Source organism: Primulina tabacum, chromosome 1 (genome assembly GCF_025594145.1).
Source record: "Primulina tabacum isolate GXHZ01 chromosome 1, ASM2559414v2, whole genome shotgun sequence".
NCBI classification, from domain to species: domain Eukaryota; kingdom Viridiplantae; phylum Streptophyta; class Magnoliopsida; order Lamiales; family Gesneriaceae; genus Primulina; species Primulina tabacum.
Genome location: NC_134550.1, coordinates 1,871,189 through 2,015,367, shown reverse-complemented (window position 1 = coordinate 2,015,367; position 144,179 = coordinate 1,871,189). Strand labels below are relative to the sequence as shown.

The 144,179-nt window shown below is 33.5% G+C and overlaps 11 protein-coding genes, 2 long non-coding RNA genes and 1 pseudogene across 31 annotated transcripts; 7 read left to right on the top strand and 7 right to left on the bottom strand.

Annotated features, from left to right (window-relative positions):
* The first annotated feature begins 2,906 nt into the window (after positions 1–2,906).
* Positions 2,907–6,107, top strand: LOC142555021 (AP2-like ethylene-responsive transcription factor TOE3). 2 transcript variants are annotated; one of them, XM_075665769.1, is made up of 10 exons: positions 2,907–3,824; positions 3,898–3,923; positions 4,028–4,058; positions 4,161–4,248; positions 4,367–4,512; positions 4,667–4,711; positions 4,919–5,010; positions 5,100–5,251; positions 5,336–5,542; positions 5,630–6,107. In XM_075665769.1, the coding sequence occupies exons 1-10, from the start codon at positions 3,334–3,336 to the stop codon at positions 5,879–5,881; spliced, it is 1,530 nt and encodes a 509-aa protein (XP_075521884.1). In that variant the 5' UTR covers positions 2,907–3,333; the 3' UTR covers positions 5,882–6,107. The 2 variants fall into 2 exon arrangements, with proteins under 2 accessions (XP_075521884.1, XP_075521806.1); XM_075665691.1 differs by having other exon boundaries at positions 2,909–3,824; positions 5,330–5,542.
* An 8,534-nt stretch (positions 6,108–14,641) lies between these two features.
* On the bottom strand, positions 14,642–18,421 carry LOC142554855 (PI-PLC X domain-containing protein At5g67130-like). Of its 2 annotated transcripts, XM_075665585.1 has the most exons (10): positions 18,224–18,421; positions 18,078–18,149; positions 17,849–17,974; positions 17,636–17,773; positions 17,473–17,571; positions 17,065–17,368; positions 16,533–16,753; positions 16,329–16,415; positions 16,021–16,192; positions 14,642–14,770 (listed from the first exon to the last, which is right to left on the bottom strand). In XM_075665585.1, coding segments are annotated over exons 1-10 (1,392 nt in total). In that variant the 5' UTR covers positions 18,395–18,421; the 3' UTR covers positions 14,642–14,768. The 2 variants fall into 2 exon arrangements, with proteins under 2 accessions (XP_075521700.1, XP_075521639.1); XM_075665524.1 differs by lacking the exon at positions 14,642–14,770 and having other exon boundaries at positions 15,963–16,192.
* A 12,412-nt stretch (positions 18,422–30,833) lies between these two features.
* LOC142554668 (uncharacterized) lies at positions 30,834–35,153 on the top strand. 4 transcript variants are annotated; one of them, XM_075665395.1, is made up of 14 exons: positions 30,834–30,979; positions 31,158–31,260; positions 31,357–31,446; positions 31,846–31,911; positions 32,078–32,143; positions 32,280–32,365; positions 32,486–32,531; positions 32,609–32,663; positions 33,246–33,322; positions 33,423–33,603; positions 33,681–33,808; positions 33,906–34,010; positions 34,613–34,771; positions 34,870–35,153. In XM_075665395.1, exons 2-14 carry the CDS (start codon positions 31,240–31,242, stop codon positions 34,942–34,944), a joined length of 1,155 nt encoding a protein of 384 aa, XP_075521510.1. In that variant the 5' UTR covers positions 30,834–30,979; positions 31,158–31,239; the 3' UTR covers positions 34,945–35,153. The 4 variants fall into 4 exon arrangements, with proteins under 4 accessions (XP_075521510.1, XP_075521582.1, XP_075521467.1 ...); XM_075665467.1 differs by having other exon boundaries at positions 30,869–31,084; XM_075665429.1 differs by having other exon boundaries at positions 30,874–30,979; positions 31,131–31,260.
* Positions 35,154–35,590: 437 nt separating this feature from the next.
* LOC142554529 (uncharacterized) lies at positions 35,591–38,212 on the bottom strand. Of its 3 annotated transcripts, none has more exons than XM_075665293.1 (5): positions 37,934–38,212; positions 36,732–37,338; positions 36,318–36,642; positions 36,119–36,200; positions 35,591–35,954 (listed from the first exon to the last, which is right to left on the bottom strand). In XM_075665293.1, exons 2-5 carry the CDS (start codon positions 37,285–37,287, stop codon positions 35,778–35,780), a joined length of 1,140 nt encoding a protein of 379 aa, XP_075521408.1. In that variant the 5' UTR covers positions 37,288–37,338; positions 37,934–38,212; the 3' UTR covers positions 35,591–35,777. The 3 variants fall into 3 exon arrangements, with proteins under 3 accessions (XP_075521408.1, XP_075521361.1, XP_075521324.1); XM_075665246.1 differs by lacking the exon at positions 37,934–38,212 and adding an exon at positions 37,455–37,927; XM_075665209.1 differs by lacking the exon at positions 37,934–38,212 and adding an exon at positions 37,611–37,927.
* A 7,806-nt stretch (positions 38,213–46,018) lies between these two features.
* LOC142554363 (zeaxanthin epoxidase, chloroplastic-like) lies at positions 46,019–51,837 on the top strand. The gene is made up of 16 exons (XM_075665067.1): positions 46,019–46,732; positions 47,640–47,802; positions 47,993–48,067; positions 48,395–48,495; positions 48,588–48,700; positions 49,022–49,233; positions 49,470–49,561; positions 49,663–49,777; positions 49,874–49,977; positions 50,300–50,345; positions 50,442–50,506; positions 50,723–50,809; positions 50,913–50,967; positions 51,045–51,133; positions 51,216–51,303; positions 51,521–51,837. The coding sequence occupies exons 1-16, from the start codon at positions 46,218–46,220 to the stop codon at positions 51,602–51,604; spliced, it is 2,004 nt and encodes a 667-aa protein (XP_075521182.1). The 5' UTR covers positions 46,019–46,217; the 3' UTR covers positions 51,605–51,837.
* On the bottom strand, positions 50,912–51,255 carry LOC142554465 (uncharacterized). The gene is made up of 2 exons (XR_012822198.1): positions 51,040–51,255; positions 50,912–50,962 (listed from the first exon to the last, which is right to left on the bottom strand). It is a non-coding gene; the product is annotated as an uncharacterized LOC142554465 (long non-coding RNA).
* Positions 51,838–54,672: 2,835 nt separating the features above from the next.
* LOC142515726 (uncharacterized) lies at positions 54,673–56,344 on the bottom strand. The gene has a single exon (XM_075619814.1). It carries the CDS (start codon positions 56,134–56,136, stop codon positions 54,919–54,921), a length of 1,218 nt encoding a protein of 405 aa, XP_075475929.1. The 5' UTR covers positions 56,137–56,344; the 3' UTR covers positions 54,673–54,918.
* An 8,817-nt stretch (positions 56,345–65,161) lies between these two features.
* Positions 65,162–67,117, top strand: LOC142554280 (heat shock factor protein HSF24-like). The gene is made up of 2 exons (XM_075664987.1): positions 65,162–65,687; positions 66,190–67,117. The coding sequence occupies exons 1-2, from the start codon at positions 65,484–65,486 to the stop codon at positions 66,823–66,825; spliced, it is 840 nt and encodes a 279-aa protein (XP_075521102.1). The 5' UTR covers positions 65,162–65,483; the 3' UTR covers positions 66,826–67,117.
* Positions 67,118–67,765: 648 nt separating this feature from the next.
* On the top strand, positions 67,766–71,204 carry LOC142554203 (pentatricopeptide repeat-containing protein At5g39350-like). Its single transcript, XM_075664920.1, has one exon. The coding sequence runs from the start codon at positions 67,818–67,820 to the stop codon at positions 70,743–70,745; it is 2,928 nt and encodes a 975-aa protein (XP_075521035.1). The 5' UTR covers positions 67,766–67,817; the 3' UTR covers positions 70,746–71,204.
* A 15,577-nt stretch (positions 71,205–86,781) lies between these two features.
* LOC142515710 (uncharacterized) lies at positions 86,782–87,848 on the top strand. Its single transcript, XM_075619813.1, has 2 exons — positions 86,782–87,391; positions 87,639–87,848. The coding sequence occupies exons 1-2, from the start codon at positions 86,888–86,890 to the stop codon at positions 87,651–87,653; spliced, it is 519 nt and encodes a 172-aa protein (XP_075475928.1). The 5' UTR covers positions 86,782–86,887; the 3' UTR covers positions 87,654–87,848.
* A 942-nt stretch (positions 87,849–88,790) lies between these two features.
* LOC142554002 (B3 domain-containing protein Os01g0234100-like) lies at positions 88,791–92,384 on the bottom strand (annotated as a pseudogene).
* Positions 92,385–96,192: 3,808 nt separating this feature from the next.
* LOC142554079 (cyclin-dependent kinase inhibitor 5-like) lies at positions 96,193–98,088 on the bottom strand. Of its 2 annotated transcripts, none has more exons than XM_075664814.1 (4): positions 97,521–98,088; positions 97,347–97,420; positions 97,057–97,230; positions 96,193–96,943 (listed from the first exon to the last, which is right to left on the bottom strand). In XM_075664814.1, the coding sequence occupies exons 1-4, from the start codon at positions 97,743–97,745 to the stop codon at positions 96,865–96,867; spliced, it is 552 nt and encodes a 183-aa protein (XP_075520929.1). In that variant the 5' UTR covers positions 97,746–98,088; the 3' UTR covers positions 96,193–96,864. The 2 variants fall into 2 exon arrangements, with proteins under 2 accessions (XP_075520929.1, XP_075520858.1); XM_075664743.1 differs by having other exon boundaries at positions 97,347–97,426; positions 97,521–98,080.
* A 6,294-nt stretch (positions 98,089–104,382) lies between these two features.
* On the top strand, positions 104,383–113,034 carry LOC142553369 (uncharacterized). Of its 11 annotated transcripts, none has more exons than XM_075664181.1 (11): positions 104,383–104,611; positions 105,344–105,446; positions 105,637–105,963; positions 106,052–106,156; positions 106,332–106,529; positions 109,885–110,171; positions 110,896–111,131; positions 111,224–111,482; positions 111,865–112,044; positions 112,127–112,282; positions 112,556–113,034. In XM_075664181.1, exons 6-11 carry the CDS (start codon positions 110,142–110,144, stop codon positions 112,727–112,729), a joined length of 1,035 nt encoding a protein of 344 aa, XP_075520296.1. In that variant the 5' UTR covers positions 104,383–104,611; positions 105,344–105,446; positions 105,637–105,963; positions 106,052–106,156; positions 106,332–106,529; positions 109,885–110,141; the 3' UTR covers positions 112,730–113,034. The 11 variants fall into 11 exon arrangements, 9 of the variants coding, with proteins under 9 accessions (XP_075520296.1, XP_075520219.1, XP_075519892.1 ...); XM_075664104.1 differs by having other exon boundaries at positions 105,624–105,963; XM_075663777.1 differs by having other exon boundaries at positions 105,550–105,963.
* LOC142553882 (uncharacterized) lies at positions 110,178–121,135 on the bottom strand. Its single transcript, XR_012822043.1, has 3 exons — positions 120,999–121,135; positions 114,690–114,767; positions 110,178–110,703 (listed from the first exon to the last, which is right to left on the bottom strand). It is a non-coding gene; the product is annotated as an uncharacterized LOC142553882 (long non-coding RNA).
* Between the last annotated feature and the right edge of the window lie 23,044 nt (positions 121,136–144,179).

Genomic DNA, 144,179 nt, shown 5'->3' with positions numbered 1-144,179 from the left:
TTCCATGCTCAAAATCACATCAAAATATTTAGATTTTAAAAAAAAAATTTATGGAACATATCAATACGTTGTACCTATGCCGTGAGTTGTTTCACGCGACAAACAAACACGTACGCGCAAGATCTCGATCGGACATGCAGATTCGCATCATTCGATATATCAATAGAAATCTTTAAATAATCTTCTGTGTCTAAAATATGTACATGCTAGCCAGGTTTGCATGTTATTAAATAATTGTAACTTTATTATTTTCATTATTATTATTATCGTCATCTTTTAAATTCTGTTTTCCGAACATAATTATAACTTAGAGTGCCTATAAGGGTAGAACCATTACTTGCTCCACCAAAGACGGCAAATTATACAAAATCCTCTCCACCTATTGATATTATGATACATTATTGATGTGTAACTTTAAAAAACACAGCTAAATTGAGACTAAAGAATAATGAGAAAGCTCCACACTATTAATGGAAATAAAAGGCTTCGTCCAATGGGAGCTGAATTATTTAGAGGGAGGTGGGAAAAATTGCACTATGTTAGTTAAAATATTTATTTCTTAATGGAGGTAAATTATGATTCCCATAAATTTGAATATGGACTCTCCATTTTAGTCCTCATTCACATGTTTTTATGGCCATGCATTTACACTCTGTTACTGGCTCTCAGTAAATCTCGTGCCTTTTTTTTTTTTTTTTTTTTTGAAAAGAAATAAATCACATGTACTCGTAACTGGTCTATTCAATATATTCATAAAAACTCTTATGAGATTGTTTAATGTGTTAATTTCATATCTGATTCAGTTCATAAAAGTATTATTTTTCATGCTAAAAATATTGTTTTTCATTATAGATATGAGTCGAGTTAACTCATTTCACGAGTTGACTCATCTCACGAATATAGACATACTCATAAAACTTTCTCACTAAAAAAATTTACCCATTAATATTTATATGGTGTTTTGTGGTGTGACATCTTCATTTTGTCACGTACCAAAATTGTTTTTATTTAATCATAAGTATAATCACAATCCCAACCAGTTAAATTAAATAAAATATTATTTATTCATAACTATTCTATATCATATTCAATTATTTGACTCTATAAATTATATTTACACAGTCTTATCTTGAAATAAAAGCAGCTTAAATATATAGTACTTTTAAAAGTATTTTTCTTAAGTAATATATTGTTAATGAAACGATGATAGTTGATCTAGTAATATGAATTTTTCTATTAAAAAACGAAATAAGTTACTATTCTAATATTTGAAATTAACATATATATATATATCGGGGTGTAATAATTATTTTTATTAGATACGATAATCAAAACATTATGTTTGAATTATCGTACAGTTTAAAGTATCGAATTGTACTATTACAATTAACTATAATTTTATCGATCATATACCATATTATGCTAATGTTTTCACAATTTTGCGAGGAAAAATATAAAAAAACGAAATGCCGATAGTTGATTAAATGATATAAATTCATAGAAAATTTGTTCTGTAAAAAAATAAGGAAGAACCATTATTTTTACATCAATATGCTGAAAAGATGTTAATTTTAAGACAATATTTCGAACACAAAATCAGATTATAACAAAATATCGGTATGTACGAAGATGACGTAAGAGTAATTTAAGACAATAGATGTGACAACAGAGCCACGTAACACACGCGCGGGGAGGTGAGAGTGGGGGGTTGATGGGATGAATAAATACAGAGTACAACAGGCATTGATGGGTGAAATGACAAATGAGGGAAGGTGGGGGGTGGGCCTCAACAAAGCGTACCCCGTCGGATTCGACATTTCTCGCTATATTTTCCATTTCTTGTCATTATTCCATTTTCCTTTTCTGAGACCGGAACCCTCCTGCCCCTCTCCCGTGGTCATTTTTCTCCATTATTCCCCCATCCAAAAATTTAAGTTCAGGTCTGCCAATATGAAGCGCCGATCGCAATATTACCATCTTAACCCCTCTGTTTTATACAATACGATATTTTTATATATTACTTCATTTATTGTTTTGATTGATGTAGTTACAATTATATTAATGAAATGATTTTAATATATTATTAATCACGAAAACTTAGTTTTGATCTTTCTTCACATTTTGGCTTAAAACTGATTTAACTGCCAATTTATCATATATTTATTTTTGTATAGATATTTGTTTGCAAAATGAATAATAGAGATTTGCGGAGAATTACGTCAAAGGTTGGATTGGATCATTGGATGGGTTTTGGAATGAATGAATGAATGAAAAAGAAAATATATTAGTTTTGCTAATCGAGGTAATTAATTGAGTAGTAAGACTATATCCATTGAGTGTAGGTTCTGGGTATTTTAGGGATAATTATTAGTTTTTTCTTAAAAAAAATACCTTGGAGAGAGAAGCAATTGCTTTTCGATTTGGTTAACGTCGGAAAGTTGCGTAAGATAGAGATAGTTCTGTCTTTTTCCACCCAATTTTTTTTAATGAAAAGTGGTGTTGATATTATATATCATATTTTCTATTAAAAATATACTACGTTGGAGAAAAATAAATTAATATAATAATTAAGATATTTCAAGGAACATGCAATGAAATGGCAACAAAAACTCATATGTAATAATTTTAGCATTTTAAATCTCTTGTTTTCAAAATTTAGGAAAAAAGAATAAATGTGTTTGGAAAACCCTAAAAACCGATTTATTTGTGTTTTCTTTGGAATTAGTTATACGTCGAACAAAAATTTGATGAATAGATTTTACAGTACGGTAGAGCTAAGTGTAATAAAACGTACAAAACTATACACACACTTATACATACACGTACGTACAGAGTTTTAAGGAAAGAGAATGGTAAATTTCATCAGCACAGCAGAGTGATATAAATAGAAAGAGTTTTATAAAACAAACCCTCGAACTATTTCTGACTTTGATTGACGTAGCAGCGATAAAGGATGCCTCTCCCTCTCTATGTTCACAGGCTCTAGCTAGATTATTATAATTAACCCCCATTCATGTAGTGATTAGACCTTGTCTATGGGGTATCGGGAAACTTAGATAGGGGGAGATGTATGGTGATTATGAGAGATCTAATCCTACTGTTGGAAATGGGAAACCGTAACAGTTGGTGAAATTCTCTTGAAAAAGCCTTTTTTTCTCTACTCTATGGTTCTAGGTTCTTTATGTTCTTCCAGAGTATGTGTACAGTTATTTGATATTTTAGCAGAGGGGAAGACTTACGAGAAATAGTAGAGGGAAAGGCGTCTGTAGTTTTGTTCAGTGGTTGTGTTTTACGTATTTTTTGTTTGTTTATTTTTTTTTTGTGGTTTGTGGAATGTGGAATCTTAATGATTCACCGGATCGGAGGGTGGGTGAGGAATCGGAGGGGTGGTCGGACGAGAAGGTGAAGTGGGTTGGATCCGTGTCGAATTCCAGCTCATCGGCGGTGGTTATCGAGGACGGTTCTGAAGAAGAGGAAGCTGAAAGGGGCGGCTGGAGGAAGAGGAACAGCAGAATCTTTGGATTCTGTTTGGCTAATGATCTTAAAGATGGTGACGCCGGTGCGGGATCTCCGCCGGTGACGCGGCAGTTCTTCCCGGTGGATGAGTCGGGAATGAGAGGTGAACTTACCAACATCACCACGTCCCACTGGGTTGGAGTTAAATTCTGCCAGTTCGAAGCCAGCGACGGCGCCGCCGCGGGAAATTCTACGATGGAGGTTTCTCAGCCTCAGAAGAAGAGCCGCCGTGGACCCAGGTCCCGGAGCTCCCAGTACCGCGGAGTCACTTTCTATCGGAGAACTGGCCGCTGGGAATCCCACATCTGGTTATACCCATCTTTATTAAAAATCTCTTCTTTTTCATTTTTTATTCACTTATAATTTCTCTTCTTGGATCAGGGATTGCGGAAAACAAGTCTATCTAGGTTGGTTTTCTTCTTGGAAAACATTATTTTCATCACTAACTAATCTGCAAAATTATTGAAATTAATGAACTATATTCATCTTTCGTGCATTTAATTTGTGTTAGGTGGATTCGATACAGCGCATGCAGCAGCTCGGTGAGTTGATCTTCATCATCATAATTCTTCTAACATAAATTTTCAGAACTACTTCGAACAAAAATCTTCAGAAACGACATCTGAAATGTAATTGTACCGCAGCGCATATGATAAGGCAGCCATTAAATTCAGAGGAGTTGAAGCAGACATAAACTTTAGCCTGGAAGATTACGAAGATGACTTAAAACAGGCAAGTCGCTTGTAAAATTAAATTAAAATACCTTATTTTGTACAGTGTCTTTTCTTGTTTAACAACAGTATCGAAAAGATTTGTCTATGAAAGTTTCATTTCATTAATTAAATTACAGATCAGCAATTTAACGAAGGAGGAATTTGTGCATGTGCTGAGGCGACAGAGCACTGGTTATCCAAGAGGGAGTTCTAAGTATCGAGGTGTTACTTTACACAAATGTGGTAGATGGGAAGCAAGAATGGGCCAATTTCTAGGGAAAAAGTAACCCTTTTTATTTTTATTTTTAATTGTATAATTGAGTTAATGGTTATGCTTAAAAACCCTCGTTTGGGATTATGTTTATTGGCTGGCTAATCCTTATTTAATATACTTAATACTGGGATTATGAGTTTATTTCTTGCTTTTGTTGAAGCAGATACGTTTATTTGGGTCTTTTCGACACAGAAGTCGAAGCTGCCAGGTGGGTTTTTTTACGTTTTGTTAATATTATCTTAAATTTGACCGACAACATATTTGATAAGAGGCCAAGTGCATGCTAGGAATTAATAACAAATAATTTTTACAACAGTTGCAAGTAATTTGATGATAAAATCATGATTTTTTTTCCCGAAATTTATTAATATAGACGAATCTATTAACTTTGGGAGCTTTTTTTAAATTTGAATAGGGCTTACGATAAAGCCGCCATAAAATGTAATGGGAAGGAAGCTGTTACGAATTTTGATCCCAGCATTTATGAAGAAGAAATGAAATCAGCAGGTATTTTTAGACGAAATTTTTTGTGGTATGTATTTTCTGATTGGATTTGGATGAATTCACTCTTGGAGAATTTTCTTGCATGTGTATAGTGTCACCAAGCAATGCAACGACAGACTACAATCTAGACCTAAGTCTGGGGAGTTCAGCGTCGAAATCGAGTCGGGAATCGGGTTTTAGAGATCAACTCTCTGAGTCCAAGCAATTCGAAGTTGATCGGAGACGCCATGGACTGAGGCCTGAGGTATACATAAATACATAGACATTTATACGTACAATTTCTTGTAAGGTGTTAATTTTTTTCCCTATTATGATCACAAAGATGCAGCTTAGTTTCCAGCATCAAATGACTTCAACTGAAACTGCTCATCATCAGCGAATAGACGGATACAACGAGACCGAAACCTTGCAGCTTCTAAGCCAAACACACCTGCATTCCTCCGGCGAGACGCTCTACAACGGACGATTCGGAAAACAGAACCAATCCCACATGCTTCCAATGTACACCACACCATTTAGCCAACAGAATTATCAAGTACGCTCCTTTTATTGTCTCATTCTTCGATCATATTTTGTTCATCTTCGTGTGTAATGTTTCTTGAAACTGATTAACACGTGACAGATTCATCATCAGCAGTATTTTCCGGGGAGCGGCGCGAATAGTATTAATGGTGTTAGGAATGTAATCAGGGGAGGAGTGGATTTTTGTAATGTCTCAACAAATGAACAGCAATGGCAAATGAATCATCAGGCTCAAGTGTTTGCTACTGCTGCAGCATCATCAGGATTCCCACAGGCCCAGAATATATCATCACCACCAAACCAGAATTGGCTGCAGAAAAATGGGATCCATTCTTTTATGCGACCCTCATAAATATATATATTTGTTCTTGAAGAAATTTTCCCCGAAAACTCAAGAAAGGCCACCGTTTTTTCTGCAAGTCTGCAAAAGATTAGCACGTTGAGCTTCGCTATAGAGTGTTTTTTATTCTTCTTTTTTTTTTCCAAGTTTCATTGGTCAAAAGAATATGTTTATCTGACTCTCTGTAAAAACTGGTATAATTAAACCAAAAATGAAGTGCTTTTGCAGCTTTTCTTTAGTTAACTTTATTTTCTAAAGAGATTTCAATACTATGCTTAAAATTTCTATATTTAGTATCATATTTTCTTTTTTTTTTTAATTATGTTCTCTTATTAAACACGTGATCATTTTATAAATGAATTGAATAATGATAAAATAATTGTTGAATCAACTACCTTGTGTATCAGGCTATTGCGTGAAGACTTGTGATATTGTTAATGAAATTTCTCCTAAAAAAAGAGTTTATAAATTGTATTTTTCTCAATATTTTTTAAATTTTTGTGAAAAGTCTAATTTTTTTTAACTGAAATTGATTTCATTACGTTTAGAAGATAGAAGTGAAAATCAAGAATCAAGAAAGTTTTTTAAAACTTGTAATTTTTTTAAAAAGAGAAATGAGTTTAGAGAGGATAGTGATGAATTGTCAGCATCGGAGAAGTCCTTTGAATCAGTTCTCATAGCCAAAAGCAATAAAGACACATGCGTTGTTATTATGACGAGAGGGACGTAACCTAAATCTTCCAAAGCTTTCATAAGTACTCCACAGTCCCGAATGAGATTTTTTTTTAAATGTTTTATCAAATTTTTTCCCTAAAAAGTAGTAATAAAGTGGATATGTCAATTAAGTGGATCTTATATATATGTAATGATGTGAATATATATATATGTGTGTGTGATGTGACTGGATAAAAAGGGTGTGAGGTGCGTGTGCAATTACACCGTGTCAGGTTATGAGAATGATAAGGGATTAGAGCATAGCGAAATATGTCTAAACCAAACGTGAATGGACACCGAAGGGGTGTCCGGAGTGGTAACTCCGATGTTAAAGTCAGTAGGTGAACGAATAAAACCAATGTAACAAAAGGAAAAATATGTCAATGATGTGTATAAAATTCTAGAGGGTACATGATGTGGACAGTATATATGTGAATCATGAATCCTTTAATGTTAAACAAACATGTTATTTATAGAAGAAAGTCAATGATGACCTTGTTTTTAGTGTCCACCTACTAATCATAGCAAGATGGTTGTTCATATCTTGTCTTCTGACACCAACTTCTCTGACACGGCAAACTGTCCCTTTCGTCCTGTCAAATCCATATTATTTTGACGGTAATAATTACCAAGATAACGTATCACTTGCTTGTGCACTGAGTGCGGTCATATTATAGAGGTAACCCTTGCCATCACCCAAAAATTCGAATGAAATCCTAGGCTTTTTATAGCCCGAAGAGATGATGTCTCGGGTATCCATTTGTCCGATTATTATCGGACTGGGCCAAAGTTTGTCATGACCTAATCTATAACCCATGATCATCCAATACCCATGACCCGAGTCTCTCCGAGGATATCAATATCCAAACGTTTTTAGGTATACCATTCTCGACTTTTCATCTGCATGATTTATTCCAGAAGACGAGCAGTCATGATTAATTTGGCTCGAAGTTCTATTCTGAGTGTGCATAGATTTTGATCGCATCCAATTTTACTTTTGGAGGGTGAACCATGGGGGAAGAACGATCTATTAGAATGAAATGAGTGTGATAATGGAATTGTGTCAAATATATAAAAATACATATTATTAGTTTTGATATACTATACATCTATCGTATACATTTATCTGATAATCGATAATGTGATACACCATTTTTCTATGATTAAACATAGAAAAATAATACACACAATAAAAGAATGACAAATATACACGATTAATTGTTTAACATATCAAAATTACGTATATACAACACTCATATTATTAAGCCAAATATTTAGGATGGATATAAACCTGCGTGGAATAATTCATTCTATTAAAAATATAATAGAAAAACCTTTTGGTTATCCCGAAGATGAACTTGAAATAATAATCTTATAAGCGTGTCAAGATTTGAAGAATTGATCCTCAAAAGACTTTTAAATATTCACAGTTCAGGGAAAAAAAATATTAAAGTATTTCCAAAATTTCGTCATCTGTGACGTCACGTCATTGTATTATTTTATTAAATAATAAATTATTCATTTATAAAGCAATTGGTTTAACATCGACACTTTTCGTCAAAAAAAAAAAAATAGAAGAGGATTACGATGAATGGAGAATCATGCGCCTTTTATTTTAATAATATAAAAACAAATTATTATTCTATTTATATAATAATCTAAATTTTGTGGTTATATTTTGGCCTTACAAAGTCGGTTATATCCACGTTCTAAATAAACTAGGTTTTACGAAATATCTAGATACATGTTTTGCTTCTAATCTATTCTAGACCCAATAAAATATAGTATTGTGTATGCAACAAACGTAAAATAAAATAATCTATTTTTTTTTAAGCTAATAAAATAATCTATTAAAAACACAATTTCAGATGTACAAGATTTGGCTATAAATTAATGGACTAAAATTAATTGCTTTCCACTAAAATTTAAAACTTCGAAATATGTTATTTTTTAATGTGAGTATGATATTGTTACAATCGTGCTCTGAATTCCAAGCATCATTTTTAGGGATGATAATGGTTCTGATTCGGGTAGAATTTCATATTCTTTGTAATCATAATCATTTATTATATTCATCTATATCCACATCATCGTAGGGTATTCAATTTTTATCTACATGTCATACTCATAAGAGGATCGGATATCCACATCATACTCAAATATCTTATTATCACCTACAATTGTATTTTTTTTCCAAATTTGAATTATTTTGGTGAATTTATGCATTACCTAATTTTTTAGAGAAGAATAAACAAATTGAAGATAAAAATTAGAAAATTAAACATCATAGAAAATATTAGAAATGATTTATCCTAAACTACGTTATCATATAAAAATACCATAAGCTATATACCAATAAATTTATTCATTTCAACCAACTATCATAATTAAGGTCGGGTATGGATAAGATGCTGTCAGACCTGCTCCCATCCCCGAACTCGAAAATCTTCAATTATTATTTAATACAATCCAAAATCCTTTATATCGTTTATTGAGATTGAATATCGTATTCTCCAACGAATTCGTAGGAAATTATTATTCATAAATGTCTTATACATGAGATTTATGTCCAATAAACTACAAATCATCGATATTTCTGGTAAAATTTTTACATATTATGAAGTTTGAACTTCTGAATATTACTTTAGATCTTATGAACACTTACATTACCACAACAAACGGAATATTATATATGATGTCATATTTCATACTTCCATATCCCTACTTTTCTTAAGAAAAACTATTCAGCTTAATATTAATTTTTTTCCCCAAAATTCACATTGAAATACCTTAAATGAGAGTAAGTTGGTATATATAACATGGCTGGCTATGCGATAAATATGTCGAATGGCTATGCGATAAATATGTTTGAATGCCTTCAATAAAGATAAAAATTTGTGTGAGACGAATGACTATGCGATAAATATGTTTGAATACCTTTAATAAAGACAAAAATTTGTGTGAGACGGTCTCACGGGTCGTATTTTGTGAAACAGATCTCTTATTTGACTCGTCAATGAAAAATATTATTTTTTATGCTAAAAGTATTACTTTTTATTGTGAACATCGATAGGATTGGCTCGTCTCACAAGAAACCTACTACTTAATGAATGCAAAGATGTATCATATTTTGATCATTTATAAATCCCGTCAAATCATTTAAATATAATTTTAGTCAGCACCATCATCATAATTCATAATATATATATAATTATATATTAGTTATCTTGTGTTCCTTAATGAAAATTTCCGAGCATAGACAAAATAAAAAGTTAAAACTATGTTATTAAACTCGAAAGATATAGAGTAATTAGTGTTGATTTTACGTTATTTTTTTATATGTATGTATAAAGTTTGCCCCTGCCTCAAAACAATTTTTTTTTTTGAGAAATTGTGTACTTTTTCCTCTTAAAAAAATATCTCTTATTGTGTTATGTGTATACATTTTTTTATTTATGCTATATATTTATGAGTTTCACTGAATGAATATTATAATTATCGAAACATTATTTAACTACAGTCTTTTAATTCATTGACTAATATCTCTTTGACTGTATATATAGATAGAGTATGGTTTCATGCATTAAGCCCCATAATTTGAGCAAGTCACTTATGAGGTTCTGACTTTGACCCTAAAATTTTTGACAAAAACTTGTGTGAGACGGTCTCACAAGTCGTATTTTGTGATACAGATATCTTATTTGGGTCATCAATAAAAAAATATTATTTTTTATGCTAAGAGTATTACTTTTTATGTGAATATCGATAAGTTGACACGTCTTACAGATAAAGATTCGTGAGACCATCTCAAAAAAAACATACTCTAAATTTTTTCCCCTGAAATCATTCATCAGTGTTGGCGATTTAGATTATATGAACATCATGTCTGATTTGGTTAATTTAAGAATTACTTTAATTAAAAAAATTGAAAATATTTATAAAGTGTATGGTAAATTTTATTTTTTTAAAGTTAATTGTATTAAGAAATATAAATTCTTGAAATACAAATTTCGCTAAGTTTAATTTAGAGTTAAAAATTAAGACTTGGTGGGTTATTATAGGCTTATAAGTTAATGGACATTTTTTGGACTTATAAAATTAGTCAGTTTAAACAATTGTAATCCATTATAGTTCTATATATCATATTATCAAAATGATAAAATATAAAACTAAAAATTATTTAAAATTCACCTATTATTACAAAAATTATCTCTATAAAATCGGTTTAGTTCAGTTTGATTTGAATTTTTTAATCTAAACTTTGTACCAAACAAATTTTTTCAATTTGATTAATTTTAAAACCGATCCAAACTATGGTGGACTAAAAACCAAACCAGCGATTTGGTTTAGCTTGATTATGTTCGGAATCCAAATGATTGTTTGATCACGTTTATATCAATAACCCATTTTTATATCTTGAAAATCAAGCTAAATTATGATATTTGCATTTTACAAATTGTTATTGGTGAAACATTACATAATACAAAATTTATGTTTTTTATGACGTGAAAAACCGGGTAAATCTCTATGCTAACGCAATAACTTGTATTAAAAAAACTGCTAAAGAAAAAGCAGTGTCCCATTAAAAATCATTTTTCGATAAGTAACTAATTATATATTGTTATATTTCGAGATTTATGATCTCTTATAATTTTTAATTTTTCTTTAAAAAAAGTATATGTGAAAAACCCCACCCCATGTAATCGAAAAAAACCGATGTCGTAATTAAAATGTAACAACTGAGGATAGAAAGCATTGGTATGTATATTATTATCCGAAAATTCACCGAAGATAAAATAAAATATGTGGAAGAATATTTGAAGACAACATTTTCTTGGGGAATCAGTATGATGTAGAAGTTAAAGCCCCCAACACTTTTTTTGTGTGCAAATGGGTAAGAATCATTATTATGCATTTGATTTACATTTCATAATTTTTATTTTTACCAAAATTAGGTACTTCGTCTATTGTTTTACCTATTGCCCACCCCTTGGGATAACATTATTAGACATGTAAAATTAGGGGTGATTGCATTAGAGGGTGTTGATGTAACGGGTCATTAGACAGAACCAACATGGACCTCGACTCATACCCATGAACCACTACTGATCATGGTTCGTTATGATGGCACAGCATGAGCCTTGACCCATGTCCGTGTATCGTCACTCATAGAATCACCCCTGAAAAATGGTTTCTTTCGCCTTCCAAACTTAAACTCACAACTTTCAAACTTAAATACCTAGATTTCTGAAATGTTGGTTAACTCAACTGTAAAAGTGATCGTCTCACATGGTGCCACTTTTTTTAAAAAGAAATTTGGTAAAAGTAGGCTGTAGGCATCAAGAATATTGCTTACGGGTCGGGACACTCGGACTCTTCTTTTCATATGATTTGATGGAACATAATTTTTTTATTTTACGATATGGTGTTCCATGGGTTGATTAATTTGATTTGAATCATTGATAAGAAGGAATCGAATCATTAAAAATAAATTGAAATGATAGTTAATTTAATAACACTTACATTCTTAAATTAAGACGCATAAAAATTTAGAATGGGAATTTTCGCTAAATTTATAATTGATTTTACAGTTTGCACGAGAATGTATTTGAAACTTGTTCTGTGATAATATGTGATGTTCACGGTATAAGCATAAAAATGAGTATTTAAAAATTGAATTTCGAATGACATCAAATATAAAAAAATCAAAATATATTACATTTATTCCTACAAGAAATTAAACTTACAATGGATGGAGCGAAAATAAGAATTTAAAATCTTTAAATTCGAATAACTCAATCCAAACTCGGCCTTCACAACAGGAGTAGGTCTCTTGTGAGACGGTCTCACTAATCTTTATTTGTGAGACGGCTCAATCTATCGATATTCACAATAAAAGTAATACTCTTAGCATAAAAAGTAATATTTTTTCATGAATGACCCAAATAAGAGATTTGTCTCACAAAATACGACATGTGAGACCGTCTAACACAAATTTCCTCCCACAGCGGGTAACATGACGGGGTTTGGTGGACTTATCTGTTTGTTTAAAATAAAAACAGACAATAAATGATAGGGGGGACTACACCAATTCTCTCAAGCAAAAAGTTGCATAGCTTTGGAAGATGCTCTAAAATAAGACATCTTCCTATTCTTTCTAATTTACATAAATTAAAGGTTTATCCAACATATTGTAACAATTCTTTTTTGAACACCAACACACATGGAATGCGAAGTAAGAACAATAAGCTTGCAACATATATTCCTTCTTGTTGGCTCTTGGAAACTATAATTTGGCAGCAATAGCAAAATTCGATATACAAATAATCTCGGAATAATACAGGCGCAGAAAATTTTTATGCCTACATTCAACATCAATCTCTGTGAAGTAAGAATTTCGCAATATCTTTGAGCTCGGCTTCTCTGTATAGCATTCGGCAATTCTCTCCAAAGACTCATCCCAAGTCCCTTCAACTGAAGCTAGATCCAATAAAAAGGCAGCCTCATCCAATGCAACCTGCAGGCAGATAAGCAGGTTTGTCACGCATAAGAAAGAGGATGCTCGATCGATTAAACGAAAACGAATCATCCATCGCTCATGACCAAACTTGAGCGGCTTCCTCCCCCGTTTTCAAATCTTCTTGCCTCCCCTAGGCTGTAACCTTCTCTTTAATGTACTCGATTTGCTCATCCTCCCATTGAGCTAAGTTAGCAACTTTCTAACGAGAATAAAATCAAAATATTACGCATGTATCGGTATCAAAATGAACATAGGATCAAGAGTGCCAAATATTGAAGATGGAAGCAGCAATCAGACTCGTACTTGAGGCGAGTCTCATGAGTCGGTCGACATCAGAGCCCATACTCTAAGGGGCCCGATCTTTTTTTTTTCATACATGCATACCTAAAACAATATTTATCCTATTATTGTATGTGGTCAAAAATTTAAAGAAAAGAATTCAATTTTTTAAAACCATATACGGACGAAGTTTATATATAAATATAAATCTTCGTTCATCATCTTATTCAGTATAATCTCCACTAACTAGTGATTCAGACAGTGTTCTACAAATCGACCTAGGAGGCCGCTTAGGCGCTAGGCGTCGGCGACTGCCCCAAAAAAATTGTTAGTCGGCCAGCCTAGGCAGACTTAGGCGGATGAAAATTACTTAAAAAACTTTTTTGGACTTTAAGTTTTAATTAAATGCCTTATTAAAAAAGAAAAGCATATTTTTACATAGGGCCCTACACCAAAATACAACAAAAAATAGGATTTGTTGGTTTCTCGTAACACACCAAACTCCATCTTATTATGTTAATACCGTTGAATCCGTCTAGCAACGCCTAGTCCCCACCTAGACACTAGGTGCTGGTCTAGTGCTCGACTAACGTCTAACGAATTTTAGAACTTTGAATTCAGGTAATCAAATATCGGAAATTATACTTTTCTTTTACTAATTAAAATTTGATATTGACAATTCTGAAGGAATTTGTTGTTTGAAAACTTTCATTATGTTTATATTTTGTTCTGGATTATACCCAACAAATGATAATTTTGAAAAAAAATTGTTCTACTTTTTTGTTTATGTTTGATAAGACATTAATATTACTTAAAAGAATGCAAAGTCTCATGCAATTAAACAATTTATGAATTGATTACTTTTGCGATCAATTTAGGTAATTTCATTAATGAAATTAATACTAAATTATACAAGTGAAACAACTAGATACAACTCCAATATTTTCAAATTTTCAATCATACATTAGCCTATACCGTCATGTTAAAATCATCGTGCCACAAACAACAACATAGATTGAGGCTCTAAACCAATCTTCCTTCTAACAGTTGCACAAACTTGGAGCGAACGAAAATATGTATGTGACTTTAGTTCTAATATAAATTGTAGGACTTAATATCTGCCAATGTACCATACACTGTAAGCGGCAGTAACGGTGCAACTAATATCTTCTACACCATAAAATAACTACAATGATGTATTTCAATCATTGTGTGACATATGCAATTACACGGAAAAGGTCAAGAAATTGCTGCTCCACGACAATGCAATATTAGAGGAATCTTTAGACAGCTCAAGGAAAGAGACCTGATATTCGCAGCCCAATGTCCACCATGGTGATTTCAGAGCCACCCTTGCAGAGTCTTTAGCTTCCGAATTTCGTCCAACTCTATAACAAAAAGTCATGCGCATGAAAACAATTGAAGGGCGATTATAACATAAGCACGAGGGATGATATACGAACTTCTGTAAAATTTCAGCATTAAAGAAAAAGGGACGACCAAATCCTGGAAAATGCTCCTTTTTTGTATAGAATTCCGCGGTCACCAACCTTCATGTCTGTTTCCGGATGCCTTCGGGGGTCTGGTTTAATGGATACAGTGCTTTCTCACTTACCGCTGCCCATGGGGAAAGTTAAGCTAAATTGACTTGGGCCAGACTGCAAATATTGAACCAAGATGGGTCTGACCGGGCCATTATAGGGAATCATGTGACGCTTTGGATTAGCATATACGATAAGGATCATTTTTTAAAAAAACTATATAATAAGTGTCACAAATCTAGTTTTTTTAAAAAAATGTCACAAATCTAAATTTTATAATAAAAGATGTTAAATGATATGTAATAAGAAAATTTTATGTATATACCATGGATCTTTAAGTAACTATATTATTTTATTACATTAAACCAATATATCTTGTATCTAATTATTTGTATATAAATATTCTTGATTATGTATTTTCTTGTAAAAATAATAGTGTGGGGAAATGGTACATTGTAGATGAGTTTTTGATATATTTTATAGATCCCGGTTTGATTGATATATGACTATCTTATTTTATGTTAAGGTAAAAACTTGTATGAAACGGTCTCACGGATCGTATTTTGTAAGACGGATCTCTTATTTGGATCATCCATGAAAAAATGTTACTTTTTATGCTAAGATTATTACTTTTTATTATGAATATCGTTAGGATTGACCCGTCTCACAGATAAAGATTCATGAGATCGTCTCACAAAAGACCTTCTCTTATGTTAATTAATAGTATTTATTTGCCCGCATATTGATTAAGATAATCCCCCAAATGATTTGAATCAATTCATGATAAGATTATAACTCAGAGCACGGCTATACTTATAAAATGAGACGACGTAAGGATCATCTGGTTATATTCTTGCAAAGTGACCCAAAATTTAAACTGTCCGATTTTATGATAATATTCGTTTCAGGTGAAAGAAAGATTGCAAAGACGTAAATAAATGAACAAATAGATTTTGTTCATTAAAAAATGTGACCCAGTGAAATTCATAGCATACAAATATCTCTCTGGTTGCCGCCAAAAACACACAAGCCAACAGTATATTTCCAGTATGTTTCTTAAATAGAAAAGGAATTGTAGCCAAACAGGTGGGAATTACACAGCAAGAGAACCATGTTTGAAATTATCAAAATAAACCGATGAAGTCGGAGAGGTCTGATAATCCAGGAACCACTTCCAGGATCTTGTGCTGAGGTGGCGTCTGGAGGTAATTGAGCCGGTGGTGGAGGCGAAAGTAAGGGGACGTCACATGTACCAAATGTCGCATTCGCCTGCCAAAATTGGTACACATATAAGTTACTTAGACTAAATTAGTGTCCAATAACTCTTATGTTGCAAAAAACATGCAAGAAATGTGTGTTTTGACATGTAAATTATGAAAAATCGTCACAAGGCTAACTAGCATACCCTGCAATAGGCTATGCTGAGACAACCACATGTCAGATGTCCGTTTGCTTCATCAACGGCTTCGGCTGCACCTCCCCCGTCACTCCTCTGCAACAAAAGAAAGCAAGAAAGACTTGAGAAAGGATCTGATCATACTTTTTGGGTTCATAAAGTTCTTCAGATCGCAAAAATAAATCTAGTAACTTGTACTGTATGTACCTATACCTGGTAAAAATCAACTGCGATGAAATTTGGCCACCGTTTACCATCTGCGTCATAACAAGTCTTCATCATAGTAACCAGATCCTCAGAATTGTCTACACAAGCCTCTGTTGCATTAGGATCCGTTGGGAAGTAGTTCATCAAGACCAAAGATTTTGAAGTCGTGTTCATGGGGGATGATTCAGAACGACTGAAACAAGAACCATTCATCCCACCGTTACCATCTGCACTTTGACAATATTACTTATTAATAGCTCCTTGTAATTTGTAAACATGCTGCAAGTTAAAGATATTTATTCTCCTATAACACAACACAGGAAACACAGTTATCCATTCATGTCATATTTCAAGATTTTGGCCTTGTGTAAATTTGTTGGACAGCAGCCATTGTCTAATAGCTACCAGCGTGGTATATTAAACCGAACATTGCAGGTGACAACATTGTGAATATCTATGTTTCTTAAAGTGCCCGACACTCTATTGTTAATTAAAGTTTTTAAATTTACGGTCGAATCAAGGGACGATTACAACTCACACTGATTTTCCACCACGTAGTTCCATTCATATGCTATACTTTCAGAAGCCTCCTTTGAGGATTTAGAGGTAAAGACCAGCAACCGATAATTCTTCTGAACCATATCATCCACCGTCGGCCAATCTCCACCGTTTTTAGGCATTTCAGATAAAGGGAACCAGTATTGACTCAGGCCAGATGCATTAAACACTTTCGTCAAGCCTTGTGGAGATGTCACATAGTCCTCAATGAATATGGTGACGATTTCGGTCGGATTCTTTTCGAGAAAATCTTGAATTTCATTCAACACGTTAATCGCAGGTTGCTGGTTGTAACATATCAAAAGACATGTAGCAGATATAAATAACTGACAAGGTCGTAAGCAAATAAATAATCTACAATTCGAAAGGAATATACAGACGAACTTACAAACGCGGTGACATTTAAACAATTTCCACCGAAGGAGTGACACAGCCAAATGTCATCGTTGAAGTCATACATATCAAGCATAAGCCCTCGCACACCATTCTGCAAAGTTTCGAATTTTTAAAAATATTCAGCTAACGATGAAATCAAAATACCGTCACATTACTTGGAGCTGATTGGTGACGGAATCTTCCTGATTGGTGGGAGACAAAAGAACAGAGCCCGTCCCCGATGTAGACCCGGTCCGAGCGTACGAATTGTGGGTCGTCAGCCATGAATACTTGTTAAACGGCAACCCTTTAACCTGATCCAGAAACCCAGATAAGAAATCCAAACCCATATTCAATCAAGATCAGGAAACACGATATATATGGGGTACCTTGGTGGTGGGAATCAGCGGCTGAACGCGAGTGCATCGGGCCCGGGTGTTGCCATTCGCGGGACAAGAGCCGCAGATCAAACCTGCGTCGCAAGTATTACTCGAGGTGGAACAAGTTTCGCCAATCTGTCACACGATTCAAGGAAAAACCATAAGATTTCTTTGATAAATGTGTAAGAAAATGAAAAGTAAACAAGATGTTACAAGCAATAAGCTAAAAATTTTAAACCTTGAGGCAAAAAGAATATCCGAAGAGGAAAGCTGAGATCAATAACAGCTTTATATTCAGAGAACACAGAACCTGCGGTAATCACAAAAGGTAAGAGAAAGGTAACCCCACTTTGCCAAACAAGGAAATAATACGATATCGGGTACCCGCATTTGAATCTCTTCGGCTGTCCGTATACAGACAGATGCCCTTAATGTTCGCAACAGAAATGTATCCCTTGTGTAAGAAAATTTACGCTCAGATTTCTTTATTTTCCTTGGATTTCTGGTTATATAATGGGTGAAGTTTTTACGGTTCAAACTTGGGCTTTCGGTCATAACGACTTTTTCCAGCCTAGTTGTACATACATTGATCTTTTAATTTTGAAATTACATGTGCATGAATGGTGAATAATTGTTTGAATTAGTCTCACCCTAGTATTAATTTTTGTTTCCTAACAAGTTTTTAAAATGGTTAGGTGAACATGTTTTGGTCAATCATTTGACAATATTTAAAAGCTCTCTTAACTCTATCTCGGTGAGACGTATCTTGGGATTGACCAAACTCGTGTAATATCGTCCCTATTTATCTCAATAGATGATAGATTCATGACAGAAATCATTATATGTATTAGGGCACTCACATTAGTTGGTTAATGGTTGTTAATAACACCCATTAATTTTCGTCCACCAATGTGGGCGCAAGAATTAATAATCTTGGCTGACATGGCAGCCAAGAAATTCATCAGAATGAACGGAGTTATTTCGAAATTTGCGACGGTTTTTCGTAAACCATCGCAACTTTGCGACGGTTTTTCGTAAACCGTCGCAAAGTGAAAAGCGTCTGTTTTTTTTTAAAAAAAGGTCGCTATTTGCGACGGTTTTTTAACACCCGTCGCTATGTGCGACTGTTTTTGAAAAACCGTCGCTAATTATCACCAACGGCTATTTTCAAACGGCAAAATTATGCACCAACGGCTATATTCGATTATCGTAATTCGTTTTCTTTGTATTTTGTGTTTTTTTTAAAAAGATTGTGTTGAATAATATTTTAAATAAAAGAGTCCAACTTTTTTTTCATTTCTTAATAATATTTTAATGAATATTGGAATTAAGTTATTTTTAAAATAATAATACTATTTATTTTTAGTAATATTTGTTGTAAAATTTTAAAAATATTAGAAAGATATTGAAATATTAAAAATAAAAAAAAATGAGTAAGTGGACAGTGGGACCCATAAATAATGAAAGTTGAAATTAAATGAATGTGTGTGTGTGTTAATAATGGGGAAGTGTTAATGTAATGAATATGTGGCTCGTGGACCCCATCATTTTTGATGAGATGGAGAGTTATTAACATGGATTAATTTCGACGGATGCGGATGCCCTTATTTCATGGTGTTAGGGCACCCACATTGGTTGGTTAATGGGTGTTAATAACACCCATTAATTTTCGCCCACCAATGTGGGCGCAAGAATTAATAATCTTGGCTGACATGGCAGCCAAGAAATTCATCAGAAAAGGCGTTATTTCGAAATTTGCGACGGTTTTTCGTAAACCGTCGCAAAGTGAAAAGCGTCTGTTTTTTTTAAAAAAAGGTCGCTTTTTGCGACGGTTTTTTAACACCCGTCGCTATGTGCGACGGTTTTTCAAAAACCGTCGCTAATTATCACCAACGGCTATTTTCAAACGTCAAAATTATGCACCAACGGCTATATTCGATTATCGTAATTCGTTTTCTTTGTATTTTGTGTTTTTTTTAAAGAGATTGTGTTGAATAATATTTTAAATAAAAGAGTCCAACTTTTTTTTCATTTCTTAATAATATTTTAATGAATATTGGAATTAAGTTATTTTTAAAATAATAATACTATTTATTTTTAGTAATATTTGTTGTAAAATTTTAAAAATATTAGAAAGATAATGAAATATTAAAAATAAAAAAAATGAGTAAGTGGACAGTAGGACCCATAAATAATGAAAGTTGAAATTAAATGAATGTGGGTGTGTGTTAATAATGGGGAAGTGTTAATGTAATGAATATGTGGCTCGTGGACCCCATCATTTTTGATGAGATGGAAAGTTATTAACATGAATTAATTCCGACGGATGCGGATGCCCTTATAAATTAAGTTAGAAGAGAATTCTAAAAAATATGATTACTTACTCGAATATTTAAAAAAATTATAATATATATGACATTATTTTTCAAATATTACAATGCACCATCAGGACCAACGGGAAATATTTCGAGATGACCAGAAGGAGCACAAGAGGTGCACCTTGTCTATCAAGATTAACACGTTTAATTATGCTACAGCTCATATATGTCAATAATAATAAATAGAGTTAAAAAATAAATAAATTATGTAATCAAGAGTCAAAATACATTATATATACATGCAGGATACACAAAGACATATTTATATTATACTTCCCTATATGCGTTGCATTACATAACTCACGATATAGAAACGCTAAAATCGCACTCTCACATGTGTAGTATTGCACTCGATCGACAACAAAAATCAAAGTCAGAATCATCCTCTTTCATAATCTGTAAACATTATTCATTTGATTATCATCAACGCTGCACATCAATTATATTTAATCACATCAACCTTCGAGATATCATTATCAATAAATGTTATTCACTATGAGCGTGTAACGAGGTCATAGACAAGTGACCGCCTTTAAAATGTGATGATAGATGCTCATATCCTAGCAAATTGAGGCATATGCTTTGCATTCATTCATTGTATGTGAATAGCCTACTCCAGTCACCGGCTCACCATCAATTTTTAGACCCAAAATAATTGAAACATCTTGTAGTATTATTAAAGTCTCACCACATCTAAAGTGAAACCATGTGTATCACGACGTCACTGTTCAACAAGAGCAAGTGATATCAAAAACGAGAAAACCACATTGTAAAACACTATATAACCACATACGATTTAAATATGTCAGCACACGATTATGTATATTATTGTCAAGATATAACACACAGATAAAGTCATTCGAACGCTTCACTCATATAATATGATCAACGGTTTCAAAAGAAACTGCTGATGAAATATGAGTAGTTTGCAATCACAGAACATTGGGATCGACTGGAACTCGATTTATAGTCATCATGTAATAAATAATAATAAAAAAATCATTGTTAAAAAAAATTAATATTTAAAAAAAAATATAATAAATAATAATAATCTATTGATTAAATATAGTAATAAAATTAATGATATAATACTTTTTATGTGTGCTTTTCAATTACTTAAATTAAATACGAAGTTTGTGCAAATGTGAATATTATATTGTTGAATTTGAATGAATGAAAGTATGAATATGAACGAAATATACAAATATTGAAATCGCGTTATAATTTAAAATTTTGGCAGTACACAACCAAATGATTAAACCTATAATAAATTTAAATCGAAAACAAATAAATGCATCGTAATATCCTTAGATAGGTCCACAACATAAATAATGTATACACAATTAATTTTGCAACAACGTACACAGGTCCCCTACACAACAAATATTGTGTGTACCACATGCAACGTCCCCTTCCAAAGACAGTGAATGCAACAACGTCAGACATGGACCTGCAAATCGGTCGGCATTAGCTGCCTTAAACAACAGACACTACTGGGATGCTGCAATTGCAGCGTCTCGTTTTATTGGCAGTGCAAGCAACAATTTTTGCAACGTCCACTCTTTACAATGACGTTTGCCGTAAGTTTGCAAAACGCCTCGATTTGCGGTATTTTGAAATTATTTTTTAAAAATTAATAATAAAAAAATCCAAGTATTTGGATATTTTACGATTTACGATTATTTAATCGAATTGAGTAAGTAATTATTAATCATATAATTATACCCATTGTAAACCCTAAAACTCCAAAAACATAAAGCCAATATTTATGGTTTTTTTATAAATAAATTTTTTTTTTAAAAAAATCTGATATCCCATTTCTAAGTTCACAGCCTTCGTGGTAACTTCATCGATATTACCTACCAAATAAAAGGCTTGTTCAGGAAGACCATCAAATTCTCCAGAAAGACATCTTAAAAATGAAATATTTAAAATGAATTTATAATAGCTTACAATGGACTTCTATAGCAACTTGGGTTAATCATTTTCGTAAAGCGAGGACGAATACGAAATAGTTGCTATAGGAGCCCATTGTGCAGTCACGCAGTCGTGGGCCCAGTCTCGGGGCGTGACATAATGGTATCAGAGCCGGTCACCGGCATGGAACACCAGGAAATAAGTGCTATGCGGGACAAAGTTCTACGTGCATTCCCAGCCACCTCTTGAACTTGCGGGGCAAAGTGCTACATGACGGGAGCCACCTCTTGAACCTGTAGGAACCACCTCTAGATTCTCGACGCTGGTGGATCGAGGGGTCAAGCGCGACGAGGACGTCGCGTTCTGAAGGAGGGGTGATTGTGATGTCCCACATCTTAAAAATGAAATATTTAAAATGAGTTTATAATGACTTACAATGGACTTCTATAGCAACTTGGGTTAATCATTTTTGTAAAGCGAGGACGAATACGAAATAGTTGCTATAGGAGCCCATTGTACAGTCGCGCAGTCACGGGCCCGGGCTCGGGGCGTGAGTCATGTTATGAAAAGATATTGTATTTCGAAATTTGGATGTTGTTATTGTTGTACTCGAACGGCCCCCACTTGCTGAGTATTTTCCAAAATACTCACCCCTTACTCTCCCCTCCCCAGATAAATCCGAACAGCAGGTCGAGGAAGAGGAAACTGAAAAATTCTGGGGCTGGTGATTTTCGAAAGTTTAGTAGTCATGTTATTTCGAAATTGTTATCTAGTTATTTTCATTGTAAAACGCTTTCGCATTTAATTCTTTTCAGTTGTAAAGACATTGGTATTTTTTTTAGATTTATGAAATAAACTGGTTTTCGGTTTATATTGTGCTACGAGGCTGGTTGTTTTCGATTGTGTGATTGATAAATGACGCCGGTGTCGACAAACCCCGGTTTCGGGGCGTGACATTTAAGTGGTATCAGAGCCGCCAGGTTCATAATCCGGGTAGGAAGGAATTTTTTCGAAAAAAAATTTCGGTGGATTTTTCACTCGAGGCCGATGCTATCCCCTCCTAAACGGCCCAACGAGCGATTTTCACCACTTCGTCGTGAGGTAGGGGTTGAAATCGCGAAATTCCTTCGTTTAGGCATCCGAAACCTTGTTTTTGCCGTTTTAGGAAAGTTTCGTAACCCCTATAACTTTTCGTAGGAAACTCCGAATTCGATTTCGTTAACTGTTCTGGAATCCTCTCGACATTTGCTTCGAATCCATGTGTCTATCTCAAAACTTTTCATTTTTGGAAATTTTCGAAAATTTTAATTATTTTCACATACTTGACTCTCTATGACCCTAATATTTTTATTATGTCCTATTTATGATATTCTGAGCATTTCCTTTTTATTGTTTCCAGGAAATGGCTCGTATGCGTGTCACTGCTCGTAAGAACGTAGCCCCGATTACTCATAGGGAGACGATTCAGTTGGACTATCACCAACCTCGCACGCGCGCTCAGGCTGTTATACGTTTAAAGGAATTGGCTCTATAAAACCAGGATAAGACTATCAGAAGGCTGAGAGCTAGTAATTTCGAAAGGAGGCAACAAGTGGAAAACTTGACTACCAAGCTGGGGGCAGCAGAGAAGAGGATTGATGAGGTCTTTCAACAGTTCGAGCTCACTAATTTCGAGCTTCGAGAATCCTTAGAAATAGCAGTGGGTCAAGCCAAGCGGGCAAAGGAAGAAGTGGATCGACGCACCACGGAGTTGTCTGAAGCACGTCAAGCACGACTGAAGATTAAAAAGAAAATTGAAGAATCGTGGAATATGATTATGCAGTTGTTCGAGAGTAATCAAAGGCTGTCCAAGGAGGTGGACAAAGGGAAAGTGAAGAAGATTATGCACCTCCTTGGACAGCCTTTGATTACTCTCGAACAACTGCATAATCATATTCCACGATTCTTCAATTTTCTTTTTATCCTTCAGTCGTGCTTGATGTGCTTCAGACAACTCCATGGTGCGTCGATCCACTTCTTCCTTTGCCCGCTTGGCTTGACCCACCGCTATTTCTAAGGATTCTCGAAGCTCGAAATTAGTGAGCTCGAACATTTGAAAGGCCTCATCAATCCTCTTCTTTGCTGCCCCCAGCTTGGTAGTCAAGTTTTTCACTTGTTGCCTCCTTTCGAAATTACTAGCTCTCAGCCTTCTGATAGTCTTATCCTGGTTTTCTATAGCCAATTCCTTTAAACGTATAACAGCCTGAGCGCGCGTGCGAGGTTGGTGATAGTCCAACTGAATCGTCTCCCTATGAGTAATCGAGGCTACGTTCTTACGAGCAGTGATACGCATACGAGCCATTTCCTGGAAACAATAAAAAAGAAATGCTCAGAATATCATAAATAGGACAGAATAAAAATATCAGGGTCATATAGAGTCAAGTATGTGAAAATAATTAAAATTTTCGAAAATTTCCAAAAATGGAAAGTTTTGAGATAGACACATGGATTCGAAGCAAATGTCGAAAGGATTCCAGAACAGTTGACGGAATCGAATTCGGAGTTTTCTACGAAAAGTTATAGGGGTTACGAAACTTCCCTAAAACGGCAAAAACGAGGTTTCGGAGGCCTAAACGAAAGAATTTTGCGATTTCGACCCCTACCTCCCGACAAAGTGGTGAAAATTGCTCATTGGGCCGTTTCGAGGGGATAGCATCGGCCTCGAGTAAAAAATCCACCGAAAATTTTTTTCGAAAAAAATTCCTTCTTACCCGGATTATGAACCTGGCGGCTCTGATACCACTTAAATGTCACGCCCCGAAACCGGGGTTAGTCGACATCGGCGTCGTTTATCAATCACACAATCGAAAACAACCAGCCTCGTAGCACAATATAAACCGAAAACCAGTTTATTTCATAAATCTCAAAAAAAAAAAAATACCAATGTCTTTACAGCTGAAAAGAATTAAATGTGAAAGCGTTTTACAAGGAAAATAACTAGATAACAATTTCGAAATAACATGACTACTAAACTTTCGAAAATCACCAGCCCCAGAATTGTTCAGATTCCTCTTCCTCGACCTGTTTTCCGATTTATCTGGGGAGGAGAGAGTAAGGGGTGAGTATTTTGGAAAATATTCAGCAAGTGGGGGCCGTTCGAGCACAACAATAACAACATGCAAATTTCGAAACACAATATATTTTCATAACATGACTCAACCATATGCATATCATCGGCCGAACACTGAAATTCATCTATTTTCAAAGGTTTACTGATATCAGTCCCTAATTTTTACTCCTCTAAGGGGGCGATGCCGTATAGCGGTTATGTTCCCCACCGCGTAAGGGTACGTCATGGTTGGGATTCCCACCCATATCAAGTTGAATTTTCACAGTGTCAAAACATAACTCATGCCAAAAATCGTAACAAGAAGGTTGTAGAAGAAGGATTGTACTCGACCGAATTTTTACAAAATCGAAAATACATGCACCGAAAATTCAACAATTTAAAACAAGCCCACTTACCTTAATCGTGATGAAGAAAAAAAACGTGAAATGCTAGGGTTTTTTGCACTGGAAATTTTGAATTTCCTTCCCCGAATCTGGACTGCAGCAGCTTTTCCGAACCCGGCAGAACTTCGAAAGCAAAAACTTGAAAATACTAGAGAGGGAGAACTCGAAAATATGGAGTGAATGAGAGGTGTGAATTTCGAGTTACAGGGCTCTCCTATTTATAGGGGTTGGCTGATATCCTGATCGTGCGTTATCCGTGCGTTTGAACTTTCAAATCAAATTTTAAATCGAAAATCATATCTATCCGTGATCTAAATCTTTCATCCAAATTTTCGTAATTTTAGATTAAATACATTATTGAATTCGAATTCTAGGGATTTCATTATCCATTGCTTGATTTTTATCTCGGTATCTCAATATCATCTCAAATCTTAGATCTTTATCTGCTCAGATTTCGAAAATATAAACGATATTACCTTAAATTTTTTGAGTCCAAAATATTGCACACGATAGAATTATCCACTCAGTTTTTAGAAAATTTTAGTATTCTAAAATTACAAATACTATTATGATAAAACCGAAATCTTGGATTTTACAAAAAATATTTTCAAAAATACCGTAAGCCGAGACATTTTGCAAAATTACTGTAAAACGCCATTGTTGGGAACAATGGTTGTAAAAATTGTGCGTCTGATGCCAATAAAATTGCAGTGTCACAACTGCAGATGGTCCACGCGGATCCACAAATTGCAGTTTTGTGTCTAAGGATGCACTGTCTTTGGCAGCGGACATTGCAGGTGGTCCACACAATATTATTTGCGTAGGATACTTGTGTACGATACTGCAAAACTAATTGTGTAAAAATTATTTGTGGAGGGGATGTACGATATTGCAATAAATCTATTTTTTGCGTTAAATTTATTAGATGTTCAATTATTTGGTTGTGGACACACAAATATTTAAATTATAATGTATTTTCGATATTTATATATTTCGTTCATATTCATACTTTCATTCATTCACATTCAACAATATACTGCTCACTTGCGCAAACTTCATATTTGAATATATTTTTAAAAAATATGCGTAAAAATGTTATATTTTATTTATTAATTATTATTTTATTATTATATTTAATAAACTAATTATTATTATTTATTATTCTTTTTCATAAATTTTAATATTTTTTAATACTAAATTTAGTATTATATCATTTGTTAATGATGGATATAAATAGAGGACCGGTCAATCCTAGTGTTATGTATTTACAAGCAATACATATCTTATAAGCAATTTCTTTTGAAAATGTTGATAATATTCTATGAGTGAAATGTTCAGATAATCTTATCTGTGTATAATACCTTGGCAATAATATACGCAATCGTGTGTTGTCGTATTTAATCATATGAGGTTATATAGTGTTTTACAATGTGGCTTATGCGTTTTTGATAATCACATTATTAATATTCATGTTGAACGTTGGTGCCGTGAGATACATACGTTTCACTTTAGATGTGGTGATGCAAAAATAATGTTACATGATCTTTCAATTATCTGAGCCTAAAATTAATGGTGAGCCAGTGACTAGACTAAACTATTAACATATAATGAATGAATGACAACACATATGACTCGATTTGTTAGGATATGAGTATCTATCATCGTATTTTAAAGGCAGTCATTTGTCTATGGCCTCTTTACACGCTAATTGTGAATCTATATTTTATGATAATGATAGGTACGTCATAGGTTGATGTGATTAAACATAGTCGATGTGTGGTGTTGATGATAATCGGAGGAATAACGTTTTCAGATTATCAAGGAGGGTGAGTCAGGCTTCTGTTTTTACAACTACTTTGTGATATCGATCGAGTGCAATCCTACGGAAAATGTAATATAATTAGCTAGGTCTTTGTATATCATGCAAATATGTAATGTATTTTGAATCTTGATTATATCATTTGGTTTATTTTTTTAACTTTATTTATTTTTATTAACAGATATGGTTATGTACTAGAATTAAATGTTTTAATCTTGCCAGACATAGTGTATATCTTGTTGCGCCTGCTGGTGACCGCCAAAATATTTCTTGATATATATTATAGTTTTTAAAAAATATTTGTATATGTAATCATATCTTTTTTAATGTATTAGGTGAAAATCTATGTTTAGTTACATTTATACAGATTCTTTTGATCGTATAAACTAGGATGATGTGCTTTCGAAATTATTAATTTAATTTGTTATTTTATACATTTTTTAACTTTTTAAAACTTTTTCAAGTTTCACTGGATCATGTACAACGAAAATGATATTGATGTAAAAATCATTATTGATCCATACGATAATAGTATCTGGTGATGTGTCCAACCCTTGACCAGTTTCGAGATTGTAGATGTATTACCTCAATCGGGTGATACGAAAGTTCAGAATACAATTTATTCTAACTCATTCGCTTGACAACAGCGACCTACAAAATATCACTAGGATAGGTCATCACAATACAGATTGTAATGAATATAAAAAAAAATGCAATTCGGAATGTGCACGGTGAACTATATGGGAGATCATGGCAAACCGATAATGACTTTATGAAGTGGTATGAACGTATTATTTGTACACATTATGTCGCCTACAATGCATGGGCTTGGTTTCCGTTCATACACACACAAAATGTTTGTTGCTGGACAAGCAAATCCCCTCAACAAAATTTTATTACGCTTTCACTTAATTCGCATCAGTAATGTGATAAGTTTGATATTGCTGGACAACATGGTGGGTTTGATATTTCTTGACCATCCGTTGGGTTGGATGCTACTGGTCCATTCTTTGGGTTTGGTAGTATTGGTCTATCTAGTGGTTTCGATACTGAATATTCATCTGATAGGTTTTATACAGTCGGAGTACCAACTACACCGACAAATATTGCAGACAATCCGTTCTTTGATCATGGTTATCAAACTCCATTTTATTTAAAATTTTCAAGTTTAACGGAGCTTCTGAACTTTCAAAATTGAACCCCAACAACTTGTGCCTGAATTGAACCCAAGAGAAATGTCATGTCATCTATGAAAAAATATTATTTTTTATACTAAAAATATTACTTTTTATTGTGAATATTGGTAGGATTGACTCGTCTCACAGATAAAGATTCGTGAGGCCGTCAAAAGACCTACTCAGAGTCTAAACGCACTTATAAGGGAGAATACTAACGCAACACTCGAAAATCTCACTAAAAGTTAAAAGTAAAATTTTCATTTATATTTGTTCATATCTTTAGTTTGTTTTCTTGCTTTCTAACCTAAGGATAAAAGGTAAGGGGATTATCAATCAATTACCTCTGCTCTATTATAGGGTGCAATAATTCAATGTTTGCTTTTTCATTAACATGCCACCCCTGTCTATGAACTACGTGGACAAATTCGCGGCACATCCAAGGGGATTGTTTCACCCTGTTGAGTGATCCGGGCCCACTTCCATGTAAAAAAAAAATTTGACTCAAAAAAATCCGAATTGGTGGATAGATCTTTGCGGACACTGCCAACAGGAGTAGGATCGAGTAAACCCATCCAAGGCCTCATACACAACAAAGTACTTTTTGTAAAAAGATACAACTCATATATGTATATTTTAAAATAAAGTTTTGACTAAAATCAAGAAGAAAGTATCTTTATAATCATTATATTTGCTATCAGTCTCAACTTTGAAATTTTTATTTTTCCACATAATTTCAAGTAAAAATGTTAAAAAGCGTGCGCATCATTAAAAAAAATTCAACAGAGGATTTTATCGATAAATTTAATTATACATGGTTTCAGCTCATTGAATTTTAATAGTTAAAGTAGATATAACTACAAAAATAATATCACAATCATTAAAATATTATCCACTGTAGAAACCATTCTCTTAAATACAACTGAGATAGTCGCAAATTTTATTTGAAATAATTTTAAGGGAAAATTGAAATTTTGATAATGTGTATTTATATGTTGCGATTTTGGTTTTCCCCACATTGTGAAATTTAAGTTTCGGTCAACTATAATTTTTCTATTTTGTAATGTGACAATGGTGTGGCATTGGCATATATAATGAGTGCATGCTACATCAGCATTCTCGTAGAAATTTGAATAAAATTGCCAGAAATTTGAAAAATACAGGACTAATATTAAATTTGACAATATAAAAGAATAAAATCGCAAAACACTAAACATATCGGATTAAAATTATAATAAACATTAATTTTTGCTAATTTTGATGATTAATTTTAGGAAAAAAACTCTGTGTGGTTTTTTTCTCATTTGAACGACGATAAAAATGTTTGTTAAAGTATTGTATTTGCATTACAATTAGTATCTTAATTACATTAGGACTATTAATATGTATTTTTTTAATTATATTCTCGGTATAATATCAGATTAGGATTTACATAAGTCTATTACTTGTGTTCAACACTACATTCAGTATTCAGATTCATGTTATTTTTTCTTTTAATTTAATTGTTTTGTTTCTCTTCTGATTCGCTGCATCAGGAATTTCAGAGACTCGAAGATGGTGGGTGTAGCAATTGAGTAAAGAAGAAAATCACGCCGGAGATGGTGGTTTTGATCCTGGTGCCTTCATCGTCTCGCCATGCTTCGGTTTAGCTCCACCGCAACCTTGACCACAAATGCCCCTTCTACGTACCATCCGAAGCCATATTGTTTTGATTCACTAGAACGTGCACCGCCGTGCATGGTTGTCTTGGATGAAACAAGGGTCCTGGTGGCATACGCCGCATGCATAGGCGGCAGCCGACAATGGTACTGGTATGGAATTGAGGTGGAGCACGCCGAGGCAATCCAACGCATATGATGCGAAGATGGAATGCAGCACAAATTCAAATATTGTTTAACTAAGCGTAACTATCCCATGGTATAAAAGAAGAAAAAAAGATGTCATTTTGACGACATGTTAGCTTCCATTAATTAATTCATCCAAAAATTATATATCTTAATCGTTATATTATTTTAATTTAATATTAACCAAAATTGACATCTTTCTTAAATAAAATTTAATGTTTTTGTCAAAGTCAATTGTTGACCATTGACAGTACGGTCAAATGGGTCTTGACCTTACTCTGAAATTCTAAGTTTCATTGTTTCTATTTCCTTGACAAAAGAAAAAAAAAGAAAAAAAGAAAAAGGAAAAGCGTGTTAGTATACGGGATAAATCGCTATTTTTCCTTTTGGCCATATGTAACGTGAAAAACAAAAGTCAGTTGAGCTTATAACCGCGGAAGGCTGCGCGGCGAGCGATTGAGAGGGGGAGCGCGAGCGAGCGACTTTAGGGTTTTGATTCCCAATCGAATCGAAAGGTTAGTGATGAGAGCCCGGAAGCTATTCAGAGTCATTCCTTTATGAATTCTGTTTTTTCTTTAGGCATTTTATCTGTCTTCAATATCAAGGATCGGAAAAATATGGTGAGTTTGATTTGGTATCTTGTGCTGATTGTGTGTTGTGAGAAAGAGGTGTGCCTATTATTGTTGTGTGCAGGAAGAGTGCTTGAGCGATTGAGGGTTATTGAGAGAGAGAGGGGAGGAATTCGAGAGCGGCCACATCTATTTCGTCAATCGTCATGTCTGATCGGAAGCTTGTCGTAAGTTTACAGATTTTCGTCAATGGGACCAATAAAGCGATGTCCTATCATATCGAATTTGTGATTTTGTGAATGTGCTTTGGTTTTCCTCTTTAGGTTTTGGGAGTTCCCTGGGATGTGGATACTGAAGGGTTGAGAGAATACATGAGCAAGTTTGGGGATTTAGAAGATTGTATCGTGATGAAGGTTAGTTCTTGGCTGTTTTGGTTATAAAGATCTGGTTTTGGTGTCTGACACCTCTTGAGTATTGTTCTCGAGTTTACAGGCTTAATGTTTTTTATATTTTCATAAGATTGTTTCGTTTTTGGACTTCGAGTAGGAGGGAATTGATAAATTGTCTCCCCCACGAACGCTTTATCGTGGGAAATTTCTGTTTTTTTCTGTTGATTTCTCATTAATTTTGTATACCTGGAACTGTTTTATTTGATTTTTGGACGGTGATCAATTTTTTTATGATGTGTCTTCATATTTTTCGTATGTGCGGCATTGAGAACGTAATTATACTTTCTCAGTTCTTACAGTTATGATATTGTTGGGTTCAATAATTAAAGACATCCCTTATCTTTTTTGATGTAATGATTTCAGGAGCGGTCCACAGGCCGTTCGCGCGGCTTTGGATATGTAACATTTGCTGCTATTGAGGATGCCAATGTATGCAATGCACTGCTTTGACACATGATTGTAACCCTTTTATGTTATTCCGCATGGTTTGAATTCCAATGTTCATTCAACTGTCCATTGTGGTTTCTATGTGTGCATGAGAGCAGAATTTCAAGCAGTATTGTGACAACATATTTTCTGTGTGCGCATGCTACAGGCTGCATTAACTAGCGAGCACTTCCTTGGCAATAGGGTTCTGGAAGTCAAAATAGCCACACCTAAGGTTACCTTCTTAAATCATTCAGCTGTTCCACAATATCCATTTCAAAGTCCTGAACCTGTCCATAATCCATTTTTTTTTGTTGGTGGCTGGTAATAACCCTGATGTTCTATTTGAATCTTCTATGTGCTGTTCGCAGGAGGAGATGAGAGCACCATCAAAGAAAGTGACCAGGATTTTTGTGGCGAGGATACTACCATCTGTGACTGAAGCTGCATTTAGAAGGTTCCTTGGACCTCGTATACCAATTCCTTGTTTTGTCTAATTTGTTGATTTTCAGTGGGGATTGGGTGTGGATTTACACTTGACGAGACTAAATGTGATTTATGTTATATGATTTTGCAGCCATTTCGAAAAGTACGGTGACATAACAGATTTATACATGCCAAAGGTTAATACTTCTGTCTCATTTCCTATGAATGGCAGTTTGAAAAACATAGCATCGTATCATCCAATTTTTGTTCTCAGGATCCAAATACCAAAGGTCATCGTGGAATTGGATTCATCACCTTTTCAATTGCTGGTAATTCTATTGTTAATGTTGTTCTTATAATCTTATTTACTTTTTTCTGTATGGTTTTTATGGGTACCTTTTGAAACCTTTGTGAGAAGTTTATTAGGTGTAGGTTCTATTTGCACATGTCCAATTATTCAAATGCATGCAATATGGTACCAGTATATCCTTCTTGTGTCTTTTCAAGAAACGTCAAATGCCCACATCCTTTCATCTTGCTGTAATTAGCTATTTTCTTAAGTTATTGGCTTTTAGTGGTGTTCCTTCCCATGCATCTCTTGCTGGATTGTAATTTGGCTTGTCCATGTGGTTCTTAACTGTACGAATTCACTATCATAATCATATTCCTTTCGAATTGCAAAGAAAATTTAAGCTGAGGCGATTTTCATGATTTTGGGAATTCTTTCGAATCCTTGTGGCCAATTTTAGAAATTAGAACACCGGAAAGGTTAAGCTTTTCAATGTGACTACTTGCTGCAGTGTTCATGACTCTTTTTTTAGTATGCATTTGGTGTGCAGGCAAGGCCATTTTTTGCCTTTTTATTGTTTTACTGCAGAACCAACCTTCCATCCTGTCTTTTATAATCACAGATGCAGTGGATGATCTGATGGCTGACACACACGAATTGGGAGGATCAACTGTAGTTGTGGACAGGGCAACTCCAAAGGTAGCTACAATTTTATTTTTAAAATTCTAGTTAAATTTGTAAATTCATTGTATAGTTAGAGTCTCCTTGTTCACTTGATAATAATGATAATATACTGTAGGAGGATGATGTTAGACCTGTTAGCAGAATGCCTCAGGGTGGGGGTGGGGGTGGGGGTGGAAGAGGCGGAGGAAGAGGAGGAGGATATGGAGCTTATAATGCTTACATTAGTGCTGCTACTAGATATGCTGCGCTTGGTGCTCCAACCTTGTATGATCATCATCCTGGTCCTTTTTATGGAAGTAAGTTACTTCCTGAAAGCAATCTTGGTCATCTTTTAAACGATGTGTTGCACTCAGTTGTATAATTGTTGATTAAGGAGGGGAGCCACCTCGTGGGATGGGCAAAAAGGTTTTTGTTGGCAGGCTTCCTCAGGAGGCAAGTGCAGAAGATCTTCGTCAGTATTTTGGCAGATTTGGTCGTATTTTAGATGTTTATGTTCCAAAGGTAAGAAATAGATGCGATAGTTCATATTTTATCTGTACTTGTTTAAATAATTGTGTGAATTGTCGCTTCATTATGTGAATTGTCGTACTTTGCATAGGACCCCAAGAGGACTGGTCATCGAGGATTTGGTTTTGTCACTTTTGCTGATGATGGTGTTGCAGACCGCGTAGCTAGAAGATCTCATGAAATATGTGGGCACCAGGTGTTACTCTGTCCAGGAAGTTATGATTTTTACAGATGTTTTATGCTCCCGATTTTAAAGATTTAGGTTTCAAAACATCGTGATTCGTAATTTTCCTTAAGTTTTCTGCAATGTAAAATCTCGAACACCTCGGGCAATGCTTGATGTACCGGTCTAGCGGGTTCAGTTTCACCCGTCACTTGTGAGAAAGTACCTAAAACTTAGGACTGATTTATCCGGCAAGACAAACAGAAAAGTGATCACTTTGTTATCTGACAGACGTCAGAATGTGTTTTTCACTTCCATCAGTTACCAGAGCTTTCCTGCCAATGGCAGCCTCAGAAGATCTTCACAAATTAAATACCCCAGCAAAAATTCATTTTGATGCATTATTTTTTGTAGAGTTTCACTATATATATATATATATATATATATATGTATGTATGTATATAATTCTTGCATTTGTGGATCTTATCTCTTTGGTGGTGAAATGCCCATTTCTATTTACAGATCTTTGATGTAACATTCCTTGTATTTGTTTGGTCTTCAACATGCATGGTAATTGTAAATGAGAAATAGTACGAGTATTAGTAATATAGAGGTTTTAATCCGATGCATTGCAGGTTGCAATTGATTCTGCTACACCAATTGATGATCCTAGCCCCAGTAGTAATTTCATGGTGAGTAATCCTCCCGAGCCATATGGCTATGGTGGACCAGGGTATGGTGGACATATGCGTAGCAGTTATGGCAGAATGTATGGCAGCCTGGATTTCGACGATGTGAGTACAGTTGGTCCTGGAATCGAATTTTCGTTATAATATTCTCACCATTGTGCTAACACTCGATCCTTTCTATGTTGTGTATGTTTGTTTGATAGTGGGGTTATGGAGCGGGTGGCAGTATGGGTGGTGGTAGACCATCACGCCCAGATTACAGGTACAGGCCTTATTAGTTGCCGAAAGACGGCTGCATCTACATCTGGTCTTGTTTATGAAATGTGAACCATTGCTTTTGGGATTCGTGGATGATCATGAAGCCAAATGTTTTATCTTATTTATCTTATTCATCCATTAGTCGGTTATGTAAACATGTGAGTTATTGATTCGTTGTTCTTTACAATTTAACTTGTTAAATTGGATGTTATTGAACGATGTTTCCTACTGTGTTACACGGTTTACATTAGGGGTAGATAGCACAAACCAAGTTCAGGACGTAAGTGCCAACAGCCAGCCCCATGGGACTACACCCAACCACAGTTTCAAAATCTGAAACCAAAATAGCTTTTGATGTTTGGTTTTGGTTCCTAAAAATAATCATCCTGAAATGCGTGGAATCAGAACAATAAATTATTTTTTAAAAACTAATTAGGAATATAACTTTTTGATTTTGGAACCCAACCTCAGGTTTCGATTTCTCAAAATAATCAACCGGAACTGTGCGAGTTCATTTAATTAAATTTATTCCTTTATGTTTTTAATAATATCTTATAAAATAATTGTTGCATAATTAGTTTAGCTGTTTTGCTTATTAAATCATTTTTTTCCTCATTTTAAGGGATATAATTTAGTTCAAATTGATTCAAATCATGATTGATGCTGTTAAAATGGAACCTGAATAATTAGAAACCGGAATACTGCGGTACTTCTCGTTTGCCAGTGCAGTAAAAACTCAACTGGCGCCAGAAATAAATCAACCATATTGACAAACAATATTCGAGGTCAAGAAAGCACGAGGAAGTTTTAAATTTGATAGCGAACCAGGAAAGAAACATTATTCCATAAACTACTAATTCCTATGGCAAAGAAAGCGATGGCTGAAAGAGCGCATTTTCACAAATATTGAAGTTTGAGAAGTTTGATTTTCCACCAGTGAGTTTCTCATGGTTAGAGCTCTTGCCTGCGAGATTTCGAGTTCCTTCAAGATTTTGTCCATCGAGGCTGATCGCATCTTTTCTAGCTTCATCTAAGGAAACAGAATTGTTAGCAAGGGTCGATACGATTCAACTAACATCCTACACAAGACTGAATTTGTATTTTTTTTCCAAAAAGAAGAAGAAGAAAAGAAATAGAATATGATACATCAGGTCATTTAACACCGCTAAATTGGTGTGATGCTACAACACGAACCTCGAGTTTTTGAACTGCTGCTTCAGATTTAGCCTGCTGCAAATTCTCCCAAGCACTGATCTTGGCCTCTTCTCTTTGCAACCTGCGAAATCCAAGAAGAAACCTTGTTATCTTGCATCCTTTTGGAATTTTACAAATTCTCTAATTTGTGATCCTTAATTCGCAAATATTGGGTAATCGGGCTCCCATATTGACACACCTGACGTGTTTTCTTGCTTCAGCACTACTCCAAGGTGAGGGTAAGTCTTCAGTATTTCTTGAATCTTTCATCTTCCTTAGTCCTTGTTTCTTGGCGTCCCTGCCTGTACTTGTGCCTTTGTCTACCTGGACATCTCTAACTTCATCTTTTGCAGAAACATTGTCGTTTGGGACTGATCCAGATGAAGGAAAAATGGAGAATGATAGTCTCCCTTTGGTAGATGAATGAGTGCTTCCTTCCGGACTCATTTGAGTCGCCATATCCCTTCGTGAAACATCCAGGGAAACTAGGCCTTCCTCCTCCTTTGTTCTGTCAAGTGTGTCTCCTAGATGTTCAATTCGTCAATTGAAAACATGACTTTTCATGCGACTAGTTTTATCGTAGATTTATCATGCGAGAGAACATCATATGTACCTTGAGAAGTAGGAAACATAGTTTCACTGAGAACATCTGACGTCCCAGGCACACCAGTACTCCGATTTATATTATTTCCATGGTACAGAGAATCTGATTTTGAAATGATCCTAGCATCATACTGAAACGATAAACCTTCAGGTACCAGTACCCCAGTAGTAAGCTGTGAATTTCCCATGAAATTCTGGACACTGCCACCATCCATGGTGGGTGAATAGTTGGATAGGTACACAAGTCCGGGAGATCCCAAAGGGCCACTCTTCGACTTTGGGTGCCTCTGAGATTGAGCTGCAAAAGTGTTGAAAGGACTATGACCTGAAACAGGGCTCCTAATCCATCTCTCAGCATCGTCCCATTTCGAAGGCAGAGCCCTCCCACTGTTAAAGGGTATCAAAGCAGCAGCACTAATATGCCTTCGACCACCACTACTTGTTGCCAGTGGCACTCGCTCGGAATTCCATCCTTTCGGAACTTCGTCTATGGTACCACCATATTCAGGTGTTCCTGGGCTCGTATAGGCACCGGAGTGCCTAAACGACCCTGAGTACTTCCTCATTGCTCCAAAAATCCAATTGTCGAGAAATCTTGAAGTCCTTATAGAATCAGTCTTGAAGTAATAACAGGGTAAGACTTACATTCAAATGCTCGAAAAACTAGTAACTCGAAGCTATATCACAAACCTTAACGCCTAACAAAGTTCTGAACAGACCAAATAGAACTTACACAGTTTCGAATTGTTTCAAAGTCCTGCAACTTCTTGATCCTATGGCTAGAGATAGTAATGATTGTCTACAAAATCATAATTTTCCCGAGTCTAAAACTCTTCCAGGACCTAAAAAATACATTACTCGCTCTATAAATGAAGTCTTGGATACACACCTTAATTTTAACGGGCATGGACCACAGAAAGGCTCATGATTGGAGTGTAAGAGTAAACATAAAAAGCTTCCAAGATATTGACATTTTCCATCAGAGAACACAACTTAAAGCTTTAAAATCCACTACCCATCCTCCTAATACCACACATTAAATCCACCCTTTCATTTTCAAAATAGCTCACCATCACATTTCCCAAAAAGTTCCTGTTTTTAATGCTCCACAAAACACAGAGAGAAAAGCGCACACAGATCAAATAAACATATGGGACCACAGAATGATGAAGCAGATAGAGGCAAAATTAGCTATACTTTCAATAGAATTACCTTTTCTGCGTCGGAACTCAGAATATGAGCCGCGTAAATCTATGAACAGTACTTCACTTCCGCTCATGTTTCTTTCGCCATTCTCGTTGAATTCTTAGAGTCGATGTTGAGAAGAAGCGAAAAGGGTTGCTGAAAAATAGTTGGGAATCAAGAAAATTTAGTTTTCAATGGGAGAAAGATAATGTTTTTGTCGGAGGAATTTTGATCGACTCTGTAATAATAGAGTTCATGATGAGAGGAAAAAGAATGGCTTCTGATAATGCCAGAGCAATTCTCGTAATGCCAGAGCAACTTTGTACACAATTTACTCATTTACCCTTGTTATGTAATATAGCTTGTATAAATTTTAATTTCATCTCTCCCGAAATTTTATATTAGCATGACACATTACACAATCGCCTAGGCGTAATTTGATACACATGATACTATAAACATGCGATATATAATATAAGTATAAGTTAAGGATAAATAAGATGTAAAATATTATATTTAATGTTTGGTATTTTTTTAATAAAAGTGATTAAATTTACATATCAGATTGTAATGACAAAATTAATGTAATGCCTGAGATTTTGATTCTATTAATCTGAGATTATTGATTATGAACTAATGTGATTATAGCCGGACCATTTCGAAAACCAGATTGGGCAAAGCATATGAATTGTACAAGTTTTGGACAGAACTATTGGCGCCCGAGTGGTAGAAAGTGACCGCCCGAGCGCCAATGTTCAACAAAATATGCTGCGGACAGAAGATGTGGCGCCCGGGCGGTAGTTTTTGACCGCCCGAGCGCCAACGATGATTGTGGAGGACAGAACCTCCCGCGCCCGGGCGGTAAGTTTTAACCGCCCGAGCGCCGAGCAAGCGCCCGAGCGGTAATTCTCGACCGCCCGAGCGCCGCCTGAAGGTTGTGAAAAATGATGCCACGTATCATTACATGCAATTGGATATATATATATATACAAATCCTTCAGATTCCTGCAAAAGAAAGAAAGGAAGAAGAACGAGCAAACTTTTAGAAAATCCTTACGCCTTTATATTTCGATCCGTCCGTTAGATTTTGAATCCGACTTCGATATAGTGTTCCTATAGACGCAGGCTACAACTGGACGTAAGTTTTGTTACGTTTTGATATGTTCTGAAAATATGATGTTGTAGTAATTTGATATGATTCATATATGATGTTATTGATATGTTAAACATCATAGAATCGAAGTCAGATTGGAAAACGGACTGATTATGGGATTGTTATGATTTTCTGATTATATTAATTTGAAATCGGACAGATTTGGATTATGAATGAATTACAGATTATATCGGATATGAGTTATGATTTGTAATTGATGTCTGGTGATTTGTTATTGACGGGGATACTGAGATTGTGTCGTTCTGTCGTGAATTGGATTAAATCCAGATTAATCGGATTCAGTGTTGAATTGAGAATAGAATATTGATATTATGATTCTCGACATGTCGTTTCAGATTTACAGAGATAATCTTGAGTTCAGAACTGAGATTGCGTCAGACCGAGACCACAAACGAAAGGTATAATTCAATGTGGTATTGGGAGATCGACTTGAGTCGGTTTAGACTTGGGTTTCCCTAAAGCACATACTTTATTTTATTGCATTGATATTTGCATTGATTTGATTGATATACTTGTTCTCTTGAATTATAAATAGCAGGTATTACACGAGTAATCTTGTGACAGAAGTGCCTGATAGTGGTGGGATCGCCACGGGCACATTGCACGATGTCACTAGATGGTATAGAAATCTTGGGACAGATGTGCCTGATAGTGGCGGGATCGCCACGGGCACATTGCACGATGTCACAAGATAGGATATTTGCGATAAAGCCACAGTCCATGACGGTTAGGTCAGGACACTGGATGTCTGGTTATATCGACGTGGATAGAACTGGAGTCTTTTCTATTACTGTTGGTCGATATAGGAATGCCAACATCTGGAAACCGGGATCCCTAGACTAGGATTGAGTCTAGTCTGAGTCGTGGAGTCACGAGCATTGTCGACAGTTTGATACTGATTATGTTTCTGATTTTGATACATATTACTGATATTTGTTACATGCTTTTATATTGTTTATATGATTGCATGTTCGTTGAGTTATACTGAGATTTTATTCTCACCGGAGCTATCCGGCTGTTGTCTTGTTTGTATGTGTACATGACAACAGGTGGGACAGGATCAGGGTCCAGAAGATGAGGAGAGATCGTGATAGAGTGGAGAATTCGGGCTTTGATGTATATAGGGTTGTGACACTTGATATTTAGATGTTGAACCTTAGTTTTTACTGCTTTGTAGATGGTACAGGACTTGTACTTTATTTTATACTAAGTTGTATATTAGTTTGATTTCACTACATTCCGCATTAAAAAGAAAAAAATTTTATGACCCTAATTACTTAATTAGTAAATTGATCCTGATGACGATTAAGAATTGATTAGCGTCCGGGTCCCCACAATTAACATTATCATAATAAATTTTATAATTTCAAAGTTGTTGCTTGAGTTCATATTTCTTATATGTTCATGCGCCGACAGTGCTTACATTATTTATTTATTTTTACCTAATTTTACATATTATATAATATTATAATTGAGCTCTTGATTTTGTGAGTCAGGTCAAATATCAATTTTTAAAGTTAATCTATTAATACTAATAATTTTATTGAAATTTATAAAAATCATTTATATAATTATCTCGAGTACATTTATATAATTATTATATATAAATAAATAAAAATATTTATTCGATTTTAATTTCTACCTACTAGTAGATATTTATAAAAATCATTTATATAATTATCATCTAGTGATATTAATTTAGAACTTGATTATATATTGATGACAATTAAGTCATTTGTGGTGTTTTTTATCATTAAATTAAAATTATCACATCTTATAAAGTGATAATTTATCTTTGTATAAAATTATTTATCACGGACCCATGATATTATCATGGGCTTTCTAAAAAGATATCAATCGTGGGATAAAGATGATTATTTATCAACCTCTCTCTTATCCAGTGTACCAAACTATACCTTAAAATATAGAAATTAGACTGGTTTACATTTTCATATAAAATTATCAAAAAAATTATTGTAAAAATAGAAATTAGACTAATTTACATTTTCATATAAGATTATCAAAAAATTCATTATAAAGTGTCACATGCTCCTTTGCTTACACTCCATGATATATTTTTTATATTTTTATCTTAATCTGATAAAAGTTTGATAAAACCAAAACAATGTTTTTAAAATACATAGAATTAATTTTCAAATCAAAATCCAATTTCATAATATCTTTAAACAAAAAATAAAAATTATTCTTAGAAAATCCGAGCTCCTAATTCCATTGACACGTCTCGTCCATCCAATATCTTTTCTACCCGAAAATCTTGGATTAACCAATATATATTCGAACCTAGTATATTTCCTCCATGATCATGTCATCAAAAACAAGAGGTTTTTGACAACCGAGGATCGATTCTAAGCATAAATGAGACGTGAATTTTCAAGAGGTTTTATCTCTGTATGAGCATTTAATTGCTCTGGAAGTACGAGGATTGTTCTGGCATTATGTGTTGCCACATAGAGCAGTTGATTTGGCTCAAGACATGGGAGAGGGACAAGGTTGTCTGCGTTCAAATTGCAATCCCATGTGACAATACATGCAAATACAGGGACTCTTCGGTTACAGACTTTGGATTATATTGGCAACTATGCAAGTTCCTAATTATATTTGATTGAATTTAATAGGCATTATAAACTTTTTATACATTATGCTATTGAATATTAAATAAAAAACTTAAAAAAACTAAATGCGTGTTGAGTGCAATAATTGTCCCTACTTGGTAGAGCGGTCGAACTATGATGCTTGAGCTGTTGTGCGGTTTAAAAAATTTGAGTTGCACCATTAACACTAGCTATAACTTTTGGTAAAGCGACAAGCGCTCGGTCATACAACGTGTCTTCATCAAACTATTTAATTATGTGTGCCCAATTCTTGCATATCTAATGCATACGTAGACAGTGTACAATTGCCAACCAATAAAATTTTGAGAATCTTTGCAAATCATGTATGGGTGGACTTGAGATGGGGATAAAATGAAATGTATTCATTGAAAAGGAAACTATTTGGAGAAATTAAGGTTGTTGCCATCATTTGAAGTGATGGATTTTATTATATGTAATTTTAAGGACAAATGCTGCGTAGCTTTTGTTGATTACAAACTCATTTTTATTGAGAAATCGTGAAAATATAATACTTTAAAGATCAATCAATCTCGAATTGGTCAGTAACGCATATTATATCAATTCAACTGATATTTCAAAATATGATAATTGAATATTTTTTCCTCGTCAAATGCTATTAAAACAGGTTGGTAGAAACTTAAATATATTTTTATGATTGGCAAAATATAACTTATTTTCAATTTTTTTGTTGCGGATAAAGAAAATTTGATAGTTATCATCTAAAATATGTTCCATAAAACAAATTAATGCTTGATTTTGCCTCTTTGTGAGCTACGCTCAAAATACTTGAAATAAGTTTGATTTAGTTGATTCGATGATATCTTAGCACATAAATCACACAAAATTAGACGAGAATAGAGATGATAATGAGACAGATATGGAGTGGTTCCCCGAAACCGACACCTACCCCCATCATGAAAATCTAGTGATTCCAATCAGACTTAGACCCGCTAAAAATTATATACTTTTTTTAAAATTTAATCATTATACAATAATTTTTTTAAAAAAATTAATAAATCATTAAATTTACTTTCCAAATTTATGTTAATAATATTTAGAAAAAAATATCATCATAAGTTAAAATATATTGATTTATAACAAAAAAAATTATAATTATATATTTAAATTTTAAAACATATCATTATAAAATAAAACTATTTCAATACTAAAATATTATGAGTTAAAATTAGATATTAAGATATACATGCTTCAATAAATAAAAATGTACAAATATTCTTAACCATATATACGTACATGTATATGTATACTTATATATTTATATTATATATACATATAGAGTTGTCAAATTTGGTCAGGTCCGTCGGGCTGGTTCGTCCCGCTATAAAAATTGAGCGGGTTGAGTTGGTAAAATAGCAGACCGTTTGGAGGCGGATCAAACGAGTAGAGCCCGTTTGGGTTGCGGGCCAAGACGTGACGGACCTAAACGGGGCGGGCTGACCCGAAAAATTAGGGTATAATTTTATATTTTTAAGTTTTATATAAAAATTTGAATAAGTTTCATGCGTCTCCATCACTCTCTTATATTATTTCTTTCTTATTTTTCTCATGCGCCTCCATCACTCACTCTGGTAAAATCTGAATCTCTGTATTAATGATGAAGATCAAAATTGAATGGAATATAATGAAAATTGATTTTATAGTATTTGTTTAACTTCTTCATGTTTGATTTAAGCACTTTACCTTTTATGGATTATGTTGTATGCTTTCTTAATTTCTTATTTCAATGTTTTAAATTATTTTATGAAATTATTTAACTGAAATATATATTTATTCTATGTTTATTGTGATATTGTGTAGCATTTTTTAAAAAAAATAAGTGGGTCGGCCCGCCTAACTGTGGGGCCAAGGTAGGTTGGGCTGGGTTGGTCATTTAGAGGCCCGTCAAAATAGCGGACTGACCCGCTCCGTCAGCTCGTTTTGACATATTTATATACATATAGAATGGTGGGTATGGTCCATCAAATTTTAGGGCTGTTCTCGGACTTGCTTAACCAGGTCTAAACTCGTCTTAGCGAAAAAAATTTAATACGAGATCGAATTCGAACATGACTCATTGTCATCCCTAAATCGGGAAAACGAGAGTTTTATACACAATCCAAATTATTTTGAAACTAAAATACATATGACTGACAAAACTATCCCAAATTTCATTTATCATATTGACTTCCTAGTTTTACCTTATTTTTCCTCGGTCTTCCCCTACTTTCTTTTTGTGCAGAAAAACTTCTTCATTCCATATTAATAAATAATCTTCTTTATCCCATGTTTGATATTTTTTTAAAAAGCTCATGATATTATCATGGGCCCTTGATAAATAATTTTTTAGAAGGTGTGATAATTTTAATTTAATGATAAAACAATATAAATGACTTAATTGCCCTCAATTTATAAATGATTTTTATAAATCTATGCTAGTAGGTATAAATTAAAATCAAATAAATATTTTTATTTATTTTTATATATTATATAATATGATAATTATATAAACGAATTCGAGATAATTATATAAATAATTTTTATAAATATCAATAAAATTATTAGTATCACTCGATTAACCTTAAAAATTGATATTTGACTTGATTCACAAAATCAAAGGCTCAATTATCATATTATATAATATATAAAATTAGGTAAAAATAAATAAATCATGCAAGCACTATCGGCGTATAAACAGAAAAAATATGAACTCAAGCAACAACTTTGAAATTATAAAATTTATTATGATAATGTTAATTTTGTCATTACAATCTAATATATAAATTTAATCATTCTTATTAAAATCATACCAAACATTAAATATAATATCCTACATCTTATTTATTCTTAACTTATCCTTATATTATATATCACATGTTTATCCTATCATATGTACCAAACTATGTCTAAATGTATATCCAGGCTTTTGACATGAGCCTTTTCCACGAATCAATGGGATTTCAATGTTTCCAGATATATAACATGGGCCAACAGTTGAGTTCTACTGTATTTAAATTTTGAACGTTCGAGTTCAATTAGTGAACATATCGAATTATTCGAGCTTGTACTAAAAGTCTTGAACATCTTTGTAGCGTAATAGAGCTTAAATTTGTATTTATATAGTCAAAAATTCTCTTCAATTATATATACATCCCCATTTTTTGTAGGCTTATAATAATTTTATCCAGTTACTTCTGTAATTATGGATATCAATTGTCATGAAATTATCAACTATATGAAACGATTGAAGCAAGAAAATTAAAGAAAACGATGAAATTATGTTGGTCCCGGTCAATTGTCGCCACCAGAAAAGCACTATTCAATTATTATAATTTTCTAACATCTAAAAAATAAAATTATAATATATGGTAACAATATTTAGAACTTGTTAGAAACTTGTAGAGTCCATTTTTTTATATATAAAAAACAAAATTATTTTCCTTCTCTGAAAAAAAATCTTAATTTTTCTGGACATGATTGGACCATGATAGGAAATATTGCTATCGTTTAGGCTTTGACCACAGATACACTTTTTTTAATAGGGATACTTGAAAGTTTATCGATTGGTCACTAGAGGCGTACGTGGCACTATTTGAATGGTGTGACGGTTAAATTTGAGATAGATCCAACTTGTCTACATACAAGAAGTTTTTTTAAGGTAACTATTTTCAAAACCCGACCATTATTTTTATCACTATTGAACTAGAACACACATCGATACAAACCTCTACACAAATTAGACCAGTTGGGTTAAAGTCCGTCTCAAAATCGACTTATTTTTATGAGTATTAAGAATTGAAGAGAATAGAAGTAGAGTTAGGACATTAAACGACTAATTTTGATGTCAATAAATTTATTGACATGACTTATAAGTTGTATGGTAAGGATTTGAATCGAGATGATTTTTTAAATTTGAGTGGAATAATACTCAAGAAAGCTTTATTCCTTCATAAATTAATCTAAAGTAAAAATTTAGGTTACATTTTATTATGGAGTAAAAAATAATTTGATATATGAGTTATTTTTAAATGACAAATTAATGCACAAACTTTTATAATTAGAAATTAATTGGAATTGGGTATCTATTAGATCATTCACAAAAATTGGTATACCAATTTGTGATTTAATCAACAATTAATAAAAAAAATTAATTTTGATGTTTTTGTAGCCATCCTACTCATCCTTCCACCCAGGCGTGGAGTGAGCTGGGCAACATGGCATTGCCATGAAATCTCCATCGTTGCTTCTTCTGCTATGACGGGATTGGCTCAGATTTCTTAGAGCCCCACCACCCAAAACCGTCACCGTCGCTCTCACTATATATCCTCCAAATTTCTATTCGAGCTAATCGAATTTCGAGGATAGAAGGTTGCGAATACCACACCAGTTTTTATTGGTTCTGCTTCTTCATTCAATTCTTGAAATTTCTGTGTTTTACCAAAAAAGACTGGTGCTTTAATACTGATACACTGAATTTTTTTCGGTATGTTTGCCTAGTTCCACAAAGATGACTTCAGCTGTACTCTATCACTCAATCAATCCATCTACATCGCTGTTTTCAAGAACCCATTCCCCATCTCTGGTATTCAAAGATATCCCAGCAGAAATCTGCGCTTTTCCGGGCCAGAAATCCTACTTGAGTTACCAAGAAAATGGGCACCACAGGAAACAAACGAAAGTGAAGGCTGCTGTAGCGGAAGTCCCAGAGTGTGAGGCTTCTGTTAGCGGTGGAGTCTCGAAAGACACGGTGAAGAAGCTGAGGATTCTGGTGGCTGGCGGCGGGATTGGTGGGCTGGTTCTGGCTTTGGCTGCTAAAAAGCGGGGGTTTGACGTGGTGGTGTTCGAGAGGGATTTGAGTGCTATCAGAGGGGAGGGGCAGTATAGAGGGCCAATTCAGATACAGAGCAATGCATTGGCTGCTTTGGAGGCTATAGATATGGATGTCGCCGAGGAAATAATGAGCGCCGGCTGCATCACCGGTGATCGAATTAACGGTTTGGTGGATGGGATCTCTGGTAATTGGTAGGTTTCTAGATTTAGTTGTGCTGAGTTGTCGCTTAGAAGGATATTATCTGCCAAATATGTGATTCACCCGCGGTTTAAAACGGTGTTTGGCGGGGCTTGGCTTTGAATTAATTAACAAAGGGTATAGAAGCAGCTCCGAAAATAAATGCAATTTTTTTGTAAAAATTAAAACCTCACTTGGTTATTATCTGAAACCATGCTAATTCCTTCCAAACATTTCGTGCTGGTCTTTTTCGTGTTTTCATGGATGAGTAGAATGCTTCAAGTGTCCAATAGAACTATAAAGTACTTTCGTACTGCTAAGGACTGATAATTGGGGTTAGAAGGCGAGGATGATGAACTCTAAGTCATGGAAAAAAAATTCTACTTTTTTTGTGGTTTTGAGTGCTTCCCTCCTCGCCCTGTTTCTGCTCAAAGTGTTGCCTTTGTATCCGTGGTATATCATGCTTGTGCAATCTCTGTCTGGATGTTCCTCATTAAGCGTTGTATTGTTGTATGTTTGGATGGTAGCAGAAATACCGAAAATGAATCTTGCAGTTATAAATTCTAAAGTGCCCCCTCCCTTAATGGTTATGGCTTTGTAGTATTGTTATCAATATCTCGTCCTTTCATATATATAACACGAATCCATGTTTTTTGCCTTACCCTATCACCATATTTGTTTCCTTGATTATGCTATCTAGTGCTTCTCTTTTTTCTTGGTTAATCTGTAAATGATGGAGAATTCTTACTCGAGGAATCAGTTTAGTTTCCTTAATTATATATTATACTATATGGAAAGGGGAGGGAGGGGTCGTCGATGCAGCAGTTATTTTTGTTATCTTGGTTTGCGAAAGGAAGATGTGACTTTTCTTTTCCCATTTTATGTGATTTAAGTGCATAAAATGATACTGTTTATAATCAGGTACGTCAAGTTCGACACGTTCACTCCCGCAGCGGAGCGGGGACTTCCCGTCACCAGAGTCATTAGCCGCATGACTTTGCAACAAATTCTTGCCTATGCAGTTGGCTCAGATATTATTATTAATGAAAGCAATGTAGTGGACTTCAAAGATGACGGTGAAAAGGTAGTCTCAAGTTACACCTTTCTTCACTGGTTTAGTAGCTTGCTAGATCCCAATGCAAATCCGAATGAAAATCCATCGTTATTGTATATGTTCTAGGTCTATTAAGCGCTCCACGGCCTAACGTATCCCAAAAAAATTAATGTTGATCCTGTGTCTGCTTTGATACGACTAATGGGTTGCAAAAATTCAGGTTACTGTGAAGCTTGAAAATGGGCAGTGTTATGAGGGTGATCTTCTTGTTGGTGCTGATGGGATACGGTCAAAGGTACTTTTTATTTTATATACGTGATACGATTCCGATTATCCATTAAAAACTTGGATAAAGGTCTTAAGGAGCATATATTAGATCTTGGTTTAAGAGATTGACATATGAGAAAATCGCTTAGTTTGGAGAACTAATATCCATGTAGTCAATCCCGCAACTAGCGAGAATGTGCTTTGATGATAATGATGATGTGATACAATATCGCTCGAGCAAAAACTGAAAGTAGAGCAAAAAAACAAAGAATAAAAAAATGAATCATGAAATATTGAAATTTGACTCTGAATTCTTCTGCTCGTGATTCTGGTATCACTATTAATGCTAACACAGGTGAGGAAAACTCTGTTTGGCCCAAGTGAAGCTATATACTCAGGGTACACTTGTTACACCGGAATAGCAGATTTTATTCCTGCTGATATAGAGACGGTTGGGTATGTTGTCTATTCTCGTTCCAATGTGTGTAACATTTCCTTGTCTATGATATTGAGTAAGGCCACTTACTAAGTTTCCAATTCTCTTACAGGTACCGTGTATTCCTGGGCCACAAACAGTACTTTGTTTCTTCAGATGTTGGGGGAGGAAAGATGCAATGGTATGCGTTTCATAATGAACCGCCAGGTGGTGTAGATGTCGGAGGTAAACAATCTCCAGCTTTACCCCTTACTGATTTGATATTTGTTTCTCTTCAGTTGACTCCGGCCAGGCAATTTTACTGGGAAAAACCTTCTAGTATATAGTTCACAGAGCTTATCCAGTCTGGGATGTATGTGACACCTGAGTGGAAAGATGAATGATAGTCAACTGTTAATTTTATTTATAACCGAATTCTGATTTTATGGCATAAATACTGCCTTGAAAGAAGGATACTTATCGATGCCATGATAAATTTAAATTATTTGAGTTGTACAGCTAGGATGAAGTTTCATCCTTAAAAGGAGTGATTCTCTTGATCTTTAGGTAAAAAGGAGAGGCTACTGAAATTGTTTGGAGGTTGGTGTGATAATGTCATAGATCTATTACTCACCACGGATGATGATGCAATTCTCCGTCGTGATATATATGACCGGACCCCAGCCTTAACATGGGGAAAGGGCCGTGTCACGTTACTTGGTGATTCTGTCCATGCCATGCAACCAAACTTGGGTCAAGGGGGATGCATGGCCATTGAGGTATGATGTATTTTGAGCAGTTCTTTTTCTGAACTTCGCTACAATTTTCTTCAGTTACACACTGCCTTTATTTGATTATAGAACTGTTTAAACCGTTAAGACCGTGGACCACTAAAAATATGTATATTTAATAAATCCATCATGTGCATGGATATTGAATTTATTTCCTGATCACGAATCTGTTCTGATTTTGAACTAAAAGGCGATAATATTGAAATAATATGTTATGAATTCAGGATGGATATCAACTATCACTGGAGCTTGATAAAGTATGGAAAGAAAGTATCGAGTCTAGTAGGCCAATGGATATAGCCTCTGCTTTGAAAAGGTGTAATGTATTTGTTTCCCTTACTGCTGTCTCCAAAAGGCTGGTTAAATTTTCATGAGATCACCCACCAAAACTTCAAAGCATTTGTTGGCTTTCTTCAGATACGAGAATGCTCGAAAAATAAGAGTTGCAGTCATTCATGGACTAGCAAGGATGGCTGCAATTATGGCAACAACTTACAAAGCATACATTGGTGTTGGACTCGGTCCGCTGTCGGTAAGAATGTGACTTTAATGCATGAGAAGATTGAGAATATCCGGGTATGGTCCAGAAATTTTAGAAGTTGATGAAAGTCGGTATTTTGTTTTGTAGTTCCTGACAAAATTTAGAATACCACATCCAGGAAGAGTTGGTGGGAGATTTTTTGTCGACATTGCTATGCCTTTAATGTTGAGTTGGGTTCTTGGTGGTAATGGGTGAGATCTTATTTTCCTTTATTTGTCAATATATTGGGTATGATTTTGGTTTCCACCGATGGATTGAATAAGTGTGTGTTACAAGATTTTAATTTTTTTATGAGATGTATTGGAACCGAGGATGTTTTATATGAATTTGGTTGGAAGCACTTAGATGTTGAAAAACATGAAGTCTAAGCAGTGTAACCTTTATTTGCACCGAGTGTGATAGAAAAACATGTGTGCGCGCGTGTACACGCACGAAAAATCGACAATTTATATTTGGACTTTTCGTGATGTGGAGAGAATGTTGAATATAATGAATGAATTGTATGGCTTTCAGTTCAAAACTTGAAGGAAGAACGCTGCAGTGCAGACTTTCTGATAAAGTAAGCCAATAAACTTGGAATAAAATTGCACTTTGTGTTCTATGATTATGGTATGATGACCAGGTGACTAATGTGTCATATCTATTACACGTGAAGGCCAGTGACCAGTTACGAAGATGGTTTACAGATGATGATGCTCTAGAGCGAGCTCTGGATGCAGAGTGAGTATACCATAACCTTAAATTTATGAAGAGAATACTTTCTTCATTTTGTCACGAATCGCACTCATGGGTTCTGCGGGCAATTATCTTGCATTCATCCAAATGCTAGAAAAATTCTTTTTTTACATCTTTATAGACCCATTCCCCAAACATTTCAATGTGGACGAGGTACTATTCCTTTATCAATTTGCTCAACTGTTGCCCTGTCGTGTATAGTTGGTTTCTATTTTCCATTGAAGATTCAACCGCTGCAACTGATACCATCATTCTAAGCCGAGATGAGAAGAATCCGTATGTTATTGGGTATGCCTTTTCGTCTACAGCTTATGAAAGAAACCGTGTGATTCATTTCCTTACATGTTTATATCAGACTGTGATACTTATAGCATACCCTTTTCAAGCGTAGGAATGTACACCACCCAAATTTTGCTGGGGTATCAGTATGTATACCTTCACCTCAGGCAAGTTCACTGAATACTCATTTACCTTTTATAATCTTCCGGAAGTTTCATTTTTTCCTTCAATTGCGATACTTCAGGTTTCCAAAACACATGCTCGAATAAGCTATAAAGATGGAGCCTTCTTCGTAACTGACTTAAGGAGTGAATATGGCACCTGGATATCTGAGTATGTCTTGGAATGCATTTTTCCCACTTCTATACACATGATGTGACATGAATCTGCATACTAACTGAATGAAATTTTACAGCAACGAGGACAGGCGATATCGTGTGTCACCCAATGTCCCTACTCGTTTTCATCCTACGGATGTGATTGAATTCGGGTCTGATAAGAAGGTCAGAGTTTTTACATCATTACCTAGTTTCTCAATTCTCATCCCTTACTTTGTTGCAAAAAACGTAGAAAGAGCACGATACACTGTCCCTCTTTTTGGGCCGTCGTCTTGTTTAATTTTACATCATCCTTTAGGCTTTAACTGAATCTTGATACTTAATGTTCTTGAACGGCCCTTGGTTTTCGTCTCATTGACGTTTTGTATGGAAGCAATTGCAGGCGGTATTTCGCGTAAAGGTTTTAAAGCTTCCACCAAAAATCGCAAAGAAAACAGATGAAACTGAAGTTCTGCAAGCTGTATAGGATTCAAAGTGAGACCACGGAAGGAGATTGAATTATAGGGAAACTTGTATAGAATTTTAATTGGTGGCAATTGAACGGTGTCATGCTGCTGCATTTTGGGATAGGAGTCGTGACATGTAATTGTAATATTTCTACGCTCTAATTATACATGGAAATGGCTCCAATTGTTATCGGGAAAAAAAAAGGGACAAATTATGGAGTTAAGCAAATCTCAGCTTTCCTGATTTCTACTAGATTGAATTTGAAATTGAAACCTCTATTTTTTCTCCCTTAAACCCACAAAATGAACAATTTTGCAATCAAATTTAGCTTGTTTTATAATTACAATTCACATTCCATTGTTTCGATTTGAATTTTAATTATCAAACTCTATTAGTTACATATTCAAATTCATTCTCCAGCACATTTTATGCATGATGCAACGAAATAATTCGGAGGCAAATTCAGATTGAGACTGTGTTTTGGAGCACGTACAGAATACCTCGAATTAGATAGTTGTAATAAACACTCGAAGAACATCATTCGAGCTAAATCAAAAAGTTCGAGAGTTCGTTATTGGAGCTGTGCTTGTTGGTTTCATATTGAAAATGAAATATTTCGTAACTTGTTTGATGAAGATATTAATTATTTTTAGAAAATGTAAGTCATAGAGATCAATGACAAGTTAAATTTAAAATTTAAAAATGTTATTTAATTTTTTGTTACTTAAAAACTTCAAACTATTTAATATCTCGACAAAATTTCAGCAACTGGCCACACATGGATTTCTTTTTGTAATATAGTTTGGAGTAAATTATATATCTTATTTTTTTGTTACTTTAAAATTTTAAACTATTAATATCTTGATACAAATCCAAAATACCATAGATTTCCTTAATTGACAATGGATCAAAAGGCCAACCAACATGATTCAAATCTTCCACCAAATAATTAGCCAGAAACGAAGGGAAAAAGGACAATGGACTGGGGATGGATGGGACACTACATCTATAAACAGAATTATTTTTTAAAAAATATTATTTAATTTCCTCAAAATAAATATTATTTAATAATACACCAGCAGTTTGCAATAAGTCTGCACTTAAATTAGATGTGCAGTGCAGGTGTAGTCACCATCCAAATTTCCAAATAAAATAAGATATCAAGAGTGGCCCCTCCTCCCTATAAATACATTGCATGAACCACATATAAAATTATAGTATTATAATTAAGCTTATCATAAATCTGTAGATGTTTCATTGTCTCGCCATACACATACAATCTCGTTTCACATACATAAATGTGCCTCGCCTGCGGCGGACAAGTGATGAAATCGCCACCGTTACGGGCAGCAGAGGGGCACCTCCCATATCTTCCTGTCATGCAACTGGTATTTTGTTTTAGTACGAATAAATGTCATGTGACTTAGTTCTAACTTGTTAAGAACATGAACACTTCAAATTAAAATGTAGGATTCGATGGAGTTAATTTGTGGCAATGATACTCAGCATTTTGAAAAACAAACCACATAATACGTAAATACATATGTTTGTAATTCATTTTTGGTCTAAAACGTTTGTGTTATTTTTGTTCGTCTCATCAAGAGAAGGTATTGATTGACCTAATCATCCTCTTCTACATGTTTTGTTGTCTTAAATAATAATATGACCCGTGAGATCATATGATGACTGTCTTGAGCCATGGTGATGGGATTCCTATGGTTATGTTATATACTGACTGATCCCATTATGGACTAATTTGCTTATGTTTTCATAGGAATGGTCGATATGAATTTCTACATATCACAAGACAAATTGTTATTTTGTGTGTGTTAGTAATAACATAGAATTGTTCACCGATAGAAAAGACAAGAAATATAATAAATGCGACAAAAGTTGAAGTTAGGGAGGAGCAAACAGCACCCACCTCGTTGTTGTGTCTCTTGAAGGTTAAGACGTCAAGAATTAGGTGTCAGGTTTCCCACTCGAATGTGGATAACATAGTGGCTTCTCTTTATTTCCTGTCTGTCAACTCCTATCTCCTCTCAAAAGAATATATATATATATATATATATATATATCATTTGCCTTTTTATCCCTCATATTTCTTTTTCAATACCCATTTTCCACTTGTAATTTTTCTTTTATCATCTAACAAATTCATTAATTTAATTTTTGCTTCGATCCTCACTCAATTTTTAATAAATCGAAAAATAAAAATAAGATAACTATGTATAATCCTTACTCCATTTGCTTCGACAAATTCTCGAACCAAACTTTGTCTTGTAAAAAGTTTTGTTTCGTTACATCGATGATAGGGATGAGCAATATGTCAGCTCGATTGTTTGATCTAAACAACCAAATTCTTGTACAAAAATGTTAAGTTAGTTGAATCATTAACTAAATAGGTGGATGGCTAAGGACCCGAATGTGGAACGTGTCGACTATTTCGACGCACCATTTATTTGTGAGCACAAACTTGTGTGAGACGATATCACGTGTTGTATTTTTGTGATACATATATTTTATTTGGGTCATCCATGCAAAAGTATTATTTTTTATTATGCTAAGAGTATTATTTTTTATTGTGAATATCGGTAGGGTTGATCCGTCACACAGATAAAAATTCATGAGACCGTTTCACAAGAAACATAATTTTATTTGTGACATTTGGAGAGGAAAGGTCACTCACGAGTCCCAGTCGATCTCCCAACTCTCAAAACCTATCATCTTCATTATTATTAATTGCCATATAATTTTTTAAAAACGTTATTTTACATTCCCAAATATATGGGACCCATTCTACGTCTTTTTGAGCACAGGTGCGCCCCTTGGTTTGATATCTGTGTCACTCCGTAAATTTTTTATATTATTATGTTTTATTTATACATTTCCCAAAAAAAAATTCCTTCTAAATTTGTGAACAGAAAGAAGTGAAGTATTTGAACTAGTCGGGCAGTCTCACGTGGCTCTTATATTCGTGTGAAAATGGATCAGCGAAATTTTTTATAGAAATAACACTAACATAAACTATATTCTTACACAATTAAAATTCCAGAATGTAAAGTAAAACAGACAGTTGAATCAAATGGAGGAGAATCCATTGAATTTAAGACAGATTCGGAGTAACGGTATAATATCTTTTTAGTTTCATATTACACGTATAGTGTGTAATCATTTTCTTTTATCTTTTTTCCCCCAAAAATATTCATAATTTATATACCATTTGTCTTACTTTATTCAAGCGTTTACAACTTCCTAAGAAATATTTTTGTATCCAATTGAGGCACGAAGCTAGCTGGGAACACGAGGCAATCTCGATGTTCCCCGGGTTTACTAAGACAGCGAACCGGTTGAGGACGACGACGACCGTTTCACCGCCACAGCCAGTTTCCCGATCCTCTCGACCAGCTCAGGAGACAGCATCTTCACCGGTTTCTTCTCCTTCTCCCGTCGGAAATCGAAACCAAGAGCATCCGAAACCTCTTCGGAGCTCCACCCGGATTTCAGGAGCGTATCTGATAACCGATCCGCTTTCAGCAGCAAAGCATCCAACACGGCCTCGTTATCCACCATAACCATCTCGCCTTCGAAGAACCCGGATGCCGATACGTGAATGATCTCCGAGACGTCGGATTCCTTCCAACCGCCTTGTCTCAAAACCGACCCGATTTGGGTCACGTATTCTTCGACCCATTTGGGCATTTCGGATCTTGGTATGTCGCGGTATCTGTCGGGTGATGATGAGGATGAGGAGGATGAGTTAGAGTTCCTCTGCCGGCGATCCACGGCGGCGTCGCTCCAGAACTCCACCCACCGTGGCGTCCGCCCGCCGGAGATTGCGTCAAGGCTTCTCCTGGAGAAGCTGCTCGATGATCCAGCTGAGTTCAGCTCGCTTCCTGAGCGGTGGCTTGATAGAATACTTGAATCCCGGCTCGGTTTGAAAGAGGATTCGCGATCAAAAAAGTCTGACAAATCAAACCCGCAACAGAAGATTCTGTTCTCATCTACGTAAAAAATAGGGTTTCCTGCCAAACAAGGGTTGCAAGGGATGTAACAACGATTGAAGACGGGGATCAAAAGCGGGGCTTGTTTGAGAGCGTTCCGGGCTATTTTCAGGGCCTTCTCCGGGTTGGACGGGTGCGGGCCCCACGACTTAGACCATAGAACATTTCGAGCTATGTGGAAAGAGATTGAAGCAACGGGAAGTTCAATGGAGGTTCGGAGGTGAAGCCTGGCCGAGCCCGATGACCGCCAGTTTGGAAACCCGGTCCCCACGGGCAAACCCAACGACAGAACCGCTTTCAGGTCCGGTGGGAATGCAAACCCGAACTCGGCTTCGGCTAACGCGAACTCCGACACCGATAAACCAGCTTGGACTCTAACACCCGAGCTCTTCAAATGGCTGATCACTTTCTCCGCCAACGACGAGAAAGATAGGAGGCTTTTGCGCGGCGTGGACGGAGCGGAAGAGGCGGCGCGTGCGGATAGACGGCGGAGTCCAGCCACGTGGGAAGCGTTCAGCCCGGCCATCCTCCTGTCCACATCAACCATTCTCAGGTGATCGGGTCTTTAACAACAAGGAAAAGAAGAAAAGAATCAAGCTTTCGGTTGTTGATCTCAAACTTTGCCGGAGGAACGAAGATTGGGTTTTTTTGCGAAAGTGGGAAAGGTGGAAACTTGAGTGAAGTTTACAGTGAAGTGCAAACAGGGCAAACCAAGAAAAAGAGACGGATTTATAGCAAAGCCGGTGGATAGGGAGCCGCTTTAAGTTTTTTTTTAATCTTTTCCATTTTACAATCTGTTTTTTTGTTATTTAATTTATTATAGAATTAATGGTGGCTGATTGTTTTATTTTGTCGAAATTAAATTTAATCACAAACGAATGGTTAGTTGGTAAATCTATTTGTCACATTTTAGAATACTTACTAAGGTTACAAATTGACTGTAATATCCATAACATACTCAAAGCTTTAGCTAATATACGAAAATACATATCATGATTTTTCTATATACCAATAATTTCATGCATTGCACGATAAATGTGATTTACTATTAGCTATAATTTCCCTGATTACCTGTCATATTTATTCGATATGATTCATAAAATAATCACGATAATTATAAAAACAAAAACGTGATTTCCATGTGTATCATGATAATAAACTTCAAAGATTTATTCGTCCATCTTCTATGACATAAATCTTTATATAATAGCATGTGTTTTTATCGTTTATCACAAGTAACATTTAGGGAATGTCTGGCTTCTGATTAGCCAAACTAATGTATTTTGAGACTTGTTGATGGCGAAGCTTCTTGACTATAATACGCAATAACATTTCAAATAACAAAGTGGACGACTTATATATCATGACACTTTGTTAGTAAATATATAAATGTATACATAATTTAAAAATTCATGATGAAAAATATATATGCATAATTACATGTGAAGTCCGGTGATACATTAATATGTTCAATTAATTATCAAGAATTTTGGACAAAAATATCAAAATACAAAATTTATTTATTTATTTATTTTATCAAAGAGCCCTGCATTAATTACGGTATATTTGGTGACCCTTTTATTATTATTTTCCATACGTCCAATTTCTTGCATATTCAGGTTTCAAGCATATAAAAAGAAGAAGAAGCAGTATTCACATTTCACACGCATGTTATCTAGTCTATATATTTATAAAGATCATTTCATAATTTTGGCAAAAATTTGTGTGAGACGATCTCATGAGTCGACGTATTTTGAGAGACGGGTCTCTTATTTGGGTCATCCTTGAAAAATTATTACTTTTTATGTTAAGAGTATTACTTTTTATTGTGAATATCGGTAGGATTGACCCGTCTCAGAGATAAAGATTCGTGAGACCGTCTCACAAAAGACCTACTCTATAAGCTTTAAACGTAGCACCGGCTCATATATAAACGAAAATTCAAATACCTTTGATGTAATTTCGGCATATTCACATGCTGCTATCAAGAAATTTAGTGCACCAAAAATTATAAAACTTTAAGAAAAATATATTATTTTCGTTATGCATGTTTGTATTTTTCGATTTTGATCGTAATCTTGAATTTTTTTTGATATTTTTAGTCTTTTGTGAGGATGAAAGATCTATATTGCATATGTCACATTGGTGACACATCACCATCGAGTAATATATTATAATAAAAAATATTATTTATAATTTTATTCAAAATGTATTAGTACTATGCCTTTTTATTGAGTTTTATTTATTCAATCCATTTAACAAAATCAGGATTCCTTGCTGGCAAGTGGTTTCATTAAGGAATGTGGTACAAATTCGAAAGCTTCAGGGAAATTGCATGTCTGGCAAATTTATTTCATTAAATTGTGACACTGTCACTTATTCAACCTAAGCACGTGACACAAACACTGACAATTTCCGAAACCATAAATTATATATTTTCTTCTTCTTTTTTAATAATTGAAAATTTTGAATTTGAATCATACATCATTTGACTTTTGATGTAACATGTAAGATTCAGAATTTTATTGAGAGCGATATAAGGGAATTCATGTAATGATATAATAATAATTTGATCAATATATAATAATAATATACAATAGCGAAAGGTCAACGTATTTTGAAATTACTGTCATCTAGGGTTTCGCTTAAATTTATTTTATATTATTTTCATCTAAATTATATAATAAAAAAACTTCTCCATTATCTAAAAAAATTTAGTTAAGTTTTTACGTTTAGAAACAATTTTTCTTCTTATTTAATTTACTGATATATTCGTATTAACAAACTTTTTGTAACTATTTTTAAAGTAGTTAAATAAAGATAAAATTTGAAATTTGTTGTAAACTCTTTCCGATACTTTCTTAATTCGTGAGAAAAATCAAACAAATATATATGTGTAGGATGTAGAAAGTATTGTTCTACTCGAACTATCTTCTCATTTGCCTAGATAGTTCACGCTACATTGAGAGCCCCCATAAAAAAAATGTATTTGAAACTACAATTTTAATGTGATATTGTATTTGCAAAACTGTAAAAAAATAAATAAATGTGACGCTTCTACGTAATTTCAGAATGATAGACATGAGTTTGCACCGTAATTAATTCATATGACACGACCTCCAAACTTAAATACCTACATTTATTCTTAAACAAAATCTCTTGTTCGATGTGAGATAAAACTGATTTCTCGCTTATCAAGATGATAATCCATCTATCCAATATATTGCAAAAATTTGTGTGAGACTATCTCACAGATTGTATTTTGTGAGACGGATCTCTTATTTGGGTCATCAATAAAAAAATATTACTTTTTATGCTAAGAGTATTACTTTTTATTGTGAATATCTGAAATATTACTTTTTATGCTAAGAGTATTATTTTTTATTGTGAATATCGGTAGGGTTGACCTATCTCACAGATAAAGATCCGTGATACCGTCTCATAAGAGACCTACTCCCAATATACATAGGTTTATTTGTGTGTTTTATGTGTATTAAGAAAATTATTTAAAAAATTAAATTTCTCTCCGTTTAGCTTATATTTATTTAATGAGCGTTTTAATAGGATATCAAAATTCATTGGAAGTAGATAATTTATTTAATGAATAAGAATAAATTAGTACAAGAATCGATAAAATAATAAATATAGACAATGAATTATATATTTGGAACTAGAACCATTAACATAAAAACTCATTTAAGACGGTTTGATATGTCAATTTTATAAGATGTATATTCTATTTGGATCACCGATGAAAAATATATTTTTTATGACAAAAGTTTACTTTTTATTATAAATATGAGCATGATTGATTCATCTCATGAATAAAGATCTGTGAGACCGTCTCACAATAGATCTACTAATGGATTAATTCTGAACACATAATTAATATTAATTAATTATGCTTTTGTCTCTTGAAATGAAGCAAATGTATCTATATTTTGGATTTGTGGGTGCAATTAATTGATTTCATTGCCAACCGTTATTATCGATCAATGCTATTGATGAAAAAGGAAGCAAGAGATTGCAACTAATTCAAAAAATGAATATATCGAGAAAATGAAGGACATGGGATTTAGGTTTGTAGGGATTCAGAAAATTCGATGGACCAAGCTGTACGCTTACCAACGTACAAAATGTTCCATTCAAATTTTAAAACAATATAAAATAATTTATATAAGAATATTAATTTCCTGTTTCAAAAAAAATATTTCCTTTACAATTTTTTATAAAATATTTTAAATATAAATGTGGTGTGTACGTATATATTAGTTGAATGGACTATTCAAATGTATATCTGGCCTCATTATCTGCCATTAAAGGACTAGTAATTGCTTACATATGGAAAACTATATTTTCAACCATATGTTAAGATCGAAACATAAATCTAATTTAACCTCAAAAGCTATCTCAAATGGGTGGATTGTCCAAGTCCATATATGCAATTTTTAAGATATTTTATCCAACCGATGTGGTACAACTAACACACTCCTCTCACGCCCAGGAATAACATTTGGAGCGTGAAGTTTACAAATGACCCAATTATGGGCAGAACATGTGGCCCAACTATGGAAATTCCAATACATAGCGATGAAACATGAGCTCTGATATCATGTTAAGATTAAAACTTGGATCTAACTCAACCCTAAAAGCTAGCTCGAGGGGGGAGGATTGTCCAAGTCCATATATGGAACTCCCAGATATTTTATCCAACAGATATGGAACCACTAACAAAAATTTTATTTTCAACACTAAAATTAAAATTAGCGTAGAAAAATTAAACCCGATGAATAATTGGTTTGCGGGGTTATGCATGCAGACAACATTAAATCCAAGAGATTAATTTTTTTAATTACGGTGATAATATTATAATCAACAAATTGATTAAAATTTAAAATATCATATGTATACAGGATAGAGTGAATATAACGCCACCATTGATATACATTTCAAGGAATACAAGCGTGCTTATAAGCGTAATTAGGTAATTTTATATATAGTATATTGACCTCCCCTAGCTAGGTTAGTTAGGAACAATATCAGTTAGGTAGTCAAGCCCATTCAATGAGTGGTAATTAATTTTTTTTATAACTTTCTTTAACAAATTTAAAGTTTGTAAAGAAAAATAAATAAATGAGAATCTATTTGGAATTCAACTAAACCTTATATTGGAAATACATTATGTATACCATGAGCTTATAATTTGAAGATATATACATTGGTATAAGATATTTTGGATAATGTCCAAAAATAAATTCATGGGAGTTTATGCTCAAAGTGAACAATATCATTTCATTGTGCATATATATTATTTCTATTGTATAACAAGTGATATCAGAGCTATGATCGATATCGAGTCATGTGTGTGGAATCATCGAATACTTAAACGAACGATGTGAGAACTCCCAGTAAATCCGTGATGAGATTGAAGTAGACGATGCTCAAAGTATTTCGTGTAAGGCGTGCGCTCCTAACGCGGTGGATAAAAGTGACCTCGAGGATCGATGGATTGGATTGAGAGGAAGTCCAGACCATGAGAAAAATTGTGGTCTTTCATTTGATGAGAGGATTATTGGTAATTCAACCAAAGTCTCATATTGAAAATATGTTAGGAAGATCGCAAGTTGATATGATGAAATGATATCCACGTCGATATGACATATTTTAGTTAAAATCTTATTAAAAAAAATTCAATAAGATTTTATGGCCAAAGTGGACGTAACATACTATTGTGTAGTTTATGCATGACTTCCATTGTACAACAGAACCAATGAAAAACTCCTATGTCTATATGAGTATTTATAAATATTTTTTATAACATACATTCTCTCATTAAAATTTCAAGACCTTAGCAAATTTTTTGAAATGTTTAAATTATATGGGTTCGATAGACGAGATCAAGATTTCAAATTTATGATAAAATTTTGATTTTGAGATTCAACTGTAACAAACATTTTTTTCAGCTAAATAATTATATCGGCTCGATAAAGCTTGAAAAGGTGAGAATTAATTGGGATTCATTAGTCGCTTCATTTTATCCAAGATGGACTAAAGATGACAAAACTAATTAATTTAAGATAATGAAGAAGAGGCAAATGATGGATTAAATTATTTTAATAAAAGGTGTGACAGATATAGAACCCGACTTTAGATTGGTAGTGTACACAAGTACAATGGGCGACGATATCTACTGAGTACCAAACATGTAGTGTTAAACACGCTTTTATGAGAATATAAACCGCGCGAGGGAAGAAGCATTTTCCAACCACGCTATGTCCTGTATAGTCGATATTTTTAGTACATGTTTTATAAAAAAAAATCGAATTGTAAATTTAAATGTCAAGTTTATTTATAAAATTTGTAAACAAATAAAATTTTGCCTTGAAAAATTCAATCATAAAAATGATACGGAGAGTGAAAATTTTAAATGTTTAATTTAACAAACTAAAATTCATAAAAATTAAAGATGTTGCGGTAATTTATGATTCGTTTGTATTATATTTGATATTGAATTATAATTATAATATATATATATATATATATATATACGATTAACAATAAATTTAGATATACATCACATCTTTTTCATGATAAGATAAGATCAATATTATTTTTAAGTTTTCAAAGATAATAAACTCTAAAAAAATTCATAATAAGATAAGATTAATCCTAAAATAATATGAATGGCCTCCCTATCAAGATATCCAACTTTCGATTGGAAAGATTACGCACGGCAAGCAGGGGTTCCACTTCCACTACCACTAGTAAATAAACCAACCCTCGTGCGATAATATATATTTTTAGTGATGGGATGCACGCGTGTGATATGTGCAGATAGAATAAAGTTAAAAGTGGCAGGTGCTCTAAGATTTTGTTTCCAGACAATATTTCTTTAGGGCAACAAAGGCTTTTGGTACTGCAATGGCACTCGTAAGAGCTTTCGATTAAAAGGAACAAGCCAAGATTATTTATTCATAGCCCACATGAGAATGTGGACTTCATATTTATAGCCCGCATAAGAAAAATATATATAACATTTAATTGCAGAGATTTCAAATGCAAACCCGACCTTTTAATATATATATAGATCACGCTAGCCAGTTAAACTATACAGGTAAACTCGTCGTGACAATTAAGCTCGTCCAAATTAGTAAGAAGAATCGAACTTCTGACCATCGATTAAATGCTACCTACTTTATCAACTCGAACACCTCTTATAGACTTGAATTCGAATTTCTATTGATAAACTTTGATCTAGAACTTCTGAGAAAGTAATTGAAATTATGTAAAAAATTTATTAAGAAGTTGTTTCAAGAAACAATGAGGGTGAATCTTTTTAATAATTTTTCTTGAGCATATACGATATTAAAAATTCTGTATTATAATATCGATTCCATCTATTATTTGTTAGATAAATATTTTTCGAAAGATTGTTTACTTAAAGTTATCAGTTGAAGTTTTAGCACAATATAATAGAAGTTTCAAATATTTTCTTACACGATATTTTCAAATTTGAGAAGCTTAATTTTTTAAACAAATAATTTTATTATTAAAAGCTTAAAGAGCATGTTTACCATAAAAAAATAGAGTTACAGATGAAGAGCCGAAATTAGTTATACATTGCCCACTCTGATGTTTAATACCAATGTTTTCACAACTGATCTAGTGATCGAACCAATTTACCTTAAAAATAGTTCAATCGGCCGAACCACAAAAATGTTATACCATATAAAATAATAATATATTATAGAAAATAATATATTTAAATGTTAAACATTGAAAATGTTATACGATATAAAATAATAATATATTATAGAAAATAATATATTTAAATGTTAAACATTGAATATGTATACAACGATAAAAATATATATTTATCGAAGTATAAAATCTAAATAAGAAAATTATAATCAAATATAATTATATATATACACGGACAAAATAAATAAATCAAAATAAACTCTAATATAGTATTTTTATATATGTAAATTTGAAATAGTCATATACATGTATAAAATTAAAAAAAATCTATCAAGATATTAAGTTGGGATGAATTCAAAATCGAGTACTAAATTTGATATAAGAGTGAATTTTAAAAATATCAGAAATCCAAATAATCATATATGTACAAACTATTAAGGTTATAACATCTTAATTTAGTCAACAATAAATTTGAAATTTACTCAATTTTTTTCATCCAAGCGTTTCAAATCTATGAAGATATTATATTGGGATAAATTCATATGTGTAGCTGGTGTAAAAAGTCAACATAGGTGGATCAATATATCCATAATCAATCAGTTCAAAAAGGTGAATATCCATAATCAAATTTCAATGAAATTGTGTACAAACTTTATTTAATCTTTTTCCTTGTAATGGTCAAAACTTTACACAATGCGTTCAAGAATTAGGTTAATGCATATGCAATGCTGATTCGGCTTCTTGTATGATGTTGGTGATGTCGAAAATCATGTAGAGAATTACTTCGATTAACTGGCATTAGGACAGTGCCTCTATTCTAGATCCGAGGCCTGCGATACATCTAAGACCTAAATGTTCAGACATGCATGCACCCCTAATGACCTCAAATGCATCGGGCCGTTAACACTACCCTCAAACAACCAACCCCAAATGTCTCTTGAGTGTCTTGTTTTGACCTCGAAATCCTAGTTCGTGTCGAATATTTAAATCATTTAGCAAATGGTATGAATAGCTCGCGATCGGAGATCGGAAGGGTTGTAAGTTGCTCGGGAGTATATATCTAGCAGCGCCAGAAACCGGCTGCTTGTCTCAGGGTGTCACTTTCTTGTATACGTTTAATGTTTTCATACCAATTTAGACAGTGGAGCTGTAAAAATTGGATTTAGATTCACATTATTATTTTAAAAGGTCCGGTCTGATTCATATTTAAAACGAAATATGATGTATTTTGGCATGAAAGTAGTAATATTTATGTGTCGATTGGAGTAAAAAATGAGTTTCACAAAATTCACAAGAGTTTTTTTATACATATATAGTCTTATTGGTGATGCCGACCAACTTGTTAAAAACATGTGTATCTTTTTTGACCGAGGGAATGGCGGCAATTCCCACACATGAAATGGAAAGGAAATCGAAATCGTTGGGTGCAAAAATCAAAATTCAACAACTTATATGTCACGTCGTACTTTACAAGCCCACCTTTTTATTTAGGTCTTCCCCATTCATTAATTACACCATCACTACTAAGATAAGGTTCTTCGAGAACAAGATTACCATATCAGACGGTATTCTTATAATATAATATTTATTATCTTTGTTTTTTTCTAGAATAAAATTGAGATCAGCGAAACGAAGTTTTCTTGGGTCAGTTTCATTACGTACCTTGAATGATAATATCTAAATTCTTTAATAAAAATTATTTAACAAAAGGTTTTAATATTTCTTTTTTCAGAAAGGAAATTTTATTTTTCCAAAGAAAGTTCAGAAAAATACGAAAATAGCATTTACGAATTAATTGGTTGTTTGTTTGAAACATTTGAAAAGGGGTACCAAAAATGGGTTTTGTTTCCATATATATGAATTAATTCTTAGATAGGTAGACTGTCCCATTGCCGGTGCCCATTTTTTCCTCTGTCTTCCATTATTTAAATTCCCCGCAACCAGGAATTCCCAGGCCCCAGATTTCTCCCAAGAAGTTATGGTTGATCTTCCCCTCTGTCGGGTCATCAGACCATTGCCAAAACAAGAAAAATTATCCGATGGGAACTGCTAAAATCTCGAAACACGATCTCGTTCGTTCTGGGTTTGGATTCTATTGCTGGGGCTGGGAATTCCTCGCCGCCCTCTTGCTCTTTAGTTGCTGATCGATTCTTTCTTTTGTCTATTGAGAGATTTTGGTCTTTTGAGTGATCGATGGCGCTGAGGTCGGTTCCGGCGCCATTCTTGACTAAGACTTACGATTTGGTGGATGATCCGGAGACCAACGACGTGATATCGTGGAACGAGAGCGGGACGACGTTTGTTGTCTGGAAAACAGCGGAGTTTGCTAAGGATTTGCTGCCCAATTACTTCAAGCACAACAATTTCTCCAGCTTCGTTCGCCAGCTGAATACCTACGTAAGTTTCTTGATCATCAAATGTTTGCTGAATTAGCCTCTGACTTTTGCTCCTTTTCTTGCTGATCTCCGTCTTGATTATATGAAAACTTATCGAAAAACTGTAATTTTGGTCAGTCTGTCAAATTTGGTAAAACAAGCTATTAAAGTTGAGTTGGTTTGATATCAAGTTGTCAACTATCAAATAAAGAATGGTCTATTTTTTCCCCTTGCTTTTTTCTCTAAAATAATTGGAGTTCTGACGTGCAAGTTTATGAGCTAAATAGTATTGTGCTTATAAATTTTTAATGTTTTGAACTTTATGTATGCTTCTTGCAATATAAAGATTTATTAACAGAGAGATTTTCAAGATTCTAGTTATAACATTAAAAAAATTGATCCAGCTTATTGATTTTTATGAAAAAATATGTCGCAATTTATTTGCCCAAAAATTGGTAATCCATGGATTATTTTCTTTGATTTTGTGCCATCATATAGTGCCTGATCGGAATTATCTCTTGCAGGGTTTTCGAAAAACTATTCCAGACAAATGGGAATTCGCCAACGACAACTTCAAGCGAGGAGAAAGAGATCTCTTGACCGGAATCCACCGCCGTAAAATAGCTTCTTCACAAAACCCGGCCGGCGGGAAGGCCACAGCCGCCGATAACCAAAATTCCCCGGCGATCTCCGGCGAAGATTTAGGATCAACCTCCACTTCATCTCCTAACCCCAAGAATCCCAGCTCACTGGGGATACAGGCTTCGGCTCAGCTCGCGGCTGATTTATCGGATGAGAATGACAAGCTGAAAAAAGATAATCAGACGCTGAGTTCGGAGCTGACGCAGACCAAGAAACAGTGCGATGAATTGATTGCTTACTTGAATCGGCGGCTGAATGTCTCTCCGGAGCAAATCCAACGCATTATGAAGCTCGGATGCGGGGTTGACGGTGGTGTGGTGGGTGGTCAAGGTTTAGATAGTGACGATTATGACGAACATGAGAATAGTATGAAACTGTTTGGGGTAGTTTTGAAAAAGAAGAGAGGTCGTGATGACAATATTAATTTTTCAGGGCCCGAAATGAAAGAAATGAAAAGTAGGGTTCCTTGCTTTAGGATTTCAGAGTCACCTGAAAACAGCGGGAAGGTCTATAACTGACCACTCGATTAGTGCCACGTGGCATTTGGTAAATAGTTCTAGGTTGTGACACTGGGTTGGGTAATAAAGTAAAATTTACATGAGCAAAATGGGAGATGAAAACAAATGAATCTTCCATCTCTGTTGCTTAATATTTTGTTTTCTTTGTTTTTTCGATTTGGGTTTATTTTTTTTTATATTGTTATTTTTAGTTGAGTAGGTCTCTTATGAGATGATCTCACAAATATTTATCTTTGAGACGATTAAACCTTACCGATATTCACAATAAAAAGTAATACTCTTGCATAAAAAAGTAATATTTTTTATGGATATCCAAATAAGATATATGTCTCATAAAATACGATCCGTGAGACCGTTTCACGCAAGTTTTTACTTTTTTAGTTAGGTATATAACATGTCTGATCGAACTTTTTTAGCCTATACAAACAAAAAAGTGAAATTAGAGATTTGAAAAATATTTTATTTTAAAATAGATCAAAGTTTTATTTTTAATTATCACATAATAATTCAAGAGTTGTCTATCTAATAGTGAAATTGAATTGATTATGTAGAATAATGTACAAGAGTAAATGATTAGTCAATATTACGATGTAATTAAAACATTAAAGTTGTACACTTTATTTTAATTATCTTCCTATCATCCCATCAAAATATTAGATTTTTTATTTTAATTTATCAAATAAATAAGATAATTTGTAATTAATATAACATTTTGCCAAAATTAAAAATAAATAGTTGTTTAAAAAATATGCTTTAAAATGTATATATTTATGGTGAAACTTAAAAAGAACAGTAAAGGTAATTTTGTCTATTTTAATGCAAAAAGTCAAAACGAAATATATATCATTCTTAAATAATTTCTTATTAATAATAGTATTTTCTAAAAATTAAATCTTTTATATTTTGTTAATAATAATTAGCAAAAATATAATCTAAGCCATTCCTAAAAAAAAGGCATCTCACTAAATGATGAAGATGGAGTTTAAGCTTTCATGGCGAACTTAACTGGTTCCTCTCTGAGAAACCAATTTCTCTACAACAGTTCAAATTTTTCCACCATTGTCCTTTCATTGTTTCCATGCTGCCAGAAGCGCCAAGATTTTAGGGCCTTGAACGCTTTATTAATTGTAAATGGATTGATTGAGCACCAATCTTTAATCAAACAATTTATTATCAAGTGTTGTCATCTGGGATTTCCGGATTTAGCTCTCTCAGCTTTCAAAACAATCGAAAAGCCGAGTCTTTCGATGCAGAATCTTTTTCTTGGGAGTTTATGTGACAATGGTCTGTTCGGGAATGTGTTGAGTGTTTACGAAATGTGTCGAATTTCGGGAAGTCTTTCGGACAACTACACGTATCCTTTTGTGATCAAGGCATGCTCTGCGTTGAGTGACACTGGGCGTGGTGAATCGATGCATTGTCTCGTTACAAAGGATGGTTTTGGGGAAAATCTTGTTGTGCAAACGAGCCTGGTTGATTTTTACTCCAAAGGTGGTGAAATGGATAACGCACGTAAGTTGGTCGATGAAATTTCTCAACCAGATGTGGTTACTTGGAACGCTTTGATTTCTGGATTTTCTTTTAATTCGTTTGACGATGAGGTTTTTCGGGTTTTTCATGAAATGAGATACATGGCAATGAGGCCTAACACTAGCACATTTGCTAGTTTGTTTCGGGTATGCTCGAAATTAGTAGCTTTTGATTTTGGAAAATCTCTTCATGGACTTGCTTATAAACTTGGATATGCAATGAGGGAGTCTTTAGTGCCTGCGCTGATTTCTACTTATGCTAATTGTCGGGACATGTTGGCTGCTAGAAATATTTTTGATACTTCGACATTCAAGAATGTTGTTATTTGGAATGCTATAATATCTGCTTATACACGGAATAATAAACCAGAGGATGCTATTGCTTTGTTTCAGAGAATGTTACTCGATGATATTAAGCCTGATGTAGTGACTTTTGTGTCTCTTATTCCTTCTAGTGAGAATCTTGGGTGCCTTTGTTATGTCGAGTCGCTTCATGCTTATGTAATGAAATTTGGGTTCACTAAACAACTCTCTGTTGTCACGGCCCTTCTGTCAGTTTATGCAAAATTAGGAAATATTTATTCAGCTGAGTTACTTTTTTGTAATGTCAACCAAAGGAACCTCTTGTCGTGGAATTCCATGGTTTCAGCATATGCCAGCAACGGCCTTTGGAAGCATAGTTTGACTGCATTTCATGACATGCAGATGGATGGTTGTAAGCCAGACGCAATCTCGATTATTACTATCCTCACTGTATGCTCTGAATTGGAGGCTATTTTGCTGGGAAAATCCGCACATGCTTTTAGCGTTAGAACGGGGATTGATTCGAATCTTAATGTGTGCAATTCACTGATGGGATTTTACATTGACTGCCGTGAGTTGGCAGTTTCTTTTAATATATTCGATAGAATGGCTCTCAAAAGTGTTGTTTCATGGAACACTATGATTTCTGGGTGTGTGGATAATGGAGAAGCAGAGAGATCACTGCTCCTATTGCATCATATGAGGCTACAAGGTGTTGAGTTTGATTTGGTTTCTTTAATAAGCATTCTTTCATATTGCAATGAGTTTCAAAATCTAATCTTGGGGTCGGCCATTCATAACTATGCTATCAGGACTGGATTTGCTGATGATATTTCCTTAGCTAATTCTCTTGTCACCATGTATATAAACTGTGGACAGCTTGGAGCAGGAAGGTTACTCTTCAATGACATGCCTAATAAAAGCGTGGTTTCTTGGAATGCTATTTTGACTGGCTATAGATATCATAACTCACCGAAGGAGACTTTGGAATCGTTTATTCTTATGATAAAGAAAGGTCACAGACCAAATTACGTAACCTTGCTGAACGTGTTACCTGCTTGTTGTACAAATCTTGAAGGTAAATCAATCCATGCTTACATTTTAAGACTTCAAATCCCTCTAGAAACTAATCTTCTCACTTCTCTCATAATCATGTACGGTAAATTTGGAAATTTCGCTTCATGCTTGGCGCTGTTTCACGAGGGAGAGAAAGGGAGCATTTCCTCGTGGAATACTGTTCTATCTGCATACTTACTTTCAAAGAATGCCAGAGGGGCAGTTGCCTTCTTTCGTGATTTACTTCGGAACAACATTGAGCCTGATAATATAACTATTCTGAACCTCATTTCAGCTTGTCGCCACCTGCAGAACTTACATATTTCAAACTCTATATTGGCTTTTGTGGTACAAAAGGGATTTGATAAAGATGTTGCTATTAGTAATGCGTTGATTGATCTATTCGGGAAATGTGGAAGCATCCGTTCTGCAAAAACACTCTTTGATCTCTTGCCACAAAAGGACACAAAATCTTGGAGTACAATGATTAATGTGTATGGTTTAAATGGGGATGGTGAATCTGCTTTGTCTCTTTACTCACAGATGAGGCTTCTAGGTTTGAAGCTGGATAAAGTGACCTACATGGGGATTTTATCAGCTTGCAGCCATTCTGGTTTAGTCCAACAAGGAAGGATGGTATTTAACTGTATGATACAAGATGGTGTATTGCCATGTATGGAGCATTATGCGTGCATATTAGACCTCCTTGGTAGAAAGGGCTATTTGAACGAGGCTCGGGATATTGTCCAAAATTTGCTTTGTAAGCCTTCGGAAAGTGTTCTTAAGTCCTTGTTAGGTGCTTGCTTGAGTCATGGAAATTATGAACTCGGAGAGGAATTTGGTAGGCTACTGCTAGAAACGAACTTGAAAGATCCTGGAGCATACGTGATTCTACACAATATCTACGCAGCAGCAGGAAAATGGCTGGATGCTGACAATGTGAGGTTGACCATGGAACAGAATCGATTCCATAAACCACTTGGCTTCAGTCTTATTGATGTTAATGCTGGAATACTCGATGTGCAATCATAACATCCAAAAGGGTGGCAAACGAGCAGAGGACAAGAACTTGATTGTCGCCTTTCTAAATGTTCCCACACAATACAACGTCATAAGCATGGGCAGACTTGTTTGTTTTAGCCATTTTTCTTGTGTATCACCTTCTCAGTTCTCATCGACAAAATTTGAATCCATAGGTGTCTGCAGGCTAAGTCATCAGTAAAAAAAAGGCATTGAGTTCAGCTGCAACGGCACACGTGGGAAATGAACTGGGAACGAACCAACCTAGCAAAGTTAAAGCTCCATCCTGGCACAGCTTTAAGAGCACCATTCTGGCAAGTTTGATTGCCACGACATACATGGTAATGTTTCTTGGTAGGGGTTGAGTTACCCTCCACGTATATCTAATGACCACAATTGTAATGAAAATTCTTTTGTATGAGTTCAAGTATGGACTAACATATATTTGAATTAATGATTAGCTTCAGATTGACACATGTTCTGTCATATAATATACTTCTTTTTTTGAAAGAAAAAAGCAATATATTACTCTCGAGAATAGTTGAGTACAACTTCTTGAGCAATACATTTCTCTCGAGAATCGTTAAACACAACTTCTTTGTAGCCAAGAAGGAAAATCAGAATTCATCCAAATTACACTATAAGCAATCGAAGCAGCGACTTTTGCCAATTTGTTAGCTGCCCGGTTAGCTCATCTCCACATATTTGAATTCCCACAAAATCGTGGTCCGAAAGAAGCTTTTTTATTTGAATAATTACCAAAACCTCAGGGAAAAAGAACTCAATGGTAGCATTCACTGCTCGGATTGCTTCCAATGAATCTGAATACACTCGCACATTACGGATACTAAGTTGTTTACAAAGATTCATTCCAGCTAGAATGATAATTAATTCACCCGTGAAAACCGAGCCAGGATTGCAAATGGACGAGCCATAGCCGCTACAGTCTGTCCCCGGCATCTCGAATGATACCACCTATTGAGAAACAACCCTTGATAATATTGATTCCCGCGTCTACATCCAATTGAAAATTCCCCACCGGAGGTTTATTCCATTTTTAATACTGCCAAGATAAATCTTCATTCTCCACAAATTAAAAACAAGCACGTATTATTTTCTTTCCAAAATAATATATCATTTGTGAATTCTTACTGAACTGAAACTAAACCCAAATTAAACCGAGTCAAATAAACTAAAGCTCTACCAGGTACTATCCGTTTATCAACAAGATTTAAACACGAGATCCTACTAAAATCAATTTTTTTACTACTCGAATCAATAAAGTGATAAATATTCATGTATGTGTTGAACATAATTATACAAGTCAAAAATCCGTTTTTGAGCAATAAAAGATGGATAAATAATAATTATAAATACACATAGATGCATTCTGGATATTCAGCTAACATTCAAACCAATCCAAAGAGTTAGTTCTATATGTCAAGGGATACCGGTCGAAAACTGACTCGAAAAAAATTCCCCAAACACAAGAGTTGGTAAAATGATTAATGCATGACAAATTTAAATAGACTAGTTCTATTGATTGATAAGTATAATCTAATCGTAAATATAAATCAAACATAATTTTGTTTTGTTAGAAATAAAATAAAATTATTTAATTGATCTACTACATATAATCAAGCGAGTTATATATTTTTTATAAATACATATAAAGTTTAATTTTTTATATAATTATTGGTGAGATTATTTTTCAAAAGCAAAAAAAAAACCAAAAGATTAGATATAAATATGTCGAGACTAAAAAATTGAAATAATATGTACATTCGATTTTTTATTAATGAACTTTTTAACTTAAAACTCAGCCTTCTGAGACAAAAATAATGTATAATCACGTAACTTATGAGTCGATATATATGATTATTGATATGTATGACGAGGGCAATTGAGTTTATATATTCGAGTACATAAAAAAAATATGAAGAGTAACATCATACGAATTAAAATAATGGATTAATTCATGATCACCAGTTTTCAGAATCTTATGAACGACGCACACCAAATTAGAAAATTCAAAAGCAAAAGATGCCGATCAAAAGCACACGTGAAGCTGCATTTCCCCGAAAGTTGCTACCAGATTCTTCTACCACCTCTACAAATCCCTCACAAATTTCTCCAATTTTTTTCAGTCATCACTCGCCAAATTTTATAGACCATACAGAACAAAAAACGAAAATAGATGGCGTTGATGTGCTTCATCGAAGTGTTGAATACGAACCGTGAGATGTCGGCGGAGGAATTCAAGGCGTGGCTCCGACGCTTTGATTTCGACGGAGACGGCCGTATCAGCCGCGAGGAGCTGAAGGAAGCCCTCCGCAGCCTGCACATGTGGTTCGGCTGGTGGAAGGCGCGTCGGGGAGTGACAGCCGTCGATTCCAATCGCAACGGCCAGATCGATGGTGCGAAGGAGATCGAGAATCTGGTGATTTACGCGCAGAAGCAGTTGCACATGAAAATTTATGATGAGAACGACTATTACCGGTGATTCATGCACGCTTGTAACTGTAAAAAATAATAATAATAAAAAATGGCTTGTGCTGGATTTGAATGGTATTGCGAGTTCTTTAATCGGCAGCATCATCTGAAATGGAAAGGGATTTCAGGTTTTGTTTAAGACTCGATCGAGTAAGATTGGAAATATGGATTTCATAGTTTGGACTTCAAAATTAATCCCTCTCGCCAACAATCAAAACATATTTTTTTTAGAGTAGGTTTTCTGATACGATATCATGAATCTTTACCTGTGAGACGGGTTAACCCTACCGATACTCACAAAATACGACCAGTGAGACCGTTAACAAGTTTTTACCTATTTTTTTATGATTTAAAATATTAAGAGTAATATAATTATCGTGAACTGATAATTAAGAGTAATATAATTATCGTGAATATATCTTATTATATTTTTTTAATGCGATTTATCTGACTAACATAGTTGGCAGAATATTATATTATTAGACCATGAATTTAATTTACCCGTGCACATCGAAAGCAACAATTTATATACGTGTAATCAAGATATATTTATTTATGTATAAAAAAATTGAATTACGATATTTTGATGGGGCCGTTGGATATATCAGCGCGCACATTCAAACAAAAAGAAAAAAGAATTTAACTGAAAAAAAATCTAAGAGAATAATTTAATTAATAAAAATGTAAGTAAATAAGTCTACTGAGTAAAATTTTAATTAATTAATATTTATATAATGATGATTTATAACAAAAATAAGAATATGTGGGGGTTATGTTTTATTATTTTAGAGATTATTAAAATATCAACAACAAAATATCTTACAAATATGTGTACATATTGCGAGTCTCTACAGACAAACAGCTTGCAGTGTTTGCTTTTATTATCTATTGTCGTAGTTGGGACCATTTAGAAATTTCAACATTATTAAACGATCAGTTAAAATATTATAATTGTAGTTCCTTATATCCTATACCTAATAAATCTAGTTAATTTTCATTTGATGGAGAGCTATTAATTCAAATGAATCATTAATGAAACTATAAGCAACAATGGTTTTGATGGGAAATTTTTTAGTTGGCAAAAACTTGTGTGAGACGGTCTCACGGGTCGTATTTTGTGAGACAGATATCTTATTTGGGTCATCTATGAAAAATATTACTTTTTATGCTAAGAGTATTACTTTTTATTGTGAATATCGGTAGGGTTGACTCGTATCACATATAAAAATTCGTGAGATTGTCTCACAAGAGACGTACTCTTATTAATTTTGTGTTGTAAAAAAATTGTGCTATTTTATTAAATAATTTTGTAATATAGTGTAATCAACTTTATACTACAAGCTAATAAGTGTGTTAGATAGGATGAGTGCAACAGTTAAAATGCGATTCTCTATTAGGTTAGCAATCGATGAAGCGATTCTCATTCAGAACCTATATCTCGAACACCTTAGATTAAATTAGTGAGTGTGTGATCAAATGTGTGAAACTGATAACTTAAGAATGGTAGATTTGTTTCTAGATCAAAGTTCTCGGGTAAAATCATTTCACGTCTCCTTTTCTTTCATGAATAAAAAGATTCCACTAGAAAATTTTGAATTATATAATCACTTGTACATATAACATCATTTTAACTGACGTCACACTCTCAGTTACAGAAACACGATTTTTTGATATTATAAACCAGAACATAAATAATATCAGTTGCGAAAACATAAAAGAAAAATATTTAACTAAAATTTTAAATTAAATCGACTTCAAGACAATATGTATTACTTTGATATATCTTTGCGGCATTAGCATACTGGCATTTATTTCATAAATTTTTGATTATATCAGCCTATATTCGATGAGAAGTTATGTTTACAAACATTGGAAATGAATCTTGTCAAACCATACTCGTGGTGCTTGACTTGATAAATGTGTATTGTCAGATGGAAGCTACAAAATATTGAACATATATGATTAAAATAAGAAAATAAATAAATATATATATAACATGATTGATTAAAAACTGATAGATACAAAAGTTTATACAGTGTCAAAGTTTATTATATGTTGCTTGGCGTGTGAGTTGGACAAAAACTTGTGTGAGACGATCTCGCAAGTCGTATTTTGTGAGACAGATATCTTATTTGGGTCATCTATGAAAAAAGTATTATTTTTTATGCTAAAATTATTATTTTTTATTGTGAATATCAGTAGGGTTGACCCGTCTCATAGATAAAGATTCGGAAGATCGTCTCACAAGAGACCTACTCATGTGAGTTGATTGTTGGTTGAACAATTCATATTTATCTTAACAACCACAGAAAAAAATAGAATATAAGAAAATGTTTGCTCTAATCCTATATATAACTTGAGATGAATCGTTGATACAGTAAAAATGTGCAATCAACTAACGTGTAATCATTTGCGCATAACGATGCATATAACAAAATCATATAATTAAAGAATAAAACAATGTAATAATCATGAAATATTTAATTCAAGGGATTGAGAGTTGAATGAAAATAATCCATAAAAAATAATGTCCGAACCTCGTTTTTTTCTTTCTTTAAAAAAAAATAGGAATATCATATATTTTAATGTTTGTTAATTTTTTTTTCTAAAATAATAATTTATAGAAGCACATTAATAACGTGGACAATGGACAAGCTGTTATGGACAGCTCAGTGAGTGGTAACAGGTAAATACAAAAAGTCAAATGTTGCGGTCAACTGAGGCAATAACCAAACTTTTAAAAGTTGGGTGACTTGTGATTCAGTACCCTTTTCTTTTCAAATTAGGTTTTAGTACCCCATTTCCCAATTTACCCTTCAAACCTTATTTTTAAATAATTGATTTTTCTATAAATAATGGTCCATCATGCTTCTGTAAAATAAATTAAATCTTATACCTTTTTGACCGGAGTACCACCGAGTTATATCCACCGTATTTTACGAACTGTTCCTCACAGTCCAACCACGCGATCGCAACCGATGGTTACTGACGCAGATTCCTCCAGCAGCACTTGGCACAACCTTAATTCGTTTCCTACCTTAAGATGTACAATATACGATAAATTTTTTGACAATAATACATGAGAGGGGCTAAGAGCAAATATCTATTTAATTAAACACAAACATTTATTAATACATTGAAACCTCCTGTAGAGGAGGAGGAACTTGTTTAGCTATTAATAGTAGCTAGGGATGTAAATGAACCATACCGTTTGCGAGCTATTCGAATCTCGCCTCGATAAAAAACTCGTTTGAGTTTGTTTGTTAATCATATCAAACCAAGCCCAAGCTCGATTTTGAGCTCGAAAATTTAATCAAACCAAGCTCAAACCTAAGGATATTCGGCTCGTGAGCTCGCAAACATGTTCGATAATAGACTCGCGAGCTCGTATTCGAGCTCGGCTCGTTTAGGTGGCTCGCAAACATGATTTTGGAATGTTCAATAATATATTGATTTATGTTTTTTTTAGCTCTTATTTGTGTCGTTTTGGTTATTTATGAATGAATTACATTTTTATGTCTGATTTAAAATTAGTTTATAGATATATTTAATTTTTAACAAGCTCGATTCAAACTCAAACTCGAGCTCAATTCTATGCTTATCGAGCTCGAAAACGAGACAAGCTCAAGCCAGGCTTGTTAAACATGCTAAACGAGCTATTAATGAATCAAGCTCGAGCCTGGCTTGATTAACATGCTAAATGAGCTTTTAACAAGCTGAGCTCGAGCTTTTCTCGAGCTCAGTAATTTCAATACAAACCGAGCTCGAGCCTGATAATAGAAGCTCGAATCGAGTTCGAGCTTGAGCCTCAAACAATTTTAAACAAACCAAGCTCAAGCCTGATACTGTTTGGTTTGGTTTGGATCGTTTACATCCCTAATAGTAGCCGTACTTGAAAAACTCATAAACTAGAAAATATTACAATTTTTTCTTGAAAGAAATGAGGAAAATGTTCGATGATCTTCACTTCTTCCTTCCTGCTTTATTTATAGAAGGCTTCTTCGGATTTGAAACACAGATTCCAAATCTTGATAAGCCTTTACAGCTTGCATATGGACCATGTAGTGGTTGAGTGGTCATTTTAAGATGGTCCCTCCATTTTTCTTGTTTTGTCTTTTTCTAGATCATTAATCTAGAAACAGTCATTTCTTGAATTTTTATCTGTCGGCATAAATAGTTTATATGCACCTGGATCAAATCAGTTTGCATCTCTCTTCTGTTTCTTCGAGCCTTTTCTGAAATTCTTTGAAATTTTTCAGCTCTTTTCTTGTTTCCTTAATCATTTTTCTGGAAACTCTGAGGTATGAAAAATACATTTTGTTTCCAGTTTGGTTTAAGTTTTGTGTGATCACTGGTTCCCGTTTGGTCTAATTTATAGATTTAATTGGGTCCAGTTTCCTGTCTTTTTATTAAATTTCCATTATCTTTAAAGATAAGGAATCCAATGTCTTTTGTCATTTCCACCTATTATTGGTGGTCTTTGTTCTTTTTCCACCAATTATTGGTGGTCCTTGAATTCCACTCACATGATTTTTCACATGGTGGTCTTTCTTTTCTTGGTGGGATAATCACATGCCCACTTTCAACTTTGTCGAGGAATCTTTGGCTTTCGGTGTCCTCGAGGAAAACGTGAATGTGGTCCATCCCCACTTGTGCTTGTGTCGGTAAAGTGTTTCCGATCAGATCTCGGTTTGAATCCTTTACCGAATTCAGGTTCCTTCTGGTTTTGGCATTCTGGACAGATGTTTTCAGACCATCTTCCTACATGTGCCATGTTACAGAATTTCCGACGAGTTTCTTTACTTGCCGGCAGCTTGCTGTTCCACAAAAGATTTCTCTTTTTCTCGAATAAATCTTTTGCAAAACTTGTTGTTTTTCCTGTCATGGTGTTTAACAGGAATGATCCGTTCACTTAATGATTATAAAATTTGAACGAAAACTTGACTTTGTCCATCTCAGTGAGACAGACCCATAGACCCCAGGCTCTTCTGGTTGAAATATCGTCTTCAGTAATTGAAGCAACCAGGGGTGTTTCTTCTGTCGGAGGGTCCTTGATAAATTTCTGAATATTTGTATCCGGTCCTCCTTAACTTGATGAAATGAAAGGCTTCGTGTGAACCTTTCCCTGCTGGTTCGGGTGCTGCACTGAAAAAGTATAACTCCAAAACATCTCATCTGGACAAATAATCGTTATTCGCCCAGGTTTCATGAACAGCTTCCTGGATCCATTTAGGTAATCCTGAGATTTCTGGAAAGTTGGGTGATGTGGTATAAACTGAGGCAAGAGCCCCGAATTCATACCATGCCTTGACCTCCTTTGGATATGAATTTGGTTTCATCCATACCCTGGGATATTTTCCTGAAACATCAACCCTGTTGGTAGCTGGGTTAATGCCAATTCTTGTTTTTAATTTCTCCCAATTTTGTTGGTAAACCTGAAATGGAGAAATTGCAACTTCATTAGTACCAACCTTAGATTTGCCTTTGTCAGTACGAGGCATAAGGTTGATCTCTCCCTCTTCAATCCCCGAGGTGAAGGGTTGACTTGAGGACTCAAGATAAGGATCAGGAGTCTCAATTTTTGTTTCAGCCGACTCATCTGGAGATGATCCCGACTTAACACTTGTGCTAGGGGTATTTGAATCCTCTGCTCCAGGTATAGAGTCCTGTACTCGAAAACTCTCCATTTGGGAAACCAATGGCTTCTCAATGCCTTGGAGGATAGGCCTTTGTGTCACAGACCATAACTGAATATAAACCTGTAAACATCATGTAATTCGACCAGAGACAACTCTCTTATCGGCTTGTTGTAGTCTTCCCGGAACTTCTGCGTTTACGACTAGCTTGTTAAACTCGTTTTGAAGCATTTCAAGGTGTTCCCTCAAATGCATCTGCATTTTGATGATGGCATCGATATCACCGCTGTCCATCTCTTGTTAAAAAATCTGCAAGAATATTTTCATGAGATTTTATTATCACAATATCAAAAATATAATTCTGACATAGTGCCTGCCATCTTAATCATCTGGCCTTCTCAGGTTTAGACTCAATTATATTCCTTAAGAAAGCTTTTACCTGTGTGTTATCAACTTTCAAAGTGAATTTCTTTGCAAGTAAAAATAATGGTCATTTTTCAAAAGCCTTTTTACTGCATAAAATTCCTTTTCGTTAATATGTCATCTGATGGCTTCTGCATCTGAGAATAACCCACTGCAATATCTGCATGGTTGTTCTCCATCTGGTGTGAGCTTAGTAAGAACTGCTGCCCACCAATGATCACTGGCATCAGTATATAATATCAGACCACCTTCGTCCTGAGGAATCGCCATTTTTGGAAGATTTTTACAAATCTTCTTTAAATAAACCAGTCCTTCTGTGTGTTCTTTTGTCCATATAAACCTTTCATCTTTTTTCAATAATGGACTGAACACCTTCCTGTATTTTGCTAGGTTTTTTTATAAACATCCCAGCAAAATTAACAATTCATAGAAAACTTTGAAGTTGTTTCTTGTCTTTGAGACTTTCTGGAAAATTCTGCACCTTTTCGACAATGTGGTCTTGCAGAATTATTCCTGACTCATCGATTTCAATTCCGAGGAATTCAATCTTTCTTGTTGCAATGACTGCTTTCTTTTCAGATAAAACCAGTCCTTCTTTTTTACAAACCTTAGAGAAAATCTCCAAGTGTTTAACATGTTCATCCATATTTCTAGATGCTATTAAAACATCGTCAATATAAACAAACATAAATTTAAAATAATCTTTAAAAAGATTATCCATTTTCCTTTGAAATATCTGGGGTGAATTAGCCAATCTCATTGGTAATACTTCCCAAATATAATGTCCTTGAGGTGTGGAGAAAGCTGTGAATTTCTTGCTTTCTTCCTGCATCCGAATTTTGTAAAATCCAGACTTACAGTCAAACTTAGAGAATATCTTGACGTTGCGAATGCAACTAATCAAGTGTTCTCTACTAGGTATAAAATACCCATCAAACTCCAGAATCATATTAATTTCTTGGTAATTAATAACTAGTCTGGGTTTTCCTCGTTTTATCTCACCATGATTTCTTACCAGGAATCCTGGACTGCTATATGGTGACATACCTGCTTTGATTAAATCAAGGTCCAGGTGTTCCTTGATTATAATCTGCATATCCCTTTGATCAATAATATTCATTGGGATAGGCTTACAACGGACAAATTCATACTCTTTGCCTTCCTTAATTTTAAGGCAAGCTTTGAGTTGATTTCTGTCACACCATGCCAAGGGATCTTCATTGTAATTTTTTTTATCCTTTTCTTGACATCTTCCAATGATACCTTAGATTCGAACTCTACTTTATTCTTTGTAGAGTTATCTTAAGACATTCTATATCTTCTGGTTGGAGTACTTGATCTGCTCTTAACTGGAGCATTATTTCTCCAAACCGTCTAGAATCCTTCATTTTTGGGTTCAGAAGTTGTCCTGAAACACCACGCTTGCTGCGAAACTGGATCGACAATTTTCTGTAAAATGCCTATCGTAGTCTTTGGACTATGATTTTGTGATCACAAGGTGTTGTGAACACTAATCTTCTAGTCTCATTTTCTTGAGTATAGGATTTGAACATTTGTAGGAAATTATTTCCTAACAATATATCAGCTCCTGTATCATGAAAATAAATTGGTGGTGTCTTTACCTTATACCAAGGTGTTTGTCCAGCACCGCTAATCATGATTTCAGTCATCTTAATTCCTTTACATAGAATTAAGATTCTTCTGGAAAAATCTCTTCCAGCAATCTTTGGTAATTCTTCTTCCAAATTATTTGGAAAAACTCCTCGTTTTGCTGTACATATTCCAGCACCGGAATCAATATAAGCAGCAAAATATTCTGCCTTATATTTTTCATACAACATTCCTACTGGAATGTATATGGAGAATGGACTTGTGGTCATTGTATTTTCCACATTTTATCATCTGCCATAAATTCCATTCCATACTCTAGACGTTTCCAAGGTTTGTGTTCCTCGAGAAACTCTAGTCCAAGAATCAGTTTATCTGATTCTTTCCCTGGAATTCCTTGAATATGAACCTCCAATTCTCCGATATTAATCAGTCCTTGGTAAGTCCCTATCATTGGTTGTTCCAAATATTATATTGAATTACAAGGAAATTGATTCCTTTGCTTTGTAATATCAAATACTATTTCTACTTCCTTCCACCCTTCTGGGCATCTAAGTTTTCCCATTGTAGAAAAACTTTTCGACTCCTGTTGGGTTTCTATGACAGGTGTTTTTCCCCACCTGTAACTTGTAATCCTATCTCCATGAAAAGATAGTCTTCTTGATTCCAATCTAAGACTTTGATTCCTTTGTAGAATCGGTTTATCTTGTATTTGGATATCTGTTTCCTGTATTAAAGGAAACTCAACTCGTTCTGGATAAATTGCCTGAGCAACTTTTCCGAATATCTCGGGTATTTCAATGAACTCGTTTCTAATAAACAACTCAGAATGATGTGTATTAGATAGAGCATATGAAATTTGATAAGTAATAGAGTATGGCCTATTACCTTCTTTCATCAACTTTTTTCCTTGAAATTCTGATGTAATGTTAAGGCTCGGCTGAAATCCCGATCTGCCAAGTTGTAGGCTATCCTTGGATAGATTACTCCTACAATCTTTCCTGCACAGAGATTTCTTGAGATTATTCCCAGTACTGAATCTTGAAGATTCTCCATTCTTTTATCGCATATAGCAATATCGATAGGCGAATCTATTCCTTCTTTGAAAGTAGCCTTTATCATAATCTGGATTGCTCCAATATGAATCCAGGACATAGTCCTTGCTACTTCTATCTTGAGTTTTTATAATTCCTCCTTAATTTCTTCGGAAGGAATTAACTGCATCTCCATTCTATTTCCCGTAAGTTCCATTGGGATTGCCATTTCCCTTCTGGAAACTTTATAGATGAGATGATGCTTTCTGTTTCTTAGGCCAAGACTTCCTAAGAACTTTTCTACCTGTCCTGCAGAGAATCCTTGATATCTCTGTAAGCTATGATTTTCTCTCATGATCCTTTGGACCATATTGTGAGAGATTGTTGTCTGGCTGAAAAACCCAGACAAATCTTCATGTGTTTCGTGTCGAAACACTTCGTCCTTAGTCATATTCCGATTCTGTTCCATCAGATTCTCCCTGACTTAAGACCTCTTCTTTTTCATATATACTTTCATCCGAGGCAATGTCCTTGAATTTGTATACCTGAATAAGATCTTGGTAATAAACTGCTTCTTCAATATCCGGGGTTGGATCGAAATGTTTAATACCTCTTTTTTCATTCTCTGGACAATTGGTTGAGATATGACCTCTTTCTCCACATGTCCAGCAATTACAATCCTTGAAACTTTCATTAGCTCTAGTATGAGCTCTTCTGAAAGTTTTCTTCGTAGGTGTTCTTCCTGTGCTTCGAGATGTACTCGATGCTTGGGATGATATTCTACTCCTTGATGGTCCGCTTTTTTGTCTAGATTTATAAGATCTGGCTTTCTGTTTAGACCATATAGTTCTTGGTTTCCAAGAACTTCTTCCACTTCGTGCATAAGGATGAGTCCTAAAACTTTTCCTCTTATGCTTCTGTGGTTTGCTTCCAATAATCGTTGGAAGATCATTTTCTTTACAACACAAAGGAGTTCTTTTGTTGATACCCCTTAAGCGTTTGTAATTCTTTTGTAATGCTGCCATATGGCACCATTCTGCCAACTTTCCTTTGAGGAAAGAGGCTCTTCTTGCCAACGTATCTGGATTTCCAAGTACATATTCCCTTATGAGCATTTCTCTCCAGGTACTTGGCATTTTTGCGAAGAAAAGCTGCATAGCTATATCTTCTTCGACTCTTGAATTCCATCGATATTTAGTGAATAACATAATATATTCATCTACTAAACATATATCGTGTAATTCAAGACTATATAGAGCCTGAGTATATTTCTTCCTCTTCTCTGTATCTTGACTGTTGAAATAGTCTACCCCTATAAATTGTGCTTTAAATAGGGTAGTCATTTTTTCGGCTATCTCGCTTAGAAATTCTACGGCTAGGACTGACTCTTTCATTTCTAATGAAGTCATGTCCCAAGCAATCTTTACTGATCCCATAAGACTCATTTCTAAAAGTTTTATGAATCCTTCTTTGTTTAGATCAAGTGTTCCTGCTCCGATTCTCGTAGCAGATGTCCAATCATCTATGAGATCTTCTCTGTTTTTGAAATCTAATACATCAAGGCTAAGCATAACTCCGTAAGGATGTATAGGATCTAAAACACTCTTCCCATAGAATGTTTGGTGCAAGGGATTGATTTCTCCTTGACCTTGTTCCCGCTGGGTGTGAACCTCCACAAGTATGGAAATCAGATTGAGATTCTCTCATGTTTACATTCTGAGATCCCACACTTTCCCTTGGTGGTTCCTGAGAAGATGACCAAGTTATAGCAGATATTTCACCTCCTGCTGTGTTCATCTTCATATCTACCACTTTGAGATTTGCGAAAGATTCCGCTAGCTCTTGTAGATCCTCCAGACCAATTTTTTCTAAAGTTGTCATCAGATAAATTTCTTTTCTGAGACAGATTTAATTAGATTGATAATCTTTTCTTCTTCAGTCAATGGTTTTGACACCACTCTGGCCTTTCTTTATTGGTGTAACAAGGGTTCAGTACCAAATGATGGTGGTAACCATCCTCCTGAAGTTCTTTTACTAGAACTTGGTTGTTGTTCTAGTTTCTGAATTCTTGTTTGAATATCCTTTAATATTTCAAGAATTTCTTTATGGTTTTTAAGGATTTCTTCAACTCGTTGAGGTACAAAATATAGCATATTGCCATAATTTTGTACTGTTTTCTGGATTTCTCTAAGATCTAAAGAGAGCTTAGATGAATCTGGTACTATCTACAGAAACTTATTTGCTTGAATCATAAGTTTACCTGAGAGTTTACCTGAGGGTGAAGATGCTTCCCAATCTGGTTCTGATATCTAACAATAGTTAGATGAACTTGTGTATATTCCAAAATATTAGAATAAATCTTGTCAATTATTTCCTTCGAACATAAGTTCGGATTCATAATTTTTCGAAATTCTCCTCCTCAAACATTTTAGTTTCTCTTGTAAAAATAAATCATGTGTTTGAAATAAATTAATACCTTGCTCTGATACCATTTTTCGAAAGCGCGGGGATCAATTAAAGTCAAATAGGGGACAAGGATATTTTTGGCATATATTTAAAAGTTTTCTATTTCCAGGTACTAAAACCAAAGTTCTTTTTCAAAATGTAGTGATACACAATTTACCCTTAAAAGTTCTGTTTTACCGGTCACACGCACTCTCTAATTTTTACTTAAAAAGTACACACAACAATGACATCTCAACTCTCAAAAGACACCACAATTCAATGTCTTTTTAAATTAATTTTTCAGAATAATGGGGATATTTTTAACTTTAGTATATGTTTGATAAAAGAAAAACATTGTACTTTAAACATCATCGTTTGACACATGAGATAAAATAATAAATATTTTATATAATAGAGACACAAACCTCATATGAGACGATGTCATGAGTCAACTTTGTAAGATGAATCATCGATCCAACTTTAATGTCATGAAAAATATTATTTTTTATGTCCAAAGTATAGCTTTTCACTGCACAAGTATCATTTTCGTTAGATATGTTATAGAGAAATATTAAATAATATATGTTGATTTAAGTGAAAATTATTATTTTTTATTTTAAAAATATTACACTTCACTGCAAATGTGGACCAGGTTGATTCATCTCACATAGATATAGATAATATAATGATTGGTAAATGTAATCTTTTATAGAAGTTGAGTCAAATGTTGAATGTCATGAATGATCTGTAATCAATAAACATCTAATCCTTCACATCAAACTGTGTATATACTAAACGTTAAGAGATGCTTTTAAATTATCATATGGAAATTAATCTAAGATTTTCATCGTAATTTTCCAACAATCTCTTCTATGTTATTAAAACATATAATTTACATCATATATAAATAAGAAAAATTATATTTTTATTCCTTAACTTGTATGTTTTTCATTTTGCAATGTAATTTATCAATTTACAATCTAAGTCCATCTAACTTATACTTATATTTCAGTTTTTGTATTTTTACTGGAATACTGACATGACATTGACCACGTCATAAATTTTTGGTGACATGTCATCGTTTTCAAATACAACATCAGTACTAAAGTGAAAAATAACTAAAATCGAATACAAATTAGTTTATTAAGATCATAAGCTAACGGATAATAACATCAATTTTTTTAAAAAATAAAAGAAGATAGAGAAAAAATATATATTTTCTGGATACAAATACCACAAAGAAAGCCAATAACATGTAATTGCACATAAAATTGAAAAAAAATTGAAACAAACTTTGCCAAAAACACTGGTCAAAGTATGTCACCATCCACCTATTTCAGAAAGCCAATGAACCATAAATAAAAATTCAAAAAGAAACAACTGTAGTGGTTGGATTTGCCAGCAAAGGGAAACTGTGACTCCCCTCCAAATCTGGTACTCGGCATCTTTTTATTTCAATCATACGTCAATTCATTCATGATTTAATCATCTGTCCTTATAATTTAATGATGTCATCACTTCTACTACACACAAATATTATATATATCATGTGATGCACCCGTGACCTCCTTGTTACTTCCATTCTTATCAATATTATCAATGAAAATGTGAATCTTCCTCCACTTTGTCACAATATATATATATATATATATATATATATATATATTATGTATATATCTTCATTATACACACATATATGCATACAGTTTTGCTATACTATCTATTAAATGTATCAATCTATGTGCTCATCAATGAGGTGATATCAATTCATGTATTGGATTCGATATCACCTCATTGATAAACACAGTGATGAGGTTGGTTGATGGACAACATAACAAAATAATATATATACACATACATATAAATAATTTATGTGGTCTTTTTTTTTTTTTTTGCAATGACATTTGCTATAAGACTTGAGATATATATGAAATATGTGCTTGGTTGTGCCCCGTATAATCTCATCTCGTGGTCATATTGTGTATAACTCCAAATACATTTGTCTAAATATAAGAGTTAGAAAATTGAAATTTAACAATGGGTACATGAAATATTCTGTTCATCCCGACCAATTCCTTCAAAGTCCCGAAGCAAACTAGGGGAATTAATTCTACCCAAGCTTTGGTGATAAGATTCTTCACTGAATGCCAAATTACCATGTTTTGACAAAACTACATCTTGATTCTAGACAACATGCTTGTCCGCTTATTCCATTAAAACTTGGATTTCCTCATTCTTTTGACCCATAATCACATCATTTGGATTCAACCCAACAAAACTAATCAAAACCCATTTTCTTGTGGCCAAGATTTTGACACAGAGAATAATAAACGACAAAGATTGTACCAGAGAGAAAAGGTCCCCCTCATCTGATATAAACACAAAACATCTACTGGTACACTGCAACAGTGGTAAAGGGACCCCCTGTGAAAAATTTATTAGAGAGAGAGTGGAGAATTCAATTCTTTTGCTATTTGAATTCCCACCTCGTGCTTTTGTTTGGGAGCTCCATGGCATGTTGGAGATGTACAACCAAAACTCAGAGCACCACAAAGGGATTAATAATCCTCCTCCAACGAGCCCAAGAATCTCCTTCTCCAATGATTTTCTTGAGTCATTATCCCATTCTCAATCCCATTCCCGCTCCCAATCCCACATGATCAGGCCTGCTGCCGCTGCTGCATATAGGGATGCGCCTGTTTCCTCGGATTTCGAGTTCTCTGTGAGTAATCACTCGATGATGAGTGCTGATGAGCTCTTCTTCAAGGGGAGGCTGCTTCCGTTCAAGGAGAGCTGCGGCGGCGGCAACAAGACGACCACGCTCAGGGATGAGCTTCAGAACGAAGAAAACGACGAAGATTTCTCGCTGAGGCCGCCGAAGAATCCGACGAGGTGGAAGGGTTTTCTTGGGCTTAAGAAATCTCACGTTGGTTTCAAGAAATCTTCTGATAAGGCTGAAGGGTCCCTTGAAAAGAGGCTTGGTTTGCATGAAGATGAACACTGCAGCAACAATTCACAGGTTGTATTTGGAAACAAGTTTCAGAAAATGTGACTGTATTTTTAGTCTTATTTTCCAAAGAAAACATTTTTGTTACTGCAAATATCGAGTTACAACTAATTATATGAGAACAAAAATGGGATTTTGGGTGAATTTATGAAGAAATGTGAGAAATTGTTTCTTTCTTTCTTTTTCTTTTTGGTGTTGACCTTGTCTAATTCTGATCCAGATTATGCTTTTTTGTTGTTGTTGTTGTTGTTGGTTTCAGAATTCAGATGAATGAGTGAATACATTAGCGAAGTGACATGAATTGGAGCAACGGAGGATTAAAGTTTTTTCTAACTTTGGAAATGTAGATGGAAATTTTTTTGGTGGTTGAGTTAATTTAGTATGTGGTCTCTCTTTTTATAATGTAATTTGCTTCACTTTCCATCTGCTTAATCTTGTCGAGGTGAATCGCTTACAAAAATCTCTTTTACATCTCGTATATATATTGATCCCTTTTTGTAAAATTAAATTGTTATTTAATAATATTTTCATATAATTTAAAGTTTTGGAAAAACAATCAATGGAATTAAGCAACTGTTTGTACGTAACTTGTGTTTTTTCTCATAATTGAATGAATCTGCAATTTTGAAATAATGGATAAGTCAACAGTCAACACGACAATATCACAGAGAACTAATGCGTGTGGAGAGCCAAATAATTAATAAAATTAAATAAAATAATATTAAAATAAAAGGAAAAAATTATGATCTGCAGAAAGTGCAAATGGGTTATGTTATTTTTACACAAAAATTAGGAGTAAGGACATTTTTTTAAAAAAATTAAATAAATAAGGAGAAGGGACATCTAAAAGTACTGTCCGTTTCACTCGTCATTCTTTGTACTCCTTTGATCCAACTATGTGTATTATTCTAACGGTAATTTTGTTAGTACGATGCTTAAAATAAATGTTAATCCATCTTCATGTATTCAAATAAAACCTTAAATTATTATTTTATTATTAAATATGAGACTCGTGGAAAATAAAATAAAATATAGGTTGTATTTGAATGAAAATTTTTGATTCAAAGAAATAAATTTTGATTGTAATCATCATTGAAAATTCTTAATTTAGAGTAGATAAGAAATTCATCAAATTTAGTCACTCGGAGACGCAATAAATATCATGATAAAGTCAAAACTCAATGTCAATGGCATTGGTTTGTGAATGCAGGATTGTATATATATCAAAATCAAATTAATGTTGAATAATCCTATTATTTTTCTCTTTTTTGTTTCTCAAAAATAATATTTTTTCTCAAAATAAAACAGGAGTTTTATTTATTTTAATTTTTCTTTTTCTACGATATATTTTCGCCCACTTTCATCTCTTCTAATATAATCATAAATATAACATTTAAAAATAAGTTAAACGAAGGAAAAAGAAATTATATTTCTACAAACTCCAGAAAAACAAAACCAAAATAACCCTAATATCTTCTTCTTTTTTTTCAAAGCCCCAAATATCTTCTAGCATGTTAAATGATAAGACACTGAATTTCACCCTTTTTTCCCTATTAATATCGAAGAGAATATTACCATTTAGCGTTAGCCTCGTCTTGGAAATGCATGTCATAGCTCTCGGCTTTAGTCTTTAGACTCTCTATTTCACCATCATATTTAGCAGATAGCTCTTCAAGTTCCACAAGCTTTTCTTCAAGATTTTGAATATCAACTTCAATGCGACTACGATTTGTCTTAACATCCAGATACCTTTTTGTCTCGAAGGCATCTTCCGAGTCGAAGGAGAGACTTTGCAGTCTACGAAGACGAGCCCGTAAGAACCCGACTTCTAATCCCAAAAGTTCAAAAGACTTTAAAGATTTTTCCCACACTTCAAATTCTTTTTTTGGGGTGGTGAGTTTACAAGCTCGTATAGCATCGGCAGTGTTGACAGCTTCGAAAATCATACCAGCTGCTAACTTGCTGGAGAGCCCTGGGAGGAGATGATCATGAAGGAACATGTTCTTGCTGCAGCATAGCGCGTAGTATTTTCGACGAATATTTTCTGGGAGCTCAGGGTCGATGCATGCTCCATTTATCATGATGTGAAATCCCTCAAAACCTTGAACATCTTTCAAACGCAAAGAAAATCCTGAGAACTTGGAATCCTCCAAAACTTCCGAGGCAACCTCATCACTATCGATTCCTGAATGTTCCTCTGGCTGTCCAAGTTGTGGCATTGATGAGCCTTCCTTCTGATTCAATTTCTTGTAAACCACCAACGGAAGAGATCTTGGTCGCCTTTTCTTCTTGCCTTGCGCATCCAGTTTTCCCTCTGTGCAGTAGTTTCAGAATTAAAACTGGTAAAGATTACGTGCCCATGAAGCCAAACACCTCCAAATGCCACAAAAAACATAAAATATATATTTTAATCGAACAAGAACAAGAAATAGACAGCGCAAAACTAACCTGCATCACTTTGCTTAGTTTGGTATTCCAAAGTAAGAAGGCTAAGTGCACCATCTACCTCAGTCAAATCATTTGCTCTTATAATGTACACCTACAGAATCAGCACATAATATTAGATGAACAAATTTTCCACAGGTGAATCACCCCTAAAAGGTGTGGCAGTTACACTAAATGCGTATTTTCAGCAGACATGTGACATGATTGTCACCTTAAATCTGCAAGGTTCGACTAATTGGAAGATCAGAACGTCCCCTTCAAGCAATTTGTTCCCAGCTACAAACTTCCTCCATCCGGCGCTTAGTCCAGTCTTATGTGCAATGTATTTTATTCCAAACTCGTCACCAGTTTCATTCTCAAGATTAACTGTGGCATCCTCAGCTGGCAAATGTAGCCTGCAAAAGGGCACGGGAAGACCCTGTGGAAAAATGGAAATTGCGGGGGCGTTAAAAACTTAACCTTCTCATCCAGTCAAGAAAATGTCAAAACGGATGATAACATTTAAAAAAAAAATACCATCCAAAAACAACTCCCGACATGTGATCTAACTAAGACTTTCAAAAAGCTAGGCTGATCATTGCCCAAACTCAACTGAACCTCCTCTGCTCGAATCATGGTGGGTGACTTAAATGGAACAGACCTCATCAATGTTCCTCCATCGTCAGGTGTCCCCTGCTAATGCATTTTTAAATCCATATGTTAATTGCAAATATCACTGAAACAATAAATTGTTATCCATCTGACGATTTTTTAAAGAATATCAATCCATGATAAATGTTCTAAACAGGAAACATTTAATCTATGACCTGTGGCATACGGGGTGACTAATGTCTCAATTTTCATATGCATTACACCATAAGGGAGAAAGTGATAGAAGCTAGAACATTTTCAATAACAAACAGCTCATGATATCTTTTGTGATACCCCTTTTCCACTATCAGTTTGTAGGAAGGATATGATAAGGTTTATAAAGCGATACAATGGATTTCTCCAACAACATGTAGTAATTACTATCGTAAAGCCGAGATAGATAGGAAGAATAGTTCCTAGAGGAATTCAGTGTAAAGTCTTTTACGGACAGACTGGTAGGACAAAGGACTGATATCCTTGATTGTAGTCTTTTACCTATCTCATATCCATAGGCCCGTTCAATTGCGACTCTACATGTTGAGCTCTGCTAGCAATTAAATTGCATACATATTCGTTTTAGAGTAATACAAGTTGGTAGAAAAGTTCATTTTTATTTTGTTATTAAGTCAGTCACACTTCTCCTGCAACTGAAGTCCAGGTTATTACACTGACCCATGACTTTCAAGAAACCTGTCAAACCTATCACTATAGTCCATAATAAGGTAGAACCAGCATGATACAAATACTAAAAACTCACTTCTGAGCGCTTACAAGTTTGAAAAAATAACCAAGGTAGATAGATGCACATGCAAACACAATTATGTCTATACTACAGGGAAAAAGGTCACTTCGTGGCCCTTCAATGCAGGCCCAAATCATGTCATGTCATGCAAAATTGGAGTCCAATGTTTTGGATTACCATGCACCGAGATTATATTGAAGTAACGCTGAACAAAAATCATCTTAAAAAGTAAGAACTGGTCAAGAAAATTGTCACTGGACAGGAAGGAATACATAAATGAAGAGTTTTTTTCCCGACTCCTTATTTTCGGAGCCACGATGGACTCAAACCAATTCGGAATCAAGTCGGATCATCTCTTGATTGACAGAACTCAAATTCAATGCCTTGCTGGATGTAAACCAAACTCTTTGGCACTCAAACACCAAAAGGAAGGCGTGCATACTGTTTGTGTAACCAAACTGAAAAAAATAATAAAAATAAAATCTCTGGTTGAAGAAACGAAACAATAAATGATGTCTCACAAATTTAGATTTGGGAAAAGACTGCTTCTTCTTCTTCTTCTTGCTCGAGATGAGCAGCGAAAACTCGTCAATCAACTGCTCCTTAGGCTTCCGCTTCCTCTTACCCTAGCAACAACAAACCAGATCTGATATAAGCTCAGCAATCCCACCCACAAAAACATCAAATTCACGAATTTCAGGCCAAGAAAGCTCACAGTGACAAGCACAGGGCAAGCAGCAGTAGTTGGAGAAACCTCCAGAGCCGTCGAATTCTCCTTCGTTGCACCATCCTCCAATGCAGGATTCATCTGGGTTTCCTCCATTTGATCACCCGTTTCAAACTGATTCCTTCTTCATCACCAGTTCTTCCCTGCCCATGTTCTCTTGATTTTGGTGAACTATTTTCAGCCTCATTTCCCAAAAATCAAGCCAGTCTAGAGAACCTTTACACCATTAAGATTCGGTCTTTACCCCCAGAGAGGAGAAGATTAAAGGAAAACAGCGACTGGGGATTAGAGAAAAACTGAAGAAAAATCGAAAGAATTTCAGAAATCTGATTCAGGCGGGTTTTACGGGCTGACGTGCGAACAACGAAAGCTAAAGCCGCTTCAGGTTTCCGGGTTTTTTTTTTCTGACGGGACGAGAAATAAAAAAATTGCCCCGATTTTTAGAAACCTGTCAGATAAATTTCCATAATTTGGTAATTATACTCATTAAAAAAATATTTCCACTGTGTGAATATTTGTAGAAATCTTTGAAATGTAATGTATATTATATTTTACTTGCAATGCTATTGAACTAATGTGATTTTGGCAAAAAAAATGTTAAAAAAAGAGTCATGTAGCAATGATAACATGTTTCCATCGGTCTTTAATGGGGTCTCCCATTGGATTGGACCATAGACCGATTGAGTATTATATAATTATTAAATCAAATTAAAATGTTGGACATTTATAAGTTATTTTAAATTTTACATAAGTTTTACAAAATAACGATATCACTTATTTTGGATAAAGAGCAATTTTTCACAATGAATTAATATTATCTATTATTAGATAATCATCCATATATTTTTTAAGATTTATCTAATGATGTTTTAGGTTTTCGATATCTATTGGTGGTGACTTATATAATTAATGAAAATCAACAAGTAATATTAACTCTGGTATCAATTATATAATTAATAACTTGTCACTTTCATCAAAATATATAGTTGGTGGTAGTTAACATTGCAACTCAAATGTTTTTTGAACCGTACGACATCTAAACATCATGTTTCAATCTCTCTCTTAATAAAATCAATTATTGCTCTCAAACACAATAACACAAGCTAAATATATGCAATTAGCAAGCAAGAACATTGATAGGATTATATGTTTTGAAGTAAAGAAAGAACCAGTTAATCAAATGATCAGCTTTGTACAAACAAAGCTAAAAAATCAAAGGAAACACTACTGAACCGAATGATCTGTTCAACTAACCTTTGATTAAAAAAAAAAGGACAAAAACATTCAATATGGTCACAAAAGAAAATAAAAGAATTAAATAAAACGGTATGAATATATCAAGAAGATCAAATTTGTCGTTGGAAGAAGCTAACATAAAAAGAAGAATCCCAGAAGAACAGAGGAGTTATCATCGAGAACACAAGAAATGACCAATAAGTATTATCTAAGAATGCACTATATAGTTCTCGGATCACCGTAGATGTTCAATTTCTCAAGCAGAGAAGAATTCATATTCGTGTTCGCACTTCACCTCCATGTTAGTTCAGTTTAGGAGCACATTTGAGCATCAGAGCATAACTTCATTTCCATAATATATCATCAAGGTTCAAGAGTGCTCGATCTGCAGCAACTTGTTGTTGCAAGCCCACTCGACCTAGTCTATTCAGAGAGATGGAGTATAATGGTTGTAGAAGTTAGATTTGATCTCTAGGCTTGTCATCTGGTTGATCGGTTATAAGTTAGTCGGGGCTTGTCATCTCGACTTAGTGAGTAAGTTATGAGTTCTGACTGAGAACGTGACATCAGTTGGATCGGTTTTGTACAACATGATTGTATAAATCAAAATTTTTTAATGGAACTTTTCGAAATCGGAGGAAGGAGTGATCTTTGAAGTTCCAGAAACAAATTTCCGTGTTCATTATCTGTTTTCACCTAATCCATTCTAACACACAAATTTTTTTTAAAATCGATTTATACGTTTTTTAATCAGTTTGACCGACTCCGGCTATTTCTGCATATTTTCACAAAAGAATAATAGTAGCTTTAGCTAATATTCCTGTTTTACATAGTAGAAACAAGCATATTAATAAAGAACAAAGAATATGTAGTACTTGAGTTTTGTCGGAATAAGGGAGAAGATGATAATTTCATAAACCATCGAAGACTTTATCTAAAGATTTAAAAAAAAATGTTTGTTGTGATGAAATTTGATAAGCTTGATTTCTAAAGGAGGCCGTGGACTAATGACTAATCTTTATACATAAATACAATTTCAATTTTTTCATTAATTAATGATTTAAATGTGTAGGGTTTAGTTTATAGAGCTTGAGTTTTGTGAACACTAATAATCATTGCAGCTGGTTTCCATGAACTCGCATAATTTAATTATTTAGCGAAAGAAATATTTTTAAAAAATATAAGAAAAAACATCATGAGCTTTGATATAAAATAGGGGGAAGTTAGAAAAAAATGATAAGAAAATGGAGAGATGTATGAAGATTATAATCCAAAACAATCAAAACATGAAATGAAAAGAATAATTCAAATATTAATTGTGTCTTTACAGCGGTGAACTATGAAACTGGGGGTTACTCAATTGGAGATGTTGTGCGAAATCATGAGGGTCAAATTCTGCTAGCCTTTGGAAAAAGAATATCTAGACCACAGTCGGTTGTGTTCGCGGAGCTTCTTTCAATAAGATATGGATTGCAGATGGTGCATAAACGAGGTATGAAAACCCATGTAATTACTACTGACTCTCTGCTGGCGATGCAAACAGTCATCAACCCAGCAGATGATCTTAGTTATAGCGGTCCTCTGGCATGGGATATTCGAAAACTATTGGATATGAGCTCTAATACTGATCTTATATGCGTAGGCCGTTCCGCGAATAGGGTGGCACACTCTTTAGCGTCTTTTTCTATTTCTTCCCCCTCTCCTTTTGTTTGGGAAAATGGGCGTTTTTCGCTTTGGTTGGTGAATCTTGTAATGGATATTTATTGCACTCTGAATAAAATTACAAGTGTTACCATAAAAAAAAAAATTGTCTCTTTACGGCTACTTGACTATTCAAGTTTCAACTTTTAGCCAATTAAGCAGCAATCTATCATTATGTAGGAAATTCTTAAATATGGAATAACATAATTGTTAAATAAAAAAATCATAGTATTAAATAATTATAAGATTTGGAGAAGATTATTAAAATTAAATCTATATTTTTAAAAATAATTATGTGTAACATTTTGAAGGAAAAAAAAAATACTGGAGAGTTGAGAGGGGTCAATCACCGACCTACGGCTCCTCATATAGTTGCATTTGTGTTTTGAAATTGTGAGTACTGAAATAATAAAATATTATTTTAAAATAATTTTCTTAAAAATAATAATAACTAATATCAATTATAATCCCAGAGTTCCTAACATTTTTTTCTGGGGTAGTTTTGTCACTTTTGTGGGCTATGTTCCCAAAAATAGTCCATTCAAAAAACTAGAATGGTGTTCGCTCTCTTTCGGGCCTTCTGAGCCTTACGTGTGCGTGTTTGTGTAAATTATTTTTATTATTCTTATCAATTAATCTTATATGTGTGGTTGCGCTAAATTATACCTTGTAATATTTTCATACGTGTAAAACATTATATATTGCCGTGGGGAAAAAGAAAAGAAGACATTATATTTGTTAGTTTGCAAAATCCATGTAAGAAGTTGTCGATCACTCACAAAGTTGAAAAATGGAGAATCAAATTGACATGGTTACTCTAACGTCTTTCGAATAAATGCATGCATCCATATGTATTTAGTAAAGGGAATTCAAGGACCACATCTGCTTAGTCCCACCTCTTCTTCTTTCTTCCCTCCCTTTAGTATGTTTGACAAGGGGAAAACATATAACGTGCAAATGCACGCTATACGGCACATTGATCATCACAATTTATTGAAATATATCAACAATATTAAGGGAACCGATCGAGTATTCGAATTGTAATTTTATATGTTTTAATTTTTAACCAGCTCAAATATAGGATCATAGAACAGATAAGGAGCTCGCATGTTTTCGTTATGTGAACATTAATTATAGACTAACTAAAACTATAGTATATAGGAATACATATGAATGATATTAGAGATGAAAAATTCTTTGAGACGTCAATGATATTCAATACTTTTATATTAAACTATTTCGTAAGATGCCCATGATCTGAATTGAATGAACAATTCGAAGAACGAATTTGAAACAATATATATTTTGAGTGAATTTCAAATCCACTGTATATTAACTTAGATGTAATAATATTCAATATGGATCTGAAATCCACCGGCATGTAAACAATGAGTACTCATGATGATTTGAGATTACACAATCCAAACGCAGTTAAAATCTTTGGGAGGATGACCCTTTACATTATTTTTGTATGCATATATATATTTGACAAAAAATTCTGAAGAATCATTATCTTCCGCGCTTTTCCTGTGTACTGGGTTTAAAGAAAGAGAGGTTGAAAAAGGGTTGAGAAATTATTCAACCCACACGGGGGAGACATCGTATCAGCTTTCCCAATCTCAATTATTAAGCATACAGAAAGACATATCTAAATGTTCATAGTCACTGAACGAAATATCAAAGGATTGGAGAAATTGAAGCAATGGCTTAACTGAGATTACGATATTTACTAGTAAGGATTACGACTGGGTTTGTAAAAGAATTGAGCCCAGATAGAAGGAAAAGTGAAATGAAATCCCCACAAAAATAAAATTGGATAATATTGAAGTTTTTATTCAACGGGTTTTCTTCTTAGTTTGATCAGAATATACATGCTAAGAACAAGAAACGAGAAAGAAATTTAAAATCCCCCATAAAATGTAAGGTAACTAGCTAGATCAGTGGAAACAGTACGCACTAACACTGGATTCGATAAGCTCGGACGAAAGAATTGATTAGCTTTCTTCATGGTTGAGTTTGTTGGATTTGAACCCACTCGAAGCGACCCTCCAATGGCTCATCCTTCACTACATCGTAGTTGTACCTGCAGCAACAGTGTTTGAATTCGTATGGTTCAGTAAGAAGACTTTCACCGTGTGAGAGGGGGGGGGGGGGGGGGGGGGGGGGGGGTGGGGTGGGAGGGGGGGTGATGTTTACTTGTCAGTGAATCGTTTCTGCAGATTCTTCTCAGCGGAGGAGAAGAATTCTTCGAAATCATCTTCAGATGGCATTTTCTCGCCCGTGAGACGGCGGCGAGGATTCGATTCGTTCGGCCTGGCCGTCGTCTCCATCTCGCCAGACTCCACTTGAATCTCGCTTGAGCTCACGCTCCTAAAAAATAAAAAATCAAATTCTCTTGTCGGGTAATTTGAATTTTGAAATGAAGAGACGAGTTGAGAAAAATCATTACGTTTATCTTTTTCATTATTATTAATATTTTTTTTTACCTCTCTTTCCGATTCAACGTATCTCCATTTGAGGTCCCTAAAAACTGATCCACAGTTACTGCAATCTCCTCCCCCTGTCCCTAAAAAAAGAAATTTTAAAAAAAAGAAACCTATACAGATTTTGAAGGAGAATTATCAGATCGATTTTGACAGAGAATGGCTGCGAGATTTCACCTTCGCCAGATCACTCGATGATCCATTGCTTGAGCAGAAAGACCCCAAAGCACCATACGAACCGGAACTCTCGCATGTCGAACTAGGGAAATTAACCGGCGTTTTATCAGCCAAAGGCCGCGTTTTGAGTTGAACCGATGATGACGGGAGGTCCTCCAAATCTTCTAACCTCAATTTCCTCTTCTTACCCCGCGCCACCATCTCCGCCGCCTTCTTCATGTCCATCACATCACTCAATAATCCCTCGCGTTTCCTCGAATAGACTAATAAATTTGGAAATGGATATGCCGACCACAAGCCTTGTTTCTACAATTAGTTAGGCGTAAACTCGATCGAGCAAGTTGATTAACCTGAAATTCCTCTTGATCTTCCTCGATTCTGCAAGTACGAGAATTATGCGCAGGGAGAATTATCTGGTTTTTGCAGGGCTTTCTGCGCTAGAGAGCATGAGGGGGTGATGATGATGATGGAGATGGTTCTGAAGAGTACAAAGAATTCTGTTGGAACGGTTCGGATTGGATTCTTTCTTGAATACTCCGTTAATAGTAACGATCGTTCTCCCGTTAGTGCTGATCCATCGACCGATTGACACGTGTGCACAATTATCTATATATTTCTTGAATTCTTTCCCATGTGTGTGTGTATATAAAACTGATCTCCTAAACATATATGTGATACATACAATAGATGAACCATATATCGGTGTTCATATATGTGCTTGCAATAAATACTCTAGAGATCAAACACACACATATATATGCACACACAATTTTGTTATGGATTCATCACGTTTTATACATGAGTGTCACTTTATTGGTAATGTATAAAAATTACTTGTATATATTACACCCACATATATGTGTTATACGTGATCGACTAACAATAAAAACATAATTACGAAATTTAAATATTTTTTAAAATCGTTTGAACAACATCATGTTTAAGAGTTTTTGTCAATCTAAACATATCAAAATACAATAGATAAAATAGCATCATGACCGTAAACATACATATTCACTTGTTCATATGATAAACTTTTCAATCCTGATTATGACATGATAACAATTCTATCAAATCAGAAAAGACTTTTTTCATCCAAATACCATTCATAAAATAAAACAATAAATATAAATTAATAGAATAATGGATTTTACCAAAGCCCAAACCACAATGTACTTAAATGAAGTATACAAAAGGTTACTAAAGGTCACAAGAATATAATAAACGTATGAACCAAAAATAAATACCACAATATATCAATTTTCTGTCAACATAAATATATATATATACAGTTTTGATCAGTTTTGATATGCTGCACACCTACCGCGCACACCTATGTGAGCACCGATGAGGCGCTACTCACCCATTGGATGCGATGAAATATAGAATAATATTAAAATCAATCTTAAACGCACGTCTGTACGATCTTCATTAAATTTTTTTTTGGTGTTCTTATAAGAAATTCAATTGATAGTTTAACATATCTTAAATATGAATCTGAAGAGCGCGAATACGATTTTCTGAATCATAGTATATAAATATTGAAATTATAAGAGTATTTTAAAATTTTAGAATTCGATTTCCTGAAAAGAAAATGGCAGTCGTCAAGTCAAGATATTGCTAACCAACCAATCAACTCACACATGATAGAAGTCGCATCGTTATCTTGACACGACTAATCATACAGAGGCAACCATCAATTTTAATTTCTTCCAAATATATATACCCTCACATCTCATAAAATCGTGAATTTCACCACACAAATTTCAGCATTTTTGAAAAGTTCAGTGCATGCATGCCTGCCTATCTATAGCCAAATGAACCCAACAAGAGCCGACCAAATATCATATTTAGATTAATCACATCCATATATTAAAATGTACATAAATATATATTTTAATGAATCTGAAACATAAGGAATTTTAAAGTTTACAACCCTCCAAAATAAAAACTTTCGATTTTCACTCATAAATTTATACCTCCATTTCACCCGAATTTCCAAGTCTGCTGCCGTCGATAACAGAAGGAATATTCATAAAATTGACGACAAAAAAAGGTTTGTGGATGATTTTGGCCTTGCTAAGCACATGGCACATCTAATACAAAGATTTTGACATCATATTAAGTAGTCCTCGACTTGAAAAAGATCGATTAGTATTAGAGCATGAATATGGAGTGGTCCAAATTATTAGCCTTAATCAAGAAATCAATGCAATGCCATTTTGTGGTTGCATGAATGCTATCAACCACCTCCATTAAGGTCCCCCCCACTACACTCCATTTCAATATAAATCGAAGCCTAAACATGATGATATGTTGAATGTCACACATTTTTAGAAAAATCCACATTCTGAATTGATAAACTATATTATTACGAGGAAATTTAATTTTTCGTCATTTTGTATGTTTTTCATTTTTATTCATGTTAATACTCAATTCACATTCTCAATCCACTCATTTGTATTTTTTCAATTTTATTACTTTTTCACACGCCCACTTGACATTTAACACGTAAGCAATATTTGACACTACATCAATAGTTTTCGGTGACTCAGTCATCATTTTTCAGTGTCATGTCGCACTTTATAAACAGATATAAACAAGGCCGGTTTCATAGAAAACTCACTTGGTTAGTGACAAGACTTGACTGGCTCGAGCACGTCACCGGACCAAATCGGGTTTTCGGGTTCTCAATTTCCATTTTCATTCATGGTGACACAAAAGATAGGTGAAAAAAAATGTGTGACTGGGGCTCAATGCATGGTCAATAAAAGGCTTAAGGAGATGACATCTTTGGATTCCAAAATTTGTCGCCATCCTTTGTTTATTAACTGGAAAGCGATTGCTTTGGCTGCGTCCCCACTGTTGAACAATAATGGGCTTTCGATTATACCAAACTCTTTTTTCTCGAGTATTTTTTTCTTCTATTGCTTGATTTATTTCATTGTAGTCATCTTCTTGTCTCCTAGCAATTAATTAAAACCATTGTCCACGAAATAGTCTCTTGTTCCTGATTTAATTTACAGTTTCAGCTGTTGGTTTTCAACCTTTTGGAATTGTCACTTAGCGCCAATGTTCTTCAATTCATGAATTAATCTGGTCAACTGTGTCTAAATTTTAAGCTCACATTTAATAGTAGATAGTTCGATTTCTATTACTAAATAATTCATAGTATTTTTTAGACGACGAGATGATTGATATAACCGAGTTTCGAATTTGATATTTCATCTTTAATTTGACTTGATGAAAACCAAATTAGTATATTCTTTTGAGACCTTGATGCCTATGGGAACTTGATGAAAACCAAAATTTGACTTTAGATATATTACATAAAATTAAAATTTTGCTCATACTAAAATCATCCAAACGAAGTATAATATAATGGATTTGAAACCGAGGATCTCGATTTCAAATGATTCAATACAAATGCAACCTAGAAAGTGGGCTTAAATTGAAGAATTTAAAATGAATTACCTAAATTCACCATGTTCTTTCGGATGCTTTTGAATTCAATGGATTTGAAATTCTTTGCTCCCGTTTTAAACTTTTTTTATGCATTAAAATAATGGAAATTTTTTTAATTCTGCCGAAATCCATCCATTAAATATCTTTTCCAATACAAACCACTTAATTTAAACTCAACCAGGAGGAAAATTTATATATATAAAAAATAATTAATATTTTCTGAGGCTATTATTTTTTAAAATGGACCGAATGAGTGTCTTTTTTATGGAGCCTGCTGGTCATTGCAGGGCGTATTTGTTCTTGTTTTATTCTTCGGACAGAGAAAATATAAAAGACATTTGATGCGATCCATGCATGGAATGTCAATGGGTCCAATTGAAACTATCCATATATATACTATATACATCATATTACCTGATATAACTTATTTTATCCAGTTTTTTTAGTCCACTCCTACAAAATTTCAAATCAAATGAAAGAAATTGCTCTTACAAAACAAAATTTCATTGATACTAAAAAGAAAACTTCATTGAAATGAGTGTTGCGGATTAGGGTTTTTTTGGTTATTGAGATTAGTGTGTGCTCTTTTCATTTTTTTCCCCCTTAAAAAATTAGGATTAAAGGTATTTAGAATAATAACATTGGTCAAACATTCCTTTTTTAAAAAACGACCCTTAACTCAGAGTAAATATACATGATCCAATGGCTTTGGCTACTACAACCTTCCCAACCATGATATTTTCCTTTTTTTAGGTATTTTACAGCAAGATACAAAGAAATTAAAAAATTTCTTTTGCTAGCTGTAAAAAAAAAAAGAGTCCATAACAAAAAGAAATATAAATTAAATGGATTAAGGAAATAGTTGGTTTCATCATTTCAAGGGTTACTTCTTAAACGGGGTGAGGTCTTCTCTATACACCGAAGTCTTTGACTTTATTTAATAAATGTTATCGAGAACTTGCATGGTTCACACCACACTATTTGATTCTACCCTTAAAGTAAGACTTTGTAAGTATCAGTATGAGTATGCATATGCTATTGATTGTGACCACGCCTATTTTAACAAATAGAAAAAAAATTATATCTGACCAAGATTATTTGTCTCATTTCCCCTTGATTAGGTCTCTTGTGAGATGGTCTCACGAATCTTTATCTATGAGACGAGTCAACCCTACCGATATTCACAATAAAAAGTAATACTCTTACAATAAAAAGTAATATTTTTTAATGGATGACTCAAATAAGATATTTGTCTCACAAAATACGATCCGTGAGACCGTCTCACACAAATTTTTGTCATTCCCCTTTGAATAATTTGTTTGTCAGATGAATTTTTATTAGCTAAATTTTAAATCCATATTTTGTTAATTTAGGAAAATATAGTTGTAATTGAGATTTATATGAAATATATCTAATATAGTTGTCATTTCAGATTCAAGATTCCAATACATTCTCAAATTAAATCAAATCTCTCCATTTAAATTAAATCCATCAATCCAAATACAAACTTATAGATTTATCGAAAACGGATAATATAACGTAATAGAGACTCGGCCAACTACGGAAGACGCAAAGACGAAGTCGTGCTTTGATACGATAAATATTAGACTACCGTGAGTATCTATCTATCTATAAAGATCCAACGACCGAAACTGTTTCGTTCATGTGGCCTTTAAAATTTTGCATATGGACCCCTCCACATTTCCAAAACAATACAGATCATCTAAAAAGTAGCATGAACTCAACCATAAGAATATATGAGCCGGTGGACCTCGTCATTTCTAGGGATGAGACAATGAAGCGAGTTTGGACGAACACGGATCTGCTCCGCCTCACTTTAGACCCGTCCCACCCGAAAAATCGACAAGTACAATCTAGGTTGGACCCGCTAAAAATTCTATGCCTTTAAAATTAAGTCATTATACAATAAAAACTTTTAAAAAATTAATAAATCATTAAATTTACTTTCCAGATTTATATTAATTATATATATGTACAAAAAAAATATTATCACAAGTTAAATTCTATTAATTTAAATTCAATTAACAACAAAATAAAACGTATAATCATATATTTTTATTTTAAACATATCATTATAAAGTAAACTTATTTCAATCTTAAAACAACATGATCTAAAATTAGGTATTAAATACCATTTAATCCCAGGACTTGCTTGAGACCACCGGGTCTAAACCTGCCCATTCTAGACGAGTTTAATACGGACCGAGTTTAGACCCAACTCGTTACCTTCTCCAATCATTTTCATGATAAGATCCCACAAGATTAGGGATGTCAATTTTTTTCGAACCTCGACGAATAATCCAATAACCAACCCAAATAGAGAAGAGTATGAATGAGATTTTTTCCCAATTAAATAAATGAGTAATCGTACATGAAGATTTTCGGATATGTTGGTGAAAGCGGGTCTTAAAAAATCCTACCCGTACCGACCCAAAGGTCCAATTATATATATATATATATATATATATATATATATATATATATATATACTAGTTACTCTGCACACGCTATGGTATATACTAGTTACTCTGCACAAGCTAAAAGTGTATTGAAATTGAAAAAAAAACAAAAAACAAAATTGTAATATTAGTATTATATAAGGATAAAATTGGAAGATTGTGTGTTGAAATTGAAAACCAAAACAAAAACAAAAATTTAATATTAGTATCATATAAGAGTAAAATTGGAAGAAAAAGATGGTATCCTCTCTAGGTAGTTATTATCATGTCCTCACACTTAATAATATAGTATATATATATATATATATATATATATATATATATGATTTTTCGGTTATAATGTTAATTTTAATATATTTTTGTTGAATGATATTAGTTGAATGAAATGAAAAAAATTTAGTATAGAGTTGATAATATTTTTGTTGGATAATGATATTAGGATAAATTGTTTTTAATGTTTTTTAAAAATTTTCAATAATGTTTAGTTTGCCAATTTTTATATTTTTTCTTATTATTTTCAAAAGAATTCAAATTTGAGAAGATTTTATTATTGGTGGTAATATAATATTTGAGTTGAGTATGCATATTCAAAACTCTGACGTATATAAGAATGCTGATGAAATTAACGACATGATGGGATATGAATAAGGATAATGACGAATATGAGAATGAATATAATAAATGGAGATAAAAACGGAAGGTATGAAATAATATCCAAAGCCGACCCTTTTCCATCCTTCATAAGACTAGAACATAGAACATAGGCCTGTAGCACTTTATGGCCATATATGGGCTGCAAGATTTCCAACAGGGCTAAGCAAACGGTACCCATGTCCAGGCCCACAAGCAAGATAGAAAATGGAAGCGACTTTATCATAATTTTCGATCCGTATTAATTTATATTTTTAACCATAATTGCTGAAATCTGTGCCATGTGCGCGTTTTATCACAAACAAACGACACTGTGGACTGGGAAACGAGACTAGCTTCATCCCGCAGCGGATAGAGGTGAGAGGCGAGGCGGAATGGTTGCGGGCACTCCGTTTCAGTTTCAACCCCGTTTATTCTCCACCTTCCTCGGAGACCGCCGCTATCTTCCATTGATTTATGCTGCTTCAGTTCATCGGCTCCTCCGTTTCAACCCAGGTTTGCTCGATATACGTTCTAGTTTCAAGCCGAATTTGATCAATTATTTATGTTGGCTGGTGGATTGCCTGGGGTTGGAACCTTGGAATGGATTCTTGAGTTGAATGTTAACCTTGTGTCTGGATGGATGTTTTGAGTAGATGGAAAATTGTATTCAATTTGAAACAGAAGCTCTGAGCGGGAGGAGAGCAAGGTGGTAGAAATCGACATAAGTTATCCCTCGGAGTGGATTAAGGTGTCCCTTGATTCATTGGTTCCCCCTTAAGCCTGAAATCTGGTGTATAAACTAGTTAAGCTTTAGTAAATATTTGAGCTAATGAATTTAGCTGGAAGGAATCGCTGGATTAGTTTAAAATTTATTTTATTATAAGTCAATTACGGATGGAGGTATCATACTAAAATACATGGTTTTTTCAATCATACCGTGAGAAGGAGTAAGAAATTGTCTGTCTTCAAGTGGACATTTTATTTGAGATAAGAGGCTTACAGAATGCCATATGGTGCAAGTTGCACTGGATAATGAGCTATGACCAGCACATTCTATGGTATAAATCACAAAGTGATTCAGTTAGCTGTCCTATCCAATGGGCGATGTTGTCATTGCAGCTTGATGACTTGTTTGCTGCATTTTGTATTTCTAATTTGCCTTTAGTATGACTAAGATTTTTAATTTGATTACTAGGGAATTACTTTAAAGCATTTGGGGCAATCACTTTATCTTGATTGTCACAGAATGAACTGAGCCGGATGAGATTAGATGTCTCAGTGCTTGACGAACTTGTTCAGGAGTACTGTATTTACAGGGATATTGTGGATTCTGGTCCCATAACCGCTGGTAAAAGGCTTAATTCTTTTCTATTTTTGCTATGGTTAGAGTTCTTGGATGTTTTCAACTATTAAATTTCATTTTCATTTGATTTCATGAACTTGCCCAAAAGGAATGCAAGTTATCACTGGAACCTCAACTGTAGATATCAATTAGAGCCTGATTGTACATCTCATTATTGTTCAGTGGTTTCTGACAGTGATATGTCAGTGAATAATGCTCATGTGGAGGGTTCTTCAGAAACTAGAATAGATATGCTGGGCATGCCAAATGCATACATGGAAGAATGATATTGCTCCAACTCAATCACTCTGAACAAAGACTTCAGCACCAGTGGAACATGTCAATCACATGACGGCAAAATTGTGCAAAGAAACAGAAGTACAAGGAACTGGGGAAAGGAGCAAACACAGGAGATGGAGAGGGAGAAATGAGAATCAAGAATTATAACTGGAAGTTGCAAACATGACCTTAGTGTCACTAAATCTCTTGGCGACGCAAAAATGCTAGGTGATTACAGAAGTAGGTACTGATTTTGTGTCATGGTCGGTGATTACAGAAGTAGGTGCTGATTTTATTAATATGTACTTGAGTTTTGTGACCTTGTTCCACAGGATTTGAATACGTCGTCCTTGGTGGACACTTTGAGCAAGAGAGCAGACAAGTATGAGATTTTCCTGGGCATAAAGGAATTAGCTAGCAAGGGAATGGCAGTGGAGGTTGTTGAACATATAAATTATTTGGATCCAGAATTTTTTACTGAGAACCCTTTGTTGTTATTCCAACTGATACAGGGTTGATTTATGTTTTGCATCTCTTCTGTTGAAAGATTTAAAAAAACACCTTACCTATAAGATAGAAAGAAAGTCAATCTGAATTTTATTCTGAAAGCAGGTTGAATTCCTGAAGCTTGTCCGCAATGGTGAGCATCATAGTGCACTTAAGGTTGCCTCATCCCATTTGAGTCCTTTGACCGCCAAAGATCTGAGTTTGCTTAAGCCCTTGAAAGAGGCATTGTTGACTTTTCTGACACTGAATGAAGAAGCAACCCTTGGCAACTTGCGCTTAGATGCCCTTGCAACTTCACTTCAGGTTTTACATGTTCATGACCCTATACTAAATTTTTTGTATTTTTTCGTTATATCTCTATGTCAAGTATCTTGCAGTTTCCTGGAATAATTTATTTGCTTTCAAATAGAATAAACATTGTCGTCAAAGAGCTTTAGAAATGGAAATTAATCTGTAGGATTATTGCAAAATTGATTATTCAGTTGGAGGGTTCTGCTTTCATTCAGTAAAGTAGGATAATTAGTTCATGGAGATGGATTTCTACCATTAATCATATCTCATTACGTTTGTTAGCCACATTGTCATGCATATCTGATCGTCCATTGTTTGTATGGATGCTAGCATGCTGAGTCATCAACCAGTAAGCATTGTGTTTTGGGGATGGTAAGAGTGTAAAAAGGGTGCTCCGAAATCCTCTATAATATATTTCTGGAAATGATTAATTTGTCATTAGCTCTTCTTTTATTCTTTGGAGACGTTGGCAATTAATGTGTTGTGAAAAGGTTGCTGTTGGTAGGCGTCTAGGCACTGAAGAACCCCAGCTTATGAAAATTATAAGGACTACACTACACTCGCATAGCGAATGGTTCAAGCTTCCAAATGTGTAAAGACCAGTTTATGGGACTTTTATGGATCAGTTCCCTAAAAGAACTCGGCAGTCCTCTGCTTGGAGATGGTACTTGCACCCAAGGATCTTCACAAGTTATGATATCCTCTGGTAGTACTAGGACTCACGAAGATGGTAACAGTTCTAATCACATCTCGTCCACTGATATTGGATGCGATGAAAATGCTATACTGAAAGTTATGGTGAGTCACAGTCTTCATTTTTTTAAAAAAATCTTCACATGTGGATCAATTTCTATAAATCATAGACTAGTAAGAGATGTCAAGTGTAGAATGATTGATGAATATTACCCGCGATATTATTCTCAATCCAAACGGCCTAACTCTTTCGAGGAAACTGTTGACTTCTCAGCCTCGTATCTCCAAAACTGCTCGAGTAGTTTTTAACATTTCTGCTAGTGTCAGCCGCGTTAGCAAATTCATTTCATATTATTCCGTTTGGTACATCTCCTCTTTCAATATGTATACATGCATATATATAGAAGACTGGTATATCATACATGTGTCATTGATCCCCATATATATTGTATGAGATGGAATACATTTCAGAGCATAGTTATTGTCGAGGTATCCATCATCGTAAAGATTCGAATACCTTATTGGATATTGAATCCCAGCAATACCATATTGGATATATTTAATCCAAGCAAGGATTTGGTTATGATGAATATTTAGGTTTTTCATGAGTCGAATAAGAGATTCGTCTCACAAAATTAAATCATGACAATGTTTCGCAAGAATTTTGTGCGAGTCGATAAGGTGAATATGATCTAAATTAAATTCATCAGACCTAACCAAATGAATTTCGAAGGTATAATTAAATTAATCCAACCAAATCCCTTAATTTTTTGACAGAAATAAAATTGAAAATTTTGAATGTCTGTTTTATATCAATAAGGCATATGGCTCAATTTGTGCCCCTTCTCCAGCTAAGCTACCAGCTAAAACAATATACAAGGTGGCCCAAAGAGTGGCGGATTTAATCATCAGTCCACTTTTATGGATTCCAAAAAGATGCTTATATTTCTTAAAAAAAAAAAGGTCCTTATAGTTCTTCTAAAAAAAGGCGCGTGTGTGTGTAGTTTTTTAAAAAAAGATTTTTCACTTTTCATTTAAATATTTTTTAGAAGTTACAAGCACTTATAGATAGAATTTCATAGTAAAATTTCTCCATATGAAAATGGATGTGTCGTCAATTCAAAGCAAAAGCGTTCAATAATTAAAGCACGAATATTTCTCGTGAATGCTGTTTTTCCCATCTGTTCTACCACTTTGCCTTTTGCACCAAATTGTGATTCTATATTACTAGTGCTTTTGAATGAGTTGCAAAGCATATTTAATATTGAGGTCATATATCTATTACTATTTTAAAGTTGAGACATGAATTGGTCCCTGATATGATTTTCTTACATTATTCTTATTAAGTATTTATAATGGCAAAAATTTGTGTGAGACGGTCTCACAGATCGTATTTGTGAGACGATATCTTATTTCGGGTCATCCATGAAAAAGTATTATTTTTTATATTAAGTGTATTATTTTTTTATTGTGAATAGGTAGGGTTGACTCGTCTCACAGATAAAGATTCGTGATGCCGTCTCACAAAAAACTTACTCTAAATTGAGACATGAATTGGTCCCTGATATGATTTTCTTACATTATTCTTATTAAGTATTTATAATTATCGTATTACCTCTACTTTTTTTAATTTAATTTGTAACAACTATTCTTATTCTACAACCTAATAAAAAAGATTGATGAAACAAATACAAATTTAGAAACAAAACGACATCATACAGACACGTGTCCCATCCAACGTAACCTAGTAAGATGATGATGTGGGTGTCAGTTGGGGATGATGTGGTAATTTTTGTAGTAGGATTGCATAAACGTAACGTAGACGTCAAGCACTGCATCAGGCCCATCCAACGGTCAATATTAATCGGCAAATTTAATGTGCTTCAACAATTTCAAGAAGATTTATTTATTTATTTATTTTTGCTTATTTTGAGAAGTAACTTGAACTCAGCCATAATTAATAGATGAAAGTTGAAAAAGTAAAGATCTGTACTCTAAAATCATTCTTGGAATTTGAAAATATGATATTTAAATTCACGCATAATTTTTCAATGACATATGTTATTAGTTTCATTAAAGTAAGAATATTTTGACATGTATAACTATATTTTCCTAAACTTAGTTAAGAAAATTATATTAGTAAAAAATAAGAATAAATATAACTAACGTATAAAATGTATCATATATTTAGGACAATAGGAAAAAAATAAAACGTATATAGTTAAAATGGAAGAGTAACATGTATAAGATATTTTGGATCAAAGAAAGTAATTTGTAAAATAATTTATCATATAATAATGCACTGTTTATTCTAAAAAAAACAATAAACAAGAACAAGTATATTTGCTACACGCGTAGTGGGTTGTTATTGTAAATAGCATCAGCCACTCAGCTTTTACCCGTTGCCATGCCTTAAATTATGTGTTTTCTTGAGGAGTTGTTTCAAGAATATTATTAGATTACAGTAGTTTGTACTGATTAAGAATTATTTCTTTTAAAGTTTGAATTTTTTTTTCTTTTGGAAGAATAAAGTTCGATTTTTGAGCACATCAAAACTCTACAATTACTTATTTAGTTAACCCTCTACACCTCTAGCTAGAATAATTAATAACTTGAATTTCATACTTGCAAGAAAGAAACAATTTCTTGTAGTAGTATATTTTATACTTGCTAGAAAGAATCAATTTCTTGTAGTAGTATGAAAAGCCTGGCAAAAAAGGCGGAGGCAAGAGAGGAGAGGGAAGAGTACCCAGCCCCCCAGCTGTACCCATCAACGTCTTTGTGCTTAACGAGGAGCTTTGGTTGTTTTTCTCCACTGCTTACTACAAGGCGCAATTTCTTACAGCTAATGTAGTACATTATATTACACACACAAATATTACAGTCGGGTAAAGAACCTTCTTTGGTTTTACTTCATTCTTGCGAGGTATAATGGCCGAAGACATCTGTCTCTTCACCAAGGTGAGTTTTTTCTTTTCTTTTCTTGCGTTTCTTCTTTGCTTGATTTAGTTAATAAGTTTTTTCTTAGTTGTATGAGTGTTTGAGTCTTTTAACTTTGAAGTAGTGGGGTTGCTCCTCACGTCAAGAATTCAGTTTTTTTTGGGAGGGAGGGGTGGAGGTTAGATTATGTATATTATGTTCTGGGAATTTTGGAATCTGATTGGAGTTTGGATTTGTATATTTCTGGGTTGCGAACTTTGGGATGAGTTTTGAGGTGCATGGGGTGTCCTTTTGAAAAAGTTGCGATATCCGCATCTCTGTCTTATTTGAATGCATGAGAGAAGCTGAGGTTTGGGTTTTTGCTCCCTGTAAAATGTGGTGTTTTTTTAGCTGTTCTCGTGTTCAATATTATTTGCTATCTTTGGCAGTTGGCCACTTGTTTCTCTTCTTGAGATGGCTTTGCAAGCTACTTTCCTCTTCTCTTTTGTGTCTCAAATGTCTTGCTGTTGTTTTCCATTTTCCTTTATATCTTGGTAGGACATCTTTACAACTGCTGAAATTTTGAAATTCCATTGATCAGAAAGGAGGAAAAAGTTGTGAGATTGTGATGTAGATTCTAGTACTATGTTCTGAGATAAATAAATAAATATATACACATATATTAGAAAGATATAATCTTGTAAGACACGAATTAAATAAACTCTTACTTTGACAGTGATAAATGTTTTCCCTTTGCAATCAACAGGGCAAAATAACTGTAAAATCTCCGAAGAAATCCCCAGCTTCATTAAGGATGATAGTCTTAGTTTTTGCCGTGGTGTGTGGTGTTTATATATGCTCGGTCTGTCTAAAGCAAACCAATTTTCTTAGCCAAACAAAATTCCTAAACATCAAAATTAATACGAGGCATTGCCATACAAACGGCCTCGATAGATCTCAAACTCCACCGTTGTACTACCCAAATCCCACCACCTTTAGCAGGTAATTGTGATACCTGTGTTTGATTCAAAATTTGCAATTTCCCATAGTCCATAGGATTTGGTTTTAAATGCATGCTCTTTTATGTATACTAGGGCTGAATGTGCCTGTAATCCGGTGCGACTATTCACTATTCTGTCAATGCAAAGATCTGGGAGTGGATGGTTTGAGACTCTATTGAATAGCCATACTAATGTAAGTTCCAATGGAGAGATATTCTCAGTTAAGGAGAGAAGAAGTAATATTTCTTCAATTTTGATGACTCTGGATCATGTTTACAATTTGGACTGGCTCACTAGTGCTTCCAAGAATCATTGCTCGGCTGCCGTTGGCTTCAAGTGGATGCTTAATCAGGTAAAATATCACATACTTTTTTCTTACCGATATTTTTTTTTCATCTAGCCATTCTATTTTGTTACGTAACTTATTGTAGTATTACCCGGAGTGGTCGTGATTAGCACCAATCTCATATTACTCGAATCGAAATCCGTTCCTCAGTCTCAGTTGCTTATTTAATAGTTCTCATCACAAGTATAACCATTGAGAAGCTATAATTGCCCCTGATCTTCTATAAGTCTGCCTATATGGGATGGCGGTAGGACCATGATGTTTGAGTTGTTGTATAACTGAAAGAATTTTAATTATCCAGTTACTATTGATTGTGGCTTTTGACATAAGAGTAGGTGCTCAGTCCTAAAAAAACAAACACCAATCATTTTCATTATTTCTAATTCAGGGATTGATGGAATACCATAAAGAAATCCTTGAATATTTCAATGATAGAGGTGTTTCAGTAATATTTCTCTTCCGGAGAAATTTACTTCGTAGGATGGTCTCAGTGCTAGCAAATTCTTACGATAGATATGCTAAACTCCTGAACGGTATGCACAAGTCCCATGTGCACACACACGAAGAGGTAATGATTTCCTTCTTCATCCTCTTGTATAACCAACTGCACCGTTGTATGAAGATCTAATATTTTTGCATGCTTAATGCAGGCGGAGACTCTATCTGCATACAAACCTGTAATCAACTCAACATCACTGGTAATGGATTTGAAACTCATGGAGAAGATGGTCTTGGAAGCATTGGATTATTTCGCCAACACCAGGCACATTGTTCTCTACTATGAAGATCTCATAAAGAATCGAACTGTGAGTGCTTTTCAGTTTTTTATCAAAATAGTTAACATGTTAAAAAGCACTGTTTCATGTTCGACCTCGATGGTCATAGGTTTAAGAAACCAGGTCCGATGATTCTGGGTAATAGAATTTGGAAAATAGAATGGAAATTTGGGTTCATTAACTGCAGCAAAATTCTTGGACATTGTCCTCAATTGATCCAAACTTAGATATAGACGGTTCATTTATCCAGTGGATAAAATAATTCACCGTTCTTCACTGTGGTTATTTCATGTTATTTTTCAGAAACTAGGGGATATTCTAGATTTTCTTGGGTTACCGAAAATGAAGTTAACTAGTCGGCAAGTGAAGATACACAAAGGATCATTGTCCGAGCACATGAAGAACTGGGATGATGTTAACAAGACTCTAAGTGGAACCAAATACGGAAGCTTCCTAAATAGTGACTACGCTGATTAGTGCATTTTAGTAAGATACATAAGTTGAATCTTGCCGGCCCTGATATACTTTTATGATGGATCGATCAATGCAACGTTGATCTTCTTCACCTTGTTAGTTCTCTAATTCAAATTTCTTGCTGACCGGGTCATTCTTTTTCATCTTTCGCTTGCCCAATGCTTCTTTTTTGGTTGGTTGCCTTTTGTAAGCATCCGAGGATTTGTATAGCTGTGTAACATTTTGTATAGGCTTGTCAAGGAGAATGTGATGTAATTTTTGGCTTCTGATTTTTATTTATTCGCATTCACTGGTACGACATTCCGGTCTATGTTGCTTTATCTACTCTGTGGTTCGGGTTTGCTATGGTTTGGCTAATACACTACTCACTTCAAAATTCCATGGAAAGGAAAAAATTCATTTGCTGGGTAAATCATTTTAAGCTATATATAAACTTCTGGATATAAACTCAAGTTCGGTTCCGTCCCATTAAGCTCACCAGGCTTGAGAGGTAATTCGGTATTATTTTGTTTGTCTTTAGCTCTTCAATCACAACAAACCATTTTCCTTCTACTCCCCATGTAGGATGAACGTGGGTCGCTTCGTCTAATTGTTAATCTTACAGGAAGTAACACTCTCAATGTAGCATAAAATTCTCCTCTCCTCCAAGATATTTGTGTGAGGAAAAAACGACATATATCAATTCGAAAGGAGAATTATTAAACGTGTCGACGCGACGGTCATTGGCTACATCTTTTGACAAATATGCGTACGCCTAGAAAATTGAGACACACATGCTCATCCTCTTTTTGACAAACAAGCTCCCGCAATCAATCATTGATGGTATGAGATGCTTATAAATACCAACGATTGAGGTCCCTAAGCACATACCTCATAAGAACAAAAATACACGATCTACATAGAGTTGTAGCGCTGAGAAGATTTCAATCGGAGGAAAACCGAAAACTTATAAATTATTCGATGGCCGGAAGCAACGCTCGATCCGCTTCCGCATATTGTTTATCATATTCATAGTTGTGTAGAAACATGATTTTGTTGAAAAACTCTAATAATTTGGTATATGTACATACTTCACCACAAAGCCGTTTTCTGCTAGATATTACAAGAACCCTGATGCCTCGAGAGATCTCATTCGACCCAAGACTTTGGATTCAACTAGAAGTTGAGCATTATTCAACTCCAGAGTTTAAACATGTGTTTTCTGTTTTAATACAATATTATCAGACTCAAACTATTTTACACTCAGTGAGCAATGAATACAATGTAATGTTTACTCTTTTTTTATTACATTGGGGGAGATGTATAGGGTAGTGGTTTAAACCTCTCTCCGAGGAGAGACGTGACATCAAATTTATGCAAAAGATGTTTGTACTCATTTTTGCACACAGAAGGGGCTGGAGTTTGGCAGGTTTTTATCTGGCCTTGTATATGGCATCTCTAATTTTCTTCTTAAGAACCACAACCACCTCTTTTCATTGACCGGAGTGGTGTATTTTCGCTGATAGCAGTGGTATGTTTTCACCAATTTCACGTTTAACTAAATATGCTTAACCACAGAGGAGACTACAACACACAAGAAGAAAAGAAGAAGAAAAGAAAGGAAGAAAAAAAAATAATCTTCGAAATTGGTTACGACCTTTTGATCTAATATCTTGTGAACCGAGTTTCTAAAGCAGCACTAAAAGTTACATCTGAATAATGATGTGCAAATCAAATCATTTAAACCGTACCAAACCAAAATGTCACAAATCAATTGGCCACACTCGAACTTGTGTCACAAGGGCAAATTGTTCCATTAGGTGAGAGAATATTTCAGTTGAATAAAATCTGACTCTGATGATTTGACGGCAAATGAAAAGAACAAGTCTATTGTTAATTCAAATCAACCTTTGTTGCACATAATCAAGTCGTGAAGAACCAATTGCATATAATAAAAAGGCAAAGTTTAGTTCAACAATGATACCGTTACCACCAAGCCAAGCACCAGCTGTGACTCAGCCGCCACCTCCAGGAAATGTAGACAGCTTCAGGCCCACAGCACCTGGTCACAGCCCAGAAACGAAAATAGGCTTAGAAAATTTGTGTCGTAAGTGCTGTGAATAGATATGCATGCATGTATATATTGTTTCTCATGCATTTAATTTGCTACCGCCTTCGTTATCTTTCAGTTTGTATCATCTGTATTTCACCACCATGCATAAGCAAGTGCAAAGCTGAAATCCATCTTTTCTAATTCAGATGGACATCAGATAGATGTTCATGTTCTACTATTTTACCAATGTATTTACTTCAGCTGTGACTAAGGTTCAGTTTGCGTTAGATTTGAACCCATTAGACATGAAATCACTAATTTTTCTTTCATATTTAGTGTTTTGGAGGATTTCAAATAAATTTTGTAATAACACAAACAAAATAAATGTAGAATATTATGCCAGAACTGAAGAAGTAGATCCTCGGTTTTATTGAATAATTAACTTCAGTGCCTGGCTGGGCCTTAAAACTTGACAAAAAGCAAGAAAAGGTGTTAAAACCGAACAATAACAGTCAAATGAATTGATAACCTCAACTGTCATGATCTTGTCCGAAGAATGTAATAAATCCCTAATGAGCGGACAATATAAAATATCATTATTATATTTAAGGCATCATCAACGTAATTTATTATTCTTGTGAACATCATAAAAGACATGAACACTGATAAAGGATCAAACTTGAATCCAATAATTTATTTACCAAAATCAGATCAAAATCAACATCTCTATTCAATGCAAAATAATACCCACAAAATGTGAAGTTTGTTAAGTAAATAAACTCCATCATCTGAATGATTAAATGCTACTTGATATTAAGTCCAGGATCTGGTACGATAAGATTTAGGACATTTGCATGAGAAAATTGTTTTCATTTGAAGGGAAACACATCATCTGAAGGAAAATTCTCCACACTCCAAAGTTGAAATTATTTTTCCTAGGAACTTGAATTTAATCCCTGCAGTAAATTCTCAATAAAAGCATTTGGTGAAAAGTAAAAGCCCATGAATTTGGACATCCTGCCTGGTAGCATATTTTCACATTTGACGAGACACCATATTCCGCTCATGTTTTTAAAACAGCTCAAACCATTTTGCCACTTCATGCATTTTGTTCTCCCTCCAACAACACATCTATAAATTTTAGCCACAGTGAATGTAAGAAGGTAAAGAAAAGAGAAAAAGAAATCAAACGCTGCATAATAAAATCCAAAATCATTAAGATTCAAAAGGCACACGAAGATCCGCTGTCTCGCCCGCAAGGGTCACTATCAAGTAACGTTCTTTTGCACTAGGTGTACTGGGTAGTATATGGTTTATGATAATATTAAACTATTAACCATGATAGTGGTCTACAGGTTGGCACAGTAGAGAAACAGATTGTCTCTTTCTCTAAATATAGTATGGCTTCTTTCGTTTCCACGGTCCAGTGGGCCAACTCGGGGAGATGGTTCCAAAACCCAAGGAACCAACCATGTTATGTCCTTTTTGAGGAATCTGTTTCTCAATTCCATGTTGGTGTAGAGTCAATGAAAATGGAGGGTTGAGGTATTACCGTTTAAAGATCATCATTTGCTTCCTTTAACTTCTTTGAAATTCAACACCAAACAGTAACAAAGTAGCACATTTGACATAGTGCAACGGGCACTAAGGTTTGATGGCTCTGAAGTTTTGGTAAAATATTAATAGTTTACATAATCGCAAATTTTGGTTATGACGAGATATTTGGTCAAACAACATTTGTCAAACTAAACCATCCTAGGAATAAAAAAACAGTTTCCTTTTCCCCTGGAGTTATTGAAACAAAGATTCTCAGGTTAATTAATATTCAACAAACATAAGCATACATGTCTGCCACCATTAGTGCCCTTAAATTGAATTACCATTATTGTTCCCATGCTGTTTTTTTAGCACAATTAATCCCAAAATAACATCTTCATACAAGTTTCATCATAAAAATGCAACATACATTTTCAGAAAAAGTTGCGCTGCAACAGATGACAGAAAAACTGCATCTTGAGATATTTTACCTACTTTGATAAAGGATGGTTTGCTTCAGTTTACGATTATCAGCATATGAACACAAATCACCGACAGAACCATTGATCTGTAAAAGCCCGACTATTCAGATTTTGGAGTTTCATTTATGCAAGATCATGAATAAACATACATGGACCAAACAACAAATACAAGTCAAAGTTTAACCACCAAATAGCATGGTAAAAGAGGAATAAACAAGGCCATTTTCTATGGTTATCAACAAAGTCTAATATTAGGAAACAGACACTTCATCACGGAGCAATTATATTGTGAATCGTGCATGTGGCATTAGAAAGTCTAGAAAATCACAAAAAATTGATGGTATAGCTCAAAGTGCTATTATATTATCATTGTTAATCTGAACTTTTCAATTTAAAAGCTGAAAATCGCCATGAATAAAATTAAGCATAAAGCACAATACAGATGTGTTTGCTTGATTTTGTTGACCAAAATAACTTAAAGCTTTGCATATGAGCCATCCACATAAAGGAGAAGACATGGCAAAGTGGCAAGTACACAGAATCCAAGCCTTTTTCAACCACATTTCCTGTTTTAAGCCCAGTTGGGTCTCTTCTGATATTTTATTAATCCAAGAAATCTATATTTCCTGATCTTATTTACCAAAAAATATCATTCAACCACCTCAAATATATAAAGAATAAAGCAACACTTGAACACAATGAAAGGCCGTTATAATTCCAAGGTCTCAAGCTATAAACCTCATTTTATAAGACCCTGCCAAAAATTTATAAATCATTTACCAGTGCATATAGATCTTTTTCCCTAATTGGCGGCGATATGATATTTATTTCATGCGCAGACAAATAAATGACTTCTTTTAGTTATCTGTAGAAACATGTTCCGTATTTAAAAATGTTCTAGGAGAAAGTTTCAATACTAGACAGTGACAGTGAACGAAAGAGAGAAAAGAATAAGAAACCCAAATGACCCTGTTGGAGGAAATGAAGGCTGTTAAATTTTAGCTGAAAAAGGATTGAAGAGCAAAACCACTCATGCACTTCAATTTTTTCGACAATCACACAAAATCACCACCTATATGTTGCATGTGAATTAACCATGTGAAGCTCCTATCATATCATGATAACATAGAAAATAGTTCATAATTTTGACCTAATTAGAGCCAATTCCTAGCACTCGCCTTAAGTTTAACTTGTAAACAAATACAAGAATTCAACTCTTCTTCATCATCTTTGGCAGTCAAAATTTTCCTTCAGGGGTTCAAGAAAAGTGCTGAAAGATAGACATAAATGATGAAAGCAGGTTAAAACTCTTTCAATTGAAAAGACACTTAACATGCAGAGAAACATATAATTTTTATGAGATTGAAGTCCACAAAAGGTTTAACGATTAATGAGATGTATGAATGAATATATAAAAGATAAAAATGAACCATGTTCGATCACGCTCTATTACCTATTTAAATGACTAAATCATTTAAGAGATGAAAACTTAAACCGATAAAGGCGGGAAGTATTAAGAATTGATTGCCTTTAACAAGGAACACCACAAAATATTAGAAGGTAAATTGAAAAGGTCAAGAATTATGGACCACACGTAGTAGGTCAACACTTTAATGAATAAAATTTATAATGGTAAAGATTCTTACATGAGTAAACCCCCAAGATTATAAATACTAAATAAGTTGTGAGTTGGAAACATTGTGTTTCAGAGCAAAATATCATCTTCCTGTCTTCTCAAAAAACAATAACAGCAAACACAGTCTCAAACAGAAACAAAGAATCATCATCCTTTTTCTTTCAATGGCATGCATCCAGTATCTCCATATTTTCATATTTTTTATTGCATGTCTTGCCTGCCCTGAAATTCAGTTTACCGAGGGAAGGCAACTAACAGATCTGATGAAGAATGAGTCTGGTGCTAACAAAAACCAGAAAGGGCTGCAAACTCATGCAACAAAACCCATCAACAGTAAGCAAATCCCAGAGAGAAAAAAGTGCAATCCAAGTGTCACTGAACATAGACAAATCCTCCCACCAATGACACCATATCACAGTAATGAATTTGGCAGTTCAGATAAATCTCATTCGGATGATTTTCGACCCACAGCACCTGGAAATAGTCCAGGAGTCGGGCACTCTTTTGCAGGACAAAAGGACAGTGTGCAAGCAAAGGTGAAAAGTTATGAATCAGGTGTAAGACACAATGTCGCAGGAAGCACCGACGATTTTCGACCCACGGGACCAGGCCACAGTCCAGGGGTTGGTCATTATTACCAAAACATGAACAAGTGACCATGGGTTTAAAGAAATGTTCACATGTATGAATATTTATGGTATCTTGTAAATATTTTGCATACCCAACCAAACCAAGGGCTCTATTTCCTTTGTCTTGTATGTTGAAATTTGTCACAGGTGAATTATGTACTTATGTGTACCTAAATAACTACTATATATCTATTGCAAGAAAATAAATGTAGCCTTTCTCTTCTCTCCATGCACATTTATCAGCCAGCCATGCATACGTGCCGCTGTGCATTTACTTGTATGCAAACAACTAGACAATATGCACACATATAATCCTATGCTTAACTGCAATTAAGAAGCAGCATACAACTAGGCAAGATGAACTATGTATAAATATATGCTACGCCAATCGGTTAAATTAAACCCATCCAAAATATTTTGAAAAGCTATGGAAATTTCTGCTGCATATCAATAAGCTTTTGATTCCAAGAGAAAAGCTAGCAAACATCTCAGTCCTCCTTACCTACACCTATCACTACACATGATAACTGAAAACTCTTAGCACCTCAGGAATTATTCAAGCAATATTTGACTTAGATGTTTGACTAACTTTATTTTAAATGACTTATTAACTCTAAATTGAGGAGATGTTTTTGGAGTTCATAAGTTGTATTAAAAAGTAAGTTGTTAAAATGTTTGGATACAATAAGATAACATAATTTTTTTTTTTTTTATTTTGGACATATTTTAGTACAATTAACATTGAATTTTGGGAGGACATAATTGGAATGTAATAAATTTGTGGGGATATTTTGATCATTTAAAATATTAAAATAAGTTAAAAATATCCATTTTTTTTAAAAAAAATGATTTTTATAAGCTTTTTTAAAAAACATTTTTTCAGAGCTAATAAAAACTCTCAAAAAGCTTATAAGCTCAACCAAGTTTCCTCTTAATTTCAATAACTACATGCAGACCTACTCAATGTAAGAGAGTCTCTCAAAAATCACAAGACCAAACATAAATACAAAAAATAAAAAAGAAAATCGACTCCATGCTTTGAAGCGAAAACTATTTGCAAGCCATTATTTCACTTCAGCTGAGTAGTACACTGAAACAGGAGTAGTATGAAAAAGAGTGGAGACAGTTCATTCATGAAAGTAATCATGAAGATCGATTCAACATTATGGCTCTTTTTCTTTACCTCTTTAATTTAACCAAATCTACAAAATGACGACAAATTTGATGGGTTCGTACCTTTATCAATTAAAAAAAAAACTAAGAGTAGTCAAAACACGAGTGTCTTGATACTGAAAAAATTCTTCTTAAGTTACAGTCACATCCCCCAGATCCTCACTTTGCAAAAGTGATTGAACCATTAAAATAAAAAAGATTCCGTTTTCCACTTTGTGGGATCTGAGTTTTATCGACAAAAACAAATATTCTGTCCAAGAAACACAATAATTAAATTCAGCAATTGAAAATCACCATATTGCGGTAAGAGAATTCATTATTAAACATCCAGATAAACTGTCAAACATCAATGTTAGATATCTCACTTCAGTTAGATTAAGTTTTTTATATTTGTATATATGGATTTGGACAATTGTTCTCGGTCAGCTAGCTTTTGGGTAGAGTTGAGCACAAGTCCATAATCAATAAATTTTAAAGAGAGATAAAAGCAAAAGCTGGGATAGCATTCCCAAATGGGGCAAGAACAATCCCTAACCCTAGGATCGAAAAACAAAAGCAATCGGCCTGTCCACCACTCCAATAAGCCTTTTTGGAATTAAAAAAGCCAACTTTTCAATACGAAGAGCCAATTAACAGCTTTGTGCACTTGCATATAGGTCGATATCACACGCACATGCAAGCCATAAATTTCGAATTTAACGATATTTTTTTACAAATCCATTGGCATTGAAAACTAAATTCAACAAAATTATACAATAGATACAGGATAAATCGATCGTCTCACCTTGGAAACTGAGTCCGAATTTGTTGAACGAAACCTTTGAAAAGTTTTTTTTATTTTATTTTGAATTTAATTGTCTATCCTCCATTGCTTTTGTAAGAAAGGTCCACACCCGTCCCTTTCTATGCGAGGAGATTCTGCAGTAATTTTGACTGGTACTAGTTAATTACAAATTAAATATTGCCAGCCGCAAAAGTGCGAATCTTGAAGAATCTCGTACTTTTGTTCGAGTTGTCCTGTGGATTCCTCAAACGCTATAGGCTGATCATCATGTTGAGGTAGGTATTTTTTAAATAAATTCAAACCCGCCAATAATTTTTAGGTTACGGTCCGTCGATTATGGTTTCTTAGGCCATCTCCAATCCGTATCCTCTATTTTTCATCCTCTATCCTCCAAAATAGAGTATCCTCTAAATATTACCAAATACTCTATTTCTTTAATTTATTTCATTTTCAACTCATATCCTCTAATATTACCAAATAATTTTTTTTAATTTATTTCATTTTCGAACACATATAATTAATTAATTTCATAATATATTATTTAACTAAACTTAATTAATTCGCTAAACATGGCACAACTACATGTAATTCGCTTATTAATTTTCAAAAGAACTATATGGCAATTTTTAAAATATCTATTTTGTAATTATTTTTCACCCCTTTTCAATCCTGTATATGAACAGTGATACTCCATAAATAGAGGATCAATGTTGCATACTCTAAAATGGAGGAAACAAATAGAGTACGGTTGGAGAAGATTTCATTCTCCATAATGGAGGATTCCTCCATTATGGAGGACGGTTGGAGATGCCCTTAAGTAAAACTAGATTGGGTTATGCTCCCTTAGGTTTAAATTTTAAAAGTGGTGGAGCTACCGAGATTAATGCCGTTACTTTTTTAGAATAAGAAGTCCTCTTTCGCCGGACTTGGTCCATTGAATCAACCAGTGACTACTACTATGAGGGACCAGGATCTTCTACTGTGGCATCCCCGCAGTAAAGGATGATGTGCCACAATTTTTTTTTAAAAAAAAATTATATATATTTTTAAAAAAAATTTAATCAATTTTTTGAATTTTTTGTTTTAATCTTTTTTTTACTCCCACTCAAAATTTTTATTTTTAAATATTTTTTGCTCTTTTTAAAATATATTATAATTTTTTTCCCTCTTTCTTCTTTGTAGAACCAAGTATTTACCACATTAATGAAAATTCGATGTTTTTTGGTAGAATTGATCGATGACGAAAACAAAACACAAATTTTTAATCTTGTTTGAGTATCGATGAAAATGGACGAATCAAACATGCGAAAAGAACTAAAATTAAAACATAAAATATGTTTTATTTTCAAAACAAACGAGGTAAACACAATGTCAAAAAAAGAATCAAAAATAAAATTATAATATATTTTAAAAAGAGCAGAAAAATATTTAAAAATAAAAATTTGGATTGAAAGTAAAAGAAAGATTAAAACAAAAATTCAAAAAAATGAAAAAAAAAATTTAAAAATATATATAACAGTTTTTTTAAAAAAATTTATTGGCATAGCATCATCTACTGTGGGGATGCAATAGTAAAGGATCCTGGTCCTACTATGAGTGACTACTACTGCGAGTAACTGCTCTATTTTGGAATGGTTGCTTATAATTTATGTTGATTGGAACTATAGAATGGCAAGAATCTCTTCGAAAAGAAAGTCGCAAGAGTAATTTTAATTATTCAATATTTTTGTTTACTATATTTAACTTTTTTGTTCACGATCAAAGTATTGGTATTTTAGGCTTACAGCATTATCATTATATTATACGCGCGCTATATGCATGATCGTATTTTTTATGGATGTTGTACCTTACTAAATAAAGTAGAGTATTTACATTTAATATTGAATTGTTGTGAAAAAGTAAAAATTTATGGTAAAAAGTAAAAGTCTCAAACTCTCAAAATTTACCAAACTACACACTTTATAATATTTTTCTCTCTACTCAATTGTGATTTTCTTCACAAATGAGAGATCTATTTATAGGAAATCTTTACAAATAATCCAAAAATAAAATACATCATTACCTACATCATCACACACTAATTTTCAATATTTACAACTCTTATTTTCAACATTCAAATATTCAACATTCAAATATTCAATACTCACATTTTAAATATATTTTTCAACACTCCCCCTTGTGATGATGATCATAATGATTGTCTTCATTACGTGTTTTTATACTGCCTCGTTAAAAACCTTACTAGGAAAAACCCATTGGGATAAAAACCATAGTAAGGGAAAAAGAGTGCAGTCACGTAAACTCCCCCTCATGTTGACACGAACAATTCTTCACAAATTTCGTAGATTGCGCATCCCAATATTATATATGTGCTTTCTGAATATTGACGTATGAAGTGCCTTTGTGAAGAGATCTGATGAGTTTTCACTTGATTGAATGTGACGAACATCAATATATTTATTCTTCTCTAGCTCCTTAGTGAATGCGAAGAACTTAGGAGGAATATGTTTAGTTCTGTCGCTTTTTATGTATACTTCTTTCATTTGAGCAACACATGCAGCATTATCTTCATATAGTATCACAGGCTTCTCATCAGATGATAATCCGCATGAAATTTGGATATGTTGGGTCATTGATTTTAACCACACACATTCAAGACTTGCTTCATGTAGTGCAATAATCTCGGCATGATTTGATGAAGTTGTTACGAGCATTTGTTTCTGAGAACGCCAAGATATTGCAGTGCCTCCACGAGTAAATACATATCCAGTTTGGGAACGTGCCTTGTGTGGATCAGATAAGTATCCAGCATCAGCATAACCAATTATACTTGGATTAGCATCTTTTGAATACAAAAGTCCCAAGTCTGTCATTCCTCGTAGATAACGGAATATATGTTTAATTCCGTTCCAGTGTCTCTTTGTTGGATATGTGCTAAATCTTGCCAACAGATTCACGGCAAAAGATATATCAGGCCTTGTACAATTTGTAAGGTACATAAGGGCACCGATGGCACTTAGATATGGTATTTCTGGACCAAGAATATCTTCATCATCTTCACATGGACGGAATGGATCCTTTTCTATGTTTAATGATCTAACAACCATTGGAGTACTTAAAGGATTTGCTTTATCCATATTAAAACGTTTAAGGATCTTTTCTGTATAATTTGTCTGGTGAACAAACATTCCACATTCTTTTTGTTCAATTTGTAAACCCAGACAATATTTGGTTTTTCCAAGATCCTTCATTTCAAATTCTTCCTTCAAGTATGACACAACTTCTTGAATTTCTTTATTCGTTTCAATGATGTTTAAATCATCAACATATACAGCAATAATTACGCATCCGGATGTTGTTTTCTTAATGAAAACACAAGGGCATATTGAATTATTTACATATCCCTTTTTCATCAAGTGATCACTTAGTCGATTATACCACATTCGACCTGATTGCTTTAACCCATATAATGATCTTTGTAATTTCACAGAATAACATTCCCTGGGTTTTGAACTTTGTGCTTCAGGCATCTTAAATCCTTCAGGGATTTTCATATATATATTACTATCAAGTGATCCATATAAGTAAGCTGTAACAACATCCATAAGACGTATTTCTAAATTTTCAGATACCGCCAAGCTAATCAAATACCGAAACGTAATTGCATCCATCACAGGAGAATACGTTTCTTCATAATCAATTCCAGGCCTTTGAGAAAAACCTTGTGCAACAAGTCGAGCTTTATATCTTACTATTTCATTTTTCTCATTTCGCTTTCGAATAAAAACCCATTTGTATCCAACAGGTTTTACACTTTCAGGTGTAAGGACTATAGGTCCAAAAACATTACGTTTATTTAGCGAATTTAATTCAACCTGGATGACATCTTTCCATTTTATCCAATCCTGCCGATTTTTACATTCACCAAAAGATTTTGGTTCATGATCTTCGTTATCATTTATGATGTCGATTGCCACATTATAAGAAAATATATCATCAATTTCATCTATATCTTTTCGGTTCCATATTTTTCCAGTATTAATATAATTGATAGAGATTTCATGATTCTCGTCAGTTTGTGGTTCTGACAGAACATTTTCATCATCATGTGTTTCTTCAGGAACACCATTTTCTATTTTGTGATCATCATGTGTTTCTTCAGAAACGTCATTCTTTATTTTGTGATCATCGTGTTTCTCTATGAATTTTCTTTTTCGAGGATTTTTATCCTTGGAACCGACTGGCCTTCCACGCTTCAGGCGTTTAATGACATCATGAGTATCTTCCATTTGTTTCTTTGGAATTTCAATTCGAGCAGGGGCATTTGCAGCATGTATATATGATTTAGTTACCCCTTTTGTGTCTGCAAATGCATCTGGTATTTGATTTGCTATTCTTTGCAATTGTACAATTTGTTGTACATCTTTTTCACATTGTTTTGTTCTTGGATCCAGATGTAACAATGATGATACATACCATGTAATTTCTTTTTCGGTATGTTTCTGTTCTCCCCCTAACATTGGGAAGATTTCCTCATTAAAATGACAATCAGCAAAACGTGCTGTGAACACGTCGCCTGTCTGAGGTTCAATATATCGAATGATTGATGGACTATCATAACCGATATAAATTCCAACCTTTCTTTGAGGTCCCATTTTCTTTCGTTGCGGTGGTGCAATAGGCACATACACCATACATCCAAAAATTCTCAGATGAGAAATGTCTGGTTCTTTACCAAATGCAAGCTGCAATGGGGAGTATTTATGATATGCACTTGGTCTGATGCGAATTAATGAAGCAGCGTGTAAATTGCATGTCCCCATATAGAAATAGGGAGCTTTGTTTTCATTATCATTGGTCTAGCAATCATTTGCAGACGTTTAATCAATGATTCAGCCAATCCATTCTGTGTATGTACATGAGCAACAGGATGCTCAACAATGATTCCCATAGACATACAATAATCATTGAAAGTTTGGGAAGTAAATTCACCAGCATTATCAAGTCTAATTTTCTTGATTGTATAATCGGGAAATTGATTCCTCAATTTTATTATTTGAGCAAGTAATCTTGCAAATGCAACATTTCGAGTTGATAATAAACATACATGTGACCATCTGCTGGAGGCATCAATCAATACCATAAAGTATCTGAATGGTCCACATGGTGGATGGATTGGTCCACAAATATCACCCTGAATACGTTCAAGAAACATTGGTGATTCAGTTTGGATTTTGACTGGTGATGGTCTTATAATAAGTTTTCCAAGAGAACATGTTTTACATTGAAACTTATTATTCTGAAAGATCTTCTGGTCTTTCAGTGGATGACCATGTGTATTTTCTATAATTCTTCGCATCATTGTTGAACCAGGATGTCCCAATCGATCATGCCAATTGGTTAATATCGAAGAATTATCAACTACCATGTTTGATTCAATGGGACTTATATGTGTATAATGCAATCCAGTAGGGAGCATTGGTAGTTTTTCAATCACATATTTCTTTCCTGATTTATATGTGATAAGACACATATATTTCTCATTCCCTTCATTCATTGTTTGAGTATCATACCCACGGGAATATATATCATTAAAACTCAATAAATTTCTTTTCGATTGTGGTGAATATAAAGCATCATTGATCAAAAATTTTGTACCATTAGGTAACAAAAATTGTGCTTTACCACATCCTTTAATCAAGTCTACAGGACCTGATATTGTATTCACCGTTGTTTTTGTTGGTTTTAGTTCCAAGAAATATCTTTTATCTCGGAGGATAGTGTGCGTTGTACCACTATCGGGTATGCAAACTTCAGCTTTGCTCATAGAATTTTCATATTTGAACTTCAAAAAAATATGCAATGAAATAAATTACTTGCAATATATATTTAAATATAACACAAATCATAATTATACAATAAAACATTATTCTATGAATACATGAAAAATAGATTATTGTACATTTATATTCTACCATTATATTGTTCATTTTCAGAGAAATCGTTGAGAAAATCTGCAGCATCAATATTGTTCATTTCTATCCCACCAACATATTGATCATTTCCAGAGAAATCATTCATAAAATCACCAGCATCAAAATGAGTTGAATCACTCAAACGGTCACTGCGTTCAGTGAAGTTGGTCTCCTTTTCTTTCCCCTTTAATGATTCTTTATAAAGTTTACAAAGGTGCTCAGGGGCTCGACAAACTTTGGACCAATGTCCTGGAGTACCACATCTGTAACAAGAACTTTCATATCTTTTTGAGTGCTTCTCATTAACACTTGTATTCTCATGATGCCTTTTCTGTGGATGGTTTGGGACGTTCTTTTGAGATGAGTTATAAAAATAACTATCTCGATTATTTTCAAAACCACGGCCTTGACCACGACCACGGCCAATTCCACGTCCACGTCCACGTCCACGACCTCGACCTCGACCTCGACCAAAACCTTGTCTTTGAATTTGATTTTGGTTTCCAGGTTTAAATTCATTTTTACTTACAGCATTTACTTCTGGAAATGCTGTTGATCCAGTGGGTCGGGACTGATGATTTCTCATTAATAGCTCGTTGTTTTTTTTCCGCCACAAGAAGACAGGCGATGAGTTCAGAATATCTCGCGAATCCACGTACTCTATATTGTTGCTGTAGAGTAATATTTGATGCATGAAACGTGGAAAATGTGTTTTCAAGCATCTCAGATTCTGTGACCTCATGTCCACAAAATTTTAATTGCGAGATTATTCTATATATCGCCGAATTGTAATCACTGACTTTTTTAAAGTCTTGGAATCTCAATGTATTCCATTCATCCCGGGCGGTCGGAAGTATAACTTCTCTTATATTTCGAATCTTTCTTTTAATCCCTTCCACAAAGCCATGGGATTTTTTTCAGTCAGATATTCACATTTCAATCCATCGTCGAGATGTCGACGCAAAAATATCATGGCTCTTGCCTTTTCTTGTGACGTGCATATGCCATTTTCTTTAATGGTCTCGCTTAGACCCAATGACTCAAGATGCATTTCTACATCTAGAGTCCATGGCATATAATTCTTTCCCGTGATGTCGAGCGCAACAAATTCGAGCTTTGTTAAATTTGACATGGTGGTACTAAAAAATTACGATGCATTTTATTAGTTAATAATTATTGCAATACAAAGTAACGGATAAACAACAAGTACAAGTATTTGTAAAAATAAAGAAAACACACGAGGAGGATATTCTCCGATAAATAAAAGACTCGTGAGTATGATAACCAAAATAATTAAAAATAACCTTGAGAAAGCCATCTTCTTTTTTCTTCGAAAAATTTGATGATGAATAATTTTTAGAGAAGAAGAGAAAGTTGGAGTGATGGAATGTGTTTGTGAGATCATATTTATAGGGCAAAAAATAGCCGTTGTTTACCATTTATGACCGTTGGGGTACAAAAAAAATAAAGGTATGTATTTGTATAATTTTATGATAATAATATGATATATATAATATTAGACATGTTTAAATAATTATGTATATCATATCATAATATTATAATGAGTGTCATAATTTATTTTGTTTAAAAACCTTATAGGCTTTTATACTTGTCGTATCCCTTACCGGGAGTGTGGGATGTCGTCTTAACATCCTCCCAGGATTTATAACAAGTTTATGAAAAATTTATTTTTATTATTTCTAATAATAACATTATATTGTATATTAAATAAATACACAATAAATAAATAACAGTAAAATAAATATAATTATTTTTGTTACCTTTTTCTTCTGTTTGGAGCTTGGAAAAGTATGTAGGACTTTTAGAGCTTCGTGCTGATAACGTGTTGTGAAAAAGTAAAAATTTATGGTAAAAAGTAAAAATCTCAAACTCTCAAAATTTACCAAACTACACACTTTATAATATTTTTCTCTCTACTCAATTGTGATTTTCTTCACAAATGAGAGATCTATTTATAGGAAATCTTTACAAATAATCCAAAAATAAAATACATCATTACCTACATCATCACACACTAATTTTCAATATTTACAACTCTTATTTTCAACATTCAAATATTCAACATTCAAATATTCAATACTCACATTTTAAATATATTTTTCAACATGAATTACTTTTCTTGTATTATAGTAAAATAGCGTCCTTCTGAACGTGTTGCGTGCTTAAACAGTTGGAATAGTTATTCAAACGTGATTTTTTTAATTTTCAAATTAATTTTTTTCATTTTTTTGGTTAGGAACGATATAATCCCCTAAAAAATTTAAAATATAGATAAATATATGATGAATTTTAAAATGTAGATAAATATATGATTAAACGATTTAAAAAGAAATGTCGTTTAAGGACAATTAAAAAACATCTTCAATAAATTTGTATAATGAGGGTATAATTATAATTTTAAATAAAGATTGACCAAATAAATTAGAAGTTAGTAATAGAGTGGGATAAGGAATGTGAAATTTTTCATTCGAGGAAATGGATCAAATTATGTCAAAATTGCCTCAAGTTATAGGATCAAAGGAAAAAATGGTTTTTTGTAATTTTAAATTTTACAAATTAAATAAATAACAAAGGAAAAAAAATAAATTACATGATCCGACTTGAGAATATTTTGAACAATACTTAATAAGTAATAAAGCCTTAAAATGAAATGTCGACTCGATTTTCAGAGTTTATTCAGATTAATATTGAAATTTAACTATATAGATATTTGTCGAATAATAATTAAATAAAGAATTATGGTGCCAAAAATACATAAATATATGCTTAAATGCGAGAAATTTGATGGTACTACTATATCTCTACGATCAATGACCAAGATCTGACTAATTTCATATAAGATTCACATTCACATAAAAATGGTGTGTGATCAAATATGGGTATTTTATTTTATTTTTTTCAGTGGTGGTAACGCCAGTGTAGGGTGGAAGGACCCTTAAATGCAAGTGTGGGTGATCGGATTAATGGCGGCCGCTCATTGTACTAATCATTACATAATATTAGTGTCGGGAGAGAATCTGCTGCATGTTGAAAATGGAATCTAAATGCATTATTTTCGTCCTTTCAAAATACAATAAATAAATAAATGCATTAATATTCGGTATGTCTTTATTTCGACAGAAGAGGTGTTCATGCGTAATTCGTATGGGAAGAGGCGCCATGTCCGATTATTGTTTCGCTGTTCAACAGCTATTCGTGTCGACCTCCTTTAAAATATTTTTGGTACAACCACTCGTTTCCATAATTATTTATAATTCTTTACCGGGTTTGAATTTTTGATCAAATACAAATTATCAAATAATCTAAAAAAAGGTGTCAAAGTTTAGGGTCTAGAAAATCCTATTATTAGTTAATTACTATGCATCTTTTTTAAGGAAAAAATTACATTCGTGGTCTTGAAATTTGCACTTTTAAATTTTTTATTATGTTAACACTGAATTTGTATCTTTAGTCATATAACTTGTGTTTTTTTTTTTTCATTTTTTGACCCGAGTCCAACGTATCTACCGAAAATATAACGGCTTGTTGATGTTGATATGGATTTTTGAAAGGAAAATCGCACATATGTCATGATTTTTTTATAATATTATGTGACATTTGGGATTTGTTCATTTTCTTTTAGTTTAATTTTATGGTTGGAAAATTAGTATCATGAAATATGCAATTTTCCTTCAAAAAATCCATGTCAGCACTCATAAGCAATTTTCGATGAACAGGCTGGAATATGGTAAAAAAAAAAAAACTAATAATGAAAAAGAACACATTATTAAAAATATTTATTCACTATTAATATGATAAAAAAAACAGAAAAAGTGTATATTACATGACCAAAAATGTAATTTTCTCATTTTTTAGATAGAAAGGGATTTGGGTCATTGTTTGACCACATTGAACTAAATTTCTCGGTCGAAACCAAAATCTCGTAATCTTTACGTATGCATGCACGTGCACATATTTCATGTCTAATGAACGAACCATGATAAGGGTGACTCAAGAATTTCGATCGAGATCGGATATATAAACTAACAATTTTTTTGGTCTGGAAGATATAATATTGATAATTTTAACCGGATTACCTAATGAATGTATGTTTTTTAGTTATTCGAATTCTTAAAGTATATTTCAAGCTTGCATGCAACTCTCACATATGGAGGAATCTTTCCTAGGTGTTTGAGGGACCTGACCACATGCATTCTCCGAGCTTTTTCACTATAAATACATGGCTGAATCAAGCCCTAAAACTCAACATTTCTTCCAATTTCTTCTCCTTTCTGAAGATAACTTACACACCCTAATTCCTTTCACAAAATCCTCTAATTTTCCAATACAATTACTTAGCTTGTTGTATATATTTCACATGGCCAAATCATTTACTTGTCTGATATTCGTTCTTTTCATCCTATCAAACCAAATTTTTCATATCGAAGGACGATTTGTATCCCCAAGAATGAATTTGAAAGATGGCAGTACCAGCAATGGGAATAATGTTGTAAACCTAGTCAAACAACGTGGGTTGCGTTGGTTGAAACTGGATGAAGGACACGAGGATTCTTTCCGACATACTACCCCTGGGAATAGTCCCGGTATTGGTCATTCTAAGCATGACTAAGAAACCTTGCATCATCGATGGTGGATGATTTGTTTGGATTGCATTTATAGTTTAGTTTATTTCATCATGTCCATGCAATATATATTTGTGTTTTCGTTGATTTCATCTACTGTATTTTATGTAATTTGAATTGATTTTTTTCCTTGAACATGTAATTTGAATTGATTTCTGTGTAGTGTATTTGTGGATTTAACTTCAATAAATGTATATTCTCTGGTTCTTCTTAGTTTTTATTCCCATGCATGCATTAATATATACCATGTTTATTCGAATAATGTTGTTTTTTAAATAAGGAGAGTATCATTTTATCATGAGATGATCAAAGAATTTACACCCACAATTTGGCAACATTTTATTTTGTTTATACACACATACAGTGACGGAGCCAAGTTTTCATTTCTAACCGAACTAAAATTTTCTAAACCATGATAGAGTTAATATCGACAAATGGAGCCTCCGGGCTACTGGAAAATTAGACAAAGTTTATGTATAAAAAATATCGGAAAAAACAAGCCGCCTAGGCGAAGCAACACATGGCTACACCGTGCGCGCGCGCGCGCGCGCGCACACACACACACACATATATATATATATATATATATATATATATATATATATATATATATATATATATTTCAAGAGCCTTATTGCGTGCATGTGACGACCGGAACCTAACTACACTCATTCGATATATAACGACGCGAGAACATTTAAAATTCAATACGTCGTGGAGACCACATTCGTACCATCTATTTTGTATTGCATCACATGCATGCATGCTATTTAAATAAATAACATAACATAAAATTGATTCATATTTTTATCATAATTTTATACAGGTAAATTAATTAATTATTTTATACCACAAACTAATTAGATAACCTTCTTGTATTTTTCGTATAATGCCCTCCATTTATTAGAGAAATTAATTCTGTTACATGTTATACTAACAAAAAAATTACATTTAAAGTATATCTCAATTATTCAAAAAGAAAAAAAAAACAGTATTTGCTCTATATATACTAATATTTACATTTCATCACTTCCAATCTATACATATATCGTTGGTCTGAGTAAAGAACTTAAAAAGGATCTTAATGAGAGCTTTTTAATTCAGAATATATATTAATAACTGAAAAAAATTAATTTAAACAAAGTATACAATTGATTTGTTGAAATTATTTCCATATATGTAAACACACCGTTCAATTTCCTTTTTACGTGTTCCTAAATGTAAGGTGCTCTAGCCATTTGTCGAATTGAGTTGAAATGTATATATGTTTTTAAAATGATTTTTATATTAAATTTGACGACATTTCATGTCAATTATTAAAGTGCATAGGCCACATAGTTTTTATTATCTATGCTAAATATTAAATATATTAATATATGGTAGTATGAAATAAGAAAAATTAAAATTTTAGTCTTATATATTTTTGTGTTTTTTCGATTTTTTTTAGTCTCTTTAAGATTTTTCTATTCTAGTCATTTTCAGATATCACGTCGTCGTGTCACATAAGTACTCTTGGTAAAAAAAAAAGATTAAAATTGAAATATACATACTCAACTTATATTTGATACGAAGAAGATCAAAACCGTCGAGAAAAAATAATATATAACCAATATTGTAATTTACTCAATAGAATACATTCAATGTATTATGCTATCGTACAAATTAAAATGATACAATCACTAAAACAATCCAAAAAATATCATATACGCCATATTTTATTTATAAACACCATGAATTTTAAAGATAACAGAAAATTTTTCTTACTTAAATATTATAATTAATTATTAGAAAATCTTATAAAAATTATCTGAAAAGTTTTCAATTTTATTATCGTATCGGCAGTTTTTTATTAAAAAAATGAAATTAACACAAAAAATATTTATATGTAAGTAAGAAAAAACTATAATTTTCATCATTTATGTCTGTCTCTTTGCAATTTAGATCTCCAGTGTTATCAAATTCCGATCATAGTTTGCAATATTTGTTTTTTTTATAATTTTAGTATTTTTGGTGTGACATTGACATCTAACCTGCTCAGTATCATGTAAACACGCTCAAAAAAAGATTACTAAATTCCCAAAAGAAAAAAATTTGAAGTGAAACGAATAATCGAGAACATTTATTTGATTTTGACAACATAATTGACAAAATGGCACATAAATGAAGCCTCCAAGGGCATAGGTGAGTTGGTAAGATTTGAGTGACGTGAGTTAGTATTTTTCAACGTCGTAGGATCGATTCTCGTGTGAAGCATATTCTCACTGAAATATTATGGGGTATATTCTAGGAGTCATGTTTGTTGTCATCTCTCTCGGATCTCTGCCTATTCGTGCTCATAGATCGATTTATTTTTATTTTTTTTTGGTCAAGGAATCTCTCTAACTTATATAAAGGAGTTTACCACTGGCGGTAGAAATTTTTTAAAAAAATAATTAAAAGAAGCTGTCACGCAATAAAATTTGGTTAAATTTGCATTTGTTACTAGTCTATGAGTTACATACACTAGAATGGTCCACCATTTTTTTGGTTGCCACTCTATTCAGCTCCTGAAACTCCTTTTTCTTTTTGACAAAAACTTGTGTGAGACCCGTATTTTGTGATACGAATATCTTATTTGGGTCATCTATGAAAAATATTAATTTTTATGTTGAGAGTATTAATTTTTATTGTGAATAATCGGTAGGGTTGACCCGTCTCACAGATAAAGATTCGTGAGACCGTCTCACAAGAGACTTACTCTTCCTTCTTTTAGTTGATTGTTTAATTCACTCTTTTTCTTTTGTTAGGGACGGCAATGAAACATGTTTCAGATGAATTTGGTCGATTTAGGATCCCAACTCGCCGAGAAAAATTTAGACCCAGACGAGTCCCGTCTCGCCTAGCTCGTCTTATTTTTAGACCCGCCTCACCTCAAAATTCTGTGAGTTCAATTCGAGTTGAACTCGCAAATCTCTGAAAAATTATATATGTTTTTAATTTTAGCAAACACACAATAAAAGTTCAAAAAGTAATAAATTCATCAAAATTACATCCAAAATATCAATTTTAATAATAAATTAGCAATAAAAGACGGTAAAATTGTGAATTAAGGTTAGAGATTATTACATTCATTATTTAATATAATATATAATATAAATATGCTATTATTACTATATATTGTGGTGCAAGTCCGAGTTAGGTAACGGGTTTTAAGGGACTCACGCTTCTAGATCCATTGATCGAGTTTAGACCTATTGCTCAGGATTTGACCCGGCCGTCCCATAACCCATATGACCAGGTTTAGACACACCATCGCACGAGGCGGGCTAACGGGGGTGAGAAATATATTAAACAGACACGAATGTGTGCCAATTTACTATCAATAATTCAGGATGTACTTATGTCATAATTGAATTAAACTTGTGAAATTGTATGATATTAACAAAAATTATGGAGATTTGCATTTTTGCCTTGGATGTTTCTCTCTTCGTGATTTTAGTCTTGTATGTTATCAAACTACTATATTTGTTTTGTTTTTCAATTTTAGTACTTATTTTATGTGAAGTTAATGCGACATTGATGTGATGCTACGTATAGTGTCGTATTAGTACTTCTGATGAAAAATATCGAATTGCCAAAAATTAAATTTGATAATATGGATAACAAAATATGCGAAGAAGCAAATATACATGACCAAAAATGTAGTCTCCCTAAAAAATATATCATATATCCTAAAAAGTCCTTAAACTATCTGATCTCTCTATTACACAAAAGAACTCTTGTTCTTACGTAACTAAAGCTCCAATATTCAAGGTTCTTTGAGATACCGTCCAAGTACAATATGAGTCTGTCATGACAAGTAACTTTTGCTCAATTGCAACTATTTTTACACGTTCACGAATGGAAACAGAAGCTCATTCAAACCCCGATGCACACATGTTGAGGAGATTATTCTATTTTATGAAAATCGTGTTTATACAAGAATCGATCTATTTGTCTATATATACTGTCTCAAATATAAGTAAAATTTGATCTCTCCCAAGTAAAAATTTTCTACTAGAATTAAGTTCTCTGCAATGTGGGGATTCATCAAGTCTCTATTATTTGGAAGATTATTATTCTGTCTGGACCACTAAATTCTCAACCTTCAAAAAATTTATATGAATTAAATTCAATTACAACCTTATTTCTGAGTTATTTTTCTAACATGCAACACACATTAAAGAGATTTAAAAAGAAGGGAAATATATTATAAAGAACCATCCTGGTTGGCTGTAAAGTAGGTACTGTCGCGCGTTCTAACATAGAGGGATTCAAGACAAAATCAATGGAACGGTCCAACCTGTAATAAAACAGTATCAGTATTCATTCGTATAATAAGTAGTGGGAAGGCGCATGCAACGGGCAAGTGGGTACAAAGCTCACAAAATAATTCAACTTTATGTATTTAATGTAATACAATATAGTTTAAAATGTCGTTAAAGATGATGCTGCCAAAATTTATAAATTTATGACTATACTTTAGCATTGTTGATTTGGTGTAATAGACGGACATTAATTGATTACACATATTTGTTATATCCAACGTTTGACTCAAGTTCTACGAAATATTAAAATTATGAATTATTATCTTATTCATATATACGGATTTATTGTCAATATTTCATATATCATCCATCGTTGTATTTCGAGAGCAAAACGAGACCAAACAAATTAGAAATATAAGTTGGAAAAAGTGCATAGGAAAAATAGTTGTTATTAATAAAGATCATTATATATTGGCCAACAGAGGTGTCCTTTGAGTTCTTGAAAAGCAGTCTTTGTTTAATTAAGGCTTTAAATATTCCTATATATATGAGCGTGTGTGTTCAAACGATCCAATTACCTTGGAAAAGATTCTTGTTCAAAAGATTTACATTTTTTTTTCTTTTTTTAGCTAGAAAGATTTACCTTTTAAAATTATACAACAATATTAATATTCCATTCATTGCTTTAACTATTATACACTGCCATAAAAAATATAAAGTTCAAAAAAGCTTACATTATATTATTAATCTTGGAAAAAAATTAGTGAAAAGTAATTGAGATCAAGAAAAGAGCCAAAATGATAGGACCATTTAATTACACATACATACATATATATGTATATATATATATGTATGTATGTATGTATGTATGTATGTGTGCGCTCGCTCTATCTAAAATGTTATATAATAGATAATAATTACGCAATTTAAATATTTTAAATCATGCACACGTTATGTTTCAATCGTTATCCTAATCGACGCAAATATTTCTCCCCAACTATTTTCATCCCATACACAGTATGTCGTACATCATGTTTTAATTGTTATCGGACAATTATTCCTCTGAATAATATATCTGTAAGTGTATCAGTGTGTGCGTGTGTGTGAAATTTATTTGAAAAGTGACCCAAGTAGTTCGAAGAGTATGGAATGGTAGTTAAGTTAGTTTATAATACTTTATTTCAGCCCTATAGCTAGCTAGGTTTGTTCAAAATGATAAGCCAATGTCATATAATATATACATATATATGTATGTGTGTATAGCTACTTTTTTTAATTTCGAAAAGTCCACATAGAGACAGAGATATATATATGTGTGTGTGTGTGTGTGTGTGTGTATAGCTACTTTTTTAAATTTCGAAAAGTCCACATGGAGACAGACATCGGGGGGTTATTGTTTTATTTCAAGAGAGAGTGACAAGCTGAAGCATGCGATGATTGAGTACGGCATTATTCTTTCCGTCGTTCATAGAAATCACGCTTCTTTGATTTTTATATTTGAATAATAGTTCCACTAAATTAATTAAATATTATGAGCTTGTGTCTGCAAAATAAAAAAGGACCATTTTTTATGTCATTTATAGTCTCTATTCGTTCAAAAAATATTTCTACATTTTGTGAAGTTATATGTGCTTTTTTTTTTTATGAAATTCAGTAATAAATATAAATAATTTGAAATAAATATATATTTTTCAGAACTAATTAAATATTTTAGATCTGACACTAATATATGATTTTTGAGTTTCCAAACATGTATAACAAATTTTGGTATTAATGACACGTGTTTTTTCATATGAATATCAGTACAAAATATTAAATATGTGGTACTAATATATGATATTTCATTATAAAATCTTCAGATCGAATAATAATATGTGATATTTGAGTACACGAACAAGAGTAGTAAGTGTTGATATTAATATACTTTTTTCCAATTTTATACTTAAAATTTTGTTTTTTTTTTATGAGATCTAAAACAATTTGTTCTGCAATAATATATATATGTTTCAAATTTTCAATGTTATGTACCTAAGTTCATCCGAAAAATAATTAGGGCCCATAGAGTGCATAAACAATTTTTATGTGAATCAGAGACTGCAGAAAAAATTTCGAGAGAGACTGAACACATATTTAATTATATTATTGGAGATTTAAAAGTCAAGTCTCCATTTTTTTTATTGAACAAAATGAATTATATTTATTTATATATTTAAGAAAATTATTTAAAAAATTAGATGTGTATTTGCTAAGAAAAAAACACAAATGTATATTTATGCAGATTATTAATTTTATCTTCTCATAGATAATTTTTAAATAGCAATTAAACAAACGGGAAGGTTGGAGTTATTTTCAAATTTTAAAACACAAATTTGGTGGTAAAATTTATGGAAAAAGTAATATAATAATAAATTATTGTTGGGTCCGGAAATACAAGCAATCTTGATTTTTATAAAAGAAATATTTGTTATTATGTTCCCAACATACTTGAATACATATTTATTCAAGTATGTAATTAATTTATGCATTGAATTTATAAATTTGTGTGATATATAAATTTTTTTAAAAAAAGTGCTACTATGATCTACTTTTTAATATCAAATAAAATAGTTATACAATTGTGAGACAGTAAAGATAATTTTTAACAATTATTCTTAGAAATTTATATATTATGAGAGCTGATTTTGAAATTGAAACCAATAAAATATTTAATTTTTATTATGATTCCACTGTTCCTGATAACCAAGGTCGGGTTTACCTTTCTTAATATCTAAATGTTAAAAAGCCTTAGTAGATGTTCCAAATGCTACCAAATTTGATGTAGGAAATTTATAAATTTGTCTGATATATAATTTTTTTTAAAAAAATGCAACTAAAATCTTTAAATTTCTTATCATAGATATATACTCTCTGAATTCTTCTAAGAGATTCATATTTTATAAAATTATTAATATATTAACATTCATATATGTAGATATGAATACTCTTAAATAATTTATTAAACTCTTTACTTTCACATAAAATACGTTAGTATAAAATTTTATATTATCTTGTGATTCTATATTTATCATGTTATTCTACTATTGCGTTCATATTTAATTTTTTTCATTTATCTTCTTGTGGTATTATAATTTGTCATTTAATTAAAAATTGCATTAAAAAATATTAAAAAAAACTTAAAGAGAAAATTAAAATAATAAAATATATAAAGATAGTATGGATTCTTTGATAAACTTCATGCAGGAGTTATATTTTATTCTTGAAGTGATATAAACCACTACAATCAATGTATATTGTAGTGATAATTCATTAATCATTAATTATATATTATGTATAAAAAATATAAAATTTTGATATTCCATTTTTTGTCATTTTGCAACAATTAGAATTTTACATATATATTCACATTTCGTCTTTGGTGCTTGAACTATTACATAAAGTTCTTGTTTCGACAATTCAAAAATTGGTGAAGGCTTTTTACTAATAAGTCGATATTGAAAAATCATTCCATTCATAGTTTTTAAAATATTTTTTATGGATTTTGAGTTTTTGGATTTATATTGATAAATATTTTATTTTTATCTTTTTCACAATTGAAAAATAAAACTCATGATCCATACTTTTATATGTATAATAATAATAATAATAATATATACATAAGTTAACCATATGCTAATGATCTAACTTATCTTGACTACCTAGCTAACCTATCTTGATTGGCTGGCTAATAACTATCTATGTGTAAAACACGTTTTATCTAATTTTTCTCTTAATTGACTTGGACCTAATTTTTTTAGTTTACGTAAAAATACCAAAGCTTGCTTTATTAAACACTAATACATATATATTTTATATCAAACAAACGTATGTTCATTTATTTCTTTATAAATTAAAATTCATTTTGTGATAAATAAAAATAAAAAACTTTTTACTTCCAATACATACAAATGTCATTTGATATAATTCGTTAACTGCAATGTTTTGGTATTCATTAATTGGTACATTACATGCAGCTGGTTAGACCGGAAGAACTCCGACGAAGTGGTACGCCGAGTTAAACACTAGTCAGCACGTAACAGCCGGGATTTTAAAATCGGTTGGGCAAATAATAAAATAAAACTCCACTCGCGCTGATATCCGCCAATTGCCATGCCGTCCGTTCCATGTCGACTCAGTGCAATGTGCATCAAAGGTGATCTTCGAATGCGAAGGAGCACGATTAACATACGTATCGAGGCCGGTTTGGATTATTATAACCATAGTTGAAACTCAAAGCCCATCTTCGAACCAACGTCTCAAAGGCCCATGGGCCTTGTCAAAATGGTTCACTAATTGGCCTATTCGATGATGACCATTTAAGAGCCCATGTCGATTAGGTCTTTTAATCTTCGCGCAAATATATCGTTATCATGCGTGCATGCGTTGATAAACAAAATTTTTATATTTATTTATTTATTTAACGATGATCATTCAAAAATCATAATTAACTTCGTGCTAACAAAGTCACACATTTCCTTGCAGCACAAGGACCTCAACGATGGTCCGTCTCGATGATAGACGTTTTGTCAAAACTGTTATGACTTATTTAACTCAATCGACATGACATAAAGTTATCAACGAAATAACATTGAATTTTTGCCTTATAAAATATCATATATATTCCATATAAGAGAATGTTGGACCCAAATCTTGTGACCATATGATTGGGGGAAATTGACCCACGAACTACGTCTACCGATAGTGAAATTTGGCTCGGACCGTTTCGAGAGGAATGTACAAAAGAAAGGAGATAATCATCAGAAAGTTCCCTCGACAATTCATTAACAAAATTATAGCAAAAAGTTTCTGCAAAATCATCTGAATCTTAGTTCGCTTATTTCAATTTCCGTTCAACAATTCTTTCGGTTTCATGATATTCCTCTAGTTTTTCTTGTAAAAATGTTACATGATTATATTAGATGTTGGTTATGAATATCTTCTACAAATTTCAATAGATTTTTCGTTTAAATTCTTAGTTTTGTGGCTCACTGAAATAAATTAGAACTAACAACTGAATCATAATCCACATCATTTGATTGAAGAAGTCGGATTACGATCTCGAACACGCCCCTCAATTTTTTTCTGCAAACGAAACTATTAGAAATTTTAATGCAAAACTTTACACATTTAAAGATTATAACGTAAAAATAAATTTTGATTGTCTCCACACACAAATTTTTACCCGTTGACTTTACGTTTGAGATTTGAAAGATTGAACAAGATTCGTTGAACTATAATTTAATTTATTGCCATTATCCATGAATCTTTGGAATCTGTCAGCAGTGTGGCATTGGAATCTGTCAAGCAGTGTGGCTTCAAGTCAATTGCGTATTATCTTTTGGCATCTGTCCGCAGTACGGCTGCAAAGTCAATTGCGTGTTTGAACCAATCTTAAGGACATACTTTTCATTTAAGTATCACGAATTTGTAACTAGTTTCTTATTTTAACGAATATTATTTCACACAAGTTTCTACTGAAAATGAAATCACGGGATACACTGTGGATATTGTAAAATCAATATATTTTAAACCCGAGCAATATTAAAAACACTCAAATACTCATTAATTAATTAATAAAAAAATATTATTTGATACGTGAGATAAAATGATCCAAAGATTTTAACTTATAATATAAGTGATAAAAAAAACGGATTGAAATGAGTAATTTATCAAGTGTGATTAGTTATATGATAGTGAGTACGATTTGAACAATAAATAATCATCTTGTCAAATATACCAAACAATATCAAAGATATTTGCATTGACAAAGTTGATAGTAATTATCGACTAGGTCTTACTTTTAGCCACCCGTAAAAATAGTTTAGTTGTTTTACATATTGTATGATAGGTTATTTTAAATATGTTACATATTCTACCAAATGTTTTTTTTTTGTTCGACCAATATAAGATATATATAGATAGATAAAAATATTTAGTATATGCGGATTGAAAATCCAATGTGTGGGATGTTTTAGTATTGATGCATTTGACAAGAAGATATTCGATTTGAGAAAATCTATCTTGTCTGTATTTGAAATTTACAACGATTATTACTGAAATTGCACAACTTGAAATGAAGTGAAATTCATTTCGATTTTTTCTATCTAGACATATCAATGAATTTGAAATCAATATATTTTTAAATTCATCATCTCAAATCCATCGACTTAAATACAACATAAAAGGATTTTGTAGACGTTGATTTTACTCGTGTACCATAACAAACACGTATATAGGAAAGGGAAATGTTTGGTAATTCCAATTAAAACCCATCTTAGTAGACCATTTAGATATAACACGTACCACTCATTAAAGGCCATTCAATTAACACCCTTATTTTTAATATTAATTCACTAAATATTATTTGTTTCATTATTTTTTTTATATTTTTAATCTTATTGTTTTGAATTAATATAAATCAATACAAAATTTTAAAATAAAATCAATTACTGTATTTAACTCTAAAATATTAATCATAAAAAATGATTGTTACGTGTGTCGAATCGCTAGTTATTATTAAGACGATGATAGGTTAAAGTTTAGGTTGGTTATTAAAATAAATTAGAAAAAAGAACAAATGCGGGCGGTTAACGTTAGGAATATCTATACCCGATTCCCGTGAATCTAACATAAGCAAAGTGATAGATACTTATAAAAAATTATAAGAATCTCTATTATCCCACTCCCATGAAACAGAAACATGTTCCTTTTTTATTATTTTTTAAAAAAAAAACTCAAAAAATTTGTTAATAAAACATTTATTTAAGGGATAAAAACTTGTATGAGACGGTCTCAGGGGTTTGTGATATTAATATCTTATTTGGGTCATATATGAAAAAATATTGTTTTTTATGCTAAGAGTATTAATTTTTATTGTGAATACCGGTAGAGTTGACCCGTCTCACAAATAAAGATCCGTGAGACCGTCTCACACAAGTTTTTGTCAACTCGAGTAGGTCGTATTTTGTGATACAGATCTCTTATTTGGGTCATCAATTAAAAAATATTACTTTTTATGCTAAGAGTATTACTTTTTATTGTGAATATCGGTAGGGTGGACCTGTCTCACAGATAAAGATTCGTGAGACCGTCTCACAATAGACCTACTCATGGAAGTTTGAATATTGAGTTTCTACGTCTCTCATTTTTATGTTTTCAAAAAAATTTCAATAAAAGATTTGATTAGTACAACTCTTATACAAAACTTACTTCAACTTGGTTCAATAACCCTTTGAGCTGAAACTACTAGCAACTACTTAACGACTTTAATATATTTGGAAATAAGATTTCTGACATTTACAATATCTTACAGTTATACAAAATATTGGTGAGGATAAACTAGATCACAAATTGATTCTAAATCAATCTGATAGACTTTAATCGTGTGCAATTTAGCTCGATAATAGAACTTTGAGATATGTTTATATAAATTCATTATCATGTTCTTTAAGCTTATCAAATCAATCTTAATTTAGATTAGTTCACTTGAGTGATTACTTGCCATCTTTTCATGTCAGTATAGTTTAGCGTACATTAGTTCAGTATTCTGATCAGATTTTATTCCGTAGAAGATATGTGTCCAACAATTCCATTTTATCAGATTAGTTTAGTTTTCATCACCAAAACTTGAGTTCAATTTTTATCTTTAACACGTTTTTATTTACATCGTCTTACAATTATTTTTTGTTTAAATTTTGTTCACAAAAACTTTTATAAGACTGTCTTACAGACTAATTTTGTGAGTCGAATCTCCTATATGACCCAACGCATGAAAAATTATTTTTTCACTTTAGATACGTAGGATGTCGACCAATCTCACGGAAAACCTACTCAATATCGATGTCGTTAACATAATAGAGATAAGAGTGAAATTTAAATTTCAAATTTTAACGTATCATAACACGGGAAACATGAATGTGTTATACGAATTAGTTATGACCTGTGCTTGATAGAAATATTCATCAAGTTCAGGTTGGATTGTTTATTGACCTTGGGTTTTTTTGTTAATCAAAATATGGACACATCAATAATGTGATGAAATTTTTAAATCTTCTAACCCAATAAATAAAGCAACACAAAAAAGCTCCAACTATATATTTTATTTAAGCATCTAGATTATACTATATTGTTGAAGAATACACACATAAACCAATCATTTTTTGATATTTTTATATATCATTTTAATCTCTAAGATATTTGTTTTAATAATCACGTGGAGATTTCCTTTCAAGAAATTTGTTC

What these genes read in the sequence shown, in the direction of transcription:
- LOC142554668 (XM_075665395.1), top strand. Translation starts at nt 31,240, where the DNA reads ATGTCTGATCGGAAGCTTGTC. An exon ending in TGGACAGGGCAACTCCAAAG is followed by an intron (nt 33,323 to 33,422) that starts GTAGCTACAATT and finishes AATATACTGTAG; the next exon opens with GAGGATGATGTTAGACCTGT. An exon ending in TCCTGGTCCTTTTTATGGAA is followed by an intron (nt 33,604 to 33,680) that starts GTAAGTTACTTC and finishes TTGTTGATTAAG; the next exon opens with GAGGGGAGCCACCTCGTGGG.
- LOC142554203 (XM_075664920.1), top strand. Translation starts at nt 67,818, where the DNA reads ATGGCGAACTTAACTGGTTCCTCTCTGAGAAACCAATTTCTCTACAAC.
- LOC142554855 (XM_075665524.1), bottom strand. Translation starts at nt 18,394, where the DNA reads ATGACCGAAAGCCCAAGTTTGAACCGTAAAAACTTCACCCATTATATA. An exon ending in GATATTCTTTTTGCCTCAAG is followed by an intron (nt 17,975 to 18,077) that starts GTTTAAAATTTT and finishes ATCGTGTGACAG; the next exon opens with ATTGGCGAAACTTGTTCCAC. An exon ending in GTTTAAATGTCACCGCGTTT is followed by an intron (nt 17,369 to 17,472) that starts GTAAGTTCGTCT and finishes TGTTACAACCAG; the next exon opens with CAACCTGCGATTAACGTGTT.
- LOC142515726 (XM_075619814.1), bottom strand. Translation starts at nt 56,136, where the DNA reads ATGGTTGATGTGGACAGGAGGATGGCCGGGCTGAACGCTTCCCACGTG.
- LOC142515710 (XM_075619813.1), top strand. Translation starts at nt 86,888, where the DNA reads ATGTTGGAGATGTACAACCAAAACTCAGAGCACCACAAAGGGATTAAT.
- LOC142554363 (XM_075665067.1), top strand. Translation starts at nt 46,218, where the DNA reads ATGACTTCAGCTGTACTCTATCACTCAATCAATCCATCTACATCGCTG. An exon ending in TCAAAGATGACGGTGAAAAG is followed by an intron (nt 47,803 to 47,992) that starts GTAGTCTCAAGT and finishes GCAAAAATTCAG; the next exon opens with GTTACTGTGAAGCTTGAAAA. An exon ending in GGGGATGCATGGCCATTGAG is followed by an intron (nt 49,234 to 49,469) that starts GTATGATGTATT and finishes TTATGAATTCAG; the next exon opens with GATGGATATCAACTATCACT.
- LOC142555021 (XM_075665691.1), top strand. Translation starts at nt 3,334, where the DNA reads ATGTGGAATCTTAATGATTCACCGGATCGGAGGGTGGGTGAGGAATCG. An exon ending in ACGAAGATGACTTAAAACAG is followed by an intron (nt 4,249 to 4,366) that starts GCAAGTCGCTTG and finishes ATTAAATTACAG; the next exon opens with ATCAGCAATTTAACGAAGGA. An exon ending in ACAGAAGTCGAAGCTGCCAG is followed by an intron (nt 4,712 to 4,918) that starts GTGGGTTTTTTT and finishes AAATTTGAATAG; the next exon opens with GGCTTACGATAAAGCCGCCA.
- LOC142554280 (XM_075664987.1), top strand. Translation starts at nt 65,484, where the DNA reads ATGGCGCTGAGGTCGGTTCCGGCGCCATTCTTGACTAAGACTTACGAT. An exon ending in TTCGCCAGCTGAATACCTAC is followed by an intron (nt 65,688 to 66,189) that starts GTAAGTTTCTTG and finishes TATCTCTTGCAG; the next exon opens with GGTTTTCGAAAAACTATTCC.
- LOC142554079 (XM_075664743.1), bottom strand. Translation starts at nt 97,745, where the DNA reads ATGGACATGAAGAAGGCGGCGGAGATGGTGGCGCGGGGTAAGAAGAGG. An exon ending in ACGTTGAATCGGAAAGAGAG is followed by an intron (nt 97,231 to 97,346) that starts GTAAAAAAAAAT and finishes TTTATTTTTTAG; the next exon opens with GAGCGTGAGCTCAAGCGAGA. An exon ending in CAGAAACGATTCACTGACAA is followed by an intron (nt 96,944 to 97,056) that starts GTAAACATCACC and finishes CTGTTGCTGCAG; the next exon opens with GTACAACTACGATGTAGTGA.
- LOC142553369 (XM_075664181.1), top strand. Translation starts at nt 110,142, where the DNA reads ATGGCCGAAGACATCTGTCTCTTCACCAAG. An exon ending in ACATCTGTCTCTTCACCAAG is followed by an intron (nt 110,172 to 110,895) that starts GTGAGTTTTTTC and finishes TGCAATCAACAG; the next exon opens with GGCAAAATAACTGTAAAATC. An exon ending in AATCCCACCACCTTTAGCAG is followed by an intron (nt 111,132 to 111,223) that starts GTAATTGTGATA and finishes TATGTATACTAG; the next exon opens with GGCTGAATGTGCCTGTAATC.
- LOC142554529 (XM_075665209.1), bottom strand. An exon ending in GAAGCAAGAAAACACGTCAG is followed by an intron (nt 36,201 to 36,317) that starts GTGTGTCAATAT and finishes TGGATTTCGCAG; the next exon opens with GTTGCAAAGAGAAGAGGCCA. An exon ending in CAGCAGTTCAAAAACTCGAG is followed by an intron (nt 35,955 to 36,118) that starts GTTCGTGTTGTA and finishes CTGTTTCCTTAG; the next exon opens with ATGAAGCTAGAAAAGATGCG.